This window comes from Rhamphochromis sp. 'chilingali' (assembly GCF_963969265.1).
Source record: "Rhamphochromis sp. 'chilingali' genome assembly, chromosome: 20".
Taxonomy (NCBI): Eukaryota; Metazoa; Chordata; class Actinopteri; order Cichliformes; family Cichlidae; genus Rhamphochromis; species Rhamphochromis sp. 'chilingali'.
Window position 1 is genome coordinate 18,830,941 of NC_137947.1, and position 137,745 is coordinate 18,968,685.

The 137,745-nt window shown below is 39.8% G+C and overlaps 2 protein-coding genes across 5 annotated transcripts; both read right to left on the reverse strand.

The window, feature by feature from the left end:
- Window positions 1-15,840: 15,840 nt before the first annotated feature.
- LOC308388644 (dickkopf-related protein 1-like) lies at window positions 15,841-17,794 on the reverse strand. Its single transcript, XM_080869482.1, has 4 exons — window positions 17,408-17,794; window positions 17,135-17,279; window positions 16,818-16,952; window positions 15,841-16,691 (listed from the first exon to the last, which is right to left on the reverse strand). The coding sequence occupies exons 1-4, from the start codon at window positions 17,621-17,623 to the stop codon at window positions 16,426-16,428; spliced, it is 762 nt and encodes a 253-aa protein (XP_080725608.1). The 5' UTR covers window positions 17,624-17,794; the 3' UTR covers window positions 15,841-16,425.
- A 1,787-nt stretch (window positions 17,795-19,581) lies between these two features.
- On the reverse strand, window positions 19,582-121,544 carry LOC308388334 (cGMP-dependent protein kinase 1). Of its 4 annotated transcripts, none has more exons than XM_080868969.1 (18): window positions 120,867-121,544; window positions 110,556-110,722; window positions 81,176-81,289; window positions 53,601-53,706; window positions 48,529-48,592; window positions 43,756-43,833; window positions 42,084-42,178; window positions 32,864-32,929; window positions 29,923-29,997; window positions 25,486-25,582; window positions 25,245-25,384; window positions 24,076-24,165; window positions 23,722-23,863; window positions 23,096-23,259; window positions 22,782-22,904; window positions 22,631-22,693; window positions 22,480-22,546; window positions 19,582-22,387 (listed from the first exon to the last, which is right to left on the reverse strand). In XM_080868969.1, the coding sequence occupies exons 1-18, from the start codon at window positions 121,121-121,123 to the stop codon at window positions 22,289-22,291; spliced, it is 2,007 nt and encodes a 668-aa protein (XP_080725095.1). In that variant the 5' UTR covers window positions 121,124-121,544; the 3' UTR covers window positions 19,582-22,288. The 4 variants fall into 4 exon arrangements, with proteins under 4 accessions (XP_080725095.1, XP_080725096.1, XP_080725094.1 ...); XM_080868970.1 differs by lacking the exon at window positions 120,867-121,544 and adding an exon at window positions 119,224-119,849; XM_080868968.1 differs by lacking the exon at window positions 120,867-121,544 and adding an exon at window positions 117,052-117,662.
- Between the last annotated feature and the right edge of the window lie 16,201 nt (window positions 121,545-137,745).

Here is a 137,745-nt window from a genome sequence, read left to right on the forward strand (position 1 = left end):
GGGAAGATAAGCCATGAGTATGCACAGGAAGTGTCTGGTATGATCTGTATGGCATTCCCTCAGGTAGCGTCACAGTTGTGGGTGCAAATGCTGGAATTCTTGGAATCCTTCAGGCACCTCTGAGAGTCTGTAGCTGAGTCAGACACTGAAATGGGTTGTTTTGCCCCCCGACACTAACTGGTAGAGGAACAGGAGGCACATTCTTTCCGGGAAAGAGGAGAGGGAAAAAAAAGAGGAAATTACAGAGCAGGAGAGAGACAACATGACACACAGAGATGGAGCGCCAGCTTGACCGTGACCCTGCGGGATGACAGGCTGACAGGAGATGTGTGATGATGTGTGTGCTGTGGGTACAAAGGTGACTTAGATCCAGGGATAAGCATCATGCTCCCTCTCTCTTGTGTCTTTGTTTGGGGAGGTGCCAGAAAATCCAGTGGGGATGATGACATTCCTTCCTGCTGCATAAGCTCCATATAGTCCTCCTGCGTCAGACCGTCGGCCGGTTGGCCTCCCTCATCTTCCTCTGAGTCCTCCTCCTCCACCCGTCTTCTCCACTCCGTGGTGCCAGTGCGTCTGCCACACGGCCCGTTAAGGCTAATGCGACACAGGCTCCATATCACATTTCAGCCTCACATGAACAGCCCCCCTTCTTCATTTCCCTTATCCTCGTCCTACACCCCCCATTTCCTCTCCTCAAAGCTGACTAGACTTGGCCCAGGTTATATACATTTGATCGGAGATCACAGATCAATAAAAGCTAAGGATCCCAAAGCCATCATTTGGTGTTTTATGATCCAGGAAAGTGTCCGCTAAATGATTTCTGTGCTTGTTAAAATAGTTGTGTAAAGCTGGAAATGGGCGGCAGTAGCCAAGCTTCTACTTAGATGGAGAAAGAGCAGAGGGAGTGTGTGTGTGTGTGTGTGTGCGTGAGTGTCTGCTCTCACTGACAGTGAGAGTAAGGGTCTCTCATGGAGCAATGATAAAAGTTGAGGAGAGAAACATCAAAAGTGTGGTGGAGAACGAGTGTGGTGGGATCACACACAGCGCCTGGCCTGCTGTCTTTCTCATGACCTCCCTGTCATGTGGCTTCCATGAGAACCAAACATCCAGCCGCAGTTGTTTCCATACAAAACCAAGCTGCTTTGGTGATCCAAATGCTTTCTCTCTCTTTTTTACTACCACAAAGCTAATCGTTTGGATGCTTCTGCAAGCCTGCTTTTTTTCCCTTTTCATCTTTATCACGTGTGAAAGTCTCAGTATCACACAAACAGTGGCAGATGTCACATCCCCATTTGTTTTAAAGGCAAGATCAAATGTCCTCAGTGCAAACAAATCTATCTGTTCAGCCCCTGTAATACACACTACTCACACATATTCTGGTAAATGCAGTTGAAAGATGGCCCCAAAAAAATGCTTCTTCAAAACATCAGTGTTGTGTCGTGCCACTCCATAAATCTGCCAACCTGATCACACTCCCGTTCTAAACAGGGGGCATAACCAATTAACGAGGCCTACACAGTAATTAGCTGTCTGCATGTTGAATAACTCCACACTCCCAGTTCCCATTAGTGGCTTATAGCTGCAGAGGTTCATAATTATACCATGAATTGTATATGCGCTTGATTCATAATTATACCATCTATATAATTATAGATTCATGCTTCCTCTGCGACCTGTTTTGACACATATTTTGTGAACTCTTGTGATCAGAGCTATTGGTGTGTAAATGTTATTGAGTCAGGGATTGCAGCAGATCTTTTGGCAAATGTTTGTGTTGTTTCCAAACATTCTTAAAAACTGTTTTGGTATTAAAAAGTGGAAACCCTTCAATCCCTTGTCTCAGAGGAGACTATCCATGCATGCGATAAAATCTAATAGTTCTCACTCATCAAGAGGCCAATTTGTTTCATGTATTTTGCTATTCTTAACAAGTACATTGTGTTTTTTTCCCTCCTCTGGGCTGATGCAACGTGAAGTATTCATAACATGAAACTGCATATTTTCTAACCAAGTGCCTGCTCTATGATTAGCGCCTTAAAGTATAGTAGGTGCCCTGGAATTAATGTAATTGTTTGAAGTGTAAAGCATCAGATGGTGTTCATCTATGGACTTATCGAATCCAGATGGAGACATATTTTATTCAGCATGATTCAAATATCCATCTCTTTGAGTCTGCTTGCAATTAAACCATTCAGTGAATGTTCAACAGCCTGGGAAAAATCTGGTCTTTTGGAATCAGCGAGACAAAAAGCAGGGTGAGCTGTTAACATCAGGAAAGACCACCCCTGATTTTGACTGTTAATGATATTAAACGTCCGTCAGGGCTCAAATCCTACATCAAAGGAAAGGAAACAATGCAATTGTGACTGGTTTTTGCCCTGTGTGAGAAAATCAGGAGTGTTTTGAGAGCTGAAGACTTAATCTCATCTTTGGATACACAACAAGGATGGCATTCCTCGGGAGATACACTTAAGAAACACGTCCAATCAGGTGAAAAATAGAGATAGAGCTAGAGGACCAATAAAAAGTGCATTATGGGAAACTCCAGATGTTTGGTTAGATCCAGAATAACAAGTCCCTGTCAGAAATTGCCCTCTGGCAACAAGGGGTTGTAATTTCAACCCCATTAAGATGCATTACTGTTCATTTGTTTAAAGACAAGGAGCTGTTGTATTGTGAGAAGAAGGCCTATTGTGTTAAGAATGGGGTGTGGACAGGGCAAATTAGATTTATCTGCAAATGTTGGCAGATGAAAACATCAGTTCATAATGAATGGAAAATATCTGTGCGCAGTTGATTAAAAAAAAAAAAAAAAAAAAGCAAACACACAGACAGAATTGATTAAAAATGCTGTGGCTAAAGAGAAGGAAAGCAAAGAAATATGTACAATTTCAATATTAAAGAGTAACTAGATGACAGAATGGGGACAGCCTGTGATACAAATGCATGGTTTAACCACATAATGAGATGGTTTAAATGTTTCTTTGGGGAAGACATGGCTAATCCTAATGACAGCAAATCTATTGTGTATCTTTCTCATGAAGTTCAAAAGGTAATGCTCCCGATCAGGTGATAGTTCCCTCGGAAGCCTGCGCTGAAATCTCTCTTTTATTTTCTTTCCATTACTTTATTTACTCTCCCAAAAGTAGGAAAAAAAGGGTAGATTTACTACAGCATGCATGAATGAATGAAAAACTGACAGTGTAATTTTCCTGTTTTTATCCACTGGTATGATTAGAGAGAAAATAATCAAAAATTATGATAACAGAACCATCAGAGATTTGAACACAGAGGACCGGATAGCTTCGCTTCGGTCAAAAGGGCAACGTCTAAATGAAATAAATAAATATAATGCGTTCTGACCTCTTTCATTAGAGTGCAGGCACCGTGCGGACTTCCTGGGTTAATAACTGGGATGAGGTTTGCAGTACTTTGTGTCTCAACAGCAGGAGAGGAACACAACCCTTTAATACAGCAGCTTCAATTACACCACATCAGGAGAATGATGTCCCCTTAGATCCCATTAACAAAAATAATATTCAAGCAGTTGTGCATGTGTGTGCAAGTGTCTGATGCTCTGTGTGCATTCGTGCATGCACGAACTTTAAGTATCTTTTGGAGGGTTGATCTTCTGCTCCTGGATTTATAAATTTGTTAGAAGTGCCCTTTAGTCTGTGCTGGAAAGACTGATGTGTTTAAAAGCTCTAAATGTGCACTAACATCTGTTAAATTGCTGCCATTGATAATCATCACAACTACTGGCAAATTGCTACATCTTATCTGGGCAATTAACAAAATACGGAACTTCTAAAACACCCTCCGGCTGTCTTTTTTCTTCCTGAAACTCTCCTGTTCTTTCTTTGTCCCTCCGTCAGCTGCTCAGACTTATGTGGCCTCATGTCAAGGGATGCTTCTTCTACTGAATGCCCATTGAAGGAAGCTATTTTGTCAAATGCCAAAGCCATTGGGTTGCTTCATATCCTGTCAGATAAGCAACCACAAAGAGCTCCCTTTTTTCCCCCCGACTTCTAACTGCTCCTAACATCTTGACATCCTTCTCTCTTCCTCCCTGCTCTCTTCCTACTCCTCTTGTTAGTTGATAAAGAGTGTTGTAATGTCAGGAAGGACACACATTCCTGACAATGTCCTCAAGGATCTCTGAGGAGCTGGGGTTCACTTCCTTGCAATTTCTGTGACAGATCAGAGGGAAAGTGAAGCGGAAGAAGAAAAGGAAAAGGCATGGGATGATGAGAGGAACAACTCAACTTTTTCTTTTCTTTTTTTTAAAGGACTGAACCGCAAAATACAAGTGGTAAAATGAGGGACAGAAACTTGAAATATTGGTTTCTGAGGACAGACTTGTATAAATATAAGAGACTGTCCTCCCTTAATAAGAAAGTAAGTTTGACTGAAGCAAACTAGGAAGATTACATGCTTGTATGGGGGAGGTCAGTGTGGATTGATGGGCTGGCAAAACACTGACTTTAACACAAGAGACTATTTTCACAAAAATACACTCTGCTCGCTCCATTTGCAGCTCATCTCAACATATTATTGAAACATTTTTGGAATTTGGCCTCTGTGCACCCTTTGATTTTAAATCAATCAATCAATCAAGATATGACAGAAGTGGAGAGTTAGCTTTAATTCAACAGTTTAACAAAGGTATTGCAGTATTTGTTTAAGAATTGCCGTCATTTTTGTGAACTGGTTTGTAGCTGTTTGCTGAAGCTCTCAGTATGGGATCCAAAGAGCTGCTGATGCAAGTGAAGTTCATCATTAGGCTAAAAGACCAAAATAATCCTATTAGAGAGATAGCTAAAGCTCTCTAATCAAATCAACAGTCTGAAACATTCTTAAAAAGAAGGAATGCACTGCAACTCCAACTTAGCAACACCGGAAGTCCCAGAGGAACGTGTAAGACAATTAAAGTGGATAACGACAGAATTCTTTCCTTGGCCAAAAAAATAAATTAATAAAAAATACCTTTACAACACAACACCAAACTAAGTCAAGAATACTGGTGAGGAGGTAGGTATGTTATTGTCAAAGTCTGCAATCAACACCTTCATGAATTTAAATACCAAGGGTTCACAACAAGGCACAAAACCAGGAGTAGATTCAGGAGTAGGAAGGTCAGATTAGAATGAAAGAATCTAAGAGATCCTGCATACTTCAGGCTTGGATTCATCGTTGGCCAGATTAAACAAAGTTTAACTTATACCTGAATGAAGTGAAAAGGAAAACATGACTTTAAGCACACCACATTGTCTGTCAAACATGGAGGCAATGCTATAGCATGACCATATATGGCTGCAAGCGGAACCAGGTCACTAGTGTTTATTGATAGCGTGACTGCAAATAGAAGCAGCAGGATGAATTCTGAAGTGCACAAAGCTATACGCTGTGCTCAGATTCAGACAAATGCTGCAAAACATGAAGATCAGTCTTCACAGTGCAATAACCCGAAGCATACTACTAAAGCAACTCAAGAGTCTCTAAAGGCACAGAAATGGGGTACTCTTCAACGGCCAAGTCAATCACCTGAACTCAGTCAAAGACAGCATGCTTTTCAGTTACTGGAGACTAAACTGAAGGCAAACAGAGCCACATACAAGCAACAACTGAAGGCAGCTGCAGTAACAGCCTTGCAGAGCATCTCAAGGGAGGAACCTCAGCTTTTGGTGATGTTCATATATAAAATAGATATAAAATGTATGTAATTCTTAAAGAGTTAAGTTAATACTTTTGTTAAATCCCTTATAATTAAAGCTGAAACTTTGCACTTCAATCACACCTTCATTGTTTGTTTAAAATCAGCTGTGGTGATGTAAAGAAGCCAAACTAGAAAAACTGTTTCTTTGTAAAAATATGTGATGTGAACTCGTAGGTCACCTCATTCAGATCAGAGGACTTGATGCAAAGTAAAACGTGAGAAAGGAAATGAAATGAGAATGAACCTTTATGTGATTGCACTGCAGGAGTCAACAGTAGCAAGTTTTCTTCGTATATCAGCTTGATTGTAAATTACACATACAGCACAACAAAAATGCCTCTCGTCTCCAGCGAGCCAAAGTTTCCACACCTCTCTTGAGGTAAAATTTGGACGCTTCACAAGCAGAAGGCTCAATAAAAAGCAGGCTTGGTACTTGGCCTCAAACCATTAGCAGTGAGCTGAGGCGCTCAACGCAGTACACAGGCGTTAATTGCCTCGTCGCTTGTAACGCTGAATCCTTTTTTTTTTTTAAATGCTGGTGTTTTTGTAAACAAGGCCGTTTGAAAACGATTGTTAACACCTGTGTGCTGGGAAATATTGTATGGGAGCAGGACACTTGATGCTGAAGAGTCTGTCCTTGGCTGATAAGAGTAATGCTGCCCATGTGTTTGCTCACAGACTGGTGATCTGTGTTATCTCACACAAGCTTGTGGTTCTTAATGTCCATTTGAAGATCTTTCATCACTTAATACTCTTTCATCTTTTTTGCAAGGCTTTGGTTTCTTACTCATCCTCTCATCCAAACTTGAAACTGGTCTGGAAACTCTCTCCAAATGCCCTCAGCTATTGTCAGTGAAAACCGGAAAACTACAGGAAACTGTGTGATAATGATGACAAATATGAAAACAACAAATCTATTATAGTCTCTTCAAGCAGATTAAAAAAGAGCTTTTTCCCCTTTTTTTTGCACAAGAAAAATAAAACTTGTTAAGTAGAATTACTTTTTCTAATACTTTAAAGTCCACAACTGAATTGAGTTTATTTTCATTTTATATGCACATTTTCAGCTTGTCAACATGAAATATGTCAATTTAGCTGCCCTGCTGATGCTGCAGAAAATGCTGCTATATGTAGGACGAACAAAAACAGCGTTGCATATGAAGCCATTCCCAGTTTGGCTCCTATCAAAATGGCTGAGATGCTTGTGGCTTTGTGATTAAGCTGCTGCAAGCCACACAGCCCAGGGAGAGTAAACCCAACATTTAAACCAAAACCCAGATACAGGCAGCCTGGGCAACAACAGTGGCATATTAGTAATTACCCCAAGACAAAATGTCCGTCATTTGTGTGTAACCCACATTCAGGCAATTCAGCTTCTCAGCACATGGAATTATGTCTGGGAGGCTTGGAGGGGAGGGTTGAGGTAGTATTATGCAGCCATTTGACAGCCCTGGATTGTCTGGAGGAATTAAGATGACTTGTTGTAAAACATGCTTCTGTGATTAATGTTAGAAGTTCCAGCTGGGTTACTGCAATGACTTTTTCATGTTTTTCTTTGTGTGTGTGTGTGTTTCACTGCTCTCTCTTCCTTTTTACCCATCTGTCGCTCTATCTCTCATCAATGGTCAAATACAGATCACCTGGTAGTTGGACTTCAAAGAGAGCAACAATTGGATATCAACAACACCATTACTTACCGTGTCCCTGTGAATCCCTTTCTGACCAGTGGGACCTTGTCTAGAGGGGAAAAATACCCCATCTGTCCAGCAAATGCTTCCATGTGGACACAAAGAGCGGGGCACATTCTTGTGGAAATGAAAGCAGGTCCTTTAATCTAAGAGACATAATCAATAATTGATAAGGTCTGTAGCTGCAGGGCAAAGTGGTAGTTTGAAGATAACCTAAGACAAGATTAGTGATGGGACAAAATGGGGTGATGGGGTTTATGCTGAATTAAAACATTATGCATGGAGGATTGGCTTTGTAATCATGGGTTCCTATCAGCTCTTTAAATCACTTCCTGCAACCTTAGCTTACTCGTAGTCAAGTGATCATTGTTTAATCTGGAAGGAATGCTAATTAGAGTGGTGGAGAACCAACCCTTGCCGACGTCACCAAAATACACTGTGGTCAGCTTAAATGAGACACAATGAGATGCCTTCACAACAACTATTATGCAAAGGGGTACCAATTCAGAATGCAATATCTGTCCACCAAATATTTACCAACACCCAATGACAAGCGGAAAAACAAGCCAAAGAGACAGCTAGAATGGGAAATGTGCATAGAGAAGGGCTGAAATGTACATTTCAGAAACAGGAGGCTAGACTGAGGCTTCTGAGCACAATTCAAGCCCCTTGGGAATGTGCTGAGTTGGACCTTTGATGCGCAAGATAACCAAAATATTGTGCATTTTCAATCAACATGTCAACCCGAATTTTAGCAGAGTTTCAAAAATAACACCAAGGATAGAGGGAGGTTTTACGCTTGGTTTTGGTTTCACAGTACTACAGACTTGAGAAATGGGATCACATCTGAGTGCCAGGAGAATTTGTTAATCTCTGGAGCTCTTTCTAAGGATATGGAATGACCCAAAAGGGTGCCACTGCTTTTAAAGTCCCTAAAAATAGAGATGCTTATTTGCAATACCGCACGTGGGCCATGTGTACAGAGAGTGGCAAACTGTGACACCAAGCACAGTTTGCCACAGTTGTTTTTTTTTAACATATAAAAACAGAATGCAATATTTTATTCACAGTAGCCCACAGAAAACATATGTTTAAACTAATTTTTAACTAACATTTTGAGTTGATGGCAGCAACACGTCTCAGAAAAGTCAAGACACAAGCATGTTTACCCCTGTGTAACCTCCCTTGTTCTTGATTCTAGCTGCTCAGACGTACCGGGTCTTCTTTGTTGTATTTTTGCTTCATGATGTGCCAAATGTTGAACGGTCTGGACTGCAGGCGGGTCAGCTCAACACCCAGACTCCTGTACTCTGATGTGCAAGCTCCCATTTGCATAAGCACTAATACATCCTCATACTATCAGAGAGCCAGGTCTTGTCCTTTGTGCACATCTTACAATGACATTATGAGATATTCACATTTTATATTAGGATACATTATTCTGAATTTATTCACAATTTGTAGAACTGGTGTTTGTTGTTGTTGTTGTTTTGTTTTTTTGCTGAATAGTAACCTTTACTTCTCTGCCTTTCCAAAATTATCTTTTTATACCCAATCATGTTACTGACCTGTTACCAATTAACCTAATTAGTTACTAAATGTTCCTCCAGCTATTTCTTTTTAGTACCACTTACATTTCCAGCTCCATTTATTTCTTAAATGGTGCATTTTCTCAGTTTAAGCATTTTATGTTTTCTGTGTTATACGGTGAGTAAAATACCAGGTTGTTTGATCTGTATTTTCTCTTAAATATTCCCTGTTCATCAAATTAGGGAAAAAGATGTCACACATGCTAAATTTAACTCTTCGTCTTTAGCTGCGGCTGGGAGTGGGCGCTAGGGTGTTTGTATGTCTATGATTTATACCTTTCTCTTAAAGTCAGCTGTGAGAGTGACAGTAATATGATGTTTCCCACCCACAACGGAGGAACACACACAGTCAGCAACCTCAACATGGTTGTTTGCTATATCTATAGGGTGTTCCCAATCATTTCCTTGCCCACAACATAGACAATGAGCATACTGTACTCTTAAGATTTGGTTCTATGAATGGAGGAACCAGGCAGTAAATAACAAAATAAAGCATATTTGAGGCAGGGTGTAAATTATGGAAATTTTAATGTTTCAAATTAACACTGGGTCTTTTTAACTTCTCCACTCTGGACAGTTTTAATAGTAAAACCTTGCAATGTGGAAGGGAAGAGTTGTCACATCTACAGAGTAAAGTGTACTTAACTAGTTTGCTCATTTACATTTGTTTGGTGTTTCCTTTTGTTAGACCATTTAGGTGTCCTTAGATGTTGGTGTAAACAAATCAACATTTAGATAGCGTACTAATGTGCTGCTGAGAAGAGTGTCTGAAGATAACTACCTTTGATATGGCCCCCTGCCATTCACTCTGTCACCAGCTTAGCCCCACCAACAGAGAGGCAAGACAATCCAATCCATTTGCCCCCTAGAGAGATCAAAGTCTGTACCTCCTCCACATCTTTATCTATTACCAGGGACTCCACCTTTGAGAAGTCTCTACACAAATTAAATTGTGCATCGGCCTTTGTCTTTGGTGGGGTTGAAGGCAGAGTTTTTTGAAAGGATGGAGAACAAGCAGGGACGTTAAAGACTTTGGGTGTTGAAGCAAATGAGATTGACTGGGGGAGCCAGGGTGGTATGAAAGGAGGTGGCGAGTGGCAAAAAGCTCTGAGTAAGGCCTGGCGACTGTTAAAGGGACAATGGTTGAACCACTGGGGTCATTATTGTGCCTTTGTCTGATGAGATGCTTCCCCGTTGAGCAAAAGCATGCCATTACAAAACAACCGAGGCTTTTGATGCTCCTGCTTGGGTACAGAGATATTTTTTCAGGACTCATAAAGACATACTGTTCCCTACTTGAAGATTCTTTATGGAATGAACTGAGGGATGAGAGACATCTATTTCCTGCCCCTCATAAATGTCTGTCTGCTGTGCGCATACTGGATTAGACACGGTCACCAGCAGTACCTACAGTTACCCTAGTACTTCGGTATGCCAGTCACTGGTTAAACTGTCTCTCCTCAGTACTGTAATTCATTTTTCAAAGTATGGGGTTTCTGTGGTTACCTTCATTCAATCAGCTGTGCTAATTGACTGTGACTCCATAAGCCTGCCATATTTCAGCGTTATATAACTAGATATAATTTTATTCTTCACTGAATGGCAACTCAGTCTGCATTAATTTTCCACCAGCTCACTCAACTGCAATACTTTTTTTTCTGAATTCTTTAAAAACTTTGTAAATAATGAGTAAATTATATGTGTGAAGCAGCTTTGCACAGTGTGGTTGTGACTGAGGCAGACTGTACACAGCAGCCAGGAGCTGAGCCAGCTCTGGCCCTGGCCCTTGTCCTAGTCCCAGCCCCAGGCCGCCAGCAGCAAGCCTCTGGACCAACCATAATGAAGAGTAGGCATTTTTATCCCCAGCTGCAATTCTACCCCCCTCCTGGTGCATCTGTTCACCGCCTGCTTGTCTGGCAAAGTGGGTAGATATTACATATTGGGATATAATTTGTAAAAACAATGGGCAGATTATTTGTTTACACTGAAGTGGTCACAGCTGCGCAAGCTGTGGATATGCTGCGCATGGGGAGAATGGAGAGTGAGAGAATACATCTGAAAGAGACAGGTGGTCGAGGAACCACTGTTCTTTATTAAACAGCCAGTAGCAAGGGGAAAATAAACATGTGCGTAGGTCCAGAAGGCAGTAGAGCCAAGCAAAAACACTGGGTATTGTGGTCAGGTATGTCTCTTCTTGCTTTGATTCTTTCATGTAGTGTTACAGTTACAGACAGCAATGTAACACAGCCACTTGTTTCTGGTTCAGCCCAACACACTTACAGATTTTAGGCCTTTATAGCTGAAGTCAAAGGAGAGAGGTTACCTTCATGTGGTAAATGACGGACTCAAAAGTAGTATGACTTCATCACAGAAGGACCTGAGACCACAGCAGCAGTAGCAGATGGAAGGAACACCAAGATGGATCAAACTAGTCATCCATTAGCCTCCCTGGTGAGTACACTGTCTCTCACAGCAGTAAGAAACAGGCGCCTTGGTGTCACCACATACACTTGCCTACGCAGATCTCTGAATAAAGTAAAAATAAGCATAACAAAGATATTACAAATGAATAATTCAGCTAAAAATATGTCCCTACCCTAAGAGAACCTTGTTTCAAACCAATGTTTCTTTCTGAAAGGCTGCAACTATCTGGTTAGCTTATGTAAGACCAGCATGGGGAAGCATAGTAGGCAGGTATCTAAAAGTAGGCTACATCATGGCAGTGAAGTTGATCTTCTCATCTGCATCATCGGAAGATAGCTAATGAACCTACTTCAAAAAATGTGAAATTATGACTTTTGGTGTAGAGCTAGGATTTAGCCTAGCTTAGCATAAAGACTGAAGGCCTGAGAGGCTAGGGTGAGTTTTAAAATGACTCAAAAACCTTGATATTTGAGTATTTAACTTTTTATATTTAACAAAACAGCCGTTTGAAATCCTGTGTTCTGCTTTGTTTTTCTCACTGTTATATGCCAACTGTGCAGAACTTTATGAAGTCACCACAATACCAAATTTAGGCCCACAGTGCTTGTTCAAAGACCAGAAAAAAAATCTGTGTTCTATCTGGAAAATTACACTATAGTCTTTAATACTGCCAAGAATAACTGAATGAATAAGCAATTAAAATTTGGATGAACACATAACTGTTCCTACATTTATATATATGTATTAAAAAAAAGAGAGAAAAGCTTTCTGCTCTGTAGACAGACACAGGCTAACTGGTTCCCTTGCATCCACGCATGCTACAGTGACTCTAGGGAAAAGAGTAGTTGGAAACGGCAGCACGACCAAAAGTCTTGTGACCATGTGCAAAGAACGTATGATCTTGGTGTCTTCAAAAGGTTTGCTTTGAAGACATGGATAAGGTCTGCAGTACAGTCAGCCTTCACAACAATTTTAGTGGATCAAAACACCAATAAAATGGGAATAAGATGGACTAAGTTTGTGATGGATCTGCTTTGAGTTTGCAATTGAATGGGGAATTGAACTGAATTAAAATAACAAAGAAAAGTAAATCTGCTTGTGTAATAATGTTAATATTTGTAATAAATCTGCAAAAAATTGCAAATCACAACTCCATACACAGAAAACTTCAGTTCAAGTAATACTGAATTGAATTGAAAAATAGGGACATACAAGCTGCAGGACGTGAATTTAACCTAAAAAGACATAGGCACACTGCAACCTTGCTTTTATATAGTAATATAACTAATTAGGAACCAGTTGAGTTGTTGTCTCCTGCTGCAAAGAGAGGCTCATGGATTAAGATTAGGATTGACTGCAACATCCTGGGAATCTGCATTTGGTCTTCAATGGAAAAACAAAAAGTACAGCAACCACCAATTTTTCCTAGTCGTAAGATAGTCAGTGTCTTACTTTTACTCCAGCTGGACTGAGCCATTATACAGACTGAGCAAATCAGATCCTCACTGAACATTAACATAGCAACGTGAGTAATGGTGACCTTTTCATCTCACTCTCTGAAACAATGCTTATGCTTTTAAATTAGGTTCAAATCCATGCCACGGGGAAGATCGGCTAAGAGAGGTGAAACGCAATATATAAATAAGTGAGCGAGAACAATTGTCTCCGGTAAATTACCTGGAACGTAACATGAAACCCAATCAAAGAACAGCATGTCATCAACTCACTCTGTGAAAACCCTTGTTTCCCCTGCTGTGTTGACATCAACTAGGAGTTAAATAAGTGGAACAAACCTGCTCTCCACCTGCATTCACACACTCACCACATTGTGCTGAATGAGTTGTCTTTTGTTTAATTATTATTTCCCAAGGACAGGGAGATTTCCACTTATTGCTCAACTCGGCTGATTGTCATCCCACAAAGATGAATAGTGAGCATTGTGCTTCTCTCCTATGAAGTGATCAGTGCCAGCACCCAGAAGTTTGACACCTCCCTGTGAAATGTTGTTTACATAAGAGCTTGGGTTTGATCCGAATGCTCATTCCAGAAGTATGCCATCTCTTTCATCTGACAAAATAACATGCATTCCGTCTGTGTACTCTGCTTCATTTCTTTACCCTTTCATCTCTTGACGGTTCACTCATGAGTTTGTTAACTCGGGGATGTCTGTCGATGGTGTTTGGCAGCAGAGCTAGAATAACAATGGTTGATATACCAAATACTCAGGCAGATAAAAGCTTTTCATACTTTTTAGATTGTGACGGTAGATAAGCAAATCATTTCTGTTTTTATTGCCCATGAAGTTTTATTAAAAGACTTGAAGAATGTCTATCTGCCTAGATCATGCTCGAGTTCGCTTTATGTTTGGGTTGTGCAAACACACAGGAACGCGTAAACAGAAATGAAAAGTGTTAATCAGTATTTTCATGAATTGCAGCCTGGATTTGTTCTGTTAAGATAAATGTTTACTGTAGTTACTTGTTTCCAGTTTTTGGAAGCATACAGTAGCATGAAAACGCATGCCAGTGGACGTGCTGATTCATTCTTGTGGTATGACAACAGCAAATGTTATTGGTTAGGATGCCGCGGCGTGGGCGAGTGTGCTGCTACGCCAAACGTCTCACACCCGAAATTTCACCCCTACAAGGTTTTGCGAGTCTGTGTGTACATGTGCGCTGCTGTAAATGTGTACAAACTGTTCAGCTGCATGTGGGGACATGACTGTGTGTGCGTGTGTGTTTGTGTGTGACAGTTTCTCAGCGCTGCTGACGTTGAGTTTGTTTCTCCGGACTCCACTAAATGTTCCTTAGCTGCCTGTGTAAAGTGAACACACACACAAACAAACACACACAACCTGGCCTTCCTTGAGTTAGGGCACATGCCTGTGGCCTGTGTAAGTCTGTGGTTGGTGTAATGATGACAGGCTCACACACATACTCACAGATTCCAGGACCCCCACAAACATGACTTGGCTGAGCCTGCATGGTATATTGTGCTGCTGACAATGCTACCATTATTCTTAATTACTCTCAAGAATGGACGCTAAATTATTTAAATGGAGTGTGTCTCTCTGAAAGTCTGGCTGCCTCTTGGTCAATGTGCCTATCCTCAGCAGTGGTGGAACAAATACCCAGATCCTTTACTTCAGCAAAAATGGCAGCACCACAAAGTTACTATACCCTAATCATAGAAAATGTGAGTAGTGTAGTTAGTAGGTAGGATTATAAACACTGTTCTCGTTATGCTGGGAAAGTGGCTTCTGGCTCTGTTATACTATCTTACTATTATTAATTTCCATCAAAATGAGAGCTTTCTCGTGTTTTCTGATGTTTTTTTAAATACATAAAAAACTGTTTTCCAAAAGGTTGAGGTAAATCTAAATTAAAATTAAAGTAAATAACTAGAGCGAGCCACACAAATACCTTAGTGCAAGATTTGAGCCCATGGTTTTGTTTTTCCACCACTAATCTTCAATGACAGCCAGAGTAAACCTCACCTTGTCTTCTTTGGACAAACTTCAAGCTAATGTCTGTGGATGTAAACAGATGAAGAGGTTATCTGGCTCGGTCAGATATCAAGAGTGTCTTGTGCGTCTTTTGATCTGACAAGAGAATCAAACAAAAAGTATAGTAATTTCCTCACCATCTTCTAATCTAAACATGTCTAATTACAGGTACCAAGGTGTATTTGAGTGGATTCATAGCCTACATATTAGAGCACATCTATTGCGCAACAGCCAGGAAATGGGGTGTGCTGTGCAATTGGAGAGACTGAGAACTTTTTTTGTTGTTGTTGCATCACAGAAAAAGTGCTGTGGTGCACCTCATTTCATGAAGCCTTGTGTAGATTGAGTAAGATGAAATAATTAAAGGCTTTAACTTGGATAGCCAGCTATCTGCTCTGCTGCACATGAAGGCAGGAGCATCATAATTAGAAACTAGCCAACACCAAAGGTGTAGGTGGCAAACACATTCGTCAGGACACAGATACTTAGTTATTACCTCTTTGTAGGCATCATTTGATATGGTGGGTTGCCTTCATCTGATGATATAGCCTTGATTGACCATTCTCTGCTTTCACAGCAGGACCTGACGTGTTGAGGCTCCAGTAGTAACTCATTACAGTTGTATGTTTGTTGTAAGTCTTTTTGGGTCTGTGTATTTCTTCCTGTAACAACTGTGTTTAGTGATCCTGAGCCAGGTTAAGCACCGCAGACATCCTTCAAACAACTTTTGCTTTTCAGAAGGGGACAGTTGTTACTTTTCTGTGTACCAGCTACTATATGAAGACTAAATCATTTATTTTTTAACTTTTGCAAGAAACCTCTACAAATCCTACATAAAGCCTCCCCCCCCCCCCTTTTTTTTTTTTACTGCAGTAGATTCAAATATAAAAAAGAGGAATATAAAGACTGCGTTAAGATTATCACGTGACATTTAATAAAACAAATATATTCAAATTTTCAATAGATAACATTTCTTATAAAACTTTATATATAACACATTTACAATGCATGCAGCACCATGTCTTTATAATACTGGTGTTGACAGAATGTAATAGCTCATTTAAGTGCCACATCCAGGGAAATATGTACAATACAGTAATTTACTGCAATAACCGTGGCATGAAGTTCCATAAAAAGAGAAACAAAACAGCTCTGCCATTACCAATGACATGCATTGATCTTCCTAATACTTCTGAAATGTCACTTCCTAACTTCCGACTCCTCATCTGCTGAAAGGGAATTGATTCAGTCCATCTTGCACTCTTGTATCCCTCTGGGTGTATCACTTTTCCAGGAATCATGTCTACCCTTTCGGCTGATGTGTTTTTGTCAACAACTTTGGCAGGAAAGAAAGTCTTAGGTGTCTGTGTGCATGTGTGTGTGCGTGTGTGTCAGCATCTCTTGTGTATGCAAGTGTTTGTCAGTGTCTGTGACTGAGTTGTGGGTTTTGCTGGGCGTGTGAATGTGCAGGTTTCTCTTTCTGTGTGCGTCCACTCGTTCATGTCAGCGTCTCTGACAGGTGTGTAGGTTCCGGGCTGCAGTCCTGCTGACAGTGTGATCTCGCTCTCCTTTCTCTGGTCGGCAGGCCAGCCCTTCGCCGCAGTCACAACGCTGGAACAGCTCCAAGCCATGGTTGCCTTTCCTGCGGTGGCGCGTACACACCTGGCCCTCTGTCAGAACAGGCTTACAAATGCGAGACCAGAAGTGTCTGGCACAGCAAAGACCCTCGGAGCAGTCTGCAGATCTCAGGCAGGCATCTCCCTCTTGGCCTGAAGATGAGGGGGGGAGAGAACAAAGTGAAAATATGTTACATGGAACAGACCTCCCTGAAAACTTCCTACTGCTGCTACTTGAACCCAACAGATAAGACCAGTGATTTTTAACAGCACACTTACCTTTGACAGCATGAGGCTGGTTGCTATGGGCAGTGGGAGGCTTCTTGGCTCGATGCTCCATGGTACTGTTGTGTGTGTGCCAGCCAGTTGTGAGGGCTACATCTGCGACATCTAAGTCATTTGCCTGGCAAACACCTGAAAAGGTAAAAGAGGAAAATAAATAACTGCATTAAGGGTTTGCAATTAACACTACAGAAAAAAGCCCTTAGTTAATTAAGATATAAATAATAAGTAAAAAGTGAAATTAAAAACAAAAATACAGATACAAGATGACTAAAAGAAAACCAAAAGTCATTACTGATTTGAAATGAGCTCACCGTTGCTGCAGCGGTTTCCTGCACAGCACATCGAGTCCCTTGCGCAACGCTTTCGGTTCTTACGGCAGGGTAGGCAGACGCCTCGAGCATCGTTGCAGAATTCCTCACCTCCGCACTCTTCATCATCCGTGCAAACATTTGAGGTCTATATATGATTAAAAACAAAAATATTATTTCAGGAAGTATATTGCTATGATTTCTGTGACAACGTATACAAGCGAACCACTATTGTGGTGCACAGACTTGACTTTTACGCACGGCTGAGTTAATTACCTGCAAGGTGTCTGCGGGTAATTTGTGTCCCATGCTACCAGAAGGTGATGTTCGAGGACTCGGACTGACACTATCGGTATCTTTAACAATCGGGGCGCCGGGCAGGTTTTTGATCGCGTTGGAGTTCGTCAGGACTGTGCCCGCGTAAACGTCCCCAAGGTATCCAAACAGCGTGAGATACACAGCCAAGAAGCCGCGGACTGAAGGCATCTTCATGATTCCTTTCTTAAATTCTCCGGCAAACACACGATAAGAATGTTCCTTTTGTTTTGAGAAGAAGAGTGACAAAGTCCAAAACGGCCTTGAATCCAGAATCCTAAAGTTTCCAGAGAGTTTCGGAACGATGTTTGGAGGTCTCCTGACTCGCAGTCCTGGGGTGATCTCTCTTTATACATGTGGACCTGTTTGTCTTCCCGCCCCTCGCTGTGCACTACAAAGGCGGAGGGGTGGAATTTCAAACAGAGACCCACTGTACGGAAATGGCCATCTCTGCTCCCTGCACAGGACAACGTTTCAGTGTTTGTGATGATAATGACCTGCAAAGTCTGTCTGAATACCCATCACACAGTGTCGTACACGGGAAATAACCCCACCACCACCAGTCAGTACTTACTCTATCCAGTCAGTATAAAATAAATAAATAAAAACATAAAAAATACAGATGACAAATAATGTTTTCTTTAATATTTTTTCGATGTGTTTTAAAAATATTACTCATAAATTCATCACTCTTTGTTTAAACAATCACTCAACAACATTTGACAAAATAAAAAAATATATTTTAAACACATAAATCACACATCGGGAAGAGTTTTTTTTCTCCATTTTATTGATCACTTATTTTAATTTTCGCAATTACTGTGAAGTTATCAAAATAGGCGGGTAGTATATTTTTCAAACTATTATAGGTATACTTTTAGAAAATAAAAACAATGACGTTTTTCTAAATGTGTAGCACATTTGATTTGCTGTTGACAACTTACCTGCGCATCTTTGTAGAAGCCGTTTGCTTATTCCAGTTTCTATGACATCCTTTGGCTGCCCTTTGGCTGTGTGAATACAGCGATTGAAGTTACTTAAGTCGATTAACTACTTCATTTGATCCCTCTGATTGCAAAGGGGGCAATTATCCCCCAACGTGTGCTTGATTACACCAGTTGCGGACATCAATGTGTAGGATATGCAGACCATTAAGGGGTGTGAAAACTTTGCCGAATTAATGGACTTCCGTGGAGAGGCCTTTCAGGGTTGACTGGCACTTTGAGATTAAAGGGGACTCTGATCTACCCTGCTCTTTGACCCTTTAGGCTCCACCACTTCTAGAAGGAGAAATGTATTTGAGAATATTCAAATTAAGTCTCAATGTTGTTTTTCCACGTGAATCTGCTGATAACCCCACGTCGCAGTAGACTTGTCTCCGTGTTTGTCCTTAAGTTGTTATCTCTCGTCCCTTTCCTGAGAGACGTGAGCTCTTATGATTTATTTATTCACCTTAAACCTTTAGTGACACTGATTTCAAAACTTTTTGCACTCTGTGTGTGAATAGTCAGTTTTCGCTGTGCAAGAAGAGCTCCCTTCAGATGCTGAAGTGCGTAATAAAAAACAAGAACTTAAGTTTCTCCTTGTAGATATTTTAGCACTTGGACGTCATCTGCTGGTCACGGAGCCTTTATCCGAAGTTTGAGTGTGAGAATGTGTCTGCGTATGTAGAATAAGCGATGCGCCATAGACACCTGACAAACACACTAGCACTTTGCGCATTTGAATTGCTGCATATCTTTTGAAGTAGAGCTTTTATCTCCACTTTACTGAATGTCAGTACTGGTAAGGTGAGCTCCTTTGATGCACTTTGATCCCCTTTGATCTTACAGAAGTGTCACCCTGTTGTTATGGCTGAAGCCATTTCGCTGTGCCCCAAACAGATTTGTTGTGCGAACAACACGGAGGCCAGAAAAGCTGAATCATCCGCACTTACCACTAAGTGGATGGCATTAAACTCTTGGAGTGATTATTAGATATCTGGGAACTTTAAGCGGTTCACATGAGGCTGAGGCACTTGCGTGAAGGGACGTTTTAGTCTTATCATTAGCTCCCCCTTGTGGCAACTACAGCGAACTCTGCACAGCACAAGTTTGAAAGAACACAGCACACACGACTCAAAAGTATTGTTTTTACTCTATAATTTTAAAAATCGTACACGTGGCACTCTGCAAAATAACTTACAGCAGAAAAATAACAACACAAGGCAAATATCAGGTAACTTTGCAGAAGGCAGTCAATAAAAACTGAAAACCAGTGGTTTGGTAAGATATGACATACATAAGGCTTTGTGAAAACATACCGCCCCACCCTCCCCCGACACAGTAAAACACTTATGGTTTAGAATTAAGATTTCTTCTTGTGTTTAGTTCTCCATCAATAGATTCATATAATATGTATGTTTGGCTTCCTGGGGTGAATGCACATAGGAGAATTTTGCCTTCAGAACTTTCTGCCTAGAAAGGCTTTGCAATACATGTTTAATATCATCAAAAGGATGAATTTTAACTGTTTCTTCAAGCTTTACCACATAGATTTGCTGCCTAGACACAAGCAAACAATGACTGTAAACTACAACGGATAAGAAAGCTTTTGAAAGGCAAACTTCTCCTGCTAGTGGGGTGAAATGTGACTTGAGCTTTTGAGCCAAACAGTGAAAAGAGAATTTGAATCGTGATGAGATATGATTAATGCTGACATTCTGTCAAAGACTGTCAACAGTGATAAAAATATTTCCATATTTGTATTGGCAAAATATTCATAACTGCAAATCATTCTTGCCGTCTCTAAAAGCTCAAATTTACTGACTGAAACAAGTGATGGATGGTCTTTCTGAGCCATGGTTAATGCTCACTGGTGTTTTGTATCAGGCCAGTAGTGATTGACTTCAAAGGATCACATTAGATATGTGGAGAAAAGCATGTCATTGCAGCTATATCAGGTAGGATAGCTTTTAATCATTTTAAATGTTCCCGTGACATAAATCAAAGGCGTAAGCAGGAAATTTATTTCATATATTTTGTCAGCCATCAAATGACTAGAAATTCTTTGTGGTGATTAATGTATTTATTAGATATAAGAAAGGATGAAAAGCAGCCATCTAAGAGGACACATACGTTTTTGAGGTGTATATGTGTTCATGCAGCATCGAAAAGGTCTTGTGATGTAAATTTTATATGCCATTGACTTAAGGCACTTACATTCCTTTTGACTTCATGTTCTGATTTTTGGACGCAAGAGGTGACGAGCTGGGCGAGAGATCATGGTGATCAAAGTTGAGATTTCACAAAATATAACCTTATTTATTTAGCTTCTTTTTGCCTCTAGGAGACACGTCAAGATTCCCACACGATTATGTTAAGTCAAGATAGTCTTATGATAATGCAAATGTGGTAAATCTGAGTTCCAAATAAACAGAAGGATGATTTTTTTTTTTTCCATGGCTGAACTCAAACTGGTGAAACCTGTTTAAAAACCTCGACAATACCACAAGTGATAAATCATCGATCAAGTTCACAAATTTATACAAGTCTCCAATTTTCTCTAAAGAATGCTGTCAAGTACGTTACAAAGTAATCAAGCACAAAAGAAATCACAATACAAAAACAAAGAACCAGTACTGTCATCTCAACATCGCTTATTATAATTTATCAACAGCACCAAAGACATCAAAACCATGTTCACAGTTATGTCAGTACTATACAGGAGAGGACATCCGGTTTGGGTGGATTCAAGAAGTGACTGAAAAACAAACTGAAGATGGATGTAGGCAGAGAAGCATTCGTATGCATGATTTTTTTTAAAGCCTATTATAGAACAGAAAAGTGTGACCTCGACTTAAGCTTAAAATGAGCTATAACTGTGGATTTTCTCAGTTAATGGTCTTAAGTGCATAAGGACACATTGCTTCATGGAAATACTAGCTGACATTTCACGTGTGCCGGTGTGTGATTCATTAAAATTTTAAGGAGGGCACTTTAAGAGTCACATCTCTTTCCACTGAATGCACTGTGTTTGTGCTTTTCAAGGTAGATTAATCTCACATAAATTGTACTAAGTATTTGATTTCAGCCCGGTAACGTTCATGTGTGACAATAGATCTCGTAAATTCAAATACTATGTACCATTCATATTGTGTTTTTTCAATAAGAAGAAAAATCTGTGACATTCAGATTAGTCGTGAGCACTTGGTACCAGTTGCACTTGCCATCTGTAGTGTGTAGATGTCTACAAAGCATTACAGATTGCAGAAAGCAGCTGCATGTTGATAACCAGGGACCAACTGCAGTATCATCATATCCCCTCCCAGAGTCCACCAAATATTTCACTAACTATAGCGGAAAAATGAATCTATAAAAAAAGAAAAACCAATAACCATCCCCTTCCTCTTTTGAGCGGTTGTCAACATATAGTTCCTTTTTCTAGTCGTCGAAGCAAAACTTCGACAAACTTTAAAACATTCATCCATCCACTAAGCATCTCTTCATGATACATGGGAAAACCTGGCTCCGTTATCAGCCTCTGTTGTATTTGTGTGTGTATGTGTGTGTTTGTATCCCTGCACTTTCTTTGCCTTTTAGACCCAAGTGTAAAACAACACTGGAGAAGTGCTACAGCAGTCCCATTATAAATGCTTGATCCAGAGCCACAGTGAAATAAAGGCATATCGGTGACCCAGAGGGTTTGCCATCCAACTATTAATCTTCTTTTCCATATCTTCTCTTTCATTTTTAATGCAGTTTTGTTTTTTACAACACAGCCATGTCCTCCATTAATGACCTCCAAACCATTAAAAGCCAACAAAAGAAGAGTTTCTTCTGGTTTCAAGAGAAGAGAAGGACTTCAAAAATCAACGTCCCAGCCGGAGTTGTCATCAGGAGGTGGGTCTTCATTGTCCTCTGGGAAGCTGTCAAAATTACTTGTGTCAACTGCTGATGTGACCTGGTAGAAACACAAAATAATCTTTCACATAAAGAATAAGCAACAACTGAGTGGCTATAAAACAAAACAAAACGGGCACAGCGTGCACTTACATTAGGGATAATAGGTGGTGTCAGTGTCCCCTTCTTCAAACCTTCCCAGTTAAAGCCCTCAAACCATCTAAAAGAAAAAATAGCATTACTTCATCATTGTGCAGCGAGCAAATTAATACAAATGTCTGGACTGAGTAATGCGTTTTCTCACTTGTGCTTTTGGATGTCTTTGACACCGTTTTTCAAGTTTCCCAGTCTTTCAGAAGGATTATCCCTGAAGTAGAAAAAATAATGTATGATTCAGCACGCAGACCACTTAAATGAATTACTATGTATAAATGTCTACAGGCACAAACACTTACCTGCATAGCTTTTTGATTAGGTTGGCAGCATTTTTGGTAATTTTCTTTGGAAACTCAATCATGTCGATTCCTCTCAAGATGATGTTGTAGGTTTTCATAGGATCAGGGCCAGAGAATGGAGGACTACACAACAGAGGCCAACATATTACTTTGAAGTAAAACGTGCTTAAGTGTGGACAATTATGTAATCTGTATAAATTGTGCAATGAGCTGACACATTTTAATTTTCACCAGGTGACTCAACATTTCCAAAAAGTTTTGCACGTATTACCGCAAAATAAGTTTGTTAAGGACAAGCCCGGGCCTGTGAGTACCTGCCAGTTAAGAGCTCAAACATAAGGATTCCTAGAGACCAGTAGTCAGCTGAGATGTCGTGGCCCTTGTTCAGAATGATCTCTGGTGCTACATACTCTGGTGTCCCACAGAAGGTCCACGTTTTCTTCCCAAACCCAATCTTCTTGGCAAAGCCAAAGTCCACCTAAAGAAAACAACGATTTTGTTGTCAGATTGTAATAATCAGGCAAAGAAAAATTTGACTTAAAATCCTTCTCGTGGTATTTTGGTTCCTATCAGATCATGTTCACTCTTATGCATACTAATGGTGGAATGAAAATGGTGGAAATAGTGGCATTGGTGGGTTTGGAGCTGAGCTGAGTAGCTGCTGGCTGCTCTGCCAAAAGAGACAAGCTGGTTTCTCCATGATGAGAAAAGGGAATGTTGGTGTACCTCAAAAAACAAAACCTAGCATAGCCTTAGTTATACTTCTCTTCACACTGTGATTACTCTTGTATTTAAAGCCATTGTGTGGCAGTATTCAAAATGATTTTTGACATTTCACATACATCAGAGAAAGATGGCATTTGTCTTTTCTTGCATCATCTCTCAAAAACACACAAACATCCAAGTTAGAGGTTTCTGTGTTTCCATGTTGATCTCTTACCAGTTTGGCATAACCCCTGTGGTCCAATATAAGGTTCTCTGGTTTAAGGTCTCTGTAGATAATGCCTTTGGAATGCAGGTAAGCAAAAGCCTCAACTACACAGGCTGTGTAAAACCTGGTGGTCGAGTCCTCAAATGAACCCCTGTAAACACAGCAGGACAAAAGAAGATGAAAATTGTAACTTACATCAAATAGTAAAATGTGATACACTTCCTATAATGTAGCTATAAAATCACTAGATATGTTGGTCAAAGCGGGACTCAAATATCATTTTACCAGAATTAACTTAACTGCCACACCTTTCTTTGCCATATAATTGTGTGTGTGTGTGACATTAATCCTTTATGAGTTTACCGATCTCTAAGAATGGTCCACAGTTCTCCGCCTAAACATGCTTCCATCAACATGTAGAGGTATTTGCTGTCCTTGAAGGTTCTGTACAGTCTGAAAACACACAGAAGTGTTTGTTATGACAAACTGCTGTAAAATTCATAACCACACAATTATTATTTGGCAGAAAAAAAAGCAATGAATTCATCTTCTTAACCAAAAATCCTATAATCTATTTTGAACACATGATAATACTGAAATAAAGCAGTCTGTTGTTGGCCAGGGATTTCCTTTGATATAATTCAGTATTTAAACCGTTTGTTAAAATATACACAAATAATTTTAGTAAACCACAATAAACGGTGTACAGCAAAACACTCCCACAGTGTTTAATTGGATTCAAGTGAGGGGACAAACCTCTCCAAACAAAGTGTTTTTTAAATTGTCATGTTGCTAAACGTCTCCCGGGCCACGCATCTCAAGCCTGTGAGTTATCTTGTCATTCAGTATTCCAGCACACAAATTAGCATTCGTCTCTATTAAAACCTTCCTGAACTGTTTGTATCACCTTATCAGCGCTCTCCCACCTTCATGTTTTATAGCCAGTACCAGGGTGCTCCTGGCCACAAGCACACCAATGAAGCTGGACCGAAATTGGCATAAATAAATGTATTTCATCCAACTAAAGATTGCCCTGCCAGTGTTTGTCATGCTCCTTTTCATGTTTTAACTGTGCAGTCTTGTGCCACATCATCAGAAAAATGACTTCTGAAACACTTCCACAGATAGTCTCTGTGCCAAGTCAGAAGTACTTAATAGAAAGCAAATTGTGCGTGCCCTCATTATTCAAGGGTGACTATTGAACCATCTGTTATTGGTAGCACAGTTTCCCTAAATCTCCTAACTACTGCTGCAGCTGTGTTTTGTTAGCCTGCTGATGCTTGTATCACCCATCTTTATTCTTGTTCAGGCAGTTCTTTATTATTGTTAAGCCACGCCATATTACATACAAACCAAGCCAAAATGAGAAAGCCGTGATGATGACAGGCTCTTTTTGTGGCCACGTTCATTAAATAAGTCTTAATAGGGAATGTCATTTTTAATAACTCTTACTTTGATCACCAGAATTAAACATTTAGTAAGATAAGCAAACTTTATTGAGCATTTGAAGGAAGCTAATGTTAAGAAGCTACCTAACAATGAAGTCCGAGTGGGCCTCTTGCATGATGAGCTTTTCTGAGCGAATGTGCTCTTGCTGTCTCGTGTCGACGATGTGCCGCTTCTTGAGGATTTTCATGGCAAATGTTTTGTTCTCATCACTCTTGAGCTGAACCTGCAGTGATAGGGAAAGAGAGAGATTCAAATAGCAACGTGTGCAGCTTGTCAGACAAGTCCAGAATATTGATGTTAATGTCACACTGCAGCGCTTCATACCAGCTCAACGCGTCCAAAGCCACCAACCCCCAGAGTGTCGATGATGTTAAAGTCAGCTAGGTTTAGATTGAAGAAAAACGCATTCTCTGCTTCATACCTGTGGGGCCAGGAAAAAGGGGAGGAAAGAACGAAGGGGAACAGGATTAGAGATGAGATGAAGGATGAAAGAAAACATAATCCACTTTCAACAACCTGAGACAAAATATCCGTCTCTCCTTGAGCTCATTTGTTTGCAAATCTTAGAGGATTTAACTCATAGTAATCTATCAAGGATGTTGTTGAGGATGTGGAGTATAAATATGAGCACATGAACAGGATGTTTTTGAGTTTAGTCTTCTGGCAAATTACTTTGACCTCTCTTTGATCACAGACTAACTGTCCCCAGCTTGTCCCCATTCTTTATAGGAAAGAACAAAGATGGGACATCCGTGACACAGGCTACTCACTACTCAGTTGGCTCAGAAGACATGCCTTGGCTCTGCCACTGAACTCCACAACATGCCAGCATGCTGGCAGTAGAGATTGTTTCCACGTGTCCACCCCTTATCCCCAGATGCCCCGTGTCTTCTTTGGTTATTGTTTGATCCAGACAGAGTTTCATCAGCTCAGTTTCTGGATCAGTGGGCTTAGGACAGATCCAAGCCTGGATAGGCCTTTCTGGGTCACTCATAACAGACTATCGCCTCGACGTCAGGCCTCTTCTCTCTCAAAAATATTTCAGCTGTATGTTTATGTAGACAGCGTCTTATCAAAAAACACCTCCACAGAAGACGTGTTTAGATAAGTCAGCAGCCTTCTTTCGCAGAGCTGCAGGGATTAAGATTATTTACAAAAATGTAGGTTAAACACTTTCAGAAAAAACTGTTCCAGGTTTGAATGTAATCAGTAAAATGTCAAATTATGTTTGCTTTATGCCATTCTAGCTTATCTGGCTATTCCAAGTGTTAAAAAACCAACCTAACTGTACTTGTTTCAGATCAGTTACACTGGAAACCTTTTCCCTAAGCTACGCAGCAGTGGACACTTTGGTGGCACGTGTTGGCAGGTTACTGAGCACGATGTTTCTCAGAAACACATCAGGTTACCAGGACACTCATGGTTTATTTGTGTATATGTATACACTATCACTATCATGGGAGATTTGCAGGTTATCCTTTCATCTTTTCTCCCCGACCCTGACCTGGATGCAGGCCCAGAAAAACTCCAAATCCTAAAATAAGTGCTGCTTAAGAAAAGGAGACAAGTAACCAAGATTACATGTTTAGTGTGTGTGGTGCAGTATTGTTAACCCTTTAAAGCCTGAAATAGAAAATAATTGCAGGAAAATTACAAATTTTTCAAAATTAAAGAGTTTATTGAACCATCTGACAAATTTGTTTGAAAAATTATTACATTTTAATTTCAGTATATGAATTTTAATTTGTATTGTAGTTGCTTTTTTATCTGGCTTTTTGAAAAATTGCTTAAAAATGTACAATTTATTTAGGTTTTTCAGGTGGGGGGGGGATCACTCTGATGATATAGACGTCTCAAAAACCCACAAAAAACTGCACGCATCAAATATGACACACTAGGATGTGTCTGGGTGCAGTTAATTAAGGAGTGTTTTGCAAATTCTGTCAAGATATAGAAGAAATGAGAGTAAGGATATAATTTTACACTTTAGAATTTTACACTTGCTAAAACGGTTGACTAGTAATAAAAACATACAACCAGCAGATGGCAGTGTTGCTTCATTATAAGGAGTCAGTATCAAAGCGCTGACGAACAAAAACTGTGCTATTCACAGCCGAAGCACAAAACGAGCCCCTTTTCTATTAGATAAGCAATGAAAGAATAAATGTCTCTTCTATTCTCTACAGATGATGAACATTTCTTCAAGCGGGTAACAATACAAAACCATTAAGCTACTTTGCAATGTAATGAATAATTTTGTCACAGGCAAAACACAATGTCTCAATCAAGGACACACAGTCTCTGTAGGAATCAATGAATGGTGGAGATATTCACTAAAGCAGCGACACACAATACAGTTTTTTCCAGATAAGCAGAAAACTACACTCGTCTGTCGCTATAACTGAGCCATGATATGCTGGAAACTGGAATATGATACCAGAGAGAAGATCCAGTGAGACTGAAACCATACATCCACCTTAAATAGATGTCTAAACCATGACCTTGAATAAAAGTGAACACAGAGAGCTTAGCAGCATCTGACACAGTTTCCTGGACAGCATATGCATTATGAGGTTGCAATAAGATGTTACTTATAACTGCTAACATGAAAATCCATTACAAGCTCAGCATTACAAAGTGTTCCTATGCAGGTCAAGTAGCACCCCAGTGGGTGATAATCTGTATCACTGAACGAATGAGGTCATAAAAATGATGCAATCCCCGTGTGTCTAAAGTGTGTGTCAGTATTTGTGTGGGAGTGTGTGTACAATTATCCTCATTTACTTTGCCCCAGTTCTTCTTCATCAGACTGACTCAGGGGAGCAGAAAGAGGAGAAGAAAGCACTTCTGACCTTAAACCAGACTTAAATGTCACTTTTATTTATGGGTGATTCCTGTTTATTGAACATCTACACTCCCAAAAGACACAGGACCCACTGAGTCATAGTGGGTCATATTTTCTCATAGATTTTTAGTTATTCAGGGTTTTTTCACCAGAAGGGCCCAAATTGCTGATTAAAGGTAAGTGAAAATAGCTGCTTGAAAGGGCAATTAGAACATTTTAATAGCAAAGAGTGGGGAATAAAACTGGTGCATTTAAATGACGAATATAATTTTAACGACAAGAAGCAGAAGATTATTTTTAGATGATTTTATTCCTTTAAAAATAAAGGGTAAACATAAAGCTTCGGGATATACAGGCAACATAATTTCAGATTTCTCTATAAGACATTTTCTGTTAAGTCTGCATCGCTGGAGAAAATCAGCTTTTTTCTTTTACTTTGTCTTATCTTTAAATTCTCCCCTCACCTCAGAATACATAAAAGTTTTTATGAATGCAGTAGCAGTGTGCAGAATGTAGCATCTCCTTCTCAGAGAAACAAGGCCTTGATCAAAAACAATGTGTGCATATACAGTAGCATGTGACAGGGAGCTAGTCTTTGAAGAAAAGACCTGTCAGCCCCGCAGAGAGCAGCTGTAATTTCCTGTACAGCAACAGCACTACTGAAATATGCTTATCCACTGTGACCAATTAGAGACAGTTTCCATCTCAGAGGGATCCTGACTCAGGCTTTCCTCAACAAGAAGCAAACGTGCTCTGCTGAGTGGGGAGTGCCAGCAAGAGACAACACAGCACGCAGCAGGGAAAGCTGCCCTAATCAGGGTGATGAGACAGATTTGAGAGAGCAGAGAAGGTGAGTGGGTCTAATTTGAGTTAAAGTTCTGGCTCGATGATAAAGTTATAAACATTTGTCATGCAAAAGTACAACTTGTTACTCCTTTGCATAAAATCTAACTTGCTTAAGGAATCTTTTAAGCTGTCTGCAAGTCGCACTGTGTGACATAGACCTAATTAACTCGGGTACCTTATCTAGGTGATAGAATGATAATGTAGAACACTGTAATTCTCTCCTATCTTTTTATTTTGCCACACAAGATGCCGTACCCTTCATGGTGGGTCATTGTAAAGGCTTGGATCGTAAAACCAAGGCTTCTGCTAATACAACACAACAATATTTTGTTGATCATCATTTCATGCTGACAGCCACTGGATATTATGTTATCATATTATCATAGATCTACTGGCAGGCCAAACAATCATCAGTGGAGCCATAAAGTAGATCTGGCCAGGGCCGAAAGCCAGAGGTAGGGCACTATACGCCCCCTGTTATACCCATCGGTTTCTTGTTGCCTCTTTCCAACCCGGGTGGTATGTTTTGCTCTTGACTGCTCTGCTGATAACATGCCACTGACTTGCAAAAGATCACTGGCACTCTCAGCTAGAAATCCACAGCACCGGGCAGACGTCTAGTCTGTTTTGTCACCCTCTTGTTCTCTCTGTCTCTCTAAATCTATCTACATATGGGATAAGCTGTTCCTGCTCTCTGGCTCCCTGTAAACTGTCATTACTGGGTTCTTGTTTCTACTCACCTTGACTCTCAACATAGCGCTGAATCAGTGGGGTATCAGATTATGCCAAGAGATGGCTAAAAGAACCTCTAGATTCCCACCTCAATGCCAAAGTGCCTTCTATAGAGCCATTCTCTTATTCCCATAGTGAAGATAAAGTACATATTAATTCCTCCAGAAATAGAGGTGAAGGTTATAGCACATTCTTTCTGTTTCCCACAGAGTGTTGCATTATTATATAACAGAAGTAACGGCATGAAGCATTAACAGCCGGCCAGCATGTCTCTTTGCAAAACACTGCAGGCGCTAGGCAGTCACATTGAGTATAAATGATTTTTTTCTTTGTCTTACTTGGCTTTGGCATCAGCATCCTCATGGCCTTTGCTGGATACATCCTCCAAACTCCCAATCAGGTGCTTGAATGAACTGAAACACAGACAGTAACAGTTAAAACAGCACCTGGTGAAGAATTTTTGACACTGTTTTGCTTGAAAATCTACAGACAATGCAGGTCTAAGTAACAGAGCATAAGTGTAAGGAACAAAGATACATATATTCTGATTCGTTCTATGAGAATATTTGAATCTGTTACTGTTAGCTTATGTTACAGGGAACAAAGCACCTTATATCTGTATAAGAAGCTGGCACACAGTATGACCAATCTGCCATACACACTCCCAGTTAGTATTAAATATTCATCAGTCTGCTTTTAGAGACAAGCCTCTAAAAATCGCAGACGAGGAGACAGATGAGAAGACACATCTACCCCAAAGAGGTGTAAAACAGTGTGATAGCAGATGGTGGGTGAGAGAGATTTTTGAGACAAAAGTAGACGCTTTGCATGAATATTTAGAGAATAAATTAAAAATTTAAAATGCACTGTGTTGAGTGATAAAGAAATCATTTGATATTATGCAAGGTAAAACTCCTCCCATGACAATATTTTATATCTTTTTCAGTACTAAATAAATCCGTTATGTGATTTAGGTGATAGAAGCAGAGCAACAACATATTTTTATTCCTCTGTATTTCTAATTATGATAAGAAGAAAAGTGCAAATTCTGAAAGTTAAAGAATAAGTTAGAGCATATTAGATGGATCTACAGAACAATAAGCTTCACAGCATAATAACTTGCTGAAATAAAATCCTCCAAATTTCTTGAGAGGTTTGGTACATGAAAAATAACTCCCGTGTTTCGCCTCATTTCTCCCTGAAGTATGGGTTTCTATGCAAAATAACGATTCCAAACATCCTGGAAGAACAACTAGCTGACACTTTTCAAGCAGGGCTCATCAAGCTGTCAGCTAGAAGATGCACTGCATCTGGTGTTTTCTCCTGTTGAGACCATAATGCCTGCTAGCTAGGGCTGTTTCTGAGCTGAGCTTTTCTCTAAATTTTTTGCTGCTTACAGTGTCTATTGGACTGAGCCAGTAAATCCCTGCTGCTTCTTTTTTTTATTCTCTCTCGCTTTCCCACGGCTCCTGTAATTATCCTTATTTTACCTCTTAGCGTGCACACTGTTTGATTTCTAAGCGTCATACATGCACGGCTATCAAGAAAATAAACAGAAGGGCACAGAATACCAAAAGATTCAAAACCAGCCTGATTGAGGGACACAAACACACACACTGAACCACTTTTGTTGTGGGCCGTGGCAGCATTAGCTGCTTGCATGAAAGGCAGCAGTAATCACCTGCACTGGATGACTCACTCACTATCCCCTCTGCTAGCTTTGAGGATGGCCCATTTGTGCCTGCTGTGTTCCCTAAGGCAACAGGGAGCCCCTTGGAAAGCTGATACCATTTCCTCTCCCCACACAGCCTGTCTCTTTTTAATGCAAGAGACAGCGATGCTACTAGACAGGCTGTTTCCTTACAAAGTAAGCGGTTATGAACTTTTTAAGATATACAATAGCTTAATCTTATTATTAAACATTATAAACACTGTAATTAAATGTCAAATTGCATTATTGCAACTGGGGGAAAATAGCAAATGTTTGAGCTCAGACAAACATAGTTGTGCTGTGGGGTGATTAGGTAAAAATCAGTGGAGAAAATAGCAGCTGTTAGTCATTCCTGCATCTAGCATATATTTAAATTCTTGGATTCTGGACACGTTACACCTGATTTTCCAGCATAACTGAACAAAGCAAATGCAAATAAGTTAATTTCTTTGTTCTGTGTGTGGAAAATATTTACATGACAATCAAGCTGAGCCCTGAACATAGAAACTGAACAGGCTTAGATGATGGCGTGATTACATTTTTGTAACTTTTATCATCTCTAAAATTTAATGTAGAGCAGAACTATTTAACATCGGCTGACATGCAGTGCCTGTAGAGACTAAAATCGTACATTTTGGATTGCAGTGTAATGCAATAAAACAAGAAAGGAAGACTCATGAAGTTAGCAATCTTAAGCAATAATATTTGTATTACAGAATACAAATGCTTGCATTATGTAACACCAGCTAACATAAACTGGTCATACCAAACCAAATATGGCTGCAACAGCACACCCTCTGAATATATTAAAGTTTGTAAATGTATAATTTAATGTTTGTCGTTTAAATCCACCTTTTAAGCTCTAAAATATAAAAGAGATACCAATTAGGCTGACTCATGACCTAGTATAGGACCTTTTTACACATTTATTGAATTTATTGAATTTTGGAAAGCCTTGATGTTTTGAGCCAAACACCAACTAAATGTGTCGTGGCCACTTGTAAAGGTTGATACGCTAGTTAACTTGAGTCATGACCCAATACACAACCTCCTTCTCAAATTTATTGAATTGTGCATAATGCACCAGAAACACAACCATAAATGTTGATGACGATGTCAGCCGCTTACGGTTACGTCAATTGGCACTGCAAAGATTCATTGCAATCTAAAGTCTAAATCAGTGGTTCTTAACCTTGTTGGAGGTACCGAACCCCACCAGCTTCATATGCGCATTCACTGAACCCCTCTTTACTGAAAATAAAATGTGATTTTTTTACTGGTGCACAAAATGAGCTATGCATGTCATGGTGGAGGCTCTGCCAAACCCCTGAGACCGACTCACTGAACCCCTAGGGTTCGATCGAACCCAGGTTAAGAACCACTGGTCTAAATCAAGCGTACGTCTGCCGTGGTCACTCACAAATGAGAAGTGGCCTCAGATTGATGTTTCAGCAAAATCAAAATTTGTAGGTTTGTTTCATTGCTGCTTCCATTTTTTTATGTAAATGAGTACAGACGGTGTAGAAAAGTCACTAGTTCCCTTGAGGATTGATTTTATTGATACTCACTCTCGATCGATGACTAGACAGGTGACTGCGCCCGCAGCAATGACACTGGCTGTCCTGATGTCCTCCCTGGAGAAAATGAACACACAACACAATCAGGCACAACTTCAAAACTAAAACTTTGATCAAATCCTAAAAAAGTGTGTTGCAGTTATAAAATAATATTTTCATTCATTTTAAAGACCATATCATGGAGGTGATTGAAATCTGTCATATCACTTCATATGCAAACTTGACACATAATAAAAATACATTAAATTCACTGTCAGGAAACATATCACTGCAGAATTTGCATTACTCTATATCATATTTGACATCAAGCTCATCTTCCTCTGATGACAGTCCTTCTTCGGACGAGTCACCCCAGTCGCACGAATCCTCTGAGTCCATATCCCAAGACTCCATCCTTTACTGTGAAAATTCTTTTCCACACCGAGCCCCACAGGGATTAGCTCTAAATCTGAACCAGTGCACTGCCCAGGGCACCCCCCTAACAAAGGACACCTGTGTAGTAATTCTGTAAAAGTTTCCAATTTGAGGATAGTGTTATCCACTTCAGTACAAACTAAAAAATGTAAACCAGATGAAAAATTCTTCGGGTGGTTTCCCATAAGCAGATTAGTTCAAACTGTATCCATAAGTAAAAAAAAGTAATAAAATAAAATAGAAAGAAGATTTGAAGATTTGGTTATAAGATTGTTATAATATCCCAGAAGGGAGCAAATCAAAAGCCAAAAACTGTCTACTTTCTAGATTTAAAAAGAGTCGATTCATTTTAGCTGGGGCACTAACAGAAGCTAGCCTGGGACAAACACTGTCTGTGCCTGGTCTGAACTCAAAGACATATGGCAACCTATTTCAATGAAGTGAGGTGACAATTCCTCCTCGTGCCATGTGAACTCCCACTGCTGCCTTCCCTCGTCCAAACACACACATCCACAACCCCCCCTCGCCCAACACACATGCTCACGCACATGTTCACACACACTCTGCCTCGCTCTTGCTGCTGACCCATCTGAATAAAGGTCACAGCTGGTGGAAGAACAAAAAAACACTGAAAGGTGAGGACTACAGAGGAGAAGGGAGGCTAGGGATATATTAACAGACGAGAACTGAGGCTCTCAAGCTAGCTGTGTTACAGAATTTCATTCACCTCTGTTAAGCTCCAAGGACCTCCATCCATGCTCTTAATGCAATACCCTGGCCAACACTTCTCCACCTGTTCTCCTGCTTGCCCCCAACACTTTTCAAAACAATTGACATAGACATACTTGCAGTATTAGCAAGCAGTTTAATGGGTAAAAGAATAGTGGTCTGTAACTCAAACCGCCAATGATTTGAAAACCTTGAAAGTATAATTATTTTCTTCTTCTTCTTCTGTCTGCTCCCTTTAAGGGGTCACCACAGTGGATCATCTGCCACCTCCCCCTATCCCTAGCATCCTCTTCTATCACACCAACCCTCTGCATGTCCTCCTTCATCACATCCATGTATTTCCTGTTTTCTTCCTGCTTGGCACCTCCATATTCAACGAACTTTGTCCATTATATCCAACTTTGTCTTTAAAACATTTGATCTTTCTGTCATAGTGCTACAAAGATTGATGCTAATATTAAACATGACCAAAGTTTCAAATAATGAGGTCAGCGTCTGTGCAAGTAGTCCCTGTGAGCAAGCTCCAGCTTCAAACTTGTCTAAACACAGTTTCTGAACATGTATCCTTAGTATGGCTTTCTCAGTGCTCTCTGCTCTACCTTAGAACACAAAAGCCCCACCCACCTAGTGTTCAAACCTTCTGTTTGAGAAGACGAGCCAATCACAAGCAGTTTAACAAGAGCATGAGCAAAAATGAAGAGAAACCTGAGTGGATGAAGTCAAGGTAAGATAAATGAGGTCAACTCATTAGAATTACACACAATTCAGCAGTTATAACGAGCAACTGTACACAATGTTTTACAAAGGCTTGTCTCATAAAAGGAAGTGTACAATGTATGCGTCATTCACTAACCATGGTGATACAACGAAACAACATAACGCCACGGGCTATATTAAAAAAAAGTGTTTATGTAAGCATGAATCATCCTTCAGAGACCTCAAGGGTTTCATATTAGACGAAGCATTTTACACCTGTCCCCTGCTGCTCGACTATAGCTGAGGAAAACAACTTTGTGCGCCATGGTAGTGATACTGGCAATGTTCTATTTGAAACACAATCCCTAAACAATATCTGTCAGTGTGATTCACACTGCTGAGCCTAAGCTGAGCCTAAGCCAAAGATGGCTCAGTACTTGTTAATTGTGGCACAAGAAGAAATGCACTGGAAAGCAGCCACACACACACATTTCCACAAGTAGTGTCACACTAAAAGCAGCTGCATGCTGTGTCTGGAATGTCCTTTGGACTTACACAAGAGCCTGTGGTGTTGATTTCCAGTAGACAGTTGAAATGAACATGGTAATTGGACAGTGATCTGGTGTCCTGGGAAAGGGGTTATGAAAATAATTTATGGTTGGAGGCATAGAGTGGGGCAGTAGCTATGGGCAGGGTGGGGGAGAATAAAAGCCAGGTTAAGACTGGGTCAAGAATTAGAGGTGACTGTGGAGGATGCAGGCACTGGTTTGTGCTTAACCCTGCAACACCAAATGTTCCAAGTAAGACCTCTACAACATCAGTGTGTGTGTGTTTCTTTTAGTGAAAAACCTGAATAAATGTTTAAACAATAAATTGCACAAAAATACATGTAGTAAAAATGACTTAAATTAAAAGTCATACATGCAGAATAAAATTTAATGCCTTCTCTAAAAGAAAAAAAAAAAACACTGTCAGAATGTTCAATAAACACTCCAGATTCATAAAATGAGAATTTTGTGACAATTATTTAATGGTTCAGGCTTTAATTTCTGTGGCTGAGGTATTTTTTGAGATATATTTATATATCTATTTTAATTCAATTCAATTTTATTTTATTTATACAGTGCCAAATCAGTCGCCTCAAGGCGCTTTATATTGTGCAGTACATCCTACAATAATAGATACAGAGAAAAACCCAGCAATCATATGACCCCCTATGAGCGACATATTTTAAACTAATATATATATATATATATATATATATATATATATATGTGTGTGTGTGTGTGTGTGTGTGTGTGTGTGTGTGTGTGTGTGTGTGTGTGTCTATTAAAGTTAAAAAATAGATTTTATTCGAATAATAAAAAGTCTCACTGTGATTAAAGTAGCAACTTCTTTTGCAGAGGAGTCAGGCAGAACAAGTGGCAGGCCAAATACAGCATCTATTTATCCACATACCTCTAATCTGGGGAGAGCAATCTAAGCAGAGATACCTAGACCTCTCTCTCCCCTGCCACCACCTCCAGTTTTTCAGGGGTGTTCCCTGGTGGGTGTGGTCCTGGGGCTTTGACATGCATGAAACACATCACCTTGGAGGCATCCAGGAGGCATCCCAGCCAGGTGCCTAAACCACTTCAGTTGGTTCTTTTGATGTGAAAAGTGTCTCTACCCGAAAGATCAAGCTTGTCACCCTGGAGCAAGTTCCAAAGGGTGTCTGCCAATTATATTGTTAAATCTTATTCTTTTGGTCACCTCCTGCAGTCCATAGTCATAAGTGAGGGGAGGAACGTGGATTGATAAATAAATTGTCAGCCTTTCCTTTGCGCTCAGCTCCCTCTTTACCACAACAGCTGTCTGTACCGATTTAAATTAAAAAGAAACACAAAATCACACAAATACCTGTATCAGTGGTCAGACAGAACATTGTGAATAAATCGAAACATATACATATGAATGTGTCTGCTTCCAAATCAACAACAAATACTGGGCAGAACAAATGCCTGGTTGTATGCCGGGTGTCTCTTTTGATGACTTAAAAATGCTAAATTTAACCTGGATTAAGAAAAAGTTGTAAGTCACTTGCATCTTAAAACATAGTGTGTGTGAAACTCCAAAAGCAATTTTCATTATTCAACACTAAATGAGTCCCACAGTATCTGTGCAGCTACAGTACTTCCCATTAAGTACAAATTGCATAACAAAGACTATACCTACTTTCAATGCATGCCACAACTTTTACATTCATGAATATATTTTCCTAGTATTCCAGGACGCTGCTCCTCAGTTATTGAAATCAAAATATTTCTCTGAAACACTTCCTTATTGGTGCATGAATTGTCTCCTTTGAAGTTATATTTCAGTCATGGGCTACAGTATTCTGTTATTAAAAAAAAAAACACGGACCACACACCCCATGTTTGATTATTTTAACAAAGATAATGTGGGAAGTCTCAGATGTCTGAGCTTGCCATAAACACACTCAGAGCTTGTGTTTCTCATACAGAGCATTTATTTTTGAGGCCTGTGCAAAAATAAACCTTTTGTGGTTGGCCTTCTATTTATTATTTCACACTGTCAAATCTCTGCTTGGACACACAGTTTGCCAGACTGGCACATTCTTAAATATTTAGTCATTTTGTTGTCAGTGCAGTGCAGTGCAGGGATCCAGCAGCAACTGAGTGCTTCCTTACCTACACCCAGAACAAAATCTGTGGCCTGTGGGAAATAACAAAAGAAGCAGTACTATTTTTTTTTCTTCGTATCTGCACTGCTACACAACAAAGGGATTTTCCTCCCTAAAATAATGATTTAGAAATAAAAGCAACATGGGATTTGCTTTGATAAAGTGCTTCTGAAGCAGCAGCTACAAAAAAAGTATATAGTATAGTTACCAAAATGTGAAAAATTTGAGAGAACGTAGACAAAGCAATGTAAAATATTCAGAATTGTAGTTAATACTAAATGAATGAAAGAAGCTAAAGCGGTGACTCGGGGGAAATCTATTAATAGAATGAGGCTTGGAGTGAAGGGAAAGTGATGATTTTGTGCAATAGTGGCAACATATCCACACTATTACAAACTCTCACAGTGAATTATCAGAGCGCTATTGTTGGTCTGAAGGTGTTCTGACACCGATACCAATCAAACTTCTCCCAGTTACATCAGACTTCTTTTTTTAAATAGCACCTTCAGCTGGAACATTCCCACAACCATACCCACACAAAATACACTCAGGAGTTGGAGGTCAGGTCACACATTGTCTATGCAGGTGATGGTCCAACTCCTCCAATGAAAGTTAACACATCACAGTGACATGAGGAATGTGATATCAGATATGTTCTCCTTAAGTACAAACAACATATCACCCTCGAAGTGCGTCTCTTCCCGGAACATCCATCACTGCGAAGAGGTACATATATATTGTAGTCATTCAGGGCCTATAGATGTGCAAGCCCCTTAGAGAATAATTTGATATTTGTTCTACTGCCTTAACGTATACACATCTCACGCCAGCACTCACACAAGCTCTCGCAAACCATTATAGCTGGCAGGGGAACTGACTTTGATTTGTAAATATGTTGTTCTCACAGATCAAAGGCAACGTCTTCAGATGGACAGAGTAGCCTTTGAGTATAGGCTATTGAGTTTCATGAGCAAGGACATGCACAGTTAACTCCTAATTAGAAAGATTAGAAAGCCCAGCAGAAGAGCCCTCTGATCAAAAGCCTAGTTCCAAGATGGCTAGCATCTCCATCATTTCAATTCGCGAGACACCCTTGACCATCAAAGGTATAGTCAAATAAGCTTCTCCAGCTCAAGACACTCTAAGACAAAAGGTGTTTATAACAAGAGACAGTGAGCCGGAGATAGCAGTTTGTTGAACAAAAGTGTTTCTCTTGATTAAACAAAGCACAAGATGCTCTTAAGCATGCTTTGAAGAGCTTTCAAAACTGCACAACATTTCAAAGTATATTGTGATAACCACTGACTATTTATCCTGCTGTATAGTCCATGTGCAAAACCCTCACTCCCAACAAATGAGTGATATGAGTAATGAATCATGGATAATATTAATGCTAAGCATATGCTGCACTTCAATTAAATCCTGTTAAATTAATTTAAAGTTACATCAACAGTCACCTCAAGGTGCTTTATATTGTAAAGTAAAGACCCTATAATAATAGAGAGAAAACCCCAACAATCAGACAGCTCCCTATGAGCAAGCACTTGGTGACAGTGGTGTCACGGCCAGCGGGGGCAGACCGTGTGGAGAGTGTGTGTGGTGGACCCAGGCGCGAACACAGGCGAGGAGACGGGAGTGAACTTAAACTGAAAGCGAGCCTTTATTTGGGCTGATGCAGAATGGAGTAGACAAAACATAACAGGGAGAGACTGCAACTAACCAAAAACCTAAACTGGAAAAACACTAACCTGACTGAAAGGAAAAACTATGACCACCGTGAACAGAACGCTGTGCAGATGCATGGAAACTGTGAACCAAATGGCGTGACGAAAACAGACATGAACATGACCTGCACGGAACCTCATCATGCGGCTGCATGAAAAACAACATAAACCAAATGGCAAACATGAACTGCACAGACTCCTGAAAAACACCTAACTTGACCAGAGGGGAGGTACACAGACGACACGACAACGAACAAAGGAAGACTGAGGACTTAAATACACACATGAGGTGATATGGGGAAGTGGAGACACATGAGAACACACAGGGGAGAGTAACACTAACTACAATGAACAAAGAACACCAGACTCTTACAAAATAAAACAGGAAACACGGAGACATAGACATGGAGATAAAACATGACATGAACTTAACATAACCACATAGACATGAAACATAGACGCAGGAACCACGGAGACTGAGTACAGGCAGAGATGACAGAAATAACTAAGAAATAAGGTCTGAACAGCAACCTAGAATTTAACTAGATTGAAAATGAATACAAAAAAATAAATAAAACTCAAACACTGGGTCACACGACCCAGTACCGTGACAAGTGGGAAGGAAAAACTTCCTTTTAAAAGGAAAAACTCTCCAACAGAACCAGGATCAGGCAAGCGAAGCCATTGACTGCGACTGTTTGGGGTTGAGGCGAGGAGACGGGACAAAAGACACGCTGTGCCAGAGACCCAGAGATTAATAATAACTAATTATTAAATGGTGAAAATCATCAGGGTGATTAAACTTTTTTTTTCCATTACATAATTTTAGCAGCACTTAAAAGAAGTCGCCGAATTCCTCAAAATCAGAATAGCTGCTACATTCATGATGTGTTAGAGCTTTGTGTTTGATTCTTACTCAACAAACAGCACTTTTAGCTTTAATGCATGTGCGTAAAACATTAAAAAATGTCTACTTCAAAACAACAACAGACGTGTCCCTCCCCTAAGAAATCAAGCTTTCCATGCCTAACATGTCCCACATGCATTTTAATGCTCTGTCATCTTTTATCTTTTAGTCATTAGCTTTTACATTTAGGGAAAGCCCAACCATCTGTGCAATTCAAGCTGCTGTCTGAATATCATCCAGCAGCCAGTGTTCTCAAAGTGCAGCCTGGAGGCCAATGACAACCCTTGTTAACTTGTTATATGTCTAAAAGAAAAGACTTTTCATTTAAATTTAAGTTTACATTAATTTATTCACAGGTCATGTGATACTTTGATAAAGCACGGGATCAAGGCATCTTCAATTTTAACTCCTCTGTTCTAGCCACGATAGAAACAAATGACAAATGTGTGCAGTCAGGAAAACCCCCTTATCTTTATATGTTGGCACACCATCAAAACTCATCAAAACCTGATTGAAATTATTTCTTTTAATAATAAACATTATATTTATTATTTTGACATAAAATCTCTTTTCCACAGCACGCTGCTTTGATTCGGTCTGTGTTTTCAAGTGCCGATGAGTCTGAGCGCTGATTTTTATGTGGCTTTCACATTCAGCAGCCACAAGATGGCGACATCTTCATTATTTTTCTAACTCTGCTGTCTAAGTATGGACACACTCAAATGTGCATGCATGAATGCATATCTTCTCTGTTTCTACCTGACCCTCATAGACATAATACACTTCAGACTATTTTCCATCTCTTCACTCCCTGATGTTAAATAATCCATTGTCCATGGAGAGGTGCAATCCTGACAAGGAAGAGCAAACAGCAGGGTAAAAATATCACTTCAGCACAACGGTCTTGACGCCAGGTTTATAAAATACTGTTATAACATCTAAGTGTCTACAGTGAAAGTATTTGAGCACTTTGAGCAAACCAAATGTTAGAAACAGACATGAATCATTTTTAAATATAGTTACTTAAAACTGACCTGTGGGACATCTTCACAGCTAGAATCCACACTGCTGGTTCAGACTTATAACGTACAAAGTGGTGTAATGTTAGAAGTGTGTAATCTCGTTTTATATCTGTTTGTTCCAAGTCGACATACACTGTGTGAATTACAGCTGCTAATAGCAAATGTTCACGAAAGAGTGCAGAAATTCATTAATACAGCCAAGGACATCATGGAGATATCCTTGATAACAGAATGGAGAGGAAAAGAAGCTAGATAATACTGTTCAAATGAAATGAGACTTGAATTGGTAGTGCATACTTTTGTGACAAACACCACCCTACTCCCAATAAATGATTTTTCCCTGTTGTTTTTCTGAGTGACATCAGTGTGTGCAAAATAGCACAGACAGGCTGTCACTCGGTGTTGTTGTGAGGGATCTCCGCTGTCACTTAAACATACCCCCTTCTCGATTTAGGCAAAAATAGAACTTGAGAAACATGAATGTGCCACAGTCACTGCATGTGCGCTTATTTATACGGTCTTCAAAAAAGGGGCTGGAGGTGAAATAGCTGCATCTGCAGATAGTTGTTGCTGTTTACGCAGATGGGAAAATTATTACATAACCAAACAAATTAGAATGCTCACAGTAGCAACTGTGGATCAAAACGCGCCTTAATATAGACTGAAATGCATAAAAAAAGACATGTGGATTTAAACTCTTTCTCATATCATATTTAACAAGCTTCCTTCGGTCCAGAGAAATAATTCTTCTTTCATGCGTGGAAAATTTGCCTTGAACAGCTAGAGTAAATCAATTATCATAATATGGCCTAGCTTTAAGCAATTCCAAACATTTGCCAAGTTATCAAGGCTGTTCAAAAGAGTGAGTTGCGGAAAGAAAGGAGATTGATAGGAGTTGGAGGCTAAGTGCCAAGTTAACACTAAGACAAAAGATATAAAAGACAGGTTGGGAGTGAAAATTAGAAGGAAAGCAGTGAAAGAATGGAAGACGGGAGATATAAATTGGAAGCGGCAGAATTATTAGGAACACTCTTACCCTTGCAGTGCTTTCTCTCCAAACCAGTCTCCTTTTCCGAGGCTGCGGAGGTAGACAGGCTCTCCGTTGGGCAAGTCTTCTCTGGTTACATTAACCTAGCAAAACAGAAAGGAAAGTTAAGGAGAAGAATAGTGAAAATGTATGTCATGTAGATGTGTAGCAAGAAAAAAAGATGGATAACATTTTAATTTAAAGACAAGACAGGGAATCATGTCTTAAAATGTCAGGTTCATCACATTGCTACAAACAAAAAGGAAGCACTACTGTAACGCAAGTCTGTTTCAAACAGGTAACTGTCATCACCATGAAGAATCTGGGAAGCGCCACGAGCAAGAAGAAACATGAGTGATGGGGCTCTGCTGGGCCGGAAAACTTTACAAATCAAAGTGATGGCAGCTGAGTAGATTTTAGAGGAAGGGAATGAAGGCGATTGTTTCGTCAATTGAAGGATCTTGTCTTCATCCATTAGTCAGCACAGATGTAGCAGCAAATCCTGCACCGGCGCACTGTCTACACCTGAGTGACAGCGTAATTATTCACGTGGGAGCAGGCACAAAACAAAGAAAGGAAGTACAGGAGGTACAAAGTGTGATTGTGTGCGCGCTGGGTGACGTCCAATCTGGATGAAAGGTAAAGTAGACTACACAGAGCCAAAGTGAGCGATGTGGAAATAACTAAGCAGAAAGCATTGACAAGGTCAGGTGTGTATGTATGTATGTGAGTTCATTCCTGCACCCACACATCCATGACCATACTGTTGTGCAACGTGACTTTACTGACCTTGTGAAATTTACAGCTTTTGTTTACTGCCAAAGTAAGGTACAAAGAAAAAGGACACAAAACAGGACGGAACAAAAGCACTCACATCTCACATATGTGAACTACTGGAAAATACTAGGATTATAAAGCACTAAAATATTACTAACACATTCTTATTACAGCATTACCCAATTTATAAATGATACAAATGATGTATAGGTGAGATTACAAACCATGTACCATCTACATTTTGTGGATGTAAGGGACCAGACGAAGGAAACATAATTGGATAAAACAAATTCTACCAAATTATTAATCGAACCAAAAAACAAGGTGATAGTAGGGGTTAGAGGACGCGAACTGTTGGACGAGCATTATAAAACCCTGTCAGGTGTCACTGATTGATCAATTTGTGGTCATACCTGCTGAAAACAAACAGCATGCGAGCTTGTGGATGTAACAGACAGGAAACAAGCTGTGAAGGAAGCACAGGAAATGAATGGAGAAGATGAAGACAACAAGCAGAGAGAAAATGAGGAGGGAGACTTGCAGCCATCCTGGCATCAAAACATGTTCACGAAAAGTATGTGAAAGCACTCCAACAGTGTTGAAGCCAGACAGGACAGTGCTCAGTGTGAAACTCAGTGCTGATTACTGAAAAGTGGAGTCAAATGACTCCATTCTCCTTCCAAGATACCCCCGTCGCTGCTGAAAGAGATGATGAAAGAGGCAGCGCTTCTTTCTGACTTCTCCTTTAACCTATGGTGATTGATGACAGCCAACTTCCACCCAAAAATTCCACCCCATTCTATCAAAAAATAGGGGTCTTTTATTCTCCATGTACCACGATGCCCTGCATTGTGATGTCAGCTGATGATTGTTTTGGTGGTAGTCTGGACTGCACTGTCCTTACCTTTCCTTTACTGATGATGAAGAAGGTGTCTCCTCTGGCCCCCTGTCTGATGATGTACTCTCCGTCTTCATAATGTGTCTGTCAGAAGAGAAGAGAAGAGAAGAGAAGAGAAGAGAAGAGAAGAGAAGAGAAGAGAAGAGAAGAGAAGAGAAGAGAAGAGAAGAGAAGAGAAGAGAAGAGAAGAGAAGAGAAGAGAAGAGAAGAGAAGAGAAGTGAAGTGAAGTGAAGTGAAGTGAAGTGAAGTGAAGTTCAGGTTCAATGTAATTAATTTGTCTCTTTTCTTATACTGGAAGTGAAACACTCTCACCAGAGACAAAAAGTACTCTTCAGAGGAGGAAAACCTGAATTGGGTGCAGTGATATAAATCACAATTAGATATCTTTTTTTCTTGTTAAAAATCACAGATTGGCAAACTATCCAGGGTATTTTGCTTCTTTCCACCCACTACTTGCTTGGATATGCTCTGTGACCTTGAATATGAAAAAGCAGGTAAAGAAAATGAATGAATAAATGAATGTTTCTGCAGTGAATATGAAGGGAAATCACATTTCCTTCCTGAGAAAAAAATTAATACAGAATATCCGTCCATTAATCACATTTTTTCTACACCTGGTAATCCTATTCAGGGTTGTGGGTGCTGGAATGGTTGCAGCATGAACTGAGTAGGCTCCATCTCACACATGTAGATAAGGACTTTCACACTCACGTTCATGGCTTGTGTTGAAAACCTCTAGAGGAAGATAATGCTTCTTCTCCAAGGCCAGTTTCTTAGGTTATACTAAATACTTTATATAACAGTTGGCATCATGGAAATAATTGAATATCAAATTATGATGTTTGCTGTATGATCCAGAACAATAACAGAAGGACAATAAACTGTTTCTCCAGCAAAATACACACAATGCTGCACATCTGGCCACAAGTCTAGACAAAAGACAGAGCTCAATAGTTCCTGTTAGATCATAAATAGACTCCACAGTGGGACTGACATTTGCCAGATTTTCATTCTCACACAATTTTACCCAGGAAAGGTGCCTAACGCCTTACACTAAGCAGCGACATTCCTGTCTGCTGTGTATTATTTAAGGAAGAGACATTCCTGTCTGCCGTGTGTCATTTGAAAACAGTTTGTAGTCCGCAGCATGTTGAAGTCGTTATGCGTCGGTTAGTTCAGGTTTATTTATTATTGTTGAGATGAAAAAAAGAAATAGATCCAAATAACCAAAGCTCAGTCATGAACCAAAGCAATCTTTCATAACTAGTCTAAGCGGTAGGGCAGGATAATTGATTTAATCAATATGTGACCCAGTGAAATATGATATTTGCTTTGGCCTGAATGGGCCAAATGAAATATGACACATAATTTAAAATGGTAGCAAGACAGTTTGTGCCTGTTACATAGTTGTGATTTGATCAAAGAGATGGAAAGGTTCTTTGACAAGGCTGCGTGGATCACCACAGATGTGCCACCTGTCACCACATAGGCTTGGTTTTCAATTTAAATATGGTGTAAATAACTACATTTCAAAATAGTTATTCTTGATCAAATCAAGACTGCTGTCTGTAGCGTTAATCCTAGCAGCATTTCTTTCTGTTTATACACTGTACACTGTAAAAATAAATAAATAAAACACAAAATATTAAGTTGATATGATTCAATAGAATTTCGAGCTTTCTTAACTTGTTGCTAGCTTTGCTTTAGAACCTGATTTTTTTATTGTTCACCTAAGTACAACATTCCTGCGAGGTTAGCCATAAAATTCTGTATCAACAAGCAGAAACGTCTTTCCATGTGCTTTTTTATTTCCAGCAGCAGGCTGATCTGCATATTTGATTTGGCACATATTTTTACACCAGATGAAACCCTCCCATTTATCCAGGCTTGGGACAGCCTGGGTTGTACACTAGCTTGTTACCCCCTGCACAAAGTTGGCTTTGTGCTTCCTCCCAACTGTGAATCATACCTTTTGCTTATGAGGTGAACATGCTAACCTTTTACACTATGGAAGCACACAATGTTTTTGCCAACTTTCACAGGTTTCCTCACCATTTTATTTATCCAGCATTCCTTAGACAAAAATATAGCAGCATAAATAGACGTGAAAGTTGAATGTATTTTGATAGTTAGAATGTTTAGCTAGCACATAAAAGGTCCCAAGTTCACAAACAGTGTGCTCTGACTGCTGGTGCAGCCCAGATAAATGGATAGCATCAGGAGGGGTGTCTGGTATAAAAATCAGTGCCAAACCTAAAATTTTATTAGCAAAACATTTGTAAAGTCAACAGCTGCAGTCACAAGGGAAGAAAACTCAAAACCGTACTGGACCTTGATATTTTCAATTTTTCCATCTTTTTTTTCTTGTAAACTATAAATTCGTGCAATATTTCTTATTGACTTTGCTGTCGTAGACAAACTGTCTCCTTACTCTTTATTAGAGTTTAATTTATCCCTGCCTTTCATCTTGTGATATTGTTTCGGAGAATCTTTTCCCGTTACTCTCCACATATTTCTGAACCTCCAGAAATGTTTTGTTAGGACTACAATCCATTCAGAGTCATATATCCCACCGGTTTCTTTATTTTGGAAACTGGAGGTTCTTATTATTTATTACATGAATATCTATTTTATGTTTTTTTTATTCATGAGATATATTAAAGTGAAGGAAAATATCGCTGATGTTAATGTTAACTCACAGGTGCATTCTCATCTCATCGTCTCTACATCTTTATTTTCCTACATTTCTCACTTGTAGAGGTCAGTTTTAGGTTTAGAGGTTATAAATTCTGGAATGATTTTTATCCCATCTGTTAATATTTGCTTTGTAACTGCTTTGCAGGGCAATGTTGTTCATGTTTCAGCTATAGCAACAAATATCATTTCTACTGAACAGCTATCAGCTGAGATGCATGAACTAATATTTCTGTTATCAACACACATACCTACAAACAGTTATATACTGTATTTTATTTTCGTAATTGTTGCTATATATTTAAAAAATATTAATTATTCTTATTATTCTTAGCTTGTTGTCGCATATATTAAGGCATATTATCTACTGTATGATAATTTTGCGTTTCTGCATAATATTTGCAAACATTTACATTTTAAGTAATAACAACAATGACTATAATTACAAATGAAGTGGAGGCTTCAAAATAAATACAATGCACTGTTTATTTGTTATGTTTGTTATTTTTAGTGAATTTCAAATGGTACGAAACAATAAATTGACACTGATATTAAAAGTAGTTCAGTGTTTGACAGCAATTAAACACGGGTTTAAACAAAAATTAGTCTGTGTGCAGCGCTACATGGATGATTGCTTGTCATGTTGATTGGAACTAATTTCTAGACTTCATAAACAAATGTATAATTGTCAGCTTTTGGATGCTACCCAACTAAAAACTCTACTAAAAACTCCAAAAAATTCTTGCCCATCCCTTTCTGTGCCCCACTCATGTATTGACCCATGTGCCTGTTCATCTTAGCCGCTATGATGCCTGACAGGAGCTTCCACGTGGTGCTGAGGCAGGTTATTGGTCGGTAGTTGGAGGGGACCGGTCCCTTCTTGGGGTCCTTGGGGATCAGGACCGTCCGACCTTCGGTTAGCCATTCTGGGTGTCTCTCGTCAACTAGCAGCTGGTTCATTTGTGCTGCCAGACGCTCGTGGAGTGCAGTCAGCTTCTTCAGCCAGTAGGCATGAACCATGTCGGGGCCTGGTGATGTCCAACTCTTCATATTGGAGACCCTTTCTTGGATGTCTGCCACTGTGATGTTTACTGGACCCTGTTCAGGGAGGTTGCTGTGGTCTGCCCTCAGATCCACTAGCCACTGAGCATTGCCGTTATGTGTTGCATCCTTCTCCCAAATGCTGTTCCAGTATTGTTCCGTCTCCCGCCTTGGTGGTGCTGTTCTCATATTGTTCCCCTGCCACTGAGAGTACACCTCAGCTGGTTCTGTGGGAACAGCTGGTTTATTCTCCTGCCTTCTATCTGTCTGTTGTACCTCTTTAAGCGGCTGGCAAAGACTATGAGTCGTTGCTTGCCAGTTTCCAAGGCCTCAGGTATGGACAGTTTCCTGTACTTCTTACACACCTTCTTCATCGCACCTTTCTGCAACTCCAATAGTTGGCGAACCTCCCTCTGTGCTACCTTGATCTTAGCCTCTAGCCTCCCTCTCCATGGAGGGTACTGCCCCTTGTGGCTGTTCAACTTGTAGCCAAGCATCTCACTGATCATTGCTGCCGTATTGTAGATCAACTTGTTAGTCTCGGTAATGGTAGCTGTAGGTATCGTCCGAAGTGCTGCATTAACATCATCTAGCAGACCTTCTGAGGGTACTTCACGTAGTCTTGGTAACCGGCTATGGGGGATCCAGGTTTCAAGCTTGGCCATGATCCTATCCTTCAGGTCAGCTCCTCTCGCACTCAACGATCCTTGGATCCTCCTATCCTTCTCATATATATATATGTCTTCATGTGAGAAGACTGAAATGGTTTCTACTGGACTGATTTCCAGAAATTCCTCCCCTAGTAAGTGAAAAATTTAGATAGTCATCTCACACCGAGCAGGTACCAAAGAGCAGCAGTACTCTGAAGTCCCAGCTGTGTACAGGTTGTCCCACCTAGCACCCAAAATAATCTCTATTGTGCACATCCTCTAGAATCATTTTCACCTCCCCCCCTCTCACCACAATAGGAGAGTCTGAATGTATGAAAATCATTTGACATGTCAGAAGTAGGCTGCAGATGTCACACACAACAAGGTACTTACCTCCTCAAGGACATCAGCGAGCTTGCTCAGAATATCTTCCTGTAGGCCGTGGAATGAGGGGACGCTGCAGAAGAAAAAAGAAGGGCTTTTATATGAGAGAATACACAGCTTCACGCATAGTGAATATTACTAATTAGCCCTCTGTTTTTTTCTAGATAAAAAAAAAAGTTGTAGGAAGCAGTGTAGCTGGAGGCTTAGTATAAAGCTGAGGGAAGAAAGCATATCCTTTTGGAAGCTGTGAGCAAAAATAAATAATAAATTTGAAAAATCTTGATCCTCTTTGAAAAAAAACCCCCTGAAACATAAAGTTGTCATTTTCATATTTTACATGTCTTTTAAAAAAGCAAGAACTCAAAAATTTCATGAAACATTTGACAGGTTTGTTGGTTGCATGTGCCTACAATCACAATGAGTCTGCATAAATTTGCATTAACATAAATAACATTAGAGAGAAAAGTCACTTTAACTTAATGTTCCTGAAAGGTTTATTCGGGCTCATTCAGACATACCTACACAGTCAGGAAGAGCACCTGGGATCTCCTATAAGGGCAATATTTGCTAAATGTACAAAAGACAACTTGCACTTGGGGCCTTGAAAATCTCTTACTTTTATCACAAGCTACAAAGAATTTGAACAATGACGTTTTTAGTGAGCTGTGCAACTCATATTCATCATTTAAGGTGATTATGTGCTGTTCAGACATGCTGAAAGGGACACAAAGTGTGAAAAAGTTGAACTGCTCTCCTGACTTTTACAGAAAAGTGGCCAGGGTGCTCATTCAGACATGAAGGTGACACATTCATATGCTGTAAGGGGATTGAAAAAGAGTGCAGGTGTTTGGGTACAGTGGATACGTGTCATGCAGCCCTAGAATGTTCACAGAGAAAAGCTGTCTATCATCTTTCAAGCACAGTGTTGAAATTGTTATGATTTGCTTTGCTGCTCCAGGGATTGATTCACTGATTCAGTTTTGCATCAAATGAAAGAGTGCTTTAAGATAATGTGCTAGGCCATCTGTCCAAAAGTTGAAGCTGAAACTGCCCTTTTCAAGAGGATGCTTATCCTAAGCACGCTAGCATATTCACCAAAGAAAAGGTGAGTTATGGAGAGCCTCAGTGAAAGATCAATTGTGGGTGTCTTGATTCTGGTGCATGCACACAAAAAAACGCCTACTTAAATGAGTTATTTCTGTTTAAGAAGAAACTATTGTAATACTTCTTAGGCCAAGGGTGTACTTCCTTGGCCACAGTATTACAAATTATAAATATGACTTGTTGCCAAAGCTAAATGTTCTATTAGTGTTAAGTATTTCATTTTATCTGTAGGCTCCTTGTCAAATGTTTGTTCTCCAAATATGTCATATTGTTTCAACAGTGGATATCAACAAAAGTTCACCAGAAATAGAGGATTTGAGTAGGAGTACTTCCAGGATTCAGACTGTTTTTGTTTGAGGTGCCCTTTGGATAGGATACACATAAGCAATCAAAGAGCTCAGAGACACTCTCTTTCAACTAAGCATCAAAATGTCTTCATTCTCATGGCATGATTCGGTTTAACCTAGAAAACCAAAAACAAAAATCCATCTTGTTATACAAGCCATCAACTAGATGTTAGTTTTCCTGGAAAGAATTGCTTTTATTTCTGCTAGTTTTTCCACCACTTTAAGCAGAACATAAAACAGCTGCATTGGTCCAACACAAAACATGCACTCAAATAAAGGCTCTAAAATTGTTAGTTGTCAGCATATTTTTTAATGTTTTATTCTATTGGCTAAATGCTATCATGTGACTGTCAAGTTTTTGCTTTTTATTGCTTCCTGTGTGGTATCATTATTTTTTTTCATCCTATTTTTAGACATACTTTGTTCAATCACAGCATGACTTTGATCTGAGAACCAACAAACAAATTCAGATATAGGCAGCAGGAACACTCAAAATCTGTATTTTTCTATTGTATGGCCTGTATTTTAGTACTATTTTCCAGCATAAATGGGCAGCATGAGTAGTTACACAGCTGGGCATCACATCCTACGGTTGAATACGCCAGTATGAGCCCGTAGTGTTTGTTCCATTACTTCCTGGCAGCCTGAATGAATGCTGCCTGCTATCAACCCTGCTAAATAAAACTAGCCTAATGTTTATCAAGGAGGAGAGAAAATAACCCCGCGTTGGTGAACAAAGGGCTTATCTCCCCGTATCGTCTCACTCTCTCGCTCTGCCTCTCTGTTTCTCCATCTCCCCTCCCCCTTAATTTTCCATGCTTTATTACAGTAATCTAAACCATCTTGTCACGGCCACTGTGCTGATCCTTGTGTTACTGCTTCCCCGACAAAGGCACTAGTTAACCAGCTCAGCAATGAACACATGACACTTACTGTACATGCAACAGAGAGAGTTTCAATCCCCCGAGCTGAGAAGCTGTTGACACAAACAAAAGGCGTCTGTCGCAGTAAATTTCTGATTCAACAGCTTAATTATGTTACAGCTGAGTAATTACACAAGGCCTGTGGGGAAGCGTGGATCTGCCATGCTTTAGGGACTGTGCAGTTATAAAGCATACCATTTTAAACAATTTTCTATTAGAATCCTGTAAACACCTACAAATAGGTACTGTTTTCCTGATAGCTGGACTTTTATCTGAAGTGAAAGGGGACAGAGATCTCAATAAAAGCCCACAATACATCAGTTCATAGAAATGTGCATTTTCTAAAGCTGGGCGAGTTTTTCAAAAAAGCTAAGCTTTGAAATTACTTTTCCTGGAGCGACTCAATAAGAAACTTAAAACACAGGCAGGTAACGAATTAAAGGACAAACTCACTTAGGTTGAGAAATACAAAAACACTAAATGGTTTGATGGGAATAAAAATAATTAATGTACTATGCACTTCATAGTTACCAGACTATCCACAGAGACTAATATGTTAGACAATGCTCTCTATAGCATTATTATTAAAACATCAAAAGGAATTATCTTCTGAAAAAATGCAGCTCATCCCTTCAGTAAAGTACCAGAGATTCAGAGTTGTTCAGAATCATTATCAATGCAGATTTAAGCTTTTGGCTCATCATCTTACTTAAACATATCATTTTGTTTTTCCTTTCATTTGTCACCTGTCTGTACATGTAAAGAAAAAATAATAAAACAATCTTCACAAGCGCGCTCAATTCCCCCGTGCACAACGTGGGGCTTTCTTTGCCCGTTTTTCTTCTTCTCTGTTTGTCAGAATAATTCTATAATTTCACAGCAGTTAAACGGGTGGGCACAAAACTCACGGTGACCAATATGTGTTTATTACTTTCATTAGATCTGTTTCTAGGAAATTAAACAGGAACATAATTATCTGTGTGCTGTGAGTTTGCAAACACTGTTATAAATCTCAGATTTCTCCCCCCAGGTATCCCTTTACAAACCAAACACACCAAGGGATCCCAAAACAACCAGTACGTACACCTATTAAATATTTACTTAGTCTATCAGTCGGACTGTTACATAAGTCCTCCTGACAGGCAAGAGCTGTTATACTGAACAGTGTGTGCTAATATACTCAGCAGAGGGACTGCAAATGTTTGCGGTCTTTATTAGTAAACGATATCACTAAAATAGATTACATCTTAGATGAAATATTAATAGGGCTCCATATGTGGTTAAAATAGATTCTTGGTTGTGTTTGTCTTAAAGTCTGGCTTTATCATGAAACTGCACTCCAGATAAGAAATGAATTTATTCTGAGTGACCAGCGGGAGACTGTCCTTAAAAAAAGAAAAAAAGTCATGCTGTTCAAAAGCTTTGCTGACTTGCAATATCTTTGTGACTGCAGGGATACTGACTGTCCTATTTTAAGCAGGGAAAAAAAGCAGTCGTTACAGTTAAGCTGCAAAATGTTTTTGGTTTAACTGAAACTATCAAAGAGACTTCCTGTTCAAAAATTACATTTTAAACTAAAATTTAAAAAAAGATTTCTTCAAATAATTATTCACTGAGGAAAATATGCTTTAAATAACCTGAATGTATACCAGCATTGTGTCTATGTTGCAAAATTTGCATCTAATTAAATTTGTTAAAGACAACATTTTCTACCTTTTTAAAAAAAAAAAAAAATTTGTTTGTTTTTATCCAAAACATTGAGCCTTAGCTAAAGATTATATTTAAAGTAACTATACTTCCATTACTGTACACTGTGAAGTTGCACAGTCATAGTTGAGTAAATTCTACAATAGCAGAATTGATTGTTTTGGAACATACTGACATACAACTTGCTTTGCACTTGTTAGAAATACCTTGTAAAAAGCTTCCTTCCTGTGCACTGTGCCCAATACTTAAAATAGCTCGTACTGCATCTCTCTCAGGACTGACAGAACCTGATCATGATCACAGTGATTCACAAGGTTTCCTCGGGAGAAAAGTCTTTTAGAGAGAACATGTGCCTTCGTGATTTGGAAGATTTATACAAAATTGTGGCAGAGTGAATGGATGAGAGGTCACAGATCAAATACCGACTCTGCCAAAAAAGTCATGATAAAAAAACAAAAAATAGTGTGGGGTGCACGCAGCAGAGTGAAGGTATGATATAATTTTAATAACTGGGTTGATGAAGCTCAAAGTGGATGACAGTAAAAAAGAAGCTGAATGCAGAGAGAGTGAGAGATATTTAAAAGGCAATTGCATCTCATGCATTTTGATCATTGGCTGTCTTTTGATGCCTCTTCCTTTTATCCTATACCTCATGCAGGACCCCGAAAAAGCATGCGCAGGTCTTTTAAGTGTTAATAGGTTTGGCAATAGAGAAGTGATTATTGGTCAGGGCCCTCTGATACAGATAAGTACTGAAAACGATGATGGTGATACAGTTACAAGATATTTTTCTAGTATGTTGAATGACATTCCCTATGCTGCACTAGAAATAATTGCTGAGTTATATAATTATTGGCAAAATGGAGGAGTAAGGGATCATCTGCGAAACAGCTCACACACATTTTCCTGAATTCATTTTGGTAATTCATTCATTGCTTTGCAGATCAAAGACCTGTTCCACTCTTCTGCCGCTGCTGGAAAATTTGCCTTGCTTCCTTACCTTTTCAGAAACTCCATATACTCTGTGTGCTTGATTAAACCCGTCCTCATCATGATCGTCTGAAAACATTGTCGGTCAATGGCCCACAATTTCACATTTGTTAGAGCTGGAAAGAAGAACACACATGATTAAAATGAACATTAGCAATGTCGTGGCAGACAGTTTTCATCCTCCAGCAATTAGAATAATAAAACAGCACACATAATGCAAGGCCTGCAAAAGCTTCATGCTCTGTGCGTGCAACATGATTATCACAAATGTTGTATTCACTTGAAATGAGGAAGGAAATGTAGGTGTGTTGAGGTATGTGTTGGTAAATTTTAACTAGCTATAGCAATTTATCGGTTGTTAAGCTTAGTTACCTTAGTGGAAATAATCTTCATCCAAATGTTTTATCTAACCTCTAATCTAGAAACAGCAAATAGCAGCTATTCTGCACAATTACTCTTTACTCAGCAATTTGGAGTTAATTGGTATTTTTGGAATGCCTCACATGCATGGCTTGCTTGAGGTCATGCTGCAGGAATTTAATTGGTTTAAGGTCAGGAATGTGAATGCCCTTTTTTTTTTTTTTTTTTTTTTTTACTTCAAGAGTTACTGATTGCTCTTTGTGTTAAGGGCAATTATCAAACTGTAAAACAAAAGTTACAACTTTGAAATTACAAGCAGCTATCCCAATACCCTTCCTACCGAAACAGTTTAGACTCAATTAATTGTTTCCGAAATGATTGCAATATGCGCAAGCCCTGAGGCTTCAATGCATGGAGTGAAGGTGACATGTTGGCATGCAGTTTTTTCTTAAAAACTTTAGAAATATGCCTCATTTGACCACAGAGCTCTGTTCCACAGAGAATCCAGCTCTTCTGAGACTAGGATAAGGTGAGCTAAGATGATTTGTCTTTGGATGGCAGTGGTTTCAGCTGTTTTATCTTTCCATGGGTACTCTGATGTGTGTAAGAGATGGCACAAATGCAGTACAATGCAATGCTTTTTGACACTTTTTTGAATAATACATGCAACCTGACAGAACTTTTGCAGAATATCTAGACCTTCAAAAAGCAAAAGTAGCATCAAATTGAATTTTTCTCCACTTTTTCCATGTTTATTCCTGGCCGTTGATTGATTGAGGCCTGGGTCTTTCACCATTCCTGTCATTGACATTTTCAGTGCTTTGAGCTTCAACGCTTCTTTCTCTGAAGTCCTTTGTAGACACTTTTGATCTGAATATGTTTTACTTCAACAGATCCCTGTCATGAAGAGGAGTCTCTGTTGAAAACCAGGCCATGAGGGATTTCATCACAGCAATGGACCTCTAACCCAATGAATGTCATTATATTTTACCATTCAGACCCGTTTCACAGAAGAAATGAATTGTTGGGCCAGAAAATTAATAACAAAAACTAAAAAAAAACAAAACCAAAAAACACAGATTTCATCTAGCTTGGCCACATTGTGCAGTCACTCTCAGGATTCAATACTTCATTTTGTAAATAGCAGTTCCTGATAATTATTTCACAACTGGTTTCTCATGATTGCAAGTATCATTATCTTCTGCAAGAAAAGACTTCAGTGCTTCAATTGTGCAGCCGTGCAATTGATTATGAGCACTACAGAGAAAGAAATCCACAATCTGGCCCATCCAGAAATAGTGTAAATCTCCAGGGAGCCCTCCGGCCACAGGGACATGTGGTAACATTAGAAAAGAATACATCAGATAACAATCGGCTTAGTATTTTATCAGTGTGTATGTGTGTGCCTGAAAATGCAGTGTGACCCTTCTGTGCAGAGATTTAAAGATATAAGATCAAGTTTTGTTAATAACGGTGTTGTGTTTATTGATTAGAGACAAAATACTTTTCACTTACTGGCACTAACAGAGAAGTCAGTGTGCAGGCTTAGCTGCAGAACAGCGCGTCTGCAGCTAATAAGGATTCAACGTGTCACTGCAGGAGTAGTTTAACACGTACAGTGTATGTGTGACACTTAATAAATGTGATATGCATTCACTCACACACACAGTCACACAGACACACACACACAGGAAACTAACGTTTTGTGTCAACAAAACAGTGTGCTTTTTTAGGGGAATATTTTATAGATTTTAGTGTTTTTATATGAGGAAAATTGCTAGGGTACACATCACAAGTTAGGCAAGAACTGCTGAGAATGGCTGAGATTATTAGGATGATGAAAAAAAGTGACTTCAGTACAAAGGCACTTGCAGCAATACAACATCAATCTTTGCACTGCTGTTGAACTGTAAGTGATAAAAACATGTAAGTTTATGAATTTACTGACCCAAATTCAGATTTTTATACCCACATTCGAGCTAGCATACTGGACTTCTCTAACAAATTAGAAATTAATAAAGCATAACCTTTAACTAAAATTAATTTGTCTGTTCAAGAATGGAAGAAAATCACTGTCAATTTACATATTAATCAAAAAATAATAATGTATTAACTGTTTTTTCTGCTTTTTTTAATGAATAGCAACAATGACGATGTTTTTGCATCAAAAATATAATTTCAATTAAAGAGCTCACTGGTGGATTAACCATTAGGGAAAGATGAAAAATAATTTGGGTAATAATCAATAATGTTACTTTAGTTAGGGCATCTCTTTGTGTGTGTGTGTGTGTGTGTGTGTGTGTGTGTGTGTGTGTGTGTGTGTGTGTGTGTGTGTGTGTGTGTGTGTACTTGTGGGGACCAACAGCGTTATGGGGACAAAATGCCTCTCCCCATGAGTTTGAAGGCATTTGTGGGACTCACAGTGGGGTTTTAGTGTCAGACTTACAATTAGGTTATGGTTAGGTTTAGCCCAAGGGTTAGCATCAGGCATTCATTTTTATTTTTGAGGGGAAGCAGCTTGGGAAAGCATTATGTCGATTAGATGTCTCTACTAAGAAATTAAAACACGATTGTGTGTGTGTGTGTGTGTGTGTGTGCGTGTGTGTGTGTGAGAGAGAGAGAGAGAGAGTTGACTGCTCCTCACACCTTAATTTCTCTCATTAACATTAGACACCAATTGAGAGGTCACTAGTTTGATCCCTGGCCCATCCAGTCTGCATTTCAAAATGTCCTTCGGCAAGATGCTGAACCCCAGGTCGTCCCTGATCCATCCATCAGATCAGAGTGTGAATGTTACACAAAGCTCTCAAAGGAAAAAGCCTGTCTTCATTTGTGTGCCAACGGGCGACCAAGTTGTGTAATGGAAAGTGATTTGACTGCTCTGCTAGAGAGGCAAGTCAATATGTAAGTATCTGTCCATTTATTATTTACCATATATACACAAATGTATAAACTCTCACATTCACCACCAATCTGCAAACCAGGAGTTTAGCAGCCATTTAAAATCGGGCCAAACCACAGGAGAGGTGCCCTCATTACAGAGCCTGACACTGTTTTACTTCGAGACTTAGAAACTGTTTCTACAAGTAGAACCCTCCTAAACACACAGCGTGAAATAAAAATATATATATAGAAACACATGTCTATAATTATGTAACCATACTGTGCAAGAACAGATTAAACCTAAGATGTATATACTCAAAGAAACACACAGGTATGTCTATTTATTAATACACATACACAAATGCAGTACTGTTCACATAGATGCAAACACACTCACATAAACACGTACACTTTGATAAATTTTTGGCATCGTGGATTTAATCCTTGATGGCAAAATATAAACAGAATTTTTTCACAGCACTGCGATTCTTCTTGTAAGAAGAAAGGTGTCACTATATAACATTTTAACCATATTTGGAAGAAACTGTGTCTTATCCAGATGGTAATGTGCTCATGAGGTGGGGACAAATGCCTCCAAAGCAGACCGCAAACGGGTCAAATCTGGCATATGGAAATAGGTCAAAAGAGAAATTATTAGAATAGCCTTCTAATCTGACCCATAAGCAGCAGCAAGAGTGGGAAGTCTGAAATCATTGCCCACTGTGCAATAGAGTGGTTTTGCAGTAAGTGGGAGTATAGGGCACTGGGAAATAAGATATGTAAGAGGCCCGCAGCAGACTGCAGTAGGTAAACTTATTATTTGAAGGCTTGGCTAAATTGCGGTGAGACTGAGGGAGCTAGTTATCCTGTACTCAGGGTGAAGATGAATGTCTTAATGCTCATGGGTGGTCGACCATTAGCTTCACCGCTTTCTGGATGCACAAAGCTCCCCAGGCTGTACTGGAGACATGCAAGGATGATATCTGGGAATTGTTTAGAGGAGTTTAGCCGCAGCTCACCATGGCTTCAGCAGTGTTTATTCAAGAGGTGGACAGCTGAATTCAATTCAGTTCTCTGACCTGACAAAAATGACTGCCTATAGGTAAATTTAGACTGTACATCATAAAAGCCTGTTGCTACAGTCAATGCATTGCTGTTATGTCATCTGGCCCACTTATTGTGATCATAGTCTTGGATTATATCAACATCTGTGAAATCCCCGTCTGTTCTCTTCTAGTTTGCAGTGGATATAGTTCTGAGAAGTTTAAAATATGGTGTCTAAGCATCCAAAAAAAAAGCACTGAAAACATTGTCTTCAATACACCACAAAGGCGGTGTTTGTGGACTATTTCATGTGTGTCAATTGACACCCAGAGCACACATGCTGTCATGCAGACAGTGGAGGCACAGTTTCCAGGATATGCGGATGTGGGGATCAAGTGTGGTAAAATTTCTGCTTTTGTGAAAAACTGAGTCCTGTCAACACTGTGGAAGTGGCCTCTCAACATGCACAAACCTGCAATCTGCCAGTGTGTGGGTTTACACAGGGGGGAAAAAAGACACATTTGCTGGTGCAGATCACATATATGTAATATACAGCTGATTTGTGTTGCACTGTATCTAAAATTATACAGTAGCTGGCTTTTGTATGTATTGATAATTTTTTGAATTAAAAGATTTTAGATTCTATATTTTTTATTATTAAACTAAACTGCTAACCTCAGTATAACATACTGTTGAATATTGCTGAACACATATCTCCTGTGGAGCAGGGAAATTATTTTACTGCTATTGTTAAATAATTGTCATTATTACCATTGCATTAATAATATAATCTGGAGTTTATATTGCATTCAGGGGTTGAACAGTGTGTGTCTTTCAGAAAGACTAAGTTGCAGGCTGACAGGAAGTTGCAGGTTTGCAGAGTGTGCCTTTTGCAGAACTGAAACCGAAAGCAGAGTCTAAGTGCAGGTTATTTTGAGGAGCATTTGAGGACGAGACACAGACAGTAGGTGAAGAGGTGACACAAAGAGCATGTGAGGTCAACACATACACACACATTAGTTAAATTTATTTAGAGGAACCGTCCTTGTTGTCTCGGCAAGAAAGAGGAACAATTCATTTTAAGATAAGAACGGAAAGTACCAAGCCATGAAAATAGAAGATGATTTTCTGGGTGAAAAGTCATGATGATGTTGATCTGATCTATGTATAAAATGTACCGGTGACGCATGAAGGGGCGTCAGTAAACAAACCCTGATGCTATAAAATATCTGTTCATGCTTTGATTAAGTCGAGGACTACTGGCTGTCTGCGTATAGAGTGTCTTCCCACACGTGTGTTCATTAAAATCATTGTTTGACCAAAGACCTTCTGGACCATGGGTGGTGTGTACTCTCCTTCCTCAACTTTGAACCTTAACACTCCCTTTGCCCTTCAAAGCTCTTCTAAGCTGAATGCAATCCGACCTCAGAATAAAGGATGACCATTTACGCCCCTCCTGGCCCACAGCTGAGGACGTTATCATCCGATCATGCTCCTCCTTTCCTTCCTGTTCTTTGATGGAGTGATTGTAATCCCACACCCTTCAATTATTTGTGATAACAGATGAACAGTTTTGATTGTGAAGATTTGCAAAACTGGCTAACTACCTCCTCTGGCATGCATAATCCCAAAAAGGTGGATCTGTGCTTGAAAACTCTGAGAAACAACACATGTATGGATACCGCCAGTAAGATAGAAGAGAAAGCACATAAGCAGCGGAGAGACTCATTCACTTGGCATAGCCATAATTCAATGTAACTGAATTTCAGCCTGGGGCATTATGCAAATGCTCCATGTGTGTTTGTTTGGGTAATCTTTTTTTTTTTTTTTGCCTCATTAAATTATACATAAACATATGATGAGAAATCTGGTCATGAATCTGACCAATCCATAGCCAGACAGTCTAGGGTTTGGGAAAATCAGAACTCTCCATTTCTGTGAATGTAGTCTTGAATTGTTTTAGTATCAAGTATAAAGCATTAGCTATTGGCACTGCAGAAAATCCACATTCCTGTCCAAAAGCACCTCAGGACTATAAGAAAGTGGTACTTAAAGATTAGACCAGAGTTTCAAGCAGTGAAGTGTGACAGGAAATATATCTGCAGAAAGCACTGCTCAATGTAAAGGGCCATGTAAACAGCACTGGACAGAAAAAGAGCTAAAATTAGCTTTCTTTCTTTCTTTCTTTCTCTTTCTGTCTTTCTATTTCTTTCTTTTTTGTGTTAAATCTGCATTTATAATCTACACTTTCTAGCCATATTAAGATCAGGACAGATGATGATGATGTGTATTTTGACACAACGCTCATGTATACACAGACACAGATTTGTTTGCTTGTCCTTCTTGCAGTTTCACATCGCTACCATACCTATAATCAATTTATTGTCACACTGCAAAGAAACTGTGTTGGAAAACCTGGGAGATAATAATCATAATATGGTTTTGCTTCCATGTGGGATATTAGGGCGTGCTCGCCTGCGATGTGTCATTTTAGCACTTGTAGATAATCAACCTGGGGTTATACTGCTCTGAGAGAATAAGCGGTGTCTCTAAACTAATTAGCGAGAGCACCCACCATAAGAATTTCCACGCAGGAATGCTGTGGTAATGTTTGGGTTTGAGGGCAATCGAATTGGTTTTCACCATGACTCTAAAAATGCTTCTGTCATTGACATTTTCTCCTTAACTCCCTGTCTTTGCATACCCAAACATGCAGATTAATGATTTTCTTTTCACTGACTCACACGTAGTCACAGGCACAGTTAAAATCCCAACATGACGTAAGGTCTACTGCTTATGTCTTCCTACAAGTCTTACGAGAGTAATGCTGTTAAGGCTTCAGGGTGGAAGAGTGTAATCTCTTTCCCCCCCAAGTCATTAATAACATCAGCCGAGTCTGATTACATCTAGATGAGCTCTTTAGAGCGTGAGAAAACAGGACAGGTCATTTATGCCAGACAATGTCACTGAGCCTAGGGAATAAGAAAATATTAGAGGAATTCTACTCATAATTATGGTTAAAATCCTAGTTATCACTACAGTGGCATAAAGGAACACAGCAGTGCAGGAGAAGCAGGAGTACTGTGTGTCTGTACTGCAGGCTGACACTGTGTTTTCAATGAATCTCAACACAGAAAACTAACTGGCTTGGCGACCTCCAGCTGCCAATTCTGCCAATAGTCGCGTCATGTGGGAGTCTATAGACTTGGAGCAGCAGCTGCTTGAGAAATATTGAGCTCATTCCACCTGCCATCCACCCACAATGTTCACTCACCCCATGCTGTATAGAAACCAGAGGAGAGCAAATCTTTTTTTTTTTTTTTTGTTCTTTTTAAAAGAACGATACATTTATTTTCTGCTATCTCTGTCTTTTATTAAGATAAAAAGTACGTCTGGCACCTAAACATGTGGGAGTCATGATATTGAAGAGGAGTATTCTTAAAAGCGTGACTTTATCTTTCTCTGTTTTACAGAGAAAACATTTACCACTTCATCTTCATAACAAACCTCACCTCCAAGCTTTAATCCTCAGGCACAACTGATCACGTTTGTTTATCATTTAAATTAAAATGACTGGCGTTTCTTCACTTTAAGTATTCTGTTATATCATTTTAAAGTTGTCTCTCTTTTTGCAGGCTTCCTGGTATTTGTGCCTGAAGCGAAGCAGTAAACCTTCTGGTACATACACTAAAAACTTTGACATCTTAAACTGGAAGCCTGTGATCTCATCACCTCATCATACTCTTTGAAAGACGTATTACAGCTTCTAGATGGGCTGTGCTGTATATGTGGACAGTCAGTCATGACGGATGACACTGTCATTCCTTACTATTTCCAAACCATGTTTAGATTAATCAGAGGAAAAGAAGTCTATATTTGTTCCAAGAGCTCTGTGAGCACTTGGCATTTTGTTCTGCCCATCTAGCAGCTATAATGTTTCACTGATTTTGAGGGTATTTGGTAATAGAGCATAGTATTGGCCAATATAAACCTTAACCACGCGATAGCTCTAGATAAAAAGTTGAGAGAAAAGGTTACTACTTCCTCGTCAGAAACAAAGGCAGAACAACTTCCAAAGCTGTCAAGATAATATTTCCATTAATGCATAAATGTTTGTAATAAGGAAAAGGTCAGGGATCACTGAAGGCTTTGGAACATAACTGCTAGTAGCTATACCTGAATTTGTGTCTTTCCTTATGGTTGACTTTTGAATTTTCTAAATATTTAACAAGTTAATGAAGAAACTTTCTCTCTGACTACAGAACCACAGTCCACAGACATGCAAGTGAGTTTAACTGGTCACCGTAAATTGGTGAAAGTGAATGTGAATGGTTGTCTGTCTCTCTGTATAAGCCTTGCAATGGACTGGCAATGGATTGACGGATGGAAGTCAGATCATCACAGAGATGCTGGAACTACTTAAAGGGCTACCTGCATATACTAGACAAAGTGAGAGGATTTTAGAGGAGCTTACTATGGGATGAAAGTGATGATATGAGTCATATGCTTGAGCTGTGCTGACAAACATCACTGGTGGCAGGTGTGCACGGTGGAGGCCGAACAAACATGCAGTAACCTTAAGCCTGCAGTGAGGAGGAAGCAGTGCCTTCAGAAAATGCAAAAATGAAGTATCTCACATAAGAGATGAAAAACCCCATCAAATTTAAGATCTGTCTGCTGTCTCATACACATTCTTTAAAATAACTTCATCGGCTCTTTTCTACACAGATTTCTCATGATGACACAAGTGCTGTTACATAAGTTGCAGATGTCACTGCATACATATTTATTTTCATTCCCTCACTCTGAACTCCGATAAAAGGAAACAACCTTGTCTGTGTAAATTGCTTTTTCGTTCGTTCGCGATATAAATTTTAATTGTTTGTTGCCTTCGTCATTACAGACAATCAACCATAAATTATTCGCCGCAGAGGAAATCAGTTTGAATAACCTGATAAATTTCAGTCGGCCCCGCTGCAGAAAATCAAATGGAGGAAATGAAGTGTGTTTGCTATTCATCAGCAAGTTATTTTTAGGCAGTTGTCCAGGTTGTATCAGACACTTTTCTCTATATAGCTAGTTCTCTGAACTGCACAATGGAATATCATTTTTTTTTCCAGGCAGCAAAATATCCTGAGAGAAAGACATAACAATAACTATTTTAGTCATTTTACAACACAGTATAATTTCCCACTGAATGAGTTACAATTTTAGAATGTACACAAAAATTATTACATTAGCTCTGACAACAACAAGGAATTCATAAGGCTTTCTGTCAGTCGAGCCTGATGTTTTGCATCCCACTGAGGCAGGAACATCGACTCCCTGCACCCAAAAATATCAATCGAAAAAAATACCAAGTGATAATCCCCCCACCCCTCTCAAAACCCACCCCTCCTTCTTTGACTGAATGTTGTGATGAGTACTTGTATGTGTTTGTGTGTGAGAGACTGCCTGAATGGCAGAAAGTGTGTGCGCAGTCTGCCTTGTGTATTTGTGAAACCATTCGTCCTCCTTTTTTTTCTGGATGAAACTGCAATTATTTTGATAAGCAGAGTCTTTACTCTGCAGGAGTCCTGCTCACGTCCTGTAAAATCTCTGAAGAAGTTGTTCATTATAGGGGGAAAAGTATAATCATACAAACATTAGCCAAACTAATGAGCTGCCTTAAGATTATAAATGTCTTTCTCTGTTTGGGCAGCCTATCTGAAAAAAACAAAAACAATTATCGTTGTTTTAACTGTTATAACATCTAAACATTTAAATGACAGCTTTACTCTCTACAACTCTGTGTGTGTAATTATCTTGCCCTCAGTCCTTTGCACACTCCATTTGCGCTGCTATTTCAAACATACTGGTAAACTCATAAGATGTATTATCCCTCTGGTTAGGTTTATTGCGATGCTAGTAGCAGCCAGGGCAGCTTTAGTTCTTACACTGTTTTGTTGTATTTCTGATTAATCGCCCTCTTTAAATGCACTTGTTTACCTGCCATTGAAAAAAAAAACCCCAGTAAGCTCTGTTATAGAGAGATAGATATCTGTAGTAGTAAAGAATGGATGGATGTATGTATGGATGGATTATTAGCAGCACTTTTCACATGAAATATATTTGGGCCAAATGAGCCAAATTTCCAACTAAATGTTAATCATTACATAACATACATAATCATTTGCCTAATTAGAAAAGATATAAAATTCCTTAAAATATAAATTGATTGAAGCTTGCTGGAGAAGACATGTTGGCTATGCCTGTTTACATGGAATAAAATCTAATGAGCAAATTAAGCTTATGGGTGAAGAAATGTATAGTCTTCATGTCCTTTATTATTATTACTATTATTATTTGTTTGGCTCTATGATTGACAAGTACATTTGCTACAAACCTCCGCTCACCCTTCTTCCATTTGTCATTATAACCTATGAATTGTTTTTAAAAATGTAAACGGTACATACTTTTCAGTTTAATATTTAATTCTCATCTTCTACCTCTTCTACAAATTTTTGAATATCTTCCAACCAGAGACTAATTTTCATGCATAGATAAAGAACTTCAACTTTGGTTCAATAATTCAAAAATGCCTAATAATGTTTTTACTGTCCATCCATTTTTTTTTACTGCTATCATGGGGCGGAAACAGCCCGTGTAAGCCCAGAGGGCGATAGGTGGGGAACATCCCAGACAAGCTGGCAGTCCATCACAGGGTTAACACAGAGAGAAACACACCTACACCCAATTAAGAATCATCAGTTAGTCTTTGGACTGTGGGAGGATAATGCATCACCCAGGGGAAACCCATATAGCTTAACTCCACAGGTTGGCAGCACACGGGGGCAACAGATGCATCCTCTCTTTTTGATGGTTGTGTTTAATCTGGGCAGATACATATATTCAAATTTAGGTCATTCACTTTGTCATTTCCAAAATGTTTTTCCCTCTCTGCATAAATCACCTTTAAAAGCAGAATTTTTGCTCCACACTGGTCGGCTTTTATTTTGTAGACCGCATTTATTATTTTCTTTTAAAAAATTTTTTCCATAGACAACATGCTCATAGAACTACTTAGACCATAACATAAGCAAGGGCATGAGTCATATGCTTTGGTTTGCTCTGAGAACAATTAGCTTTTAGGTTTCCCTAAGTTTTGTGCAGAGAAATAAAAGCAGCAGCTTATAAATCTGATCTGTGCTGTGATTTTCTGTGCTGATAATCCATCTGAAGAAACTTTTCAAAATGCCATTTTTAGAACTTACACTGTCATACAACTTCAGCAGCAAATAACTAATTTGGTAAATCAAATTAGTTCTTTGTATAATAAAGAGAAGTGATGCAAATGTGACCTGGATAACGCAAAACAAGTAGAAGCTGTCCTCAATCAGCCAAAATTCCCTGGAAGCAACACTGACGCCGCCTGCCTATAATGTCACAGGAGACTATTAGGATAAAAATGTTCAAGAAAAGCAGCTGTCTGAAGTCACACCTGCAGAGCTGTTTTCTTTCTGACTAAATGCTGCTGTCTGAGGTTTCCTCTCTGGGCGTTTTAACCTTTTAAGCCATCTAGAACCCAAGAAGAGCATCTAGCTCCGGGCTCACACCTGCGCTCCAACAGAGAGTCAGGAAAACAACACCAGCAGGGGCCCATAATCAAAACACACATAAAAACAACCACAAACTCCGGGCGTCCATTAACACACTGTCCGTCAAAATTCAGAGGGCTTCATTCAACTGAAAGAAGTCACGCTGTCAAGTTTTGGATACAGACGTCAGGGTAAAACTGCACACAGCGCCCATCGCAGCAACTGTGATCTCAAACAGGTAGGCGGGGACTTCCCAGCCAGCCTCACCATTTCACCATCACGTTTCTTGCTGCACTCTGGCAACAGTGTTACCATGGCAGCCATGGAAACAGAGAAGATTTTTCCCCACACAGTCCCACAGGAATTTTATCTGCCAAAGCCATTCTTTCCATCTTCTTCTCAGTGTCCCCATTTCTTCCTTTTCTTTCATTTATCCAATGAAATGCTTTATCCCAGCACAGTGTGGCCTGCATACATTGCCATGAGATGATAGCGCCTTAACTTTTACAGAAAAAATAATTTGCTTGACGTTATTATGAACATGTCAGTCTTACCCCCTTTCATTTCATTATTAATTGCCAGTCACAATTATTTGTGTTACGTTTTTCTGCCTGTCTAATTGCTTTCCACATGCCTGCATAAATTATACCGGTCATTTACCATTTCTTTTTACATTTCACGTTTTTATTTTGATTTATATGCCTTTGTCAATGGATGCACCTTTAATTAGTACTCTGAAGCACAGAAGACAGGAAAAACAGCAGCACAATAGATGGCACTTCTGTGTTCCTTGTTAAGAACGTGCTCACTTGCTGTCCTGATTCAAAGGACCCTTGTTATCCATCCTTCTCTTTCCAGCCATGCCTAATGATGGTGCTCAGGCTCAACACCCTCCCCGTTTGTTGTTCCTCTTAAGAGGTGTAGCAATTCTTCATGTTATAGATTGAATGCATATAAACATACTTCTATTGCTCTCTGAGGTCACCTCTGTATTCAACGCAGCGTGTAGCATCTTCAGCAAATGTGTGTCTCTCCTCACTTTCCAATTTCAAATACTAAAGTGTGAAATAACTTGGCAGTGGACCAGGTCCATATTTTACCCCATATTTCGGTGCACTATAGGATACATAACCTCAAAGCGACACTCTGCCTCAGAAAACAATGTGGAGCAACATATTTTAACAAACTTTACATCACAATCTATTTTTAAAAAAATCCCAAGAGCCTCTTCAAAACAAGATAACAGGTCATATTTAACTAATTCAACAGTATCCTCATGTTCCGTCAAATACATTATATTGCCAAAAGTATTCAATCGTCTTTTGAACTTGACTGACACTGCGTTCTTAAGTCATAGGGTTTAATAAGATGTTGGCTGACCCTTTGTAGTTAAAACAGCTTCAACTCTTCTGCGAAGGCTTTCCACAGGGTTTAGGAGTGTGTCTATGGGGTTTTTCAGTGTTCTTCTACAAGTGCATTTGTGAGGTCAAACACTGATGTTGGATGAAAAGGCCTGGCTTGCAGTTTCCACTCTAACTCATCCCAAAGTTATTTTCTCAGGTTGAGGCCAGGACTGTGCAGGCCAGTCAATTTTTCCCACACCAAATTCGTTCATCCATGTCTTTATGGACATTGCTTTGTGCAGCGGTGCAGAGTCATGCTGGAACAGGAAGGGGCCATCCCCAAACTGTTCCCACAAAGTTAGGAGCATGAAATTGTCCAAAATGTCTTGGTATGCTGAAGCACTAAGAGTTCCTTTCACTGCAACTAAGGGCCCTGCCCAAGTCCTAAAGAACAAGCTTACACTATAACCCTACCTCCACCAAACTTTACACTTGTCACAGTGTCGACTTCTCCATCAGGTTGCCATCACGTCTGCTCCAGAGTCCAGTGGCGGCATGCTTTACGCTCTGCATTGCACTTGATGATGTAAGGCTTGGATACAGCGGCTCAGCCATGGAAACCTATTCCATAAAGCTCTATATGAACTGTTCTTGAGCAAATCTGAAGGCCACATGAAGTTTGGAGGTCTGTAGCAATTGACTCTGCAGAAAGTCGGTGACCTCTGCACATTATGCGTCTCAACATCGCCTAACCTTGCTGAGGTGTAGTGTATATATTGTGTGTGCTTATATTAAACATAACCAAAGCCCGAAATACTGAGGTCATCTTATATATGCTCAATCCCTGGGAGCCAAAAGCTGAATTTTTATACTAAACACTTTAAACACTCTCTTCCAAATTTTTTTTCTACTCTCAGTTCTGTTTGATGCACATATGAACCAGCTATGGCTATGAGCAATGCAACCCATCCCACATGCTGTTCAAACCTTCAATTTCAGAAAGTTGCCTCAAAGGGAAATGTGTCCTTAAAGGGGGAGAAGCTAAAACAGCTTGTTTCAGACAGTGGATAAATGGAGGGGTTGCACCAAGGCCCAGCATAAGAGAAAGGATTATTTCAAACTTTTATCATGAAAAGTTGTTGAAGCAGAGGCCACGGATAAAAGTGTGAAGCTGGAAGTGATTAAAGCTTCATGTTTAGTTTCCTAATGCGTGCCACCACATAAACATGCAGAGGATGCCTGTCCTCCTGCAATAAATCCACAAACCCCATTAACGTCTTCATCATTTCCTCCTGCCTGGCAGCTCCATCTTCAACTTCCTTTAACAAATATATCCACTATCCCTCCTTCAACATCCAAACCATCTCAATCTTGTGTCTTTTTAATTCTGGCTCCAAACTCCTCAACCTGAGTGGTCCCTCTGATGCCACACTCATGTGTAATTTTGTCCATCCCAATGAAAATCAAAGAAACTTCAGCTCTGCCTCCTGCCTTTTTGTTATTGCCAACCTCCCCAAACCACACATCATAGGCAGGTCTCACCAACATCTTCCTTTTCACTCACGCTGTGACCCTTCTGTCACAAACCGCCCCCGACACTCATCTCCACCCTGCCCGCACTCTCTTCTTCACCTCTCTTGCACACTGTTGCTTTGGATGTTTTGACCCAGGTATTTAAACTCATCCACGTTCACTTCCTCTGCTTCTTGCATCTTCTGAGCTTTATTGCAACTAATCTATTATCATATTTGGAAATTATATTTAAACCATAATGATATGTCAAATTTAAAATCATGGCTACATAAGACAAACATTTTAAGAGAAAAAAAACCAAACACTTAGCCCTCTCAGTTAACTGTGTTTCTTTATCTCACACAACAGAATCATAACCTCACTGGTTACTAGATACAAGCAACTACTAAAAATAGGCAGCCTCGATAGCAAAGACTATAACAGCTAGCTGTGTCTAAACATCCGCACAGATGAATGAGGTTATAGTTTGTCCTGCATCGAAACCTGTCTAGCTCACTACGGAGAACAGAGTAGCACTTACATCTGCCTTATAAACATTTGGGAAAGGGAATAAGAGAGAAGCTATGTGCTACTACTTCTAAAAACTAATGACTATGCTTGTAATATATCCCCAGAAAGACAAAGCTATTCACTTAGATGCCAAATATGGCTAATGCTGTTAACATTTGTAAGAATTATTGAAAAGCCAACGCTAACACTTGGTCCAACATAATCTTTGTATTAGCATGCAAACATACTTGCCGAGTCGACTGATCACAGCTGTGTCAGTGTTTTAGAATTAAACAGGACTTATAGAAAAATTACCATACATGAAAGCACTCTCACTCTTGCTCTCAAAATGCACACCAGTAACGATTTCTGTTGCACGGGTGCTTTTAAATCCTGCCTCCAGTTGATTTTAATCACAACGAAAACACACTGAATAAAGACGAAATGAAAACAAGTGATGCCACGCTTAATATTCCGTGCCATGTGGGAAATGTTTAAATGCAGCGAAAGCATTGTTGGTATTTCTCTGTGGTGCACAAAAAGAAATGGTGTGGAAATATGAGACGAAAAACACAGGAAACAATTACAGAAGAAGTCAAAATACTCACACACTGTAAGCTATCTCATTCTGCCAAAACAAGAATCACTCACCTTGGAGAGGGTGATTCCTGAGACTGTGCAGGCACAGTCTAATAAACACACACACTCACATGCAGACTGATTAGAAGGACAACTGTTTGCTCACTCGAGGCGGAAGGAAGGGCTGTTATACAGCTAAGCTATCACTCTTTCACAAGATTCTCAGAAGTCTCTAGAAAATTGCCCCCTAATATTTTATATGTAATTCCATTATCATGTGCTGTTTTTAGCACTACACATAAAACGGGTACAAAAATCGCTAATTATTAATCCCCTGCTGACTGTCTTGTTTCGTCTGTATTGTGTGCAGACAGTTTGACCTCTAACACAGCACCTGTAAAAATGCACACTAGAATTTGAACACCACTGAGTACACTGTTAGGCAACTCTGTGCTTTTTTATGTGTTTAAAGTGGCTTTCAGAAGGTCTGCACACAGAGATGAACCCCACAGAGTATAATTCATCCACTTGTTGCTGAAAAATAAAATGATCAAGGACATGTAAACAGGCTTAAACACCTAGCAGTAAGATCACTGGAGTTCTACATTCAGAAGTTATTGGTGAGAAAAAAACAATCAAAGACCCACAAACCCAACACACAGACATGTGAAAACTGAGCCTTTAATCTTAAAGGACAGATTCAGGCTTGGCTGTCATTCATGAGGAATGAAAATCTTTTATCATATTATGATTTGTGCTTTTATTTTTATTTTTTCATATCCACATTAGCCGGGAAGAGGAAAAAATCAGCTAATGAAGATTAAGTGAAAAGAAATGTCAATTTGAGATGAATATCTAAAGCCCGGCATATAATCTACACATATGCATGTAATACATTTATACATTAGAAAGGCAGAGTGCATCAGTGGTTATTAATCCTTTTACTCTAATGCCACAGCTGCTTCAGATGAGCCTTTCAGTATAAGTCTTCATTATGTGTTCTTTTGAAATGATAATAAGCAGTCTTATTTTAAAGTGGCTGGATTTTCTTGTAATGGTGTTTGTAAAATATAGATGAGCAAAGGAATAACGTTGGAATACTTAAAGTATGAATAAATTAAACCAGAATAAAATACTCAGGTTTTAAGTCTAAAGGTACTCTGCCTGGTGGGCAGGAGGGACAATTATATTTCTATAGGGTTGATACCCCCCTGTGCCCCCCTTTTGGATCTGCCCCTGCTTGGGCACATTTTAACAGCACTTAATATAGTATTTAAATAACTATAGCCAACATCAGTACATTAAATGTCAGTCACGCCTACATAAGCACATAATAACTAAGGTCTCTTCCTCTTCAAAGACAGTTTAGCTAAGTGCTTGCTCATAAGGGATTGTCTTATCGTTGGGGTTTTCGCTCTAATATTGCAGCTCTTTAACTTACAATATAAAGCTCCTTGCTGTTTAATTCAATTGAAACGACAGGATTGAGTCACCAAAAGACAGCAATTTTACCTAGAGGGGTTTGTCAGACAGAAAGAAAAAAAAATAACAACACATCCATTTCATGTGTCATCCCCGAAGGTAGTGATGTCTCAGCCTGGTCACCTCTATAAAAAATGTCAGGCTACAACTCTGCCCGGAGTTACTGATGTCCATGCTCTGTTTCAAATTAGAGCTTAAACTACAAGCACTTGAAGCGGTAGCAGTTGAGTATTTCAAAAGTGTATCCTCTTTCTTATGAATGTCTATTTTTAACTTTTTGCACGCCTATTTTAATATGTAGTTCACCATGTAGATGTAATAATAATGGATACTTTATTGATCCCCATGGGGAAATTACTTGTTTTTCTCTGCATTTGACCCATTCACTCAGTGAAGCAGTGGGCAGCCCACTAAGCAGGCGCCCGGGGAGCAGTGTGTAGGGACGGTACCTTGCTCAGGGGTACCTCAGGGTAGCCGTTAAGTGGATTCGAACCGCCGACCTTCCGATCATGGGGCGACCACTTTACCTACTGAGCTATCCCTGCCCCTTTATCGGGGGCAGGGATAGCTTGGCCCCTTTATGTATCGGGCCAAAGCTCTGACACTTTATCATGGCTGCTAGTTAGTGATGTGCGACACCACTGATTTCCTTTCCGATCCGATACCAAGTAAAATTCAGAGTGGTATTGACGATATTGATCCGATAGCGATACTCTGTACAAAAACTTAATGTTTCATTGTATTTGTATATAATTGTATTATGTAATCGTAATAATATAGCTTCATAATGATTACAGGACATCAGACTACTTGTTCATATTGCTTAATAATGTAGAATTATCATGTAGAAATTTAAAAAAAACGGTCATATGACTCACATGACTCCGTTCACACTCAGCCATTGTTGTGAGTGCGCATGCCAGGGGCTGCGACACATTTATACATTTATATTTCGCATATGAATGTGAAAGGCGTAAGAGGAAGTAGTTCCTTCCAATTTAGACGATCCGAATGATATAGTTTCTTTCCACGGTGTTTCTGTTAATGAAAAACTACAAATTTACCCCAAAGTACTAAAATATCTATATTTTAATATGAGAGTCAATTCTAGAACATAAATTACTGGTATCGGAAGAATCAATATTTCAATATCGATCCGCACACCAGTACTGCTAGTTACTCTGTTATTGTGGATATATATACAGTCACATTACTCTGTTTGTTTTTAAATTTTCTAAGCATTAGTTTAAACATTAAAGTACTGTCTTGTAACTGTGAAAGTATCCACTGGGGTACACAGCAAATCCAGCATGTCCAAATTAACACTGTCGGATTTGATTTCAACACTATTAAAGTGTCTATATGGGTCCACACCAGAGAGTGTTAATTTAACTCTTTTTGGAGAGTTGGTACGTTAACTCTGATTTAGTGTTAAACACCAAATCTGTCTGGAGTTGATAATTTAACACTTGGTGTTAAGAGTTTATATATTAACTCTCAAAGAGTATTTTAGTTTAACTACGTAAGAGTTATCTTCTAATTCATTCTAAAAAGCGGGAATTTTACTGTTCTGAACTTCTAGAAATTTCTTTTGGAAATAAACATTTACTAAAAAGATGCAATGGTTTTTGAAAAACATTTATTCTGAACTGTGCACCACAATTTCAAAACATTTTCTGAAAGACGTAACAGTATACATGTTCTCACTTTCATTAGAATTTTGTTTATCAAAAAGGTCTGACATGGTAAATGCAAATAACAGCATTCTCAACACTTATTTCTTCAATACAATATGCATGTCCTTCATTCATCACTTTGTGGAACTTCAACGCACTTCTGCTCTCCCCCATATTCCATCTTCACAAGCATATCCTGTGCGGAGATCGAATATAAATTAGTTGAGACTAATTAATGGCACAAATAATCCAGTAAACAATTGCAGCACAGTAAAAAAAAAAAGGAATCCTCTTTGAGCCATTACTTGTGTAAAGTATTTTCCCAAAAGACAAGGACACAGGCAACAGGTAATACTGAACTAAATGTAAAACCTCAACCTTTTTAATTTTTACCTAAACCGTGTGCACAAAACTCTGGAGGGATCTATGCTAACGTAGAATCCAGTCAGGACATCTGCTACTGCTGTTTGCTCGTTTTTTTTTTTTTATGGGCGATCGTTTTCATTATACCAACATTTCACATTCTAGACATTGTTTTAGGTGTATTTGACCAAAGATTTGACTGAAAATTCACATGCAAGCTTTTTTTCAAGGCTGTGGTATTTGCCCGCAAACAATACCTTTCAGCTAGCTAAAACAGAATATTATGCTATCAGCGAGCAACATGGCTAATGCCTTTCACACAGCTTTGTCTCAACTCCAAAGAGCCACAGAAGTAAAAGCTAATAACAATTGAAACAATCTTTGAAAAAATGACTTACCAAGCATGGCAAACAACTCAAATATGTAGAGTAAATGTTCTGAAACGGCTTCACTTCAGCTTCGATTGGAGCCGTGCTGAGGGCGGAGTCTGCGAATTTACTCTGTTGGTGTCATAGCCCCTCTAGGAGTTCAGAGTTAAGAGGTCAAGAGTTAATGTTTCCATTTTAACACCTCCAGATTTGACAGAGAAACACTCATTTTTAACACTCGATTTTAACTACTATCATTTTACACCTCAGAGTTACATTAAAAGAATGTGACTCTACTTAGAGTAAAATTAACTCTACTTTTGCAAGGAGACTATTAACACCAAAAAATTTAACACTTTTGAATTTGCTGTGTACAGTTACCCGCTTGATGGCAAACATGAGGCCTATATATTTAGTCTTTAAATTTATTTAGTTCAGCCTCACTGGGAAAGTCTATGCCAAGGTGTTGGAAAAGACAGTTCGTCCGTTAGTCGAACCTCAGATAAAGGAGGAACAATGCAGATTTTGTCCTGGTCATGAAATACTGGACCAGCTCTTTACCCTCTCAAGGATACTTGAGGGTGTATGGGAGTTTGCTCAACAGTCCACATGTGTTTTGTGGAATTGGAGAAGGCATTTGACCGTATCCCTCGGAGTGTCCTGTAGGAGGTGCTCCGGGCCCCAATCGGGTGTTTGGCCCATTGCTACGGGCCATTCGATCCTTATACAACAGTTGCAAGAGCTTGCCGAAAGTAGAGCAGGGCAATATGACCAAAAATATTTATCACGATATACATTTGAAAATTTGCGATAACGATATAACTGACGATATAATTGACACTAGACAAAATACTTTACAACTCCACAACTTTATTAGTGCAAAAAAAAACATCAACGTATTTTCACTTAAACAGTTTTTTATGTGCATTAAAGCTATATAAAGATTTAACAGTGCAAATGCAAATTCCTTGCTGACAGTTTAACCACAACGCGTTTCCAGCGGAAATTGGCCGACATATCCTCAGCATAACCATGTATAATATCCACAAAACGTAAAAAGAGGTTATACTGTCATGCGCCGCGGCGCGCGCGCACAAAAGGATCCAAACGCAGACTCAAGTGTTAGCAGAAAATGACACTTTATTATAACAACAAAAGGCGACCCGGGAAAATCACGGACCATGACATATACACACACACAATACTGTAATACTATGCTGAAGCACAGTACATATCACTCCGCGAGGCTCCTGACTATGGTAGCCGTAATGCTCTGACAATCCATCAAGCGGTGCAGGTTCGTAGCTTAGCAAAGTCGTACTAAAACATTTGACAGATTTTCGAGCGCTGTGTACCACATAAAATCATTTCAAGGTCAGAAAACATAACCAGAATTCATACATAAGGCACACGGGATTATAAGGGGCACTGTCGATTTTCAGAAAAATCAAAGGATTGATTTTAAGTGTGCCATATTTTCCAATAAACACGGTAATAACGATGGCCCGCTAGCATGCGCTACCAAAAATAGTGCTTTGTTGTGTATCTGACGGACGAAAGCTAAACCAGTTCCACACCACTAAAGCATTTTTACAAACCAATTCTGGTTCATCTGTTTCATTCAACGATCCGCTTTCTCTCTTCTCATTCTCTGTCGCTGGCACGCTTTTTCCACCATGTGCGTATGAAAACAAAGGCACTGCGCATGCGCGTTTTACCCATGTTCTATCGCGATATTTCATTTTCTTATCGTTGCCCAACATTATGATATGGCCCAGCCCTAGTCAAAAGCAATAAGTTGGACTTGTTCCTCGTGGGTGATGGGCTTTGCCAGGAGTGCCCTTTGTCCCCGATTCTGTTCATAATTTTTATGTACAGAATTTCTAGGCACAGCCAAGTGACAGAAGGCTTTCACTTCAGTGGTCTCAGAATCTCATCTCTCCTTTTCATGGATGATGTGGTTCTGTTGGCTTAATCAGGCGATGGCCTCCAGCTCTCACCGGAATGGCTCGCAGCAGAGTGTGAAGCAGTGGAAATGAGAATCAGCACCTCCAAATGTGAGGCCATGGTCCTCAGCTGAAAAAGGGTGGTGTGCCCACTCCGGGTCGAGGACAAGGTTTTGCCCCAAGTGGGGGAGGTTAAGTATCTTGGGGTCTTGTTCATGAGTGACGGAAGAAGGAAGCGAGAGATCGACAGACGGATTGGTGCTGCCTCCTGGGCGCCTCCTGGGTGAGGTGTTCCGGGCATGTCCCACTGGGAGGAGGCCCCGGGGCAGACCCAGGACACGCTGAAGAAATTATATCTCTCGGCTGGCCTGGGAACGCCTTGGTGTTCCCCCAGGACAAGCTGGAGGAGGTGGCTGGGGAGAGGGAGGTCTGGGCTTCTCTGCTTAGGCTGCTGCCCCCGCGTCCCGGGCCCGGATAAGTGTAAGAAGATGGATTGATGGAATTTATTTAGTTGTATCTTTAAATTATTATTTCTCAAACATTAAGAAGAAGCAAAAAGGAAGGCAGAGCCAATGTAAAAATGGCAGTGCCATGTTTGAGATATTATTTATATTTAATATTTATATTAATTATATTTGCATGAGGTATTTTAGAAAGACATATACTATGGCGGCAAATACGCACCACTGTACGTATCGTTCCTTGCACACATGCATTGTTCTGCACCCTTTAAATGATTTATGCACCCTGATACTTCTCAAAATTAGTTATTATATAACTGTTATTTGAAAAGAATGATATTATCCAGTGTTATGCAAAAGCATTCATGTGCGTTATAACTGTAAGTGGAGAGCACAGCTGAGTCTTTGAGATGACGTCTGATACGGCCTTTTCCACCAGTGTCATTAAGATGGAGCATACAGATAATCAGTCACACTGATTATGTTAGTAGTGACCTCACTCTTTCAGATGACTGGTCTGAATCAATTTCAAGATTCCCAATAGTCTTTTAGAGCCTGAATATAGAGCACTTTTGGCTTTTTTTTTCTACTGAAAATCAACAACACAACAAATAAACTTTAACTAAGCTATTCCTGAAATCATGCTAAACAGAATGTAAAAACTCCTGTGAAAATCTGAAGCTTTTTTTTGTTTCATATCATCGTAAACTGAATTTTTGGGGTTGCAAACAGCAAAACATTCGATGTCACCTTGAACTCTGCAATCAGTTGAGAAAGATTGAGACATATTAATCAATACTAAGCATAGCTTTTTGTTGCAGTCTTATTATCAAAATATTTTGACATCGTTTTCAGGCATCCAGTTTTGAATATTACAGATTAATTACGCATTTTCATTTATCTGAGAATCATAACAATTTTCCTCCTGAGTTTGCCTCCTCTTCTTTTCAGTGCTGTACTGTTGAGCTCTGCAATTTGCTCAATTGTTTTATGCCAAACCATGGTGAATGGTGTCCTGTTATGCTGTCTTCAAGAAACACTTACATTGTTATGCTATAAACATTTTTTTCCAATTCCTCTCTCCTGTCTGCAGACACAAGATGAGAATTTGTCTAGCCTCCTTGAAGTGGTTCCTTCATTTTACTGTCACTGCTGCCCTGCGTTTATCACCTGTCTATTCTCTCACTCCTAACCCTTTCTTCCTCTATTTCTTTGTCAGCCAGCCTTGGCCCAGCCTTGGCCCAGCTGCTGTTATATATATATAAATGTGATATAGAGTTGATTGCAAGAGGACTGTTTCATAAAAAAATTCTCAGGCAACATTTTTTCTCTCAGGCTGCATGTGAAATCCCACCTCATTTGTCCTGACTGGCAGAGCCAAACCCCAAATGTGGCCATAGCTCCACACATAAGTGTCTGTATCCTGAAAGTATACATAACATATTGATTTTAGCAGTTCATTGGGGCACTACAAAGCCTGGGAGTAAGTGCTACTTGAAATGCTCAGTTTACAGGATCCATTTTTTATTTTTTATTTTTTTGTAGGGGTGGGTGAGAGTGCCACTGAGTGATCAGAAATGAAATCACCTAAAGATGCAGGAGGACTGATGGAAATGTCCTCATTGGCCCTTCCGGGAATATGTAATCATGATCATACAGCAATAAAAACAAAATAAACAATGCTATTACTTGGATACGCTTACAATATTGTCCAGATTTAGCAATAGATCCATATAATTATCCATAACTGCACAAATGGCTGCCAATTAACGTCACTTCCCCTCATATTTTTATATTTTTTTTTCTTTAAATAAAAGGCAATGAATAAAACCTGTCCCATTGATTTTACTGAGTATTACTGATTTGCTCCTATGAGTGTATGTAAATAGGCTTAAGAAAAAAGCCCAAAAGGTATTTTGAAGTTTTATTCTCAATTCCGAATTGAAATTCAAGTGAAATTTAAACACGTGTCAGTTTTATTGGAAACTCATGCAAAACTAAATGCAGCTAAATTCCTGAATAAAACATGTGCAATAATTTATTATGTCAGCGATCTTAAGCAATCCTTGGGTTTATCTTGACAAGTCTGACTGTGATGAAAGAACTGTCATAATTGCACACATTTTCTGTAAACGAATCATTGCACCTAATGGCTCTTAATTGTTTCTGAAATTCTTAATAGGTGCCAGACTCTGGGAATCTCTTCATTATCACAGTTGGCAATGGTGTCATTATTTTGTGAGTTAGCAGTAACAGTAAAAGGAAAGAGGTGTAGACAGTTCATGGATGAGCTCCCATGAGTCAACATTAACAGGTTCCTCAGATAAATTCTGTTAAGAAGTAATTAATCATGCATATGACTTAGGAGACCAAGCAACGTAAACTGAAATTGCTTCAAGGATTTATCCTCCTACTGGGTTCCATGCAATGATGAAATTAAATCTGCTGATTGGAAGCGGGATCTCCATGCGCACTAGCAGGTGCACGATTTCCAGTCGAGTCTGTCGGCTCTAATAGCCAGTGTGGCAGCTGAATTCCTCACTACATTCATGCGTAGCGACATATATTAAAACAAAGACAGCAACTCTCAGAGACAGTACCAATGACCCTGTTAGACTGTAAACACACTTCTGTCTATGTAGACAATTACATCATTTGTTCCATGTGTGAGTTTTTATTGAGCAGCACTGACGTACATCTCTTAAGATCGTGGCAGGAAGTACAGTCCGGTGGGCAAGAGAATATATACAAAAGGAAAAAAAGCAGACACTCTGTCGCCAGCAGGAAGGGGAATATTTTAACCCGTAAGAGATGGCTCATCTTGCTATGGGCACTTGTTCCCATAGCAACAGGAGCTGGGAGTTTCATCAGGTTGGCTGGTTAGAAATAGGGGATCACGGGACATAAGAGGGGTCAGCACAGGGCGTGCAACCTAGTAGCCACCATCGTCAACCTTCTTTCCTTCACACTTGAACTCTCAAGTACAAGCCTGAGTAAACCCTTGTATTCATTCATTCATTCATAAATAAATGCACAGGGAAACATCAGCTAGCCTGCAATTACTACAATTACTGCATTTTCAAGGTAAATAAAATGATTTACCATATCTGAGCAATAATACACTATATTCCTTTTTGCTAGATAAAGCAACTATACACTGTCTTACATTTATTTATTTAAATTTAAACCGTCTTTATGTGGACGCTAACTTTAACTACCAGGCCCATAAACGGTAAATACAGTTAGGTTCGTTTGGAAACTTGTAATTTTGCTTCCACCATTATGGCTTTTAAATCAAACTTTCAGGATCTGATTGAAGTGTAGACCTTCAGCTTTAATTCAAGGGGTTTAATAAAATTGTCGTGTTAACCGCTTAAGAATTACAGACATTTTTATGCATAGTCCCGTATTTTCAGAGGCTCAAAGGTAATTGCAAAATTGACTGACAAGCAGTTTCATGGCTAAGTGAGGCCTGTTCCCTTATTATTCCATGACAAATTAAGCTCTTTATCAGCCTGTTTCCTTTGCCTTGAGAAACTCTTGGGTTGCTTTTAGAATGTGCCTTGGGTCATTAACCATATCTGCTGTGAAGCAAAGTCTGATCAGTTTTGCAGCTATATCTGAAAAGAGAGTATAGTCCTGTACACTTCAAAATTACCCTGCTACTTCAGTCATATCATCAATAAATGCTAGTCATCAGCTTCCACTACCAGCCATACATAACATAACATGGTCTTCGCCAGTTTTGACAGAAAACGTGATATGCTTTAAATCAGGAGTTGTTTCTCTCTCTCCTTTTTTCTTCCCATCAGCCTGATACAAGTTAAAAATGGTTTCAGCTATCCAAAGTTTTTCCAGAACTATGTAGGCTCTTTAAGATGTTTTCTGGAAAAGTCTTCTTCTAAACCTTGTATATTTCCATTCATGTGCATGTTTTAGTTGTAGTCTTTGACACTAAAAGACCTCCATGCTCCAGAATATGCTTCACTTGGCTCAATGTTTTGAGCGAATTTCCTTAACCATAGAAAGAATTCTGTGATCCTCCACTTTAATTGTCTTCTGGGTATTCTAGACTTTAGTGTAACTGTGCTGCCAGGTGCATTTATTCTTTTTAAGATTATATTGATTTGGCCACTCCTAACATTTTACTCTCTCACTGTGATAGGCTTATCTGAGCAGCTGGATAGAGTAGTGGTAAGACAAATGATAAAGCTTATTTGTTGTTTGTTGGGGTTTTCAGTCTCCTTCACTTGGATTGACATCTTATTGGACCTCATATCATATAAATTAAGAATTCCAGGGGACAGATACAAAATACAAGTTCAACACTTGGAATAAACTCCCGAATCTTTTATCTTCTTGATTTGTCTTGTAATAATCAGGGAACAGGTCTCACCAGGCCATTAAACTGCTTGCCAGTCGATTTAGTTTTGGGCCTCTGAAATTGGAGGACTGTGCATAGGAACAGCTCATGAGTAAGAAGTGAAGAAGTGACTCAGAAACTGAGAACACTGCATGCTCATGTAGTAGCACCTTGTCAAAGTTAAGAAAACATGCCTGACAGCATACACTACTTTATTGCCTGTTTTAGTCTAGGCTTTAAACTGTTTCTGAGAAACTCATTAGGAAACTGTTTACTGAGGTCATAGACTAAGTGAGCAGATGGGTTGTTTTCTCAAATGTACTTTTTCACTTCAGCTCTGCACATTGTTGGGAGAATCAAGTTTGGGCACTATCCAAAGTTACCCTTTTGTACCAAGAAGATACACCCCCTGCTGGCCATGAGAAAGAATCAAGGTTTAAGGAATTCCTGGAATGGGTTCATTTTTCAGCCTCAGAGGCTACGTCCATCATTCAAATACAACTTATAACAAGATCTCAAATCAAATTTTAATAATCTATAATAATCTGTTTCCTACCCTACTTAAACACACAATTCATCCTGACACACTTTTATAACACACTAATTCTCAAATGTGATTAAACCATCTATCCTGTCTTCTCTCAGACACCAGTCTTTACTCTTTTAAACTGAAATTTCAATCACGAGTCTGATAGACCACCTACTCACCCCCTGTGCATCCCTCATAGCTGGAGCTTTGACACATGAAAGAGCAGGCTCGGTAAACCCTGACATTTCACTTCACCTGCTTCACAAGAAACTTCACTGGAGTATTGTGAAAAAAACCCACTGCTGATATTTCACTGTAAACAAGGCACAATGCTGTTGCTGTGTTCCAAACATTCATTCATATCGTGACAGTGTGATACCTGTCTATATTTCAACAGAGGAATGACAGCTGGAAGCAGAAAGACCCCTAATCCTCTAGAACAAGCAAACAGATTTCAGTGGATGTGTGTAGATGCGTGTATTTGTGTGAGAACACGGGATATTATCTGTCACCTGGGCAACAGGTGTACACTGAACACAGACACGTTCAAGCACTTTGGCTGTTTTTACGGGTGTCTGTGGAGACTCACTCTTGACAGTAGCAGTCCTGGTGCAGTTGTACAGAATAGCCAGCTCTCCAAACACCTTTCCTGGCCCCATGGTGCAGAGCTTCAGGCTCTCCTTCGTCACCTCCACCTTCCCATCTGAAACATGCACAAAAATGGAAATAAACCATTAGTAACAATGATATTCAAATTTGACACTTATTTTCTTGCCTGACTACCCAAATCTGTAAGTCCAATACTACATTAAATATGTGCTGCAAATAGCGATTCAGTGATGAAATGGAGTGGCTGATAGATGTCTAAGGGTTTTTATCACATTTTTTAGGGGCAACCAGGCTGAATGCTCACTCGGCTAGAAAAAAAATATGATTATTTTGCAGTGCATGCATCTCAAACTACTCCCGGACTCATGCCAGAGCCTGTGGATGAACAAAAACAAAAAACTCTACAAACCTGTCAGCTTATGTTACCACCACTAACAGAATCACAAATAATCCTGTATGTAAGGATTAGTATGATCATTGTCCAAATCTGACCTCTCATCTAGTAGGATTAATGGTTAATTAAACAATGGTTGCATGGTTGGCTACAAAGCTTTCTGTTTTTCTATTAAATTTTAGGTGTATACTGTATCTCATCCTGTAGTTTTGCTTAGTACTGTGTTCTGTGAACAAGTGTTCTGCCAGAGCAAAGGAAATTAATCAACAAACATGATGTTACTGCTAATCACACTATTGTCTCATTCTCCAGCATGTTAAAGATTGACCATGAACATGATTCTATCAAGTTCATTTCAAATGCAGAGGTTTGGTTAAACTGTTGCAATAAAAATTGATTTCAGTTTCCTAAATTCCTTTTGATCTGTTTACACTAAGGTTTGCTAAATGTAGCTCTGCTTCCTACTATTTGCATTGATTTGTTTTAGTAATAATGAGAAAAATGCTTGCTGGCTGCATGCAAAAAAAATTTGGATTTGGTAGTTTTCTGTGAACACATACTTTTCTACATGAGTGGCACAGGCTTCATAGAAAGACCCACAAAGTCACTTCACTATCACAGTTCACAGGACAAAAAGACCAAAACACAAGGACTCAAAAACAGGCAAGATAATGGCGGTTAATTGTAGTACAAAAGAGTTCAAAGAGTACAAAGATTGTAAGGCAAAATAACAGAGAAATTGCAGGTTCGCACAAGAATGACAGAGTCGCTCAGAAAAAAGCAAAGTCGGGCTATTTAATACACACATAAGGCAATAAAAGGAAGTGGAATCATCAGGGTAACAAGACACTGCTGAAAAAAATCAAGAACAAGACAGGAGGAGAAAAACTAAATACTAGACACAAGAGAGTGGTAAAATAACACAGGAAGTAACATAAAAGGGAAACTTTCTATACCTAACACTTACACAAAGAGTAGGTGACAAGATACAAGGAGGCTAGATTAACTCTGAGTAAAAAGAAACATAAATAACAACAAAACTCAGGATACAAAAGTAACAAGGCAAAGCATAGAGGCATATTATGTATACAAAAGAAAAGACACCCCTAAAAACCAGGAATTCCAAACATTAACTAATAGAGTACAACCAAAATATAAAATGGTAATAATAAACCAAAATTCAGAGGCAAGAAAACACCCCACAAAACATTGGGTCCAAAACACAGGAACACTACATTTCCAATGTCCAAGACATTTTTCATGGTGTATAAACAGCATTATTTAAGTGTCAGCACTCTGATCTACACCATTACTCCATGACCCAACCCTTCACTCAGTAGCTCCTTAGTAGGTCCTGTTTAAGAGACCAGTTCGAGTGACACCAGTGAGCTTCAGATTTTTCTAGCCACTTAATTTAAAAAAGTATTGTTGGGGAAGGTAAAAGTGCAAAACCGTATGTCCACATTTGAAGAAAGTCTGAAAATATGAAAAAACTATATATATTAATTCACAAAGAACACTCATAAACTTGTAGCTAACTGGAACATTCAACTGCACATGGAAAAAAGCGAAGCAGGGGGGTATATATGCACAGAGCAATGACTGAATTGTCATGCATTTTAAAATAAAACAGGTAGTAACTTACACAAAATGCCAAATGCTGTATATTACAAAACAAATGCATGTTTTAAACTAACATTATCATGAAAATTAATAGCACCCTATTGCTTTAACTGTATCAAATAAAGATTTCTAGACAACAGGAGACATAACTACCAGCTTCAGATAAGTGAACACATTTTTCTTTCGCACTGTAAGAGCCTCTGTGCCTCTGTGACTGGAGGGGTTTGCTCCTGCTTCTGTGTTTAGACAAGCCTCATCAAGGATGTATGTTTTCCTGAAAAAACTCAGCATTCCAGCAGGACCATAACTCTGATTCACAGAGCAAAAGCCCAGAGAAAACATCTAAAGTCTGCTCTAGGCAACTGATGAAATACAGCATGACGATGAGAGCAAGCACAAAGATAACCATTTGACACGTTATCTTGTTAGCGGGCCATGACCGCATTTGACAAAAGGCCTCAAAAAACACCTCTCATTATTCCAGGGCTCATTCTTTTTTTCATTTTGTACTTATTCCTGTCTTATTGGTACTATAGCACACATTTTCACTATGGCTAACAATACATTAACCATTAACACCCAGCATGAAACTACACGGAGAGAAAATCTTTAGCTCTTAAAATGTGTCACCATCTTAATGCCTGCTCCCCTGCTATTTCCAGTGTCCCTGTTTAACAGCCTTATTTTTTCAGTCAGAGCTTGCAGTAGCACCCTCCTTGTTTTCCATTCAAAAGAAGAAACAGCTCGAAATGGGGGGAAAAAAATGACATCTTGCTTTTAAAGCCACATTTATATTTTTTAACAGTGCAATGCTTCATTATAAGCAGCTTAAGAATTCATAAGAGGATTCTTAGACTGACTGAAAAACAAATGTGCAGAGTTTCTTTTTCAGAGTGAATTCATGATCTACTTCCTGTACTTCTCATTTTCCTAAATGTATAAACTGTGAATTTCACAGAGAGTAGCAGGCACAATGTTTGATATTAAGCCGACTGCCTGATCAAAAAATTGCTTGGATTTGCTTAAAAATGTTTTGTACAAATGGTGTCAAAGTAATGTTGCTCACTGCCAGACTTTTGAAATCTGATTCTCAGCACACATCTACTCATTTCCTTAGCTACCTATCTAAATTCAGGGTCACGGAGCGGCTGGCGCCTATTCCAGCTGACATGGGCAAGAGGTGAGATACAGAAACACACAATCAACCTAGCATGCATGTGTTTGGACTGGAGCACCAAGAGAGAGAATAAAAAACCTGTTTTGACCCCAGAATCTCCTTTTTGTGAGAGTGTGAAGTGACAGTGATAGTGATAACTGTGCTCCCCAGTTAGCACACATGAAAGAAACGACTGCTTCTAAAGTACTGTGCAAAACTCTAGAGCCACTGCTCGTTTCTTTATATTTTAGTAGGAAAACAGGAAATAGCTGTAGCGATTTACTCAAACACTGGCAAAATCTGAGTTTGTGCGATTCTAACAAGCTCGAAAGAAAAGTATTTGGTATCACAACCTTTATTCTTCAACCAGTCTGAATTCCATTAGGTAAGTGTTTTTCACAGGCAAGTGAAATTTCTTACAAAGTCTTCAAGAATAGTACTCAAGGCTTCTTAAAGGACATTCAGAGCTCTTCTTTCGATGTTGGCTGCCATTTATTCTGTTCCCAATAAAGATGATCCCACACTTCTTCAATAATACTGAGGCCTGGGCTTTGGGAAAGCCAATCCATGACTGACCTCAGGAATTCGCATGATAAGGTGGGGCCAGGTTTCACAAAGAGCTCACCTGAAACCCTGGCTGATTGGGACCCACACCCAGTTTCACACCATCAGGGGGTCCTTTTGTCCCTCTGTGGGGGGACACTCCCACTAGGTTTAAATCTGGGACTCCCCACCATTTGACCTTAGAACTGAAGAAGCTTCTTGGATGAGAGGTGAAACATCTTCAAGCAACTTAAAGAAGTCCAGACGCTTTTCTTTGCAAGCTCCTTTGACCCCAATCCATGACTGATAGTGTTGTGTGTTTTTTCTATCCAGGTATGCACTTACTGCAGGGGCAGTGTGTTTGGGATCACTGTCATACTTGTAAATGAAGCCATTTCCAGATAGTATTGCATGGCAGATCCAAATTCTGATGGTACTTTTCTACACAACTCGATAATTTTTGACAAAATGCAGCCCAGAGCTGACATACAGCATTGCATTTTACAGATGCTTTACACACTCACTGTTGTACCTTTCTTCTGAAAATGTTCAAATTTGGATTTGTCACTCCATCAGACCTGCTGCCACTGATTTCAGTCCAGTTCTTATGTAACTGGGCAAACCTCATCCTGCTCTCTCTGTTTCCTTAAGAACATCTTACTGACAGCCAGACTCAATTTTTTCCCCCTATTTCTTAAGGACATGAAATACAGCTACTTTTAATTTGTTGTAGAGTTTTAGGTCTGTAGTGTTTAGGTCTCCCATTGCTTCTTTTGTCCTCCACTTGTCCAATTTCCTTACATTTGTTGAGGACATACTGCACACCATGCCAAGTTTTTGTCTAATATCTCAAGAAATGGTACAAAAATAGTTTATGTCAGTCATACTGTGCTATATTTGGCATTTTTTTAAATTAACCTAAAGAACTGGAAAGAAAATGCATAAAGATACATTTTTTTCTGTTATGCGTCATCACAGCAATAGTTTACCCTCAATTTAAGTGCCTTTCTAATGCCTGAATGAGTCATAGGTCGGTGTTAAGTGGCTTGAAAAACGTAAAACATTCCTCTGAAAATGGTCACTTATAGGGACTGGGCTAAAAATGAGTGCAAAAGCAGCCAATGGCCGAAGAAAAACTTTGAAAGACCTTCAAAAAAAACCCTGGAGAATTGAGGATTCATCCCACGAACTTAGAAACTCGCAGTAAACATTTATTAACTTAATTTGGCTGAAATAAGTGTTTGTAGTGTCAATCTAGCCCTACAAAGTCTATAAAGACCACAAATAATGTGCTTGTTTCTGTGTAAGAGTTACGTCTGGAATAAAGCCACTGAGGATCAACCGAGCTTAACAAAACTGTGCCAGACTAATCAGTGAACTGTGCTGAGGTAACGATGACTTGTCACCTCTCAAAACTCCTAAGCCCTTATTATACCTGGGTGTCAGAGATAAGAAAATGGAAGAGGAATACTTTAGAAGAAAACTGCTAATAGTTTCACAGCAGCTGCCATGTCTTTCGAATTTGAGAAACGTAAGGGAAGACCAAAGGCAACACTGTGTTTGTTACCTCTATCTTATCATAGAAACAGCTTATCTTGGTCTCTGAGCGAAGGAGGGATCTGTCTGTTATTAACCGCACACACCTTTTAAAGTATCTATTGAGCCTTGCCACACGACAATACGTGAAGAAAAATCCCCTGGTTTTTGATCCATCAGCAGTAGAGGAGGCTAATGGAGTTCAGTGGGAAGACACTCTGTGCTGGAGTGCAAACAAAGAAAGTGTCTGCAGACGTGTATAGGGAGAAAATGATGTAATAGGTGCACCTGTACAGATAACTAGTGCTCTGAATAAAAGGATGTAAGACACAGAACTTTATTAAGTGCAAATATGGGCAATCTGTGTGCACGTCTTTTATTGAGTAGTGCATGTAAGGACAAAGACAAGCATACGTCAGGTAGCAAAACCTCCACTAAGGATAAATCTAATAATTTCCTGTGAAGAACCATGTAATTAATTCCTGAGAAGGATGAGCAGTGAAACACAGCGTTTATTTTGGACAGCTCAATAAGTGAGGCTGTGAGGGACTTGCTACAAAATTAAGTAATTCAATTATTCATTTATTGGAAATACACAAATGATTTATTCTAAGAAACCTTTCGTTCCAAGGGGCCCCTTGCATCCCAGTGTGCAGACAAGCACACTGTCCAGCTAACTCCCTGCATTTGTGCGTAGTAAAAACTTGTCTTATCACACTGCTCTTTCACAGCAGCTCCAAATACACTTGAAATTCACCTTTCTCATGCAAGTGCTACTCAAACCTCAATCAAATAACACCACATGCAAATACACTCTCCCACCAGACTGGCAATATCATATCAATGTGGTACTCCACAATGTCAACATACTTGTTGACATTCATTGATCCAGTGTGCTGTGTGGAAAGGCAATCAAATATGGCATGAGGGGACAATGAGTTAACTATCATTAGGTTTCCCCCGAGTGTTGTCTGTGCTTTCTTATCTGCATCTCCATTTATTTATGTTTATGTTGTGTCTCTCTCTCTCTGTTACAGTAACTTCCTGTTTGAGCTTGTTAACCAGTTTCCGTGTGTGTGTGTTTTTATTTATATCCTCTTTTTCCTTGTTAGATGTCAGCAAGTCTGCTTTTCAGCCTCCTTCCATGCATGTCTCTTCGTGTCCCTTTGCACATCGCAGAAGTTTTTTTTTATCATTAATTTTGCTGTTTTTACATCTGTTGGACATTTGCTTGACTTTTCTTACTTGAACTATGCGACTGAAACCATTGACTTCGAGTCAGCTGTTTACATGGGAGCTGATTTAATACGGTCTGGCATTTACACGTGCTAACGAAATTAATCGGAGCAGCACAGCGCGTAAAAGTGGCAAATATGTGCTTCGCCCGTCTTCTTCAACAGATCTCTGTTTCTGTTTGGCACAAGTTTAATCAGCTTCCTGCAAATTGATATCTTGTTGTCTTTTTGTCTCGCTCTTAATTATGTTTATTACAAAGAAACTCTCTGCAGCAGAGGACCTGTTTGGCTTGGAAGCTGCCAATTTTGGAACGACCAGTGCAATTAGGGAAGGCTGAATCCAGAGTGCAATTTTTCTTTTGATCGGTTTACGAAAACTCTGCTTTCCAAACCCTAAACTAGTTCAGCTTGGACATGTTTATTCAGTCTGGGGTGTTTATGTGCATATTTTTCTTTTTTCTTCTGGCAAATCTGGACATTTTTTATTTCAGCCCTTTTTTTCTTACCTTCTTGTCTCAGATCAGCATTTGGATCATCATTTTAAACTTACTTTGAGCACAACAATCGATTTATCGCAGCATGTCTTCTTCCCTTAAGGCTCTGTAGCTGTGGTAATGGTTGTTCATTTGAATGCACACAGCAGTGCGCTCCACATAGCAGGGCATGAGGACAGACCTAGGAGCACACTTCCCTCTGGCTCAAGATCAGATGGGATTCTGGCTGCTTTTCAAATTAAAAAGGTGCCCCATCTTTTAGACTGACTTTATCTCACTCTGGTGACGAAGACCTCACAGATAAAAAAAGAAAAAAAAAACACAGCATGAATGTGCTCCTACGAACCCTCTAACAGGAGTGATTTAAATTGTCCCCTGTGGTCTGCAAAAATATCTGACCAAATTATAGACCATTTATATTAAGAAATGTGTCTTTTGGCGAAAGATAAATGCATTTCTGTAATAAGCTGACTTGCCTGTGCACCTGTAGAAAACACATCGCACACACTTCTCTATTACAGCATTTACTCGAGGACACTGAAGAAAATGAACATGTGATTGTTTTCACATGGAGTTTTTCACACCGAGGACAAAAATAACGTTGAGTTTCAGGGGTCAGGCGCAGGATACCGCTTGACTTTTTTTTTTTTTCAAGCCACGCAGAGCGGACATTAAGAAACAGGATGTGAGGGAGTTCAAATCCCAGTGAAAACAGCATACAACCACCATCCTGTCATGATGGGCCTTGTTCTTCCGGCTTTGCTTATGGGTCAAATTACACAGTGCTTGCCTGTCCATTAGAGCAATGGAGGAGCACTAAGACTAGTTTCAGGTGGTACAACACTCAAGTTGTCACTTCGGTCTTCAGCTGGGCAATAATGAAAAACAGCCACCATGTGCCTGACGGTTTTAATGGTCTGGTAAAGAAACAGCCGCGGGAGAAACAGGACTAAAGCGAAAAGCTCTCTTTTTTGGTCAAGCTTGGGATGTATTCAACAGAGAATGAAAGAGGTTTAGAAAATTCCAGGTTTTTAAAAGACATCACCATCTGCTTTCTATTTGGAAAAAGTTCATAATTTGCAGTTCACTGAAACGGCCTGAAATGGTAGCCTTTAGTAGTGCGTCAGCTCTGAGTTATTTATTTTCACCTTGGTTTTTTTATTTATTTATTTTACTTTAAGCCCGTATCCTGAAATCTTAAAAAAGAAAAAACACCAAATGCCTTCTTGTGAAAAATAAGACAAAAAAATCAATCGGAAAATAGAGAAATGCAAGAAATGGACTTCATTACTAAAGCTCTGTTCCAAGAGAAAAAGCTACAAGTTAAAGTTATTGTGTTTGCTTTAAAAGCTAATTAATAGCAGGCCTAATTAATTAAGAAATAACAAGCGTAAGCTTTGTTTCGGAAAATCGCTGCGTGTATAACTGTCGCTGAAAGAATACAAGCAACGGGATGATACAGAGCGAGTGCCAAAAACAACAATGCAGGAGGTAGAAAGAAAGATGCTGTTTTTGTAAATGTTAAGATGTTTTTCAAAAAATGAGTGGTTAACTGTGCCTTCCACCTGGTGATGTTGTAGTGCTGTATTCTGATTAATGAGCAAGCTGCAACCACAGGTTCCACAATGCTGGAAAATGTTTGGATGCTACTTTGTCAGGTACATCCACCTGTCAGCCTTGTTGCATACCAGAACAGCCTCATGCCAAACACATTTCCCGATGGCAGCAGCCTCACCCGGCAGGACAATGTGACTAGAGAAACACGATAAAAGGCTCCAGCTGTTCATCCATCAAATTCATGAGATCCCAATCCAGCCGATAATCTGCAGAATGGACCAGCTCAAGCCTGATTCTGCCCACAACCCATCGAACCCAAAAGAACCGGTGCCATCACCTCGTTGCCAGACACCACAGGACATACTCAGATATCCTGTGTCAGTGCCAGCTGTTTTGGCAGCAGGAGGTAGGCAGGTGGGTTTAACACTGTGGCTTATCTGTAGATACAGAGTGTACAAGAGGTCTGCGCACACCCCTGTACAATATATCCTAAAAATGAAATTCCAGTACTGTTTATCAGTTAAAACAGCTTAGACATATTAAACACATGATTCACAGTAGAAAATCAGCACTCCAAAGGTTTTTTTTTTTTTATTATTCACTACTGTGCATGATCAGCTTTTTCTTTTCTGATGACAGACTCATACCTCCTCGGCACAGAGGACACCACAGACTTCTGGAAGGATGTTCTGCCATTTTTTTCAGCTGCTTTCCTTTGGATGGGGTTTGTTACTCTACTATTTCTTTTTAAAATACCAAAGAGTGCTCTATTAGATTCAGCCAGCCGGCACACTTGCCAGGTCCTATTTTTCACTTTTTTTCCTCCTTGTTTGATTTTGGCAGTCTTGTGTTTTTGGATCGCTATCAGGCTCCAATATTACTCTCCTGCCAGGCTTCTGGAGACTGCGACTCAGTTTGTTTGCCAGTATTTTGGAACATCCGCAAGCATTCATGCTGCCCTCTATCAATTTCATCTCCCCAGCACCTTTCCCTCTCATGCAGCCCCGTATCATCACACACAAACCTCCGTGGTTCACTTTAAAGACGATGCATTTACTGTGGTAGTCTCAGCCAGGTTTATGCCAAACATGTTTGACCTATGTGAAAGCAATGATCCACTTAACATTCTGCTTCCTTTCATGTTCTTTTGCAGCTTTGTGCCGAAGAGCAAGGTTTTTGTTGTTTTTTTTTCTTGGATGCCATCAATAGAAGCTGACGTTCTGTATGTCCTTCACACTGTTTGAGTTATCCAAGAAACTCCATTTCCATTGATAACTAGTCTACAGCCCTTGCTTGTCAGTTTATTAAAGCTATTTTGTGAAAGTAGCACACTGTGTTGACTTATTCTAAGAGGACACCACTGTGACTTTGATTTACTGGAATATGGCTCGTTCTATATCTCCCAACCCAAGCCTGTTTTCACTTATTTTTAGCTAGTAACCACAATCTTAGTGGACTCCTCATTGTTTTTCTTATTTTTCCCAGTAATTTACTTCCATCTGTGCCTGTGATACAGATATGCATGTAAGCAAAGTCCACATGAAAAGTCCAAATTTCATAATTATATTCATGCACTTAGCCTAACTGCAAATAACAGTATTCAAATTTGTTTCATTTCATACCGTATGTGTCGCGGGTGTTTTTACTTTTCTTACATTGAGTTTCTACTATAGGGCTTCAAGCCCTATAGAAACCTTTTTCTGGTTGGAATCAGGACCTATTCAATTTGAGTAGTGGAGAGAAGTAGGGGATTGACACTTTAAACTGGTCAGGTAGCCCGGTTCTATCTTTTACCCTGGTAAAAAATACATAAATAAATAAAAATTTAATCTCTCCATTATTGCCAACTAGGCCTTCTTGCTCATATGGTGACATGTGGATTGTTATTTCTCTAGCCACTTGTCAAGTGATGACACATCAACCCTGTTTCTGGATCCAAAAATCTGATGATTGAGACTGTTTTAATGTTTTTTTTAATCCTCTGTGTGTTGTTTTATTTAACAGAATAAATAATAATAGAATTTATCTGCACTGTTCATTTGTGACACATCCTTAAGTAAAGTTTTTAAAGGCCTGTTGTTGACTATAGCACATGTACTCACAGTGTCCTGGATACAAAATATTTATTTGATGTCTTCAGAAAAGAACACTTCACTTCGACATTAAGCTTGGGATCAAAACCTACATGCTAATGTATTTATATTAGCCTAACCACAGGAAAGACGTTTACTTACTACAACAGCCCTCCAAACATTGCTGTTTATTAGCCTTTCATCTTTCTTTATGTCAGTCGTAGTAGAGCTGTACATTTTAGTTTTGCTTTTGCTTTTTTTACAAATTCTTCCGTCAGAACATTTTTTATCATTCTAAGTCAAAACTAGCTTAGCTAAATTAGCTAAACTAGCTAATTTCCTGCTGATTTGTAACTTTGCTAAATGTAAATATTTTTTTTCACGCATGCCTGGACATTAAACTTTATTGTAACACGTGAGATAACAGCCACACTGGTCATTGTACTGGAGGTGAAACAATTTCTAGGTAGTGCCTCAGAGTTTGTTTGATTTTAAAAAGTGATAGGAGTTTTGGACTCGGAAATAGCTAACAATGTCAAACTGTATGGTTTCTCTTTTTGTTGTTGAGATCTGGTGCTACATAAATAAATCTAAATTGGAAAATAACTCAACTGAAATTGGTTTGAATCCAGTATGAGAATAAACAAACATTTAAAAAAAACATAAAAAGAAATAATAATATTAGAATGGTCTGAAGAGTTGATAGTCCAGCTCTGAAAAGTACAACATAATTTTGGTAAACAGAGAATTCATTAAACATGCTAACAAGCATCAAAATTCTCTCTGCCTATTCCACTCACAAAAGATAACAACTGTCATTACATCACAACTGATCTAATGAAAACATGCGAAAGGAAAGGGGAAAAAAAAGGCTTGTCAATCAGACCAGTCCCATCCCCACATATGCCCCTCTTTAGGGCCTAATATTTACCTAATTATGAAAATTTACTCAATACTAATGCCATCACATAGACAGGGAGTGGATTTATCTAATGATATCACAACCACCTGTGGAAACGTATTAAAATAAGTATGTAATGAGAGAAGATTGCAAAGCACTTAGCGATCCTCAGTGGTATTTATAGGGGTCCAGACTCTATGCCTTGTTTTTTGCAGCTTGGCTGAAGCTTTATGCTTGACCTTACTAACATGTGGCCAAATAGATCCTGCTGGGATCCACTCCAATCGCATCCTGAAGCTAAATAAAAGAGGTTGTAGCTGAAGAAACTGTGAATGGCTGGCAGTATAAGGGTATCAGGACAGCTAAAATATCTTATACGCTGAAGAAATGTTCAGTACTTTGGAAGTATTTCAAACCTGCTACACCATCAGCTTTTGGTTGTATGTTGGCAAAGGGTTTTTTTTTTCTTAACCACAAACTGCGGGCAATTTAGAGATAAAGTTTTCCCTTTCTTTTTCTTGCTTGCTCACTTGTCTACTTTCATTCCTCATGCTGGTCAGAGAGGCATTATATAAGATAGTTGTTCAGGGTCAAGGTGGGGATCAAACCTATCCCAGCTGTCATAGTGCGAGAGGTGGGGTATACCCTAAAGAGGTCACCAGTATTTCACAGAGCTAACATAGAGAGGCGGTCACACTGGCGACAAATTTAGAATCACCAAGAATCTAAAATCCATGTGTTTGAACTGTGAAAGAGTGAAAGATACTCTGAGTATCTGCGGGGAACCCACACATGAGAACCAACCTGCCATCACACCACACCACTGTGCCACCATTTCAAACATTTTGACTCTTGGATGTATATTTCTTTCCGATTTTATTCTACAGATTTCAAAAAGCAATATTAAAGTCAAGCATGACGCCTTACATGAGGAATACAGCTTATTAAATATTGCTAGAATTTCTTTCTACCATGCTGTAAGCTAGAAATGTGCAGTAAATCTTTAATACAGTTCAACTCTGACAACACCTTTAAACAGCCTGTCAACTGCCCTCTCTCTGTCATTGCCTCCAGCTGTCACGTCTAAAAAGCTTGCCCTGAATCCTACAGCCTTCTTTGGAAACTACATCATCGACACAAACGACGCGTGTTGATTATTATCAGCCTTCTTTCAGCAAACTCGTGCTGCGGTTTCCTTCTGCAGCTTTGGAAGCCTTAGCTTTGAAAGCGGAGGGTGGAGATTGCAGATAGCAATCCACTAATGCTGTTGTTGTAGGAGGTGATGCCAAAATCAGCCCTGATTTGAGACGCTTTGAAAATCACAAATCTAGTTGCATAAGGTGTTTTACTTCAAGACTTCCTTGTTCTCCGTTCTCTTGAAATTAGCTAAATAGGTAAAAAGAAATTTCAAGTAAAGTTAAATCAAAGCTCTGCTGACTAACTCGCAGCTGTTGAGGCTGAAGTACACTCAGTTCACCTTCATTTTTATTCATCACCTTCATGATGCATTAGTTAACAGCTTTGCACTGCTATTTGGATCATATTTGGGTACAACCTACTAGAGATGGCACGATACCACTTTTTTATGTCCGATACCGATACCGATATCATAAATTTGGATATCTGCCGATACCGATATGAATCCGATATAGTGTTTTTTAATCAACAAAACTGTTTTTTTTAAATATCTTGCTGCATTTTGTATAAGTTCATACTCAAGTTTAAAACAACAACTACACTAAAGCTATTCTGTTATACCTGTATGCAAAAAAAAATATTTCATAGTTCAGCAATACTGATCAATCTAATAAACTTAAACCTACACCATCCTCCCTATTCTGGTATTTTAAAGAGTACTTAGCATAAATATTAAGCAGCCTAACTAATAGGGTTCCAACTCCCAGCAACAACAAAAATAAATAAATAAAAAATAGGGAACCACCCCTCACGCTCCACCTCATGATGCTTAATCGACGTAATCAACCTTAATTTGATGCAGTGTGAAAAAAAAATGCACAGAAATCAATTATTTTTCAAGAAATATTAAATAGATTCAACATCTTTCTTCAACAAAATTGCAGACTGCACAGATGGTACCTTCCCAAAGGAAAAAGTACTATAGCTTACTAGGGTATATATATTAGACTTAATAGTTACTATATACAGTAATGGACTTCTATTTATTTTGCATCAAATTAAAACTTTGGGTGTCAGATAATTATTTATTAAAAGCTAGACATTTTAAATGAGAATAAGAAAGAAAAGTATGTCTTTGTGCCCCCTTTTCCCAGTTAATGCCCTATCGGCCCCCCTGGCTAAACTTTGCTAGATCCGCCCCTGCACAGTTACCAGCGTCAGCTACGTAGAAAAAGATCCTCGAGTAGAAAGTAATAATAAATAAATTCTAACAACAGCTGATCAAGCTTAAACGTGCTGCTGTTGTTCAGCCGCTGGTTTCCTCTTTCTGGTGCAAAGTGGGCCAAAAACAAACCAGAGAGACGGACTCGCGACAGAAAAGCCGATCAGCTGATCGTTAAGCAGTTTCATGATTGAAGTAGCAGCAAGAAGAGGCAGTCGCTCCATATATCGTTTGTTAAGCTTAATGCAGGAATGCTTTACAAACATTCAGAGATGGACTTACACACTTGCTTTACTTCTCTCGGGATAACTTTGTCGGAGATGAAATGCCGGGTTGCTAGCGAAGCTCCAAATGCTATCCAGACCACCGACAGGTCCCGCATGCCACAGCCGCTCTATCACGTGATGCATACTGCCCCGACGTGCTAACGTTCTGAGGCGAGTTACGGCGTGTTGCAAGTTTTGTGAGGTGCTTTCGTGATATTTAATGGATCGGATTACATTTTTTATTTTTCTCCGATATCCGATCCAGTAATTTAGGTCAGTATCGGACCGATACCGATACGTAATATCGGATCGGTCCATCTCTACAACCTACACGATTTTTGCAACAAGAAGAACAAAAGGAAATGACAAATGGAGAGGGGGGAGCAGAGAGAGTTGGTTGAGAATGTAAGAAGGCAAACACAAAGAAAGCAGGAGAAAACAGAGGCACAGCACGGGAGAAAGACTGGCACTAGGTGGGGGGTTGTTTCTCTAAAAATATGAAAACATAAGGTATGTTTTTGAACATACAGAAATCTTTGAACATGAGCAGGAACCTAAAAGTTTTTAAAACATTTCAGACCTTCTACCCCAAGTGAAAGATCCCCCAGTCACCAGTGCTGAATCCTGCTTATTCTGTGTTACCTACATTTAAGGACCAGTTGGATGCTTTTGAGTATATTATAGTTACTGAATCACATGAGGATATTGCACCTCAAGCATTCGGAAGAAGTACATTGTAAATGTCAGGACATAACAATATAATTTGGAGTGCATTTAGTATTTTTTGCTGAAAATTACACTGCAATTTTATATTCGACTAAGAGGCCTAAAGCCACTAAAAAGTGTGTTGCCAGCATGACATGGAGGACAGTTGGTTTCACCCTTTTTACATCATTTTACCTTGGAGACGGAGATTCTGCAAGAACATACTGTAATGCCACATGTCTACTTTCTTAATCTTGCAGTCTCACACTGAAAGTTACTTTTATTCAGCGGTAATAATGGGAAATGTGAGCTCAGATATGACAGTTAAATCCACTTGTCTGGAGCCCCCTTCTGTGTTTTCATTAAAACATAATAGCCCTGGTTCCATCCCTGCTACTCTTCTACTCATCAAACTGAGATTATTGCAACTATGTTGACAAGCTGATTGAAAGCAGGGGTTAGTGACAATGATCATTCTATATTCACACACCAAATCACCGCCTTGTAATTAGCAGTTAGCATCCTTGCCGTGTGAATATACTGTAGCATTTCTTTTATGCAGACTGGACTTAATTAGACAGCTCTGACAGCGGAATACAGATTAATATGGCATGCAAACTGCTACAATACTGGGCCCTTTTCATTTCCACGGTATGCTCTCATTTCAGTAGCTTGCCGTTTCACCAGACAGGAGACACAAGCTATTTAATGTGGATTCATTGTAAGTCTCATTTGGGTGTTAGACACACAAATGCTTAACCAAATTACACATACTGTATCGCCACATGTACACGTGCATAAAAACCTGAGACCTGACATGGGTGATGGTACAAAGATAAATATGCTTTATTTTACAAAGACCCCATGTCTTTTGCCACAGATAAATTGTCAGGGGCTGCATTTTGTGTTAGTTTGTATTGTTGATTTCTCATGTTAATATTATGTTAAATTCATGTGGTATTCTTAAGGTGAGGGCATAGTTGAGTTATTTTGTATTGTGTATTACTTATGTGATAATGTTAAGTTCTGCTATTTGGGTGACCGTGGCTTAGGGGGTTGGGAAGCGCATCTGTAACCAGAAGGTTGCCGGTTCAATCCCCGGGCTTGACATCCTGGTTGTTGTGTCCTTGGGCAAGACACTTTACCCTACTTCCTACTGGTAGGCTCATCTGTGCTTCTGTCAGTCTGCCCCAGGGCAGCTGTGGCTACAACCGTAGCTCCACCAGTGTGTGAATGCGAGAGTGAATGAATAGTTGAGTTTGGTTTATGTTTCTTCTATGCCTCCTTGTTTTTGTAGGTTCCCCTTGTGTCTCTCTCCTCTATGTTCCTCTCCCTCTCTCCCTCCCTCCCTCCCTCTGTCTGTCTCTTGTGTCAAACTTGTGTTGTCATGTCTACCTTCCATTATGTTTCCTGTTTTATTTTGAAAGGTCTTGCGTTCCTTGTTCAGTGTGTTTAGTTGTACTTCCCCTGTGGCGTTAAGGTTTATTTGTATCAGCTCTTTTTCCCCAGGTGTTTTCACTTCCCTCATTACCGTTCTGTATATTTAAGTCCTCTGTCTCCCTCAGTTCAGTGTCAGGTCGTCTGTTCACCTCATGTTCCATGGATGTCATGTTTTTCTCGTCTCAGTTTTCTCATGTTCTGGTCATGTTTAGGTTTATCAACAGAGTTTTTCCATATCCTGCGTTAGTTTTTCCCCAGTTTAGGTTAATGTTTAGTTTTTCACCTTTGTTCGTCTGTGCTTTTGTTTTTGGGCTAGTTATCAGCCAAAATAAACAGCTTGCTTTTTGTTAAACTTTAGTCCTCGTGTATGTGCTTTTGGGTCCATGCTCCTCAAACATTCCAGCCGTGACATAAACTTTGCTGTTTTGCAAAACACCTGAAGTTTCAAAAAAGTTGGAACATGGGGCTTGTCTCTTCCTTGAACAAATTTCTGCCAGCATTTAGAATCTGAGGACACCAATCAGTGTAGCCTTGAAAAAAATGTTTTCCCATTGCTGCTTTATGTGATCCTATTTTTCTGGTGCCATGGTGCACCAAAGGTTTTTTCAGTGGATAACAGATGGAGGCCTTTATGTGTTGTAAAATTTATGACCAAATCCAAAAACCACCATTACTGAGAGAGAAAGAAAATAACTGACTCAATAGCATCAATTTCATGGCTCACTGCTATTCAGAATTTAATGTTAATTAACAAGTTGTCGAATCAAAACTCAGCCTGAGTAACATAAGTAGTTTTCTCCACTCTGCCTGGCTGTGACGTATTCCCTATGTCTGTTGTTTAACTCTTTTGTTAGAAAACTGCATAAGTAATACACACCTTTTCTTTTAGCTGTTCCCTTTAGGGTTTGCCACAGCAGATCGTCTCCATCTCACCCTATCCTTAGCATCGTCCTCTGTCACACCAACCTCCACATGTTCTTCTTCACTACATCCATGAATCGTCTTTAGGGTCTTCCTCTTTTTCTCCCGCCTGGCAGCACACTTCTGAAATCAACCTAAATGTCCGGTTCTTAAACTGTGACTGGTTAAAAACATGAAACCACTTTTATTTTTGTCTGACCTGGAACCTGTAGGGAATGCAAATCTTGGTCTTTATCAGTCTATGCAAACCTAGTCTTTCTTGGTTTTGCATGACTGATGAAGACCTCTGTTATCTGTCTGGACTGCTGTGTGGCCAGTTTACAGAGAGTATTTTATTACAGTAAAAAATGCAGTTAAAATTTGTACAAACAGGAGATGGAGCACATGCGACTCCATTGTTCAGCATTAATGGTGACTTTGCAGATGTGCGGATAACTCGTTCTTGTGTTCCCATGTGCTCCACTTGTTAGCCAAGTTGGAGGCGCTCTCTGTAATTTTTCAGACAGTTTAAATATGCAGAACAAAGCCCAGTTTATTACTGCTAGAGCTCAAAGCAGATCAGGGCCAGTGAAGGTGGCTTGAATTCTGGATGTTGATCAGGTGGATTCAGTGATTGTGTTCAATGACAATAGTTTTTAGAAGTGTTCCAGAGCCCGTGCATTGATTTTCACTTCAAAATCATTTCTGTTTTTATTGCAGTGCTGCCTGAAGGTCATGGCTGTTCAGTGTTGTATTTCAGCTTTGGACCTTGTGTGCAGAGATTTCTCCATATTCTGTCCCTAGTAAAGACTCAGCCTCTCCAGGAGACTATTTTTACTCTTAATATCCAGTCATGTTACGAATTAAAGTGCTTTTTTTGTATTCTATGTTTTTATTACATAATTTTAACAGCCTTTTGCACCCCAGTCAGAGTTTCTTCAAACAAATTACTGATATCACAGCCACATATTCGCCAGCATTCGATGTAATTGGTTGATTGTGGGGTTTAAAATATTTTGCAGATCATTGGATTCTGTTTGTATTTACACTTTTAGATGGTGCCTGTTGTCTTTTGGGTGGCACTTACTAAGATTTTTCTCGACCAAAGTGGTGGACGAACAGATTTTTATCTGGTTATTAAAAGATTAAATGGCATTTGATGAGCTGTGAATTGTCTAATCTCCTTGGCTGATAAAATACTTTGAAAACATCTTAGATAATCTACAAAAATGCTTTGTATTCAAGTTTAAAACTAGGCTTTTTTTTGAGAAACTGCCATTTGCTTCTATCGTACAGAACATTAAAGCTCACAAACAGACAGAATACACACAAAGCTGGTTTGTAACACTGCTTTGTACCTTGCAGAAAACCACTGGGAATTCCCACGTCGAGGCAGAGGGTAATTGGCAAAAGCAATCAAAGATCAAAAGGAGAACAAAGAAATAAATTTTAACTCAGGGGAATCAATAAAAAAAAGTTTGCAGTGAACCAAAATTTTAATAAACCCTTTACTCTAAGTCCTCTGAACCTTGACTCCACCAATACCGACTGATGAATCTGCCTTTCCTAAACTCACAGGCTTCTTCATGTAGGTGAGTTAACAATGACACACTAGAGAGTGATACAATCCACAGGTGGCAATATGGTTGACAGTCGGAGAGAGCCTTTTCTATATACTGCTTCAGTGTGGATGTGTGTGTACTCACAGAGACACCCATGTGTGTGCATGTGTTAGTCTCGGGGTGATGGAAGGATTACTCTGTCACTGTAGCAGAGCAGATTACTGGTGCCCCATTTTGTAACCTGATTCTGAACCTCGACAAACACAGCTTATCCTGTCACACTCAGCATTACTCCAAGACCACCAGCGGTGAAATGTAACTAAATACATTTACTTGAGTACGGTACATAAATAAAAACTCTGATGTAGTCATATTTAAAGTTTTCCACGTTATGCCAATGTGTTCTTCTACTAAAACGTCTTACTAAATCCTCAATATTATTATTGAAGCTACCCATAAGTATATGAAGTGATTAAAATTAGCTCTATCAGTAACACTGAACTGATATCAATAATCCAAAACAGTTGTGTTGATTGATTTCATCCATAAAATGTCTAAAAATCTAAACTGCTTTCTTTATGGTTTACTTCTGGACTTGCAACTCCTACAAACTGAATTCAGTGTTGGTGAAGATAGTCGGAGAGAGCCAACTCGAGTAAGTGGGTGGAAATCGATGATTGCTTTGTCAGCCCAAAAAACTTCACTGTGAGTGAGCACAAGCGATGGAATAAGAATCTGCATCACAAGTAAGGTTTGCAGCAAATATTCTTTCTGAGAAGCCGAAGAACATTACAGTAGTATTGTACTCTGTCAATCTATAAATCCATTTTCCTAACCTTTTATCCACGGCTGCAACAAGACTGGATCATGTCTCCGCTTTTGCAGTGTGAGGGGTCATATACACCTTGGACAGCTCACCAAGCTTACCCTGGAGACAAATTCATAATGTGCAATGCCAAAGTAAAAAAAAACCCACCAACAACGACTACTACAAGTAATCTTCAGATTTCACTCCTTTAGGCAGGGACGAAACAGGCTTTCATATTGAAGAATGCTGTTTGATCTACTGTTTGTTGTGTGGGAGACCTGGATCTTAACACCAGTGATAAACCCTCCACATCAAGTCTGGGAAAGTTTGACACATAAGTTAATATTTCTCTCTGTTAGCTCTTTTATAGCTGTAGTAAAAAGGCAAATCAACTACTGCAATTAGTCAGAAAAGGGCTTCCAGGAAACAATCCAGACAGAAGCAGTCCAGAGGTGCACAGGGACACAGCCCTGAAGGGGGTAGCAGTTATTCAATCAGTCCATCAATCCGTCAATCAATCTATCATCCATCCATCCATCCATCCATCCATCCATCTATTTGAATGGCTGGAATTCACATGCCTTGGGAGGCATTCCCAAGCCACCTGAAATAAAATCTCTATAGCATGTCCTGGTCTGCCACAGTAGAACATGCCCTGAAGACTTCATTTAGGAAGCACCCAGGAAACATCTTAGTCAGATGTCTCCTACCAATGTGGAGGAGAGCCACAGCTATTAAATAAAGCAAGGTTTTTGCTTTTTGTGGCAACGTTTTGGAACTTTTAGACTGAGATGGTAAAATTATAAGAAAACCATGATTATGCAGGCAAACGTTCAAACTTTATAAATGTTAATAACCATCTCAATAAAGTTTAAATAACTATTAAAGTCTTACTTGAAGTACTTGATGGTAATACGTTTGCTTAAATCGCAGTACTTCTGCTCTCACTTTTATTTAAAGCTCCACATGCTTCTTCCATCATTGATGACCACCACCTCCCCATGCACTCTCAAACATGGACATCCTTTTACAGCAACAAGTTTACAGTACTCTGCCTTCCTTTTCCCAACATGAATGTAATTTCAAGCACTTGCATAATATTCATCTCATCGGAGGCTTTCAAGCCCTTTTTCCTCCCTGTCTCTGTCAGTACCACCTGGTTCCTTCTCTGCTTCTCTTATGTCACACACAGACTCTGCTTTCATCGTCTTTCCAGATGAGGAACACTCGAAGCGGGGTTGGCCACAAAGGGGATAAAGGCTCAGAGATCATCCACAAATTATTCACTAATTCTTTCTCTGAGCTGGATTCATCGGCCTCAGCGGAGTTAAAATGAGGATCAATTCCTATTCTAAGTAGGGAGAAAAAAACAAAGGCTTTTACAGACTAATCGGAAAGATAACAAAAAACCCAGAGAATATAGAGGGAATGGCTGAATGAAAATAAGGTAAGATGGACAGAAGGGGTGAAGAGTAGCAGGGAGAAAAAACAGTACAGGAAAAAGAAGCTGTGGACAAGTGGAGAGGCGTAGTGACAAGTGGACAGATTGGGGTCAAAGTTGGTAAAATGTGAGAAGGAGTGATAGAAGGAAATGTGCATGTGTCTGGTCTCTTGTAGGAGCATTTGAATAGATAACTTTTAGCAGTGTGTCTGTGTCTCTGTGAGAACACGTGAGAATGAAAGAAAGTGGCAAAGGGAACCACTTAGATGCAGGGAGGGCAAATGAGAAAAGACACTTGCCAGAGAAAGAATATTTTCATTTGGTGTTCAGGGCAGATGGTGCTCAGCTCAGCGCAGATGAGATTATTAGTCTGTAACACACTCAATCGCACTATTTGCACATAAATTACACATTAGCCAGAGTTATATTCTTCTTGATAGACGTATTTCAGATCATTAATCTATTGTATGTTAGTAGATAGACACCGTCCTGAAAAATCAGCAAGCCATCTGAATTTTGTGCAGTTTTTTAAACCCACATCCGTGCCTCTTTGCCCTCTCCTTTCACTGCTTTTCATTTACAGTGTTGCGCTGCTGTATAGCAAGTTTTGAATCTGCTTTATTCACCATTAAATGTCAGCTTTTAAATTATGAATAAAATGATGTTTGTAAGAGGAATACTTTTCTGAAGGCTCTTTCACAGGACTTGATTTTTCATGCCTCGCTATTGCATCAGCAATGCCATCCGTGAAGTGAAGAAGCAAAATAATACATAATAACACAGCAGTCGCAAAGAATATTGTTATTACACATATATCGTGCAGCATACTTGACTACACTTACTTCTATGCCTGTATTGATAGGCGGGGGGATTTGGGGGATGGTTTAAATGTGCAGGTACAAAGCTACAGGACTGACAGTTCTTTTGGACATTATTGCAAGTACAAATCTCTAACCTTTTCCCCAGATGACGCCTTATTAAACCTCCACTGAGAGCCTCATTAAAGTTATCATGAGAGCTGATAGCACATATGTGCAACTCAGTCTCCTGTCAGTGATTGCATTGCACGTCGTGCTACAAAAGGAGGGTGCACATACACCCAAATGGTTGAATATTGAGTTTTGAAAGACGCCTTTTCAGGCTGTGCACGAGCCTCAGCAGTGTGTTATGTTTGATTATTAACCTACTACTGGCTGCTTTTCAGTGTAGCAGTTGTTGCATCAAATATTAGCTTCATGCTGTATTCTCAGGGGGCAATCAAACCAAAATTTGTGCTCCTCCACATTTTACTTGGCTGAGCTGCCCTCCCTCAAGATGCACTGACAGCAACAGCGGCAACAATTTTAAGTCTGCATTATTTAAGTTGCCAGGCAACAATGCAGTGCAATGGCTTTGTGCACTTGTGTTTCTGTGACCAAATGCATTTGGTATTTTCACATTACGTCATTAATATGCAAATAATTAAAATGACCAGAAGTAGCCTCTTTAGTCATTACTGAAGGTATTGGCAGTTGTAGGGAAAGCACTGAAAGCAGTGGTAATACTGAAAGTATTTGCCCTAGATCTTGTGTCCTCTCACACCTGTGACACTGAGTCACACTCAGGTGCCCCTGGTGATTACGTCTCTAAGCCCTGCTCAAAATGAAAGAGGAGTCCATCTCCCTCATCTCTGCCTCATTGGTCAGTTAGAACAGAGAGCAGCTATTTGAGGACCGCTGGCTATCGCGCAGCATAAAGTCACCTAAACCGTAACATCTGTCTAACTTTCAGACAGCAATAATAATTAATTGAGAGTAGAGATGGCACGATACCACTTTTTTATGTCCGATACCGATACCGATATCATAAATTTGGATATCTGCCGATACCGATATGAATCCAATATAGTGTTTTTTAATCAACAAAACTGTTTTTTAAAATATCTTGCTGCATTTTGCAAGTCTGCAAGTTCATACTCAAGTTTAAAACAACAACTACACTAAAGCTATTCTGTTATACCTGTATACAAAAAAATATTTCATAGTTCAGCAATACTGATCAATCTAATAAACTTAAACCTACACCATCCTCCCTATTCTGGTATTTTAAAGAGTACTTAGTGTAAATATTAAGCAATCTAACTAATAGGGTTCCAACTCCCAGCAACAACAAAAATAAATAAATAAAAAATAGGGAACCACCCCTCACGCTCCACCTCATGATGCTTAATCGACGTAATCAACCTTAATTTGATGCAGTGCGAAAAAAAATGCACAGAAATCAATTATTTTTCAAGAAATATTAAATAGATTCAACATCTTTCTTCAACAAAATTGCAGACTGCACAGATGGTACCTTCCCAAAGGAAAAAGTACTATAGCTTACTAGGGTATATATATTAGACTTAATAGTCACTATATACAGTAATTGACTTCTATTCATTTTACATCAAATTAAAACTTTGGGTGTCAGATAATTATTTATTAAAAGCTCGACATTTTAAATGAGAATAAGAAAGAAAAGTATGTCTTTGTGCCCCTTTTCCCTGTTAATGCCCTATCGGCCCCCCTGGCTAAACTTTGCTAGATGCGCCCCTGCACAGTTACCAGCGTCAGCTACGTAGAAAAAGATCCTCGAGTAGAAAGTAATATTAAATACATTCAAACAACAGCTGATCAAGCTTAAACGTGCTGCTGTTGTTCAGCCGCTGGTTTCCTCTTTCTGGTGCAAAGTGGGCCAAAAACAAACAAGACAGACGGACTCGCGACAGAAAAGCCGATCAGCTGATCGTTAAGCAGTTTCATGATTGAAGTAGCAGCCGGAGAGCGAGAGGCAGTCGCTCGTTAAGCTTAACGCAGGAATGCTTTACAAACATTCAGAGATGGACTTACACACTTGCTTTACTTCTCTCGGGATAACTTTGTCGGAGATGAAATGCTGGGTTGCTAGCGAAGCTCCACATGCTATCCAGACCACCGACAGGTCCCGCATGCCACAGCCGCTCTATCGACGTGCTAACGTTCTGAGGTGAGTTACGTGTTGCAAGTTTTGTGAGGTGCTTTCGTGATATTTAATGGATCGGATTACATTTTTTATTTTTCTCCGATATCCGATCCAGTAATTTAGGTCAGTATCGGACCGATACCGATACGTAATATCGGATCGGTCCATCTCTAATTGAGAGTCCTACAGAAATTGGCCAGCATGTTACTTGGTTAGCTGGTACGCTGGTTGTTTCTTACGTCCATTCATTTTTGCTTGACTTGCTTGAGGAGACTTGTTTACATTGCTTCTCACAACAGATGTGCTTTTTTTCTTGTTCTTTTTCTTGTTGGTCATTATTATTACTCTTGTTTACGTTTAACTTATCTTTAGCCCAATTTTGCTTCAATTTGGTCATGCTGTTTCTTCTGCTTGCCTGCCAAAGCACTTCAATCAATTATTATCATTTTGACTTGTGGTTAATTAGTCAGCTAAATAGTTAATTAAAGACGATTATTAGGTTAACAGGCACACGTGATGCTATGATTTTACGAGTTATGAAACAGATGTTGGAGTGATATGTTTTCACGTCGTGTTTCAAAAACACAGCATGTGAGCTAGTGTGCCAGAGAGGCGATAAGGTGTCAGTAGAAGCTGAAGGGAGGATAAAATATGCCATAAAATTAAAATGCAGACAGAAACCTGTGTCTCTCATTTTTCTATGCTGCTAATGTTTCATTAACGCTACATGCAAACAGATCGATTTCCAATGTCACGTCATAAGGAGTGATAAAGCATCAGATGCTTCTACTGTAGAGAGAAACTAGTGTCTCGCCATAGCAGTAAACATTTCTGTTCATTGTTATTCTGAGGTATAGCTCAGTAAAAGCAGAAGAAAAAGAAGTGACTGTCAGAAGTGGTTCGGTATAAGCTTCAAAACAGCACATTGTTCATTTCTGTCTTATTCAGGCTTTCAAGTATGCCACTTAAACTTAAACACATTCTTTTTTTCTTGATCTGTCAGGATATTCTACTTGCCTCGCCTAACAGCAGGTCAAATAAAATAATTGGGAGCGTAACGTATTTGTGTAGAGAAAATGTCAAATCCTGGGTGCGCTGTGAAATCCCCTGAACACATCCACCTGAATAAAATGGCACACGGTGCATCAAGTGCTGCCTTGACTATGTTAGCTTGTCAAAGTAGCTGTCAGCGTACCATGAGCACTCCAGGTTTGGAGCTGAGTCTACTGTAACGTTACCTCTCCCCTCACTTTCCTCACTTTTCTGTCTGCGATCCATGAACACTCAGTAAAACTAATAAAATATACAGCAAGGGCAGTCATCTAGTTGTACCTAAAAGATGACAGATAGAGGAAAAAAAATACATAATTCAGATTCTTTGCCACGTATGTTTCAATTTTTCTTCGTTCTCTTTTTTTCATTTTTTTTCCTTGGATGCGCTTGTTTCTCAGACAGGGTGAAAGATGCAAGACCAAGAAGGAATGTTAAGTAATATTCAAATATAAATGCAAAGTTGGCAAGATGAAACGTAGTAAGGAGAGGTTGAATATATTTTGTTGTCTTAATAAAAGCTGCCAAGTGGAGGAAACTTGTTCTGGTTTGTAATTCAATTCAAATAGTAATTATGTGCAATCACAGAAGAAAAACACAATTCTTTACCATTCCATTAAGCACCAAACCATTAAATGTAACCATGTTAAGACTTATATCTAAACTAGCGCACCTGTTCAACAGAGATCTGCAACAAATTTGATAATTAATGTCTTCTTTTAGCTATTCTTTGCAAGTCTACAGATTTTTGGACCAGTGGTGAGATTGGACTTTATGTCACCTTTTGTGGCCCGAATGACAGATTGAGACCAGATCTGACAGGTTAGTCAATAAATGAAAAAAAAAATCATTACTTGCAGCCCTGAAAATATCTTTAATCTTAGAAACCACAGGTAACCTTCAGATTTGGCAGGTTTGCAACTTCTCGTGATTCATGTGTGACCTTTGGTGAACAACACAAAACCATTTACTATGTCACTTTGAAGAATCCCTCACCTGGCAGCTGAAGTAATCAATATTCACATTGTAAGCCAGTCATGTGATCTTAATAGTCTTTGCTTTAGTTTTGCTGTGGCCCACTATTCAACTGTTTAATTTAACAATTGTATTCTCGAAATTGTACAAAATGTCACTTTTTTAAAGTTTTTGGTGATGTAGATTTCATCTTGTCTTTTAGCAATCCTTGTAAAGGACCCATTGGAGTTATATTTAGACACGTCCCACAAAAGCATCATTTGTCAGTATGCCAGAACCACATTTTAACCCCAAAAATTACACAACAAAGCAAAAACAACACAAGTCTTTTTTTGTGCCCAGTCTCAATCAAAGTTAGACTACGAAACATGCGCTGGAGTGTTCTTGGTCCCTTAAAAGAGGGCCGTCACCTCGCCCACCATCTGACAGTATCTGATAATGTGGGAATAAAATGCTTTTAATGATTCAATCTCTATTCTGGAAACTAGAGACTAGACTCTGTTCCATTTTGCATTAGGCGATACTTGAAGTCCTTGATCTGCATCTGTTTAAAAGTTTCCACGTCTCCACCTAATAAAAAGACAGACAAAACGGCAATGCAAGAACCTACTTAACACTGCTTCCTACTGCAGCAAACACATAGTCATTAGATTAAGATGAATGAAATCTATGAAAGAACTCAAATGGCTTTTTTTCCCCCTCTCAAGTAAATACTTCATAGTAATTGGACGTGATTGTGCGAGTTATTATCATTACAATCCACCTGTGTGGGTCTTTGCGGGTGACACAGCCAATCAAAAATCTATCCCATCTCCATGGAAACACGAGCTTTTGTCTCTGTTGCAATCACTGCTTTTAAAAGAGAACTGATGTCAATTATAGCCCGGTAGATGTGAGCTGAGCGCAACAAACATTCATGAAGGCAGCCATTGCTAAGCAGGCAGACTCATCATAGAGGCAAGCCAATGCCAGGATTCATTCTGTGTCTGCAGCTCTTATTATTTTCGTCTCATCTCAAATTATCAGGTGCATCTGCAACAACAGATAACTGTCCTGTTGTTGTTTCAGCTGGGAAGCTGTGAAACTGTCTGCAATTTCAATCTATAACTAGTAGGCGAAACAAGTTATGCGCCCTCATAGTTAAAGCAACTATAAACTAGGAGTGACGTTTAAATGCATCATTCATATTACCACTGTTATTATTGTTATTATTGGCATAAGAGTTGTTTACTTGTGCCTCATATCCCTATATGATGCATAATGGATATGTCAGCCCTGTGGCAAAACATTAACGACTACCCTGCCAACTTTCAATAATAAATGACACAACTGCCTGAGCGGCGAACACTTCATTTGCCAGGAAAATGACGAACAGCGCTGAGTGGATGCAGCTATGTGTTTGACATAAGACACCGACATCCCGTCAGCGTGGATTAAAATGTCACCAACCGTTACGGGCTTCTACAGACCTTGGTACAAAGTCGTCCGCCTTGAGCTATTGGTTTCAACATTTGCTTTTATGCAAAATAGATCAAGGACAGGGACAGTCGGGGTGAAAGCTGCTGGCAAAGGACTCGCTGGGACACGAGAGAGGGGAACAGAAAGGCGATCATAGAGCAGAACGGAAGTCAGAGAGAGGCAGTAATGTTCACTAAAGATAAATATGTTCAGCCTACCCTAAGGATTCAAAAATGCAAAATAATTTAATTAATTAATTAAATAACATGTAATATTAGTGTGACACCGCTGAACTGAAGCCCTTCTACCAATTACATCGCAGCTTTCGCCTCTATCGCTGTCAAAGAGGAACCCACAAAGCCCCTTACAGATTTGTATCTTTCTTTTTTTTTTTTCAGTTGTGCTCGACAGGAACCTATTCATCAAGTCAGTGTGGCGCTTGCTCATTTGTGACCTCACACCTTTGGCACGCAGCATTCGTCAGGGACAGAGTGAAATCTATTGACTGTGACCGCAGACTTTTGTAGACCTGTGTTCAGCAAGGCCACAGTGGTTTATCACACATATAGTTTCTTTTATTAAAGGTAAGAGAGATGAAAAATTACAATTCCTAATGTTGTTACAGCAACCCAGCCCTTTCCCAGCACCACTGTTATTTCTGGTTACCAGTGTATAGTCCACTGTTGGGTTTTGCATATGTTTTGTATGACTCTTTACATATCAGAGATACAGATAAGGGCAACAAGTGGTGTTTTTTTTCTCATGACGGGGGTGTGAGCTAGGATAGAGGAAGTACTTATGTAAGCTCGGCATCAGTGAAAAAATACTCTATTTTATGTTGAAGTCACCATATAAAACTTTGGACAGTACACAGCTATTATCAGAATCATATACAAAGAGAATCAGTTTAGTTTAGGTTGAATGAAGTAAGTAGGGTTTTATTTGTGGGAAACAGAAGGAAAGTTCTGTAAAAGCTGAGGTATTTCTTCCTGACATGACAAATCCCACCTGCCTGAGTTTTGAGACAAACAAGCAGAATTATAGATTTGTGGCATAATTGAATTCTTTTCCATAATTCCTTCTTTGAAATACCGCCTTCTTATTTTAGTCCTCCTTTCCCACAAATCTATTTTTAACAATGTTTGGCCGAATGGGGATCCGGGAAATGTTTCTCTAGCACAATTATAAAAGTCGGTGGCCCACAATAGAGCAAACAATCAATTTTCTAGATTCATTCTTCATAGTTAAATATTATCCTTTAAATGCCACAGTCCGCACAAGCCCACAAGACTCATGCTCACTGCCTCTTGGTTACTGCCTCGCTTCTCACTGCTCAGCCGAGTTTTAAAGTGAAGTTACAAGGAGTCGAGCGGTTAAATACTAATATATTCATTCTATAGTTCAGCCTTTGAATGTCCAGATTTACCTCTGCATTGGAATGAATTATATTGGGCAGGCACTAACTGAGGCCGTTTTCCCTGAGGTCAACTCTATTGTAAAGGATGATGGCTCCCTGAACGTTTCACCGCTGAATCGCTTGCCCTTTCACAAATCCCATCAGCGCCACAGTGGACGCTGTGTTGCTGTTGTTGTCACCAACTCTTAGTTTTATGAAAGAAAAAAAAGAACCACATGCTGGTCAGTACTACTAAAAAGAACCTAATTAAACGGACTCGGCAAGCACACCAGAGCACACAAAATGACATCGATGTGACATGAGTGAATCATGCAACATAAGTCCCTTTCATTTATCCTCTGTGAATGCTATAATGGTTTATAAGATGTACACTTCTTCATAGATTAGGCAAAGTTTTATAATAACGGTCTTTTTAGAATCATTGTACCTGTGGTTTCACAGTATTTTAAGAATACCCGTTTTAGCAGCGTGCATGTGTGCGTTTACCTTCCATGACGTACACCAGCGAGCCTACATCGCCCTCCTTAATGATGCAGCTGTCCTTCCCGTACTCGACAGGATACATGCAGTCCACGATCTCTTGGATCTGCGACAGCTCCAGGTTCTTCATAAAGTCATTGTCCAAGATGGCCTCCTTTATCAGTTCCTTGGACCTGGAGGCAAAGCCAAGCAATGTGAGACAGTCACTGTACAAGCACTGACTTGTGCATTCTTCATTGCAGAAGGACAAAATGAGACACAATAAGAGGTTTTGCAGGCGCACATCTCAAATAAAAACTGTTCAGCATGTCTCTTATTTCCAAGGCTATTTCATTCTAGCTTTAACGGCTCAGCGCCTTTTCAAAAACATACCCTCAATTTAAATATGTCAAGGTGAAACCATCTCACCCGCCTCCCTCCCCTGAAAATTCTGAGGAAAGTCAATAAATAGCAAAATCAATGCCTAATGGATGCAGATTATTTCCATTCAGGGATTTACTTCTGAAAGCCAACTCGGCTTTCGGTTTGCAGAGTCATTAGGGCATTCCGCAGGTAAATAGTTTCTGCATTAACTATGCAACTGTCGGGAGAAAAGGTAATAAAGTGCAAAGCTAACGCGTGGTTGTCAAGGTGCAAGAGTGCTTGTCAGGTGGGCTGAAAGGAAACACAGGGCAAACGGAGAGGCAAGCGACATTATGAAAGGAGACCTGATAAATTATCTTCTAAATCTAGCAGCAAGCAGTGGATGCAGCGCCAGAGGAGAGTAGAGATATTTGTTCAACAGGTGATAGCAAATCTGAAACCTGAAAGCAAGCATCAGTGTGACTGTCTGAGAAAGGTAGACGCGTTGAAAGAAGTCTGACGCGGGCCAGATCGCGAACAACGAGTCAAGATCACTCATTCACCGAAGCATCGCCACAGTTCCATTTGCTCAGCTGCACGCTGTGTATGTGCTTCTCTGGCAGCTAAATGAATGAGGTTATGTACCAGGGTTAAACCATTAAAGAGACCTCTTACACTGAGAAGAGAGGCCAATATCCTAATTCATAAAAAAAATCCACAAAAGCAGCCCACTATGCCCCGCAAGTAGTATTCAAAGGCACTGGGGAACTGCCTCTTGCCTTTTTTTGCTCAGTGCCCTTTTCAGAAACGGATTTCTTAGTGCATTGTTGATCACCTGGAGAGCTCATTGCTAAAAGGGCAAATAACCTAGAAGGCATTTATGAATCAGTGCTCCCACAACACGCAGGCTTCTCTTCTCCACTGCCAGCCTGCAGCAAAGTCCTCGCCAAGGAACAAAAGTGCATAAACAAAACTTCAAATTACAACATCAACAGTGCCCTTTTTTTTTTACTTCTTTCAGATTTATGTTTTTCAACCTGTCTGTTATTTTGGAACAGCAAACTCTACAAACCTCCTCTGCAGATTCAAGTGTATATGAGGCCATGTTTCACTGCACAATGAGTGTTTTATTTCTCTTTATGCTGAACTTTTAAGGTCACTCAAACGCTTCTTCAATAAATCCTCAAACACATTATTGAGTCTGGGATGAGACAGTGGTGCTGTTTCAAATTTCTTTTCTTTTTTTAAATGCCAAAACACTTAAAAGAGCGATGCCAGTCTCTTCTCAGAAGCAGCTACCATTTGAGCTTTCACCAACATCTGCACATTTTATTGCACTGTTTTTACACCAGCTGAATTATTAGCGGGGCTCTAATAAATTGTGCTTTTCATTCATGACCATGAATACCAAATTAGGGTCTGAAGCCTGTGGATTCCGACCAGCGATGCTTTTCACACTCGCATATAAACGTGAGAAACTAAATTACCAGAGAACAACATTAGCTACGTGTCGTATTTCACTGGAAAACCCAAATAACGTTTTGGGGTTTTTTGAAAGCACACAAAAGAACCTTAATTCTCACATGTGGCCTCTGGATTTCTATAATCTTAAAGACAAAGATCATGTATGTGCATTCCTATAGATGTTCCACGATCCCTATACGTGTCATCTCTTCTCAAATTTTAGATCATTTACAGAATAACAAGAGCAACCAACCAACGCGAGAGGCTTAAGGCTAACAAGCTTCCAAATCCACTGGATTTTTTAATAGACTTGAATCGTAAATGGAGCTGCTCTAACTGAGCAACCTGGATTATAAAGAAGTTGTTTCTGCCCTTGAGAGTCTAAACATGCTGCTGTGCGAATTTTAAACAGGGAGGATTGAGGTGTTGCACTTATTTTTTATTCCCACTCCACAATCTATGTTCAGATCTGACTCCTTGCTCCTTGAGTTGTAATTTTTTTGGGGGGGAGTTGTCTGCAGGAAGAGAAGATCTCATTAGTTTGAAAGGAGCATAGTAATGGTGTGAAGCGCAGTTTTTTTTGGACTGATATTTCATAATAGATTTCATTTTATGAAAAGACAGCACACTTTACGCATAATTAACTCGAGGCATTTTCACAGACTAACTTAAACAATTTTAGGAGAATCGAGCCAGGATATTGTCCAGCTCACGTGTAGCGTGCAACAGAAGATGATCTGCTTCTCAGAGCTGGCAGCACTCCTTTGTATTAGGTGAGGATGCTGCATGAGTAGGGTGCGCAGGTGGCAGGACATATGACAAATGACAGTGGTTTCACTATGACCTGAGCTATTCTCACCTGGGAGCAATTAGACGCTACATGGCCTTTGTGAGCTGGTAGAGACCACTTGAGGTCTGAATCTGACATTTTCACTCACACATACAACTGCACTTACCTGTCAAAAGTTTGGACACACTTTCTCATTTACTACTTTCTACATTGTAGATAGATGCTGAAGACATAAACATATGAGGCAAAATACAGTATATGGAATTATGTAGCATACAAAAAATGATAAATAATTGTAAATATGTCTTATATTTTAGATTCCTCAAAGTAGCCACTCTTTGCTTTGTTGACAGCACTGCAAACCCTTGGCCTTCTCTCAATGAGCTTCATGGTGCAGTCACCTGAAATGGTTTTCACTTCACAGGTGAGCTTTGTCAGGGTTCATTATTGGAATTTCCTTCCTTGTTAATGGGGTTGGGACCATCAGTTGTGTTGTGCAGAAGTCAGGTTAGTACACAGCTAACAACTGTTAGAATTCATAGTATGGCAAGAACCAATCAGCTAAGTAAAGACAGACAACAGTTCATCATTACTTTAAGAACTGAAGGTCAGTCAATCTGAAAACTGAGGATAAATTCATGGAGTCAACAGCCTCAGAAATACCAAGTTAACAGCACCTCAGATGAGAGGCTAGATAATTGTCACACAAAGTTCCATTAGCAGACACATCTGTACATCAGCTGTTCAGAGGAGGCCTTTATGGTCAAATAGCTGCTACAAAACCACGACTAAGAAAAAGCAACAGCAGAAGAGATTTGTTTGGGCCAAGAAACACAAGGAATGGACATTAGACAAGTGGAAATCTGAGCTTTGGTTTGATGAATCCACACTGAACCAGCATGGCTACCACAGCATCCTGCAGCGAGATGCCATCCCATTCGGTTTGCTTTTAGTTGGACCATCATTTATTTTTCAACAGGACAGTGACCCCAAACACACCTCCAGGCTGTGTAAGGGCTATTTGACGATGAAGGAAAGTGATGGAGTGCTGCGCCAGATGACCTGGCCTCCACAGTAACCTGACCTAAACCCAATCGAGATGGTTGGGGATGAGATGGACCTCAGAGTAAAGGCAAAAGGGCCAACAAGTTCTCAGCATCTCAAGGAACTCCTTCAAGACTGTTGGAAAACCATTTCAGGTGACTACCTCATGAAGCTCATCGAGAGAATGCCAAGAACGTGCAAAGTAGTAATCAAAGTAAAGGGTGGCTATTTTGAAGAATCTAACATATAAAACATGTTTTGAGTTATTTCACACTTTTTTGTTTGCTACATAACTGCATATGTATTCATTCATAGTTTTGATGCCTTCAGTGAGAATCTACACCATAAATCATCATTAAAATAAAGAACCATTATATGAGAAGGTGTGTCCAAACTTTTAACTTGTAGTGTATGTCAGTTACATCTACCATCTACAAAAGTCCAGGCCTGCAGTACATGTGTGAAAAAGGCTCAACAGGAACTAGCTGGAAATCTTTTTTTTTTCCAAGGCTGACCTCCAGTCCACTGGAAATGTGCCTCATTGACCCTATTTCTGTTCGATTTACACCAGACATGATCGTGGCCATTCTTGAGCAACATCTTCCAAATCCAACCCTTATGAAAACATCTGCCTCCGTCTCCTTTGTGAGAGCGATATATTTTCTTTCATCCACTACAGAAGTTTAGACTGAGCAAGTTCAGTCTTCCTTAAAAGGAGAAACTATGCTCTTTAAGGAGGAAAAAAAAAGGCATGGCAGAAAAGTGGGAGAGGCCAGGAGAAATAAAAGTCAGAAAGAGGGAAAAGAATGGATAGCATACGAGTAAAGAGTGCTCTATGGGCCTTGTAAAGAAGATAAAGAGAGGGGAGAATGAAAGAAAAACACAAACACTTAGCCAGATCTAACAGATATTATCAGTAAACTTCAGTAACAAAGGAAAATAAAGAGTTAGTGAACTTGTTTTAGCCCACAGTATAAATTAACATGCACAAAAAAACAACAACAACAAACTCAATCTAAATGAACTGCTTTTCTACAGAAAAATATAAACTTCTCCAAATTACTCAGGCAAAGATGTCCAACCAGTTTGGACATCTTTGCCTGAGTAAGATAAGAACAGTGCTCAACTAATAAGAGAACAAGCGCAAAAACACACTACAGTCATTTGCATTCAACACTGGCTGTTTTTCAATTATTATTTTTTTCATCTCTATGCTTATTAGAAGAGCAATATTAGAGAAAATGCCATTCTCTAACAAATGAGGAGTGTGAAAAGGTGTGGCAGACGTTTAATGGAAAATTGAAGCTGTCGCTGAGAGAGGCTTGATGGAAGTTCAAACAGCCTCATTGTAATGAGTTAATTTTTAGCTTTCCTTTGAGGATCATCATCAGAAATTATTTAAGAAAACGCTGCCACTCATCTTTTCTTTCTTTTGAAATCTTGAAATAGTCTTTTCCCATCATAATTGATATTTTCTTAACTGGAGATTCTCTCTGATCTGTTCCAATATTAAATCACGGGGTAATCAACCACTTTTTGAAGTAAAGTGCTAAAAGTCTTGACAAGAGTCTCAAGAAAATCACTTAATGAAGTCTCAGAATTACGCCAGTTATTAAAAGAATTGGTCACTCTGGTGTTTTCCTCAGCTAACCTTCCAAACCAGTGTTCAGGATCTCAGACAAACAAAAAAATACACATAAGAAAAGAGCGTTTTGTGTGCTTTCACAAACCCAGGGAGCTGACAGGTATAACAAAGACTAATGGCTTTTTGCTGCTCAGATAAATAAATCCCTTCATTTTTTGAATCTTCTTAGATGAAATCTTTGTTGTTGAGTTTGTTTGCGTGTCAGTCGAATAATGACATTCGTATCTGACGTGACTGATCTCACTGTAAAATCTGAAGGCTGTAATCTTTTTTCCTCTTAGGCTTAAAACATCAATATGAGAATAGAAAAAGATAACTTAGCTCCAGGACTCGTAATATTCCAATCACTTCCATAGGAATGATCCCTTTTATTTATTTTTGGGAACTCGAGTATCCCGCTAAGCATTTAGGGCAATATTTTCTTTTCATTAAATTCAATATGTGCAGTTTTTAATATGTTTAAAGAAATGTTAGGTAAATATTCTCCCTGTCAACCAGGGGAGTGTTGATTCATAATAGCTCAACCTTTAAACCAACAGAGAGATGGATTACTTCACAACAGAAGGCAAATTTAGTGCCAGCCTACATTTAAGATCCAGACCTCCTGTTTCAGACCACGTCGAGCAGGAGAGCCGTATTTGCGTAAGAGTTTGGAAAGACAGAGGGAGTGAGAAAGACAGAAATCATAAGGTAAACATGCACAGAGAGCCTGTTAAGACTGCCTGTCACAGGATCACAGCTTGTATAAAACAGGCACTGATACATTACACAGAGTCCCCACCACCAGTTCTCCAAACCGGGATGGCATGCAAATTCTCCCTCATATTTGACTATGTACAGTCAACTTTTGATCGTTATGTTGCTCATAATCCTGCTCATGGGCGTCACTAGGGACAGCTTCACGGATTCTTGAGGTTTTAATATTTGTCTCATTTGATAGTTGAAGATATCGTGTCATTGCAAAAACATCCGCTGTGTGTGTGTGTGTGTGTGGGGGGGGGGGGGTCTTGGTGCGCGCGCATGAGTACGTGGAGAGCACTGCCTCATTATCCCAGTGTGCGCTACAGGTGAAGTACCTGCTGCGCCACACGCATCATTACGCACAAGAATCGAAAAGGTGACAAAGACTGAATCAATTCAGACGGAAGCATGACAGTGAATGCAAAAATATCGAGCATATTAAATATAAAGACTGTGGGTAGAATTTGAACACCTACTGCTGGCTTTTGGGGTAGAACGGTAGGGTGACATGGCTAAGATCCTGGATGTCGAAGGCAGTGGGTTCGGCCGAAATTGCCTGCCTCTTCGTTCGCTGCTGCTCTTGCAAGTCGTTCTGCTTGTGGACCTGCTGGGTCGCCGGTTTGATGACGGAGCGGTATTTGTCCAGCTCGTTCTGTAGTCTCTGTATAAGCTCGTCTTTCTGGTCGAGCTCCAGCTCCAGCTCGTCGATGAGGGCATCCCTTTGGCGCAGCTCCTCAATCTTCTCCTGGAGCGCGTACTGGAGGTCGCGCAAGGTGCCCATTTTAATCGGCGACAATGAGCGACTTCCCAGGAAGTTTATCTCAAGGTATGCAGCCGAGTCTTTATCCTTTCTGCTCTGCCACGCGGCTCACAAACTTTATTCGTCATGAAAAGCTTGAGAGGAAGGAACCCCTGTCTCTGCTGTGGCTGATTCTGTCTGTCAGAAGCAGATGTTTGGGGATTAAAAAGAACGTGGCACGCGATCGTCAAGGTAAGCACAGAAAGCGTCTCAGCCACAATCATGCAAAGTTTACTCTCTCCCTCTCTCTCGCTCACTCCCTCCCTCCCACGGTGCTGTGACAGCGGAGGACCGTCCTCCCCGAGTGCGTCAGGCTGCGACCCGGTGAGAGCGCATGGCGAGAAGGGCGCCTACAGGAATCTGAAGCACAGTGCAGTCTGCCACTCCAGAGAGAGAGAGAGAGTCTCCCATGAAGCCACTGCTCTAAGAACCATGTCATCATACCTCGGCATCTCACCCTGAGGCTGCGTGTAACAAATAGATGAGCACAGGAGCCTTAATAGAAGTTGAAGGTGATGGAAAACTTAATGAACCTCGGTGTAAAAATATGAATGAAGATGTTTTCAATATTTCATTTGAACCTGAATGTTGTTTTTCATGTTGTGTTGGGTGTGAAGAAAATTAAACTTTCCCCAAACCCTTTTCTGAATTAAATTTTGTTGCAAAATGGAGTCAGTTTGCTAAATTTCATATTTTTAAAAAAGTGTCAAACAGCAGCAGCAGAGACACACAAAAAAATGTCAGAGCTAATGAGGCGCAGCTCCGCGTTTCTCATCTAATCTGGTGTTGTATGCACTCCGAGCGCCGCTGGTGCCTGTCCACATTATCCCAATGACTCATCCGAAGCTCAGCGAACAGCATTTGGCCTCCTGCTCTCTGGACAAATTCAGAAGAGGATAAAGTGCCAAGAACAATCTGATAGGATGAGGACTTACTGGGGCTGAAATCGCAATTACTGTGCTGAGAGGATGAAGCGTCACCGGCTGACAGTGAGGACAAAAGCGAGGAGATTTCTCGGACTGCAGAGATAGGTGTTTTTGGTGCGGTGGTTTAAGACATATTTTTCCCGACAAAAAACATGTAAACAAACCGAAATGGAGACAGATGGTCTAATAAAAAGATCTCAGCTGCCCTCTTGTGGCGGCTTAAAGGATCAACGCAGACAATCAAGAATGAGGCATGGCACTGCTCTCCAGGCTGAGGATGATTGTGGACATTAAATCAGCATGTAGTGAGTGATACTGGATCATGAGAGCATTAAAATGTAGGATTTGGGGGATGTATGCGATTAATCGGAGGAATTGATATTAGTAATATCACTCAAAGTAATAACATGTAGGTCTGTGATTTTTAATGGGTAATCGGGGTTTACAAAGATCAAATGAAAATGTATTGAAACTGCATAGTAGCATGAAAAATGTTCTTCAGACTGTGCTTAAATTGCTAAACAGAGGCTGTTAAACTCGCCTGCCATGGAGAGCAACTTTGGGTCTCGTGCCTTGTAAAAGCACGAGACCCAAGCATAGTCTGGATGCTCGATATGAAAAGCCATGGAGTGAACCGTGAACCCTGCTCTTCCTGCTCTACTACCTGAACCGCAAGCTACAAAGCACAACAGAGGTAATCTGTGAAAGTTGAACATGAGAGGAAGACCTGCTCAACAACCAGCAAACCCAACTTTCTGTTTAAGTCATTCATTGAACCACAACAAAAGAAAACCATACAAATAATCCAATGTAGCGCAGTATTCTCTGAGCTAATTAAAAAAAAACATGGTTTATATTATCTTTGTTAAGGGATGGGGGCAGACCACAGAGCTTAAGCAGCAGCAAAGTTTGCTTCATAGCACCTGAAACTGCAGACGTCCGGAGATTTCAGGTTCGATGTTGGAGCCCCGCATCTTCCCATCAACAAAAAGCCCTCCCACTGTCCTTCAAAGCACCTCTGCGCTTTAAATTTCACCTCTCTAGCCATTCAAGTGAGCCCCTTTCCTATGCGGATCAATAGAAATAGGATCCGGAGCTCCATGCTGCAGTAATCTGAGGAGCGGGGCGGGCCGCCGCCTGGTGCCACGTCCTGATTCAGTGGGGTGCGCGTGTGTGGTGGTGGTGGATGAGGGGGGTCACACCGTCTCCTACTCCTCTGCGGCGCACAGAGGGGTCAGAGACCCCCAGCAGCTCATGTGGGCGCCTTCCACCAGACCCCGGCAGCACAAAGACTTCATGTCACTGCCGTTTTGCACGTTTTCTAGGTTTACTTCCGGTTTATCCTCAGAGCGCATGGGCACATTCCCGTCTGTCAACTCCTGCAGCCTTACTGTGACACTTACTGTTACTCAGCAGCTGAAAATAAACTCATAATTTGATCACTTTGAGACCGAGCCATGCTTCCACTGGAAGGCTGACAATTTGATGGAGATACTTTATTTTTAACTTTAATGTAGCTCGTTTGCAACTTTTTCATCCCTCTAAAGTTGGGCTGTCTTGTGTTTGTTTGTCTGGGGGCTCTCCCTGCGGTTGTTTGCCTTTGAAAGCGCAGCGAGCATCCGTTGATGACTGCAAATGAGGACTTTCCTGCCTGCAGTTTATTAATGCAAATGAAGATTGGAAATAGTCTAGCCATGTTAATATTATTAACCCCATTGTCTCTTGCACTAAGCGAGTCAACAGGCTGATGTCTGCTTGTGCGTGTGTGTGATGTCAGTGTAATAAGTAATTTATTCTGATGGGGTTCTGATGATAGAAAATGAGGTGAGAATAAATTAAAAGAAAAAGTTCTTTGGCTAACTTTTTGGTTTTTCGAGTAAACACAGCAAAACCAAACTAATCAGAGTAGGACTAAATAAAAATGCAGTTTCTTTTATCTATACAGACATCATACCTCAGATGAAATCCTCAAAATAAGGATTGTGAACCTAAAACGAGCACCTGAAGGTGATGAAGGAAGCATATGGCCAAACAAAGCGTTTTCTAATGGAGTATTAAATATCCTCAGACATGCACTTCGGGTCCTCAGCGTCCAGCTACTAAAAGCCAATAATGCATCGCACTTCCTCCTGTCTGTGTCCCGTGGGGCTGCCATGATGGATCTGATCAATTAGGAGCTCTTTCTAAAGCTTGCCTTGGAGCTGCGTCATCGGCCCGCAAGAATGGAAGTGCTCGTCCATTCATGGCAAAACTCTGAGTCTCCCATTTAGAAAAAAAGAAGATCATAAAGAGACAGAAACACTATGTGGAGACAAAGCACAGAGGAGCCTCAGTGAGCCGTGTGTGTCTGAGCCTCTAGTTTTTGTTTTTTGTCGCCACATGTATTCTCCTCTCGAAACAGAGTTGTACATCCTCGTAACGAAATGCTGATGAATAGTTTTTATGACCAGAAAAAATAAACTCAGAAGAAAAACACCCAGAAAATCTTTTAAGACGGGACACAAAGCAGACACATGGGCGCAATAACAGAGCAATAAAGTACGACCGCCTGCGTAAACTGTCTTACCAGTCGGACTTGGCATATTTTCGAAACGCCTGCCTTGACAGGTCCTGGTGCGTTTGAGGTTCCGCGGAGATGCCCTGCGCCCTGCGGGTCCTGGGTCCAATAAGTTGAGCGCTTGGCAGAACAGACTGACATTTGTGTAATTTTCTCTTCAGTTCTTGAATCTCGTCTTCCCGATCGGCGAGCCGCCTCTCCAAGTCCCTTATTCTCTCCTCCTTTAGCAGCAGGATCTTGGCAAAGTCGTCCTCCAGATCACTCATGGCGAAAATCTGCGTTAAACTTTGTCGATATTCTCCCCGAGGTGGACAGAACGATTAACTCCCAATACTCGTTTAGCAGGTTTGGGGGAGGAAAAAAAGAGATCACAAAAGATCCCCGTCTAAAGCGCGCAGGGTGATGATGCTCCGACAGTCCCCTTCACTGCGCACTTGTTTATTTCAGAAGAAAAGAGCAAAGCAGCGTTCAAATCCGGGAAACGGACGATTGATGGAGCAGCGCTGCGCTACAGTCCACCAAGCCTCCGGGGAGCTGCTGATGATCCTTCATTGAGAAACCAATTACAGCAGCTCTTCCTCTCAGAGGACGCAGAACTGGGCACTGGAGAGCCGAGACAACTCCTGTATAGTTCAGCCCGCTCACCCTGCAAACACACCACAGAGGAAGCCCAGTGCTGCTGCTGGCTGCTGTCAAATATTTGTTTACCATCTGTCTGCACAACCCCGACCCTCCCTTTGCGCGACAAAAGCGCACACATCACCTCCTTGACCTAACCTATTTCAAAAATCAATTGTCCCACACTCGCTTCACGGGGCAGTGGACCCGGTATGATCGATCTATCTATCTATCTATCTATCTATCTATCTATCTATCTATCTATCTATCTATCTATCTATCTATCTATCTATCTATCTATCTATCTATCTATCTATCTATCTATCTATCTATCTATCTATCTATCTATCTATCTATCTATCTATCTATCTATCTATCTATCTATCTATCTATCTATCTATCTATCTATCTATCTATCTATCTATCTATCTATCTATCTAAATAGCAATTGATTCAATGTTAGATATGAATAAAGGCTTTTTAAAGAGTTTGCACCTAAATTAAAGTTAATTACAACACACATTCCAAAGTGGGTTGCTCTAATGATGAGAGTAATCTGTAATTACACACTGTGGCACCACTGCTTATCACTTTTATCCTGGTTGCACTGTGAAGACTGGGAGTTCAATAATAGATCATCACTTCTCTCACTCTAATATTAATCACTGAAGCTGGACAGCCATTTCTAAGCATCATTTTTCATCTTACTGCCTGAGCGTGTTTCAACTGAATGGATTCATTGAGTGGGAAAGAAGAGGGGAGCTCATGGGTGCTAGGGGGTTGTTTCATTAAGATTCTGAGTTAAAAATAGCGCGAACAGATCTTCACTTTGCCGGCACAGTTCAACATGTCTCACCCTTGACTATTGCTTGCCTTCTTATTATTCCAAACGGCTCTTAGGGGCTATAGCAGAGTGCTTGTTGCTGGAAAGTGTGGCTCTGCAGAACCTTTTGAGGAGTTTTATTGCGCATTATTCAAAAATTACTTTCCCATCTAAGCTGCAGCTCTTCAAAGGAGTCTTGGAGCGGAATAACAACCACATTAACATGTTGCAAACCCTCATGTATCCATATGAGAGTTGTGATAAACCGCGTAAGTCCTGCCTGGCTTGATAACTATCCTGAGAGTTATCGGGCCCGATTGCAGTGGTTCTAACCACGAAGCACATATGATGCACTTCTGATTCTGAAGCTCTGTGAGTGTGTCACATGTTTCACAGTAATTGTGAGCAGCAAAGACGAGATGAGAACCAGGGTCATGCTGTTATCAATGTGGAAAACAGTGATCGATTAATTATGTATGCAGCAGATACTGTGTCCATTATAATAGTGGTAAAATAAGTGTTACCTTCCGTGCCCCTGAATGGAGAATATGACTGCACTGAAAGACTGCTACTGACCTCCTATTCACAAAAAAGGACATTCATGCATTTGAAAATAAAGAAATATGCAGAGCATCATCAATTAGTTTTTAATTAAAGTGTCTTTGATCTCATACTGCTACCATAACCTAATGTGTATAGACATCATCAGCCTGAACTGTGTAGGTTTTCTTGTTTGTCCCAACGCCACTTTTTCCATGTTTACATGGAGGGGAGCAATGCTGCATTACCAGTTTCAGCTTGTGTTGTCTGAGCACTACATGGGTCATCTCTCTTGGATGCTGTGGCTTAGGTAATGGAGGCCAAGTTGACCTTAAGGCACTCGGAGATGGATGCTCTTACGGCACACAAGAACGGCCGCTCATGGGCGTCACTGAGTTCATGAGTGCTGAGTGTGCCCACGCAGTAATAAAGGGTTCATGTGCTTCTGTCTTTGCAGCGTTTCTATAGCGTCTCTTGGAAGAGAAAATCCGGTGCCCTCTTGTCCGCCTCAGGGACAGATCAGCTTACGGAAGAGAAGAGGGCAGACATTAGTCACTGTTTTCCTGTAATACACTCGTGTGCGCGCGCGCACACACACACACACACACACACACACACACACACACACACACACACACACACACACACACACACACACACACACACACACAGTTTGCACATTGAAGAATACGAGAGAAGAGGCATCTTGGGTATATCCAGACATATGCTTTCACATCATTATCACCCGCACACACACGTTTGCACAAAAAGATTGATGTAACTATTCACAAAGCTAAAATCCCTGCAGACACACAAAAGTGATCATGCCAGCAGCCTGTATGGAAACCTTAGAAGTGATTACTAAGTGCAATGGTAGGCGCAGTGTGTTGTTACATGGAGTGTCTTCCCCCTTGAGCCCCTTATGCTGTTCGTGTCTCTGCTGGTGGTCCCAGTGAGCCTCCACCAGCTGGCCGCCTGCCTGGGTCTGCGGTCCCGTGAGAGGTGGCACAGGCTCAGGGAGAGGATAAAAGACAGTGAGACATCATGGGCCGAGGACAGGAGAGATGCTCTAGCCCGGAGCAATCTTTCTCTGAGCATCTCCAGGCCTGTAAAATACCCCGCCAAATATACACTTCAGCAGCAATATGGCAACTTCATGTTGTATTCAACGTAGTATCGCAATGTAACATGATATCATGTCCAGAGCTGCAGATTGATCGCACGGCTCACACTGGAAATGGACTGAACCAGAGCGCAGGAAATTGACTTAGCAAACGCAATAGTGATACTTCCTTCCTGCCTTCTTGCATTAGTACTGTCAAAATCAGATAGGTGAGAAGGTGTGTTTCTTGTGTGTTTTTGTATCATTGCTAGGTCTGTAAATAAGGACTACTTTTAATATTGATCAGTGTGTCAGTGTATACTCAGTCAGGTGCAGTGATTTGTTTAAGAAATTCTTAAAGATGTTACAGTCAGTACTTGATATTTACAGTGGATCACATGACTACTTGCATGTGATCAACCCACAGAGAAATAGCACAAGACAAGAGCATTTTACAGTTGCTTCCTAACACAAAAGGAAGCAACCAAAACGGCAGATATGACCAGCCAGAGTTTACAGAGAGTTAAAGCCAGGCTTATATTCTGTGTGTGCACAGAGAGACAGCTATAATGGGGTGCTAGTGTTGAATAAGTGTGCCTTATCATTGTTTGAAAATAGCCTTATAGGTAAAGATAGTTCATGTTGTGTCTACAGCTTCTTTTCAGTGCAGAGATGAAAAAAACAGTTACTTGTTTAAGTAGTCCAATGACTTCTGACATCAACCTGTCAGTCAAATAATAGTGTAGTTAATCTTTTAAAGTACACTATGTTGCTAAAAGTATTCATTCACCCATCCAAATCATTGAATTCAGATGTTCCAATCACTTCTATAGCCACAGGTCTAAAAAATTAAACACCTTAGCATGCAGACTTTTTCCAGATACATTTGTGAAAGAGCGGTCACTCTCAGGAGCTCAGAGGATTCCAGCCTGGTACCGTGATAGGATGCCACCTGTGCAACAAGTCCAGTCGTGAAATTTCCTCACTACTTAATATTTAATATTATTTAATACAGAGTTTGTACAATACTTACCAGCCTGGAAGTCAATATTTGGTAATGCCACCTTTATTGTTCAACACAGCTTGAACTATCTTAAATTTCTTTCTTTAAGTAGTCTTCAGGAATAGTTCTCCAGGCTTCTCGAAGGACATTCGAAGCTCTTCTTTAGATGTGGGCGGTTTCTTCATTTATTCTCAGTCAAGATGATCCCACACCACTTTAATAATGTCAAATCCATGACTGATGGTGCTCAATTGTGTGCTTTTCAATCCAGGTATGCTTTTTACTGCATTGGCAGTGTGTTTGGGATCATTGTCATCCTGGCAAATGAAACTGTTGCCAATCAGAAGCTTTCCAGATGGTATTGCATTTTAGATCAAAATCTGACGCTACTTTTCTGTCTTCATAACTCAAGCAGTTTTGAGAAGACCGCCAACACCACTGGCTGCAATACAGGCCCAAACTATGACAGAGCTTCCAGCACGTTTTACAGATGGCTGTAGACGCTCACCGTTGTACCTCCCCTAACCTCCCTTTTACACTTTTACAACCAAAATGTTCAAATTTGGCTTCATCACTCCATCAGAACTGTTAACTCCAATTTTCAGTCCAGTTCTGGTGTAATTTGGCATTTCCCTTCTTCCAGAATGGCTTTTGGATAGGCACCCTTCCACTGAGATGAGGTGTCAGTGCACAATAGATAGGGCCAGAGGGATCTCTCGGTTCCTATGTCAGGTCTTAGCCAGATATTTCTTAAGGACATGACTTTGGCATACATTTCACCTGCTGATAGTTTCTTTTAATTTGTTTATGCCAACACGTTTTTTGTTCTCCACTTTTCCTCAAATTAAGGACAGACTGTCACACCATGCTAAGATCCGCCAAGCTTTCTGTTAATAGCTCTTTGGAAATCACCTTGTTTGTGCAAAAATACAATTTTATGCCCATCAAAATGTGTTATATTTGACATTTTTCATATATCCAACTAAAGAAATGAGAACAAGTCATCTGTCTTTGCAACCAGCTTTTAGTAACAAAGTACAATTTAAAATGTAAATAATTCTTTAAGTTGTCTTCTCATTATGTGTAGACGCAGCACCGGTTCATCCCTTGAGTTAGGTGTCTTTTTTATGCTTGAATGATTCATAGGTCAGTCTAAATGACTTAACAGAAGGAAAAAAAACATTCCCAGAAAATGGACGATCCAAGGACTAGCTCCTTGTAATTAACATAAATAAAGCAACGAGGGGTGGTTCAAAACATCCGCACATACTGTAGATTCTTACGCTTGTCAGTTTGTTTCTGATCTCTCTACCAATAAAGTTTGAAAACTGTTAAAAACAGGTAACTGTAGTGCTGACATGAAGACAGTCACAATGCGCTGGGTGTGAAAAGACAGAAAAAAATGTGTACGAGAGGTGAACAGCAGGTCAGGAGTTATTGGCTGGAATGCTGCATTCCCAAGATCTACCAGGTGTGCTGGGTGACTAACACTGTAAATACTGATGACCCCAGACACATTTATGATGACTCTAAGAGTTTAAAAGCACTGTCCAAACAGACAGATGAAGAAAACATAATTTCCAGTTTGATATTGCAGAGAAGAAGCTCAGGAGGGAAAAGAACAGCTGTAAGTAGTAAAACACAAGAGAGAAAAGCAATCACACGTGCTGCATAACACTGAGTAACCCACTGAGGTCCTAAAATAATCAGAGGCAGTCTCATTTGTTTTTAAATGTTGGCCCCACGTGTCACTGAAACATAAACGTATGTTTATAATCGCAAAGACAGACAGTTAAGTTAAACTTAACAAAGTACCAAAACATTTCAGGAAGATAAATACATAATTTTGCTGCTGCGAAGGAAAAAAAAAATCAATTACTAGCAGTGATTTGTAACAGTTTTGTCATACAGGAGCAAGATAAAAAAGCACTTCTGTGTAGTGTTTTCAAGGTCATGAAGGAAAAAAGTTACCACAGAAATAACACACTCAGCAGCTACAGTGTAACAAATGTGTTTTGCTACACACATATTTGCTTTCTTGTTGTTGAGGCCAATCGGGCACCATTGCTGATTCTATCCTAAACCTCTTGACAGTGGAGCATCATCTATGAGAAGTGGTACTAGCAAACATCAAGCTAAAAATAATAATAATTTCTTCTGGTTACAATCTCTTACTGTCTGTTAGGTTTTCTAGTTGTGATAAATAAGTGGCTCTACAAGTGTTCACTTGAGCAGAGTGGGCAGACGGTACGAGGAGAAGACATACAAATATACAGACAGCTATTGTCACCGGTCCATTTCACCAAATCCACTTGAAATGACTCCTTTGTCAGCCTCTCTTTGCTGTGCTGCTCTGCTAACTCAGTCAAAACACGATTATTTTCTGCTTCTCCAATAATTCCCACTTGTAGCACTGACATGTCTCTATTTGAAAAGAAAAAGAAGGAAAAAAACACGAGACTTATGAATGTGGCTCCTTTTGCATTTTTCTCATACAACGTAAATGAGCCTTAAGTATAGTCGAGAGCTGCTTTCATGAGTAAATCATACAATGTGACATATAAGCACCATAAAACAAAGATATTTACTACTTGAGTTAGTTTTATTGCGTCTTTCTCATATTGCTCTTTATGCCAGTCTGACTTTAACATTAAGCAGCAGTGATAACAGTTCTTGTCATTACAGAAAAACTGACTGTGTACTTTTGAGTTTCTTCTTCTTCTTCTGTCTGCATCGAGGCATGTGGTGGTTTAGAAAGCAGATACGCAGGTTTTATCTGTTTAATGTGGAGCAAATGAAACAATTTATTATTGTTTTAAGGTCATCGCTATAAAACCAGAAGGACTGAATCCATGCACTCATCACATTACTGATATCCATCTAGAGTAATGGCCAATGAACTTGCCTGTTAGTGAGTAAAAGGAGACATATTACGTAAGCTGCTGTTTATGTCTTTGGCTTTAAAACAACCAATGTCCATCATTTCTCCTCGCACTAAAGCAAAATACAAAAAAAGAAAACCTAATATAATTGCAGAGGTGGGATGTAATTAATGGCTCTGTGTGAAATGAAATGACCCTACTGACATCCCCAGCTTAATTCGCATACAGAAATTCTGCTTCACTCTCTTTGCCTTTGCCTGTCTTTCTGAGTGTTTGTTTGAGTTGGTGTTTAAAAATGTCGTCACCTGCGTCACATTTGAGGTTGATACCTAAGCGGTAGACTTGCTATGACTTTTCCTTGGAGCTCGAAACATGTTTTACAAAGCGCAGTAGTTTGTCTCCAGAGAAGCTTCTTTCTCTTGTAGAGTAAGCTGTAAACACACCTGAGTGATGAGTCACAACGCTGGAGAGCTGGGACCTACTAGTGCCATTATCAGGCTGTTTGCAAGGAATGCGCTTAATGGAAACTAGTTTGAGAGACAACACGTTCTGACCTGAGTGTAAACCATAACATATGGGGGGCTTTATGTCAGGCTTTGGGCCAAACCATCTCTGTTATCCTCTTCGAGGGTCAGGAGAGAAGTCTGCAGCTGTGTGGACAAAGCTTTCACAAGCGCTGAGCTGAATTTACTGTGAAATACCAGAGATTTAAAGCATTGACTTATCCCCTTAATAGTCCTTTCAACCATTTCTTAGAGTATATTTGAAGCTGTGAGAGCTTGTTGAAAAATGAGGCACATTTTACCCAGATTAACCAGATTGATCATCTCTGCAGCAGCAAAATCAACACTCTGTATGTTTGTATATAAAAAATAATAAAATAATTACACAATTCTGTAATTTCACAACCTCCCAAAAAATCTGGCTACTTTGTAAAGAAATGTCATCTGCATCTCCATTAAGACAAAAAAACACTACTGCTTATAAACACATGTCAGCATGACACATGTAATAGTATCTGGAGGCAAAAGAGCAAAGCTTCACAGTGTCAGGTCCCATTCTCCACCTCTTTGTGTCTTTTTTTTAATCACACCTCTGAGAAAAAAAAGGCAGTATTTTTTTCTTCCTTTGATCCTAATCATACTTTAAGAAAAAAATAAGTCCGATTACTAACAAAAAAATTTAATTCCAGGGGGAAAAGTCATAATTCTGAGACTGAAGTCAGGAAAAGTGTTCATAAATTGAATTGAACTGAATTTGTTTGCCTCAAAATTCAGAAAAAACGTCATAATCCAAACATTGACTTTTTTGTTCAGTGGCCCACGGACATGCTTTTGATTAGATCAGTTAGATCAGGTATAATGGTTAGTTGGTGCACTGCCTTGCTCTTGTTGTGTTGTTGCTATTTTAGAAATCACCACAGAGGCGGTACTTATCTCGTCTAAAATGCAGAAAGTGATATATGTAGTTCCTATAAGGCCAAATTACTAGTTACCCATATTCAAATGACTACCTGTTACATAATTTCTAAATTGATATTTTATTGTGTATTTATTAGCATGAACTACTACTGTATTAGAAGTAGATTGTGTATAAAAACAGTCTACTTCTAATATATGAACAGGAGGCTGATCTCTGTACACTGACAGCATCAGAAAGAGTGTCTCACATGTTTTTAGTGAGATAAAAGGTTTTCTGTGCTCCTATAGATCCTTCTTGCTCTGAAAACATTACTGCACTACTTCAAAGCTTCCAGAGCAGCGTGAATACTTTCTCAGAATATTTATTAATCCTGACCTGACATGAGCTTGAAAGCAAACGTCCTCTGTGATTACAAGAGGATTGCATCAGCATGTTGATACCTTGTATTATGTTTAGATTAGCATGTGAAGAAGGCAAAGGTGTCGGTAGCTACCGTTGGTAGTCGGTAGAGTTATCATTTTTAAAATGTTGGAATGATTTGGTGAACTATTTCATACCAAGTTTTTTTTTTAAATTATTTATTTATTGTTTAATCACTGATTCAATTTTTGGTTTGCGGTCAGTGGTGTGAAAAATGGCCATCACCCAATCTACAGCCAAAGTGATACCTTCAAATTGTATTCTTGTCAAACCAAATACCCAAACTACAATTCTATTGTTTATTTTAATGAAATACAAGATAAAAAGTTCAACAACAAATAAATAAATAAATATACTATAAGCTCATCATGTCTTGTGAGAAATATCCTTGTCTTTAAGCTGCATTAACCAGACCTGTCAAAGAAATGTGAAGTAACACTTGCAATATTTCTCTTCTGATTTGAATTTTGCATATATTTGATTTGTACAATTAAGTAATCAAGTACAAATACTCACATAGAGCACGTGGCATAAGTACATTTTGCCCCACTGAGTAGAATAGTAGCACTTGTGGCCTATGGTAGTCTTAAAGACAGAGTTTCTGAAACCTTAAATTCCTCTGGCGCATGCCTATCTCTGCAGGGTACCCAGAAAACTAAACAAACTTCAGACTAACCTAAGGAAGGAGATAACGTGAAATCATGACGGCAGTTAACAGTGTCCCGGCATGCCTTCACTTCAACATGCTCATAAAAGTCAGGGCGGCTAAAGATAGACACAGACAATCGCATTGACAGCAAAAAATCGGTAGGAGACCCCCGGGGGGCCTTATGAGAAAGGGTCCTCAGATGGTATAGCTTAGCCTGCTTCCATTATGTTGATCCTCAGTCTGTCATTGAGTTAAACCCCTCTTGTGACATGTTCTGTGACCTACAGACCTGGCTGTGTAGTATTTTGCTTTGCAGTCTGAGGCTCTAATGCAGACTATATTCCTTTGATGCTCTAGTCTAGACAATGATTTGTCATAGCTGTCTTGTAGTGCTACTATTAGTCAGAGAACCCCTCCACTGCCTGCATGGGCAATCCTGGCTGCTTTGCGCCCAAAGGGCCTCCACATTCCTGGCTCAGCTGGACATTCAGCAGGCCACCACCTGCAGCATGTCAACACACTACACAGACTTAACAACTCCCCCACCCCCCTTAAAACCATTTACTCTCACCCCTAACTGGAAGGTGCTGTAAAAATAGTGCCTGAAATTACTTATGGGACTTGTTGATGGGGCATTAAGAAATATATTGGAAAAACAGAAGGACAGAAAATGTGAAGGTAGAGCTGTTTTATGATCTTCTTAAAATTCACCAGAGGTACGAGTTAAACAAGCACATTTTATATGTAATTTGCATATTTAACATATATTTTGTCGTCAAAGCTTTCCATTTGGAAGTGTCAGAAAATTGCATTCAAAAGAAAAATACTCATTAGCTTGGCTTCCTGGTGGGTGTTAAGAGGTTAAAGATATGAATAGCAAGTCAAAGTTCTAAACAACAGACAGATTTGCTTGACATTTGCCTGTGGCTCTGTGTGTTAACAATGGGGAAAGTAGAGACATGGTGTCTTGTCTCAGCTGTCACTTGTGAGCATGTGGTGGGAAAACTGCCCACACTGTGCCTCTCAGGCTCATCCACACGCTGCGACTGCTGCGCCATCTTTCTAAAAACCGCACTGGAACATCTTTTGTTTTTCTCCATGGCTTTGTCTCCTTCCTATTGTTGTCATCTTCAGACTGGCATAAGTCATTGCGTGGCCATAAGGAGTTTGAGTGTTTTCCAAAGTTCTCTTGTTGAAAAGACTGAGTGACTAATTAAAAAAACATTGTCAATTTACTTTGGTGGCTGAATGTACCGATCTGCTTTGATGTCTGATTTAAGAAATCCATCCTTCATCAAGAAGGAGCTGGCTCATTGCTGATTACGTACAAAATGCAATTTCTGCATTTGCATAACAAAGACAAGACTGATAGATCTTATCTGAGGCTCCTCTTGAGTTTGTTGCTTGTTTGCCCTGAACTGCAGTTGCCTAGTAGCCACAGTGATGCCCTCTTCATTTCCAATTGACATCACATGGCGCCAGAGGAGCTCGCCCAGGATAACTGGACAGGCTTCCAGAGGCAACTCCTCACTAATGTAACATGCATAAGCTGAGTAGCCATGTATTTTTCAAATGTGTGATAATAACAGAAACACAGGGGCATTTTTTTTCCTCTTTATGGGTGCTTGGATGAATCGGTGCCAATAGCAGTGTGCCTTCACTCTGCATTAGTCGAGAGAGACATCTATGACTCTGCACACACAGTGAAAACCCCACCATGTTTCTTGGGTGTGAACACAACGTTTGTCAGTGGAAAATGACGGCCGAAAAAGTAAATGGTCGATGAGTCACCCTGATGGAGCGCCGGGACATTGCTACTTAAAAGTCAGACATGGCTGCTGGGAAACCTTCCAAGTTGTCATGTTCCAGGCGTGATCGCCTGGAACATGACAACGTGATTTGTGTGTACTGCGACAAATCAACCGTGTAGGTTTCCATTCTGGCAACCGTATGACCCCGGATATGCTCATCAAGACAAACAGCATCACACGATAGAATAGGTGTTTCTCTCTTTTTCTACTAATATCTCCTCATACGAGATGTGATTTTTCTTTGTTTGATCTGCATTATTTGGTTCTTCTCCCCTCTAAGGTTGGTATCATTCTTGTCTTTGTTATGCAAATACAGAAATTGCATTTTGTACGTAATCAGCAATGAGCCAGCTCCTTCTCAAGGTCTAAAGTTCGAAGATGATCCATAAAAACTGAAGGTAATAATAAATGTTGTGTTCGCAGTTTAGAGCCCAAAGTTTTCAAGATATCACTTCCAAATTCAGTGTGATGGTAGACATGAATAACAGCTCGAGCTGATTTAATTTTCAGAAAATCAGATCACTGTGAAAATCAGCAAAAAGTTTATATTATCTTCAGTTTTTATGGATCATCTTCAAACTTTAGTCCTTGAGAGACATGACTACCTAAGCTGGCTAAGCTTTTGATCTTGACCTTCATTGTTACCAGCCAAGGTCAACTGATGAAATAACAATAGAGCCTGATGTCAGCCGTTTGTAATAAAAATATCACAAAACATAAAAGTTTTAGTCTAGCCCTCGCACTTCGGGGGAGTTGCTCTTTCTAAGTGCTCTTGTTTCTACTGCTTTTTACTATTTTTATGTAGCTAAGGAAAAAGTAAAGTTTCCACAGCCACAAAAAAAGTAACACATTGGACCTGAGGGAATTTTTAAAACCTCAAGTTTTGCTGCAAGAAAACATCAAAATGGTGTTGTCTTTAATATCAGATGATTTACTAAAACGAACATAACAACGTGAAGATTTAAAGACTGCACATTGGGTTTAGATTCCCTTAGCCGTGTGCGTTGGTGCTCTACAGAGCCACATGACGTGAAGCGCAAACAGCAGATGCTTAGTTGCTTTTAAAGCCTCAGCAGTCTCTATATATGGGCATTACATTGTCTCTGCAATGATGCTTCTTACTGAACATGACAGTCACATTCAGTGTTACATAAGACTTTATGGAGTCTCTGCTTATTGCTGACATTTCCACGTTTAGCTGTCTGCTGACCAAAGCTTTGCTTCTCTTTTATATTGTCCAAATGCCATCCTGAAGCTAAAAAGTCACAGTCATCTTGGATCAAAGCGAGCTCTCTCCCTCTCTACTGGGTGTGTGGTTTATTTAAGGGTTTTTTGGTGTTTCAAAAAGATCCATGTGTAGTATTCAGTCTGATATGTGGTGCTTGACATCCTATGCTTGATGAAAAACAACTGCCAAGAATCTCCTTATATACACAACTCACCAGCCTGCTGAGAATCATCAGGAGAAAGGAACAGCGGAGCTACAGTAGCAGCTTTCTGTTTGTGTTGCAGTTGGCTGCCATACTTCAAAATCATTCTGTATTGATTCCCTGCTGATGGACCTTTCAAAGCAGGGATTGAATTCTGACTCAACATAAACTGATGGAAAAAGAACATTTTCTAGATTTAGATGCATTCACTTTTTTTGCAGTGAGCATTTACAGGAAGTCCTGACCCTGCAAGCAGAACATTGCACAAAGGCCAATATTAGCTTCTCACAATACCTCGAGCGTGGATGTGCTAAGGAGAGCTGGATACTATTCAAGGATGGCCTGCGTGTAGCATCTGGTAAATCCAACAGGTTATTTCAACACCCTGCTCTTTTTAGTGATTAAACACATGAGCACACTAGTTAAAAGGCCCAAAGGTCCAATATCTCTTGATTTCTTGGCTGCTTCCTTGTATGTTTTCTATGCCGATTAAGCCTCTAGTGATGGTAAAGCCACTCAAAAGGACTTGTATGGGTAAAGTCAGATATCCTGCTTCACTATGCCTGTGATGCAACTTTATCATTCTCCTGAATTCTTGTTATACTCATCAGCTGAGCAAACACACACATTTTACTCTAAACTTTGAAGAAGATTCACTTCTTCCTACTAATTCACCCGTAAAGTTGCTTTCAGCACAGAGGTCACTCTCCCCAATACTCTTAGGACAAATTTCGATGGTCTTTGCAGTCGGCCTATCATTAGTGGGGCCCATCAACCCTATTAAATCATTCAAAGGCCAAAGGTTTTATATATTTTCCACAATATTCACATTGCAATTAAGAAGTCATTTTTTAACATGCTTCATAACACTGTTATCCTTTTCATATAGAGGGAATAAATCTGCTCGGATTACCAGGACCCAGCTCTGAAGACCAAAGGACTCTGGAGGTCTAGCTTTGGACTAATGAGAATTCTCATTGTGACATAACAATTCGAGCTCAGGGGTTTTTAGTGCAATAATTTGATCCAAAATGTAACACTTGGTCACATGATTAAGGTTACAGGTTTAAATTAAGAGATTACAGGCTGTTTATTCCCTTCTGTGTCGACCTTTTTGGTTTGACAGAGGGATAAAAGACCACGTTTTATACATTAGCCACTTTCTCTCAAGAACTATGACTACTTACCAAGGATCATTTCTTTTGGCAACTACCAAACAAAAAATGTTCAAAAAAATCTCCATTTTCAAACAAACCTAAAAAAAATCATCCTTGGATCTCATCGGAGATGTCATAAATGATCAGTGGAACTCCGTCCTAGACTTTGTACACACATTATCTTTTCACAGTAAACATGCTTTTGTGCAGGAAAAAGTGGTGTACAGAGTTCATTTCACTAATGCTACACTGGGAAGAACCTTGAGCCATGTTGTGCTCAGTGTAGAGGCCAGCACTCTTAATGTGTGACTTAATAACTGATCTGCTGGCTGCTCCCGAAGCTCTCGACGATCTAAAGTTCGAAGTGTTTTTTTTTAAGCCTTTACTACGATGTTTGGAATTCCATTAAACCCTGAACCCAGCACTCTTTTTTGGTTCAATATTAAAGAAATATGGTACTGTTTTAACAGTGGAAACCAGCGTGATCATTGCTTTCACTACACTCTTTTCAAGCTTTCTAAGCTTTTAAATCGAGCGCAACATGCTCCTCCATCCTTCTATGTGTTTATGCATAAATAGCAAACAACAAACAATCCCAGAGTTAACACAAACTACTGTATGATAGTTATTTGGGCCCTCATAATATCTTGTTATTAACTGTAGTCTTATAGTGGACAGTATAGTATTGTCATTTTTGATTAATAATGCCTTTCACATAGGAACTAGATTTTTTGAAGTCAAAAAAATATGTGTTTAGTATGTTCTACAATTTTAAAAAACCTGTGATTGGTAAATACATTATACCTAGGGGGAAAAAAGGCTGACCTAGAGGACTAGAGGAGAATGGATATTGCATTCAACAGGTGGCCAGAAAAACAACTTCAAATGTGTGATAATACTGCTCCGTCTCTGCTGGGTGTGAAAATATGTAGGGCCCAACTGTTTGCTAACACAATCGCATTTACCGTGTCACATTTATGGGGTGAAAATAAGTCAAACAAAATCATTTGAAGCAGGTTCAAAGTGAGATGTCATGTCAGTAGAGTGTTTAAAAGAGGACAAAACAGTAAATCTAAACAACAGTGATCGATAATCATTAGTAGAATCACCAGAAATCCAACAGCAGTGTGGTCTCTGTCTCAGCGGCTAAATGGCTAAAAGGACCTGACAGGACTCTGTCTGCCATTTGCTCACCCAAACGTGTCCGCTATACATGGCCCACTTCCAAAATCCCTCAATAAAAACAAACTAGTCAGCAGCCAGAGATCAAAGTGTCAGCTCAAGGATGATGCATCAAAATCGGCCTCCCAGGTAAAGTGGCAAGATGGCGGAGGATGTCTGTATTTGTTCAGTCTGCTATGCTGAGGATTGTTCACAGATGGCACAAAAACTGTTTCCATCAGTCATGAGTGTGTCCCCTCAGTTGGTGTGAACTGACTTTTGACTTGTTACATAACACAGTATGTCATTCTCTGAGACAACTCCAGATCGGCCAAGATTGCAGAAGGTAGAGGAAACAAAGTCACATTGGATATCTGGACTTAATGACAGAGTCTAGCAGGATTTGGAATTCCAGCCTCAGACCTCCACAGAGAGTGTCAGGAGCTTCACCACTGAAAATCACCACTTTGTCATATTGCTCGTAATGACTGCCAGTTACTGAGTCACCTCTCCGATGGCAGAGCAACTGAAAATGCAATTTCAAGTGTTCAGAGTCTTCAGGGGGTGTTGGGAGAACCGACAGACCGTGGCGAAATGAACATGCTCTGAACCGAGGATAAACCTTAGCAGGGAAGCGGAGGTCCGATAAGGTCGTCTTTTTAAGCACAGGTCACCTTGGCCTCTTGAGACAAGAGCGGAGGCCTGACGGTGGAGTGAATGACATTACATCTCGCCAGCAGTGATAATGGTGTCTGTGATGACGATAAGTACTGTTATTACAAGTATGACTAGCTTGATCTGGACCTGAAGTGCACTGATGGCATCTAGATTCCTGAGATTGAAACTCGAAATGAAAATCCAAACTGTGCAAAGACTGGGCATTGGTATTCAGATGCAGTGTGAAAACATTAGAGAAATAAAAACAGAGGGGTGTGTGCATCTGTCTCCCTATTGACTGCAGTCTTAAATATTTTTATATCTACCGTGGCAGTTTTATTTTCATTTTTTTCTCATACCACCCAGTTTCCAAGCCATCCATTAATAGACAAAACTCCAATTACAATCCAATAACATTATCTTCACAGACTAAGTATGGTATTATGGTGAAAGACCACAGCACTGCTGAGAATAGAATAGAATTTGCCCATGAACACATGAATCAAACTGTTGTTTCTCTTGGCTCAATGTCATCAAGGGTTAGGGTAACATAGTAGATGGTGTTTTTTTGATGGAGATGTCATGAAGCTCTAAAAATATTTTTTCACATATTGAGGGTACAGTGAGTAGGAACGTTTTACTGATGGACAGAGCTTGGAGAGAGGACAGATTGTAAAGCAGGCTGCCGCAGCGTGGATGCCAGAGCAAAGACTGCATTTTCACATTTTACATGCTGGAAAATCATTCACAGATTACAATTTAAATAATGCCGAACGACTCTAACTACAAGCACCTAAAGGCAATTCCACACACAGCGAGCATCTCACCCCTCCAAATTCGTAAATCAAATGTAAGGTGACAGTTATTAAGAACACTACAGGATTTCTGTCCACACTGCAGACTGCTCACCTGCGTTATTACATTACCTTTTCAGACACATTAAGCTGCATACCATCTTGAGAGCCTCGCTGCGGCCTGTTTAATGAAGTCGGCTGAAACTAGAAGATGTTTAGAGCACAAGCTCACTCCTCCCCTCCCTGTCCCTCATTTGACTGTGTACAGTAGTAGTGTGTGGGAGTTTGGCTTGGCTGGCCAACCCGATCTCTCCAGGGTGCTAGCAAAGTCTCAAGTGTACTGAGGAACCAGCTCAAAATAAATATGCAACCTCTTTTTCAACCGAGGAATTATGAAGACCTCTTGCTCTTTTAGCAGA

Coding starts and splice junctions, on each gene's coding strand:
- LOC308388334 (XM_080868968.1), bottom strand. CDS start 117,356: ATGGGCACCTTGCGCGACCTCCAGTACGCGCTCCAGGAGAAGATTGAG. Junction 110,723..117,051: donor TTCTACCCCAAAAGCCAGCA/GTAGGTGTTCAA, acceptor CTTTGCCTCCAG/GTCCAAGGAACTGATAAAGG. Junction 23,260..23,721: donor ACAGGGGTTATGCCAAACTG/GTAAGAGATCAA, acceptor TGTTTTCTTTAG/GTGGACTTTGGCTTTGCCAA.
- LOC308388644 (XM_080869482.1), bottom strand. CDS start 17,623: ATGAAGATGCCTTCAGTCCGCGGCTTCTTGGCTGTGTATCTCACGCTG. Junction 16,953..17,134: donor AGGAAACCGCTGCAGCAACG/GTGAGCTCATTT, acceptor TTACCTTTTCAG/GTGTTTGCCAGGCAAATGAC. Junction 16,692..16,817: donor CCAGCCTCATGCTGTCAAAG/GTAAGTGTGCTG, acceptor CCTCATCTTCAG/GCCAAGAGGGAGATGCCTGC.